We start from the raw sequence: 125195 nt of genomic DNA, 5'->3' as shown, positions 1-125195 counted from the left end.
GGACAAAAGACCTCTAGCACAGTATTAATTGCTGCGCCTGAGTATAACTCAGCACCTTTCAGATGCTTTGCATCCACAACCAGTGGTATGTTTTCTGCGGGGGCAGATTAAGTAGATCATTGTAAACGATGTTACTCAACAGTGGGCCCCATCCGCGAAATAACTATCGACGGTGCCAATCTTCGCCAGGGACTTCCGTACTAGATTCCGATTGGCGGAATGCATTTTTCGCATCCAGGGTCACCGGTTTTCCAAACTTAGGCAGCAGTATCAACTTCTACCAGTTCCATGCTGAATAGAAATATCCTCTCGGTTATGCTAGCTTCGAACAGTTTAGCGAACAAGTCCGGCCTGGATTTCGTAGGGAGCTTAAGGGCCTTATTCGATACTTCGACCAAGCTCGGGGCCTACTATCCCCTATTCTCCCGCAGGTCTCCAGCAGCTCGTCTCTGCTGGCTAGTGGAATTGCTGCCACATTCAGTCCATCATCGCTGGAAACTATCTGTGCTCTCCTCTTGCTGGGGGAACAGCCGCTGGATGATTGAGAGGGTTGGGTACTTGAATTGCGGAGATGCATGGTCCCTGAATCGTCCCATCATGATTCTATAGACGTTCCCCCAAAAGTTCACCTTCCCCTGTTTCTATGTGAGGTGCCAACTTTATTATGTAGGTTGGACTAACCACACCCCTATGAGGGTCTGTTCATCCAAAGCTTGCAGACCAGCCTGAACTCTTTCTCGGTTTCGAGTATACTGTTGCTCTATCCTGACAAACCAGAAAATATCACGCACCAGTGCCAGGCTGCCAAAAGTCAGTTGTACGGTTGAGGAGGATACCCTTTCCAAAAGGTGTCTACAATACTTTCATTGCCCAGAACTACATTCGACTGGATAAAAGCTTCTAATACATAAACTGCGCCTCCTCGTATTTGGGGGGTACAATCAACGCGCCGCTAGTCGAAGCTGTGACCCATACGTCGTCGTGTTGGCTTCTGTAGTGTTCACTCATGAAGGCAATTTCCATATCAAATTCGTAGCGACCCTGCAGCGCAGTCAGTGTCTTTCCAAATCCTGCTCCTCTTTTTGTTCACACAATAGTCATTTAGGATCTCTATAGCACTCTCTGTTGATATGGCCTTTCTCCCTACACTTGTTGCTACCAACGAAAAGACAAGAGTTGCAGTACAATCTTTTAAAAACTTCAGATCACTTGGGATGGATTGCATCTAGTCAGCGATCCTAGAAGAGAACATTAAGCACATAGAGCAGCTTCTAACAAATCCGAAGTGCTTGGTGGGTGTTGTTCACCCCTTTATATATAATTCATAACACACCATTAGTATGAATTATATTCATGTTGAAAGCCACCTATAACGTCAAGCCTAAACCTAAGAAGCCTAAGTTCTAAGAAATATTTTACGAGGATGTCTTGCGGTGGGTTACGGGTGAAGCTAGCCTTCATAACTATTCAAATTTAAAGAATTTCATACAAATCAGCTTAACATAATTTTCGTTGAAACATCTGTATGGACTGGATGCATCCACTAAATGAAAACCAACGCGCTTACCAGCGTGGAAAATCCTGTGAGTCTGTTTTCACTCTTTGTTTCAAACAAAGAGGACACTACTCTGAAAGGCGGGTACGCTGTGGGGGTGTTTGTGGACATTGACGAGGCATTTGACCGTGCACGTTTTCAGAATCCCTGCGATGCCGTCAGGAAGCATTATGTTGAGGAGAGTTTAATTAAGTGAATCTAGCTATGCTAACACAGAAAGTAGTGTGCACTGAAATAGGTGTTGATCACTACCTCACAATGGAAGCAACAAAAGACTGCCCCAAGATGGTGTGCTACCGCCACTCCTGTGGGTTATGTTGATCTCCTCACTATTATGCGAGCTACCAAATCTGCCAATACATTCTCAAGTTTATATGAATGACGTAGCTGTGCTAGTGGTTGATCGAGATCTGAAAGCGGTGTGCAGAAATACGCAATGCTTCGATTCGATATAGTACTGACGTGTTATCTCTTGTCAGCTGAACTTGTCTGCTCCATATTAAAACATTAAAGGGGCTGGTTTCTGAGAATGAGAATGAGAATAAGTGATCCCTTTATGACCCCTTTACTGCCCTGTCTTACAATCAGCTTCACAACTAGGACATGATTTGTGGCAGGCAGACAGATAGACGGACAGACAGACAGATGTATAGTTAGACAGGCAGTAGTAAGGTTTTTCTTTCAACAAAACCTTAAAAAGGAGGGCACTGAATGGTCTTTGCTTCCAGCGATGAGGGATGCAACCCTTCAACTGTCCGAAGACAGAGGTAAAGATGAGACAAACTCTCACACTTTATGGGCTGCGCAGACGGACCTTTGCTCCACATGGCGCTTAGACCTTAGGTAATATTTTGGGTAAACGTTGTTATCATGAGGCCGATGTTCCCTTATCCATATGTAGTGCCTTGGGCTAAGAATTTTCGCAGCATACTACTCACACTCATGAGCACAACATCCGGCACAGCTCCAAATGAATTACACAATTTGCAGCCCTTGGATTTATTTATTCAGAGCACTGCAATGAGAGGAGCTCGTAGTCTAATTCTGTTAGATCTATCAGAAAACAATGGACTTGAAGGACACAAAACATTGGAAGAGTTGTTGAGAGAACTGAATCCAGTTTTCGGAATGCCTTCTGATTCTCGGACTCCATAAATCTGTTTGGTAAAAGATATTAAGTTACCCTCAAACGTTGAGAAAATTGGGATGATTGGGGCGGCAACCTGGATGATTGACGAGCGGAGATAGAGTGCTTCGCGATAGTCAAGTTGTATCGAGTTTGTTGTGCAGTCCTTTTATCACTTAAAAATTGTTCAGGAATGTAGAAACCGTTTGAACTCTGTTTTTAGATTCAATACGGTGGAACTACTCTGAGTACCCCATAATTGCCTTAGAGGGTTCGATTTGATTAGTTCATTGGCTAATTATAAACTGGGAATAATTTCTAACCGGCACGGTAAGGTAATATCTAACGACAGTTCCGCAAAGTCAGCAATTGAAGGATGCACGGGTATGATTTAGTAGATAGGCGCGGATTTACTTCCACGAATCGTGCACGACAACGGTATCTGCTGATCTTTTTGGAAGATTCCAAATGCACAAAAACGTTAAGTCACATGATTTCCAATATGACGTGCTTTTTTCCTTTTCTTCAACCTTTGTTCCGTGCAGAAGCGAATTCGGTTCGGCTTGATTGCATCATTTTGGTTGATCAAAGATCTGATTGAAGGGAAACCGAGAGACCAAATTACCATCCAGTGCATGAAGCCGTCGTCCTTTTGGCTAGACTGTTGGTAGTTTTAGATCGACTTTGATGTCCATACTAATCTCGGTAAGCGAATTCTCGTCAGTGCGAATTACAAATCCATATCATCAAAAACGCTTATCTCACAATTTCTCCCAGAACGATGCAAGCCCATACATCGCAGATGTCGTGTTACGTCACTGGTCCAACGCAACATCTTCATCTCCAAGGTGTCGTTCATTGTCCTTTACGGCCGACTAACGTTCACAGCTATAGAGGCTACAGGGCGAATGACGTTAGGGTAAATTGTACATCCGTGAAGTTCGTTGATTCGGAGATAACAAAGAATGTTAATTGTAGAAAGCGCTGATGCGTGAAGCTGCTGGTAAAACATCTTCATATAACGGTGCCTAGGGTGATCGACATTGGATGCCCCGTGAAGGGAAGTACAAATAGAAGTGAATGAACCTTAATGTGAATTTTTGCAACTTCTAGGCACCTTCAGTTATACCAAAAAAATTTCAGCACTGGTCTCTCTAGCCTGCGAGCTTGTCTGAAACGGATTGGATCCGCTACCTTTCTTGGTCGTAAGCTTAACTCCAGCATTTTTTAGACATTTGCCTAAAATATCAAACTAGGATTATTATGCAGAATAACACCTCCGTCATCACAGCCATGGAGAAGTTTTCATTCTATTTAATGATTGCCCAGCCTCCCACGCCATTTAAAACAGTTGGGTGAAGCACGTTCCCTTAGATTTTTGAAAATACTTATCTTAATATCCGTTTGTGCAACATTTTACGCATTCTTTGGATGCCAGTCTAGTCCATTACACCCCAATATCGTCACTGCTTATTTTGGATTGTTTTCATTTTTGAATTTTATCAATTTAATCCGCAAAATAGTAGAAATGGTAGTGCCTACTTTCTCGTCAAATCTTATCGAATAACGATAAAATATTAGATTATAGTAAGCTTCCAATAATTCTCCTGGACCTGCAACACTTTTATATTTAGCATGATAACATAATAATTACATTCAATACAAAGCTGAAATTTTATCAGAGATGAACTCACATGGCTGTTTCTGTAATGGTCATCACATGATGACGATTTTGAAACGAAATCAGAAAGCTCTCAGTGATACAAGTGATTAGATTATGTTTTATGGCTTTATTTATATTTTATATAATATTTTATTAAAAGTGCTTATTCATCGCTAGGTAGCAGTAACGAATCCTAAATCTTGTTTTTACAAGAAGCTACTTTAACACTGGTAGTTGGTTGGTGGCATATGTAGACACTGGATATGTAACTGTTCTGCCTGCCTCAGTGCAGCCTCAGTGATTAAGAAATTTCTCATTTGTAATGGATCTAACTAGACAGGCGAAGTCAACTGCGAAGGCAGATCTTCCAAAAAAATTCCTAAGCCCTCAAGAGTGTATGAGACACTACATATAGGGTCACTTCCCATTCAAGAAGTCTCTTGATCGTCTCTAGATGTCTCTTAATGGGTAGAGTGTTGAAGCAGTTCCCGAGGAAGACTTGAGGGCGCGGGAAAATAGCTGTTCACTCATCAACCATCACTTCAAATGCAAAAGTCTCGACATTTTGTGATAATTTCATTTAATTAATTTAATTGTTAGCTCACCAAAGAGTCCACGTATGTTGTTTGTGGGAGCCAACGTATGACCCGAACACGTTTTTTCTTTCAGTCTTTGTCCGTTCAGAAGCAGAGTTGACCTGCTGTTTCGGCCGTCTTTTTGGTAATTTCCTAACGACTTCGATGGCGGCATAACCATACCATCGAAGACGACTCTCTCGCATTTTCTCTGCAATCGGTGTAACTTCATATCGATTTCGGATATCCTCCTTTCAGATGTAATCATGGAATGCTATGTTGCTGGTCCAATGTAACATTTCGATTTCCATTATGGCGAAACTAAGTTCACTGTCTTTTATAGTCAGTCAACACTCAGAACCATAGAGAGCGACAAGGCGAACGACATTGAGGTAGTTATGGATTTGAGACGTTCGTTGATACGTCGATCACAAAGAATACCAGCTGTGAAAGGCTACTGCATCCAAATTGCGACAGTAGTTCCGCAGTTCTTGACAAACTTGGGTTGATTCACAGTTATTTGAACGATATTTCAAACATGAATGCCAATGTGGAGGTGCCGCAATATGTAAGCCGCTTGGCGCACACCCGAACTCCACACAAAAGCGACTTGAAATAAAACCGTCTGGCAACCCGCCTACTGACTAATGACAGCCACGGGGCCGGCGTAAGAACTGCGTTGCATCAACCGAAATTAGATTGAATAAATGTTTGCATAATTAAACTCAATTGATTAAAGTTAATATATATCAATTAATGAATCAATGCTTAATTGAAATATTATGATTTATTAAAAATTAGTGACCCTGACGGCAACAGTTGCAACGGACTACTCAGATCAGCGGTGGGAAATTCGGTGACAAAGTCCCAGCAGCAAATTCATCGCCTTTCACATTTGGAAGTGCACCAGCTACCCCAGCGCAGCCTTAAGTTACGATGTCATTTTCTTTCGGAGGAGGCAACAGCTACAACAACAATCTGTAGGCAACAATTAGCCCAAGAAACAGAAGAATAAACGTGTCTGATAAATTTTCGATATTGTGACCAAAAAGCTAAAACAGTGAAGTGTCGCGGGATGCTCAACAGATGGTGACCACCTTCACGGATACCGTTTCTAAGCTAGCAAGAATAGTCGAAACTTTGCTTTCGGGAAGTAGGTCCCGAACTTGTTTACAGTCCGGCAACCGAAAGGGTCGTTGGGGACCTCAACGACTCCTGCAGTTTGCTAGTAGCACAGCTAGCACATGCAAGTTCACAACATCAAAAATCTGAACCCCTTGAGCGCTTTGGCTGCGACTACCCACAACGCAGCTCCACGCAACCTAACCATCTACGATCCTTTGAGCAAACACCATTACCTAATCGGCAGAAACACAGACAGTCTTCCAGGTATCGCGGAATCAGAAATTGATCCCGCAACAACTCTAACTAGCGGCGACAAACTCCTCTACTATACACACTTCAGCTACAGGCAAGTAGACTCAAGTTTGGGATTCAACAAACGTTTTCATGGAGTTTTGTTATAATGGACTTCCTGGGCCACTAAGGGTTGCTGATAGATCTATAGGGTATAGATCCTCCAAACTCGCTCAGGTCTTCGGGAACACTTGCCACCACGCTGCCGTCGATCTTTTATCACTTTTGAAGAAGTAGCACTCGCATGCTTCTTCAAAAATACTTTTAAAGCAGGGTATTTGCAGATCATCAAATAGCTGCTGATCTCCACTCCTTCTATGCCGCTACCCCATACCACTCATCCAGAGTGTTGCGCACCACCTCGTAAACTGATGTGTTTTCACGACCTTGGACTTAGCCAAAGCGTACCATCCAATACCTGTAGCTCCAACGACAATTCGCACACCCATCGGACGCTTCAAGCTCACACGGATGCATTTTCGTCTGTGCAATGCGGCGAAAGCTTTTTGGAGGTTCATCCATTCTGTCCTGCGACACCCTAACTTTTGTTTCGTGTAGTTCGATGATGTTTTGGTCACCTCTTCTTCAGAGTCTGAATATTTGGAACATCTCGAATGCATTTTTAAATGTCTCCTTCAGGCCGGTCTTGTGCTTAACGTTGAAAAGTGCCAATTTCCTCAACAGCTGGTGAAGTTTTTGGGCCACATGATTTCCCTTGAGGGAATCGAACCGGATTCAGGCAAGGTTCAGGCCATTATAGATTTCCCACAACTTAACACAATCAAGGATTTGCAAAGGTTTTTGGCATGTTAAACTTCTATCATCGTTTCTTCTCTACTTGTCTGGACCGAAGGCCAAAGACTCACGCATGGTTGCGTGGTCTACAGAGACCATCCAGGGTTTTGAGCTAGCCAAACTGACGCTACACTCCTGCCATTTCCTCAAATAAAGGCACGCCTAGCCGTATTCGTCAATGCTTCAGACATCGCAGTAGGTACTGTCCTTCACCAAAAGGTGATCCAAATCTGGCAGCCGTTGAGCTTCTTTTCCAGGAAATTGAATAAAACTCAACAGCACTACAGCACCAATAATTGTGAGCTATTAGCCGCGTACATGGCAATAAAGTACTTCCGATACTCCTTAGAACGCAGGCCGTTCACAGTGTTTACCGACCACAAACCTCTCACCTTCGTTTTCAAGCGTCCCCTCGCCAACTCTGCCTTCCTAAGCCAGTTTACTTCGGACATCCAGTGCGGATCTGGGAGAGATAATGTTGTTCCAGACGCTTTGTCACGCGTTTTGGAGGTTAAAATCCCTGCCACGGTCGATTTTTTGACAATCGCCGAGGTACAGAAGGATGACTCAGTACTTCACCTCAGGAACAACTCTGAATTTCGGGAACTTCCCCTTTTCGGCTCAACCTCTGAAATAGTCTGCGAAACCTCTGTAATCGGGTCTAGGCCATATATTCTGGTCGTTTTTCGTAAAGAACTATTCCATGCAGTGCACGATCTTCCGCACCCAGGCATTCGAACAACGAATTGGCTTATCACAAAATATTTCTGGCCATTAATGAATAAAAATGTTAACTCCTGGGTCGAACAGTGCATCGCGTGCCAGAAGTGTAAAGTCACCAAGCGAGTACAGAAAGAGGTAAGCTCATGCCCTTAGTCTGCAAAGCGTTTCCACACGATCCTCATCGATATTATTAGCCCCTTGCGAGATTCAAATGGTTTCAAGTATTGCCTCACAATCATCCATCGATAGGTTCACACGGTGGAACAATACCTCTGACCGACATTTCCGCACAATCGTGCGCCGAGGCACTTTGTCGTGAAAGGATCCCACGCTTTGAAGTTCCGGCCAGGTAATGCAGTTCGAGTCTACCCTATTATCGGAATTAGGAAAACTCCTGGACTTCAAACGCCACCGGACAACTGCATACCAACCGCAATCCAGTGGAATGCTGTATTGCTGGTATAAGACACTGAAGGCTGCGATAATGGCACAAGACGAATCTTCGTGAACGCAAGTCCTGCCTTTCGTTTTACTTGGCCTGCGAACAACCCATCGTGAATAGTTTGCCGCCAGCTCCATCGAGTTTATATGCAGGGAGAATTTAAAACTTCCCAGCGATCCTGTGTTCGATACCAAATCAGTACTTTCCACCACTGAGTTTTTGCATTTGTTCCAGGACACCGTCGCAAAATTGAAACCACTCCCTTCATCCCGTCATTCTTCGACGAAGACGATCATGGATGTCTGCACACACGCCATAGTTCGCGTGGATGCTCCCCAGAAGTCCTTGCAATCACCATATGTAGGTCCATATGAAATGTTCAACAGAAGGGAGCACGGCGTTAAGCTCGACGTCGGCGGCAGACTCAAGAAAGCCTTTTGTCTCCTAGGCTGAGGTGTCAGGAAAAAAGGGTGCACATCGCTTGAGATTTGATCTGTGCTCCTAAAGTTGACGTTAGAAAGTTAGAAAAATAGTCAACCGAGAATCAGTTCCACTTTGTTTACGGAGGCGAAATCTATATATAAAAGGCGAAAAACAACGAAATCAGTCAGCATTATTTTATTGCACTATATGATCTCATCAAATAAATTTCTTCCAAACCACTTACATATGAAAATGATCGCAACCTAAATCATTCTTAAATTTTAATCATCTCTGGAGTTCACTGTCTTAGTCATATTTTGAAATCAATCACTGACGTTCTTTATTAGCCGTGCATAATCTTTTGCAAAAGATAAAGTGAACTAACCCAGGATATATGTATAGAAAACACCAAAGAAGATTATAAAGTCGTTCACTGTATAAATAAATAATTTTAATGCATAAAGAATTAAATTATATCGATAAAATGTGTATCACAAGAATGCATAAAAAATTAAATTCATCTCCAAAATACACTAATCCTCAATGGATATTGCTGTTTTCTCTTCAATCCAATCCAAGTACGAAGAAACTCTTGTGTAAAGAGTTGGCCAACGTTCTTCACATCCAAGCTGTGGAACAAGGGATTGGATACCAACTAAAATCCAGTTCGAAGAAAATTGATTTTGGTCCTCAACTTCTGGAGCTAACACCAATGGACCGCCGGCATCTCCGTCGCATCCACTATGGCCAAAACTTCCATCGATGCAGATATTATCTAAAGTGAAGCTTGGTGCATAGAAGTGTCTGCATATTGCATTCGGTAGAAGGGAAGCATTCATATAATGCAGAAAACTCTCCGTTTCATGTGTGCCTACAAAAATATCTGTTAGATAATGAGAAAATAATTTGATAGACTTCCTTCACCTCCAGCATACCCCCAACCGCTTGCAATAAAGTTGAAGTCCTGGAAAGCTTTTTCTAGAAATGAGCGTGAAGGTAGTCCGATACTTTGGATTTTTTCTGACATATCGAAAAATTATTTAAAATACAATTTTGTAACCCGTGCCTTACCAGTCATTTCAAAATTTCCATTAAGAACCAATATCGCAATATTGTTTTCGTAAGTTGCCACAGTCCAGTTTTCATGGATGATAAATCGGTCTTGTGTTACCAATTCCCTGTATTGACCAGGTTCTAGTAACGTTCTGTCGTGGGCGCCGATACACACAAAAACTGCAGTTTGCCTAGAACATCAAAGCTTTAATATCTCTTTAGCACGTGCTAGAAATGATAGTAATTTTCAATATTTTGGGCACAATCACAAAATTTGCTTAACCGACAACAACTGGATGGGCTTGATGTGTTTCCAAATGACTCTGAGGTTGTCCGCGAAATATATACAAATAAACTTAGTAAAATTGAAATGTAAAATTTAGAATTTCATTTTAATTTTTATCGCTTTATTTCAACCCTTAGTGTAAGTTAAATTCTACAACACTAAGCATTCGGAAGGAAAAGCGGAACGGAGGTATGGGAATACTTATCAGATCTGCATTAAGCATTTTGTTCTTGGAGATTACTGGAAACACTACTTCCAAGGAGCTTTAATCCGATTACTAGGGTGAGCCAGCGGGATAATCATCACCGAAATCTATTGTCCTTCAAAGAGCGCCGGGGATTTTCATGCTAAGCACACTCATTTGGGATCCAGACTCATCACTCCCAATGGAAGGCAGTTATGGCACATGCTAGCCCGAGACACAAGACTTGACCTTGTCTCATCTGGATAGCTCACTTATTGGCAAGCAGATCAATGAAAAACTTTGGACACTAAATGTGAAGCTAGAGTTAATAGCGAGCGAACCGTGCTATCAGTTGTTTTCAGACCAGTCGTCCATCATTATAACATTTATGGGGGTACATCCTATAACAAGCGATGCAAGTGAGAAATTAACAACTAAATCAACGAACTGGTTGAATTTTCGTAAATATAATATATAAGCTGTCATCTGCAAATTAATACTCCCTTGAAAACTAGAGGTGAAATAAACAAAGCGCCGCACAGCTCTTTATCCCACGCTCATGTACCGCCAATCTCGCAAAAAATAGAGCAAAGCATAGCATACTACAGCTGATCCAATTGAAGCGGAAGTTGAGAAGATAATGACAGGATCGCAGGCCTTCAGACCTAAGAAACAATTGGCCACAGCAAGTCGATCGCTCCATGAAGCCTTCAAGGATCAAGGAGAACAGAAGTTACAAAGTTACTTACGAGGTTTATCGACTATTGCATCAACTAATTTTTGCCTGTGGAAAGTAACAAGAAAGTTGAAGAGATCTGCTCAATGCGAATCGCCAGTAAGGTCAGAAAACGATTGCTGGGCAAGAAGAGATTCACAAAAAAAAAGAGCGGCATTTGCAAAACAGCTGCAAAAGGTATTTCCCCTTCACTTGCCGGAAATACAGTCCAAACTTCCAAAAATATTCATGTCTATACCGCAGGGAAGCTTCTTATTCAAAGCCAGACAAGCTGCTCAAGTTTTAGAGAGAACAAATGCACCCAAAGAAAGCTCCAGTATATGACCTAATCAAGGAAAAAATGTGGAAGGGACTTCCAGGTGTCGCAATCACTAACGTGACACATAAATTCAAAGGTTTCAGAAGTTGCAATGCTTTTTAAAGGTAGGATACACTCAAAGCTTTCCCATAGATAGGAACTGACCTTACGGCAACGACATTTCGCTATGGTAAACCGACTATAATTATTTTCTGGAATACGTGCGCGCTCCTCGTTGACGGTAGCGAAGGCCCTCACAAAGCTCAATTTCTCCAACTTGAGCGGGAATTCCAGTGATACAAACTAGGCAGTCTGGGCCTACGCGAAGTAAGATTTTGCGACTCTGGTGGGTACTCCTCACTTTCTTGCAGCTTTTATCCTCTGGAAAACCTAGTGTAAACAGACGAGAATCCGGTGTCGGGTTACCTATGGCGGCTACCGCAAGGTGCGCTCTCTTGACCTGGTAGCCGATTTCTGCCAGAATTCTAAAAGCTAGATTTCGGTCCAGGTTAGCGAACATCATAATTTTACAATGCTATGCGTTAACGGGGACTTCCGATGTAGAAGGATGCTTTCTACGAGCAATTAAACGCAGTTCAAGAGAAGCTTCCTAAAGGCGACATTGTGATCGTGATGGGTGATCTGAATGCCAAGCTGGGATCTAACAACTCCTTGTTCGGACATGTGGTCTTGGCGACCATAACGGCAATGAAGGGAGGTTCGTCGATTTCTGCAAATTGCACTGCCTCGTCATTGGTGGCACACTGTTCGAGCACAGGGTCTGCAATACAGTCAGTTGGGTTTCATCTGACCGACGTCGTACGACAATTAGATCGACCACTTCGCGATCAGCAGTAGATTTAGGAGTAGTCTTCCTTCTGGATATGCGTAACAAGAAAGCCGTTGACATTCGCCTCGAAAGGGACCACCATCTGATGCTCACTTACGTTCACTTGCGTACTGCGTACCCCACTTCTCGTAGGGTGAGGGAGCTGCTACTCCCTAAGTTCAACATCGACCGCTTTTATGACTTAGCTGTCGCTCGACAGTGACAGAGTTATGTTGCTGTTCGAACGGCAGATCTAGTAACGCGTATGAGAATATCGAATGGCATTGAGCCGCCACCAAAAATGCTGTTTTTCGGATGCTGCACAGGTCGGCGGTCACGTCTCAAAGGGTCTTCATAAGATCTGGCTGACTGCCGAGTCATGAAAGGAACGGAAAGGAATAAAGACTCAACTGACTGCGCGCTCGAACACCAACATCAGACAAAATCCCGAAAAGTTCATGGTAGTATACGTCATGACAAAAAAAAGACTTTGCTATTGCGCTGGTCAGAAAGGCGGAAGATGTCGAAGTTCGCAATTATTTCAGAATTGTATAACATGTCACATGTGATCTCAAATCGTTCGATGGTCCTGTGAAGGACATCAACGGTCGACTTCTTAGCCACCATGATAAACAACTGAAGAGGTGGGAAGAACACTTCATCAGGGTCCTTAACCGTATTACATCCGGTGAGGTTCGTCCTCTTGTCTATGACAGCAGAAGAGAAATCATTTCGGTCATCATTGCACTCAAACGGATTAAAGCTGCTGGGCTTACAGAGTCTCCCTTCAGAGTTATTTATCGTTGCACCTACAGTTCCTACAGATCTGCAGCTTCCACTTGTACGGAAATCTTGGCGAGAGCTTTCCCAGAGAGTGGAAGAAGGGGATGATCGTTAAAATTACAAAATAAGGCACCGGTTTTGAGTGTGACAATTGGAGGGATATCCTGGAACGCATTAAAGAACATCTCCAAAACTTGATCGACAGAGAGCAGGCTGGTTTTCGCTCCGGATCCTCCGGCGTCGACTACATCGATAACCCAGGGATCATTTTGGAAGAGTGCGCGGAATTTAGCCATTATCAAAACGACGTATGGTGGCACAAAATGCCACGTGTTGCACCGAGATAAAATCTGGAAGGATTTTGAGGTCCAAAGCGGAGTCCGCCAAAGTTGCATCGTTTCGCCGCTTGTTATCAGTGACGTTCATTATGCTCCCCTGTCTAGAGGACGTGGAGGGATTCAGTAAATAATGACATCTCCCCTCAAATGCCTCGACTACGCCGAAGACATCTGTTTGCTCTCTTACCGGGTCATGGACTTTGGTCAAATGGCTTTAGATTTGGAGTTGAGTTAGACTGAATATAAACACCAACGAAACCAAGGTTAACAGTCGGACGACTCCTCACACTCTCCCTATCTGCATTAATGGGCAAAGCTTTTGAAAACGGCAATCAATCTGTGTATCTAGGAAGCGTGGATTCTATTGGCGGCGGTACCAAAATATATGTTGCCCGATTCATTAACAGCGCTAGAGCCGGATTCACTGCCCTGTCTAAAATCTGTAAATTTAGTTATCTCAACATGAAGATCAAATTGAGACTGTTCTATGCTAATGTTCTTTCCTTGTTGCTTATGGAAGGAGCACATGGCAAGTGAACTCCACTCGAAAGCTCGTCATATCATCGGAATACGCTGGCCTGACATCTCAAACGAACAACTTGGTCGGTGCACAGGTTTGGCACTCGTATGCAATGTAATAGGAAGTGGCAGTGGATAGGTCACACATTGAGGAGGGGCGACAATTGCATTGCGAGCTATGGCATACCATGGAGTTCATTCTCCCAAGATGGCCCACGAGTGGGTCGCCCCAAAGGCACTTGTCGCAGAATAGTAGAAGACGAGTGCGAGGGTCTAGCGAAGTCGTGGGGGAACTGAAGTGCATATCAGGTAACGTCAAGCGTAGGTGTGGATGACGCGCTATACCCCACCAAGGAGTTAAAAGCAAACATATATATATAAATGTGGGAACGACCAAACGCTGGTTGTATCATACAAATTTATAAGTCTGCTACTCATCCTCGAAAAGGTGTTTGAAAACTTACTTGTTTCAAAAATACCACAACATCTAGTGGAAAACAAAGTAATTCCTCGGCACCAGCTTGGCTTTCGAGAGAAGCATGGTACTTCAACTTTTACAGATAGTACTGCCATTTATAGTATTCACATCAATTCTTTAAAAACTCACAAATCCACCTAAATTGAATTCAAAAGTGATTTATAAAACGCAGAATTCGCGTAAGTGAAACCAACCACGGCATTTCACTTTCACCCTGAACAGGCAAAACTACGCTAAGATCTGGATCAATAGTGTAACGATCCCTAAACGGAATGGTATAAAGTATCTCGGTTTGCACCTGGATAGACGAATAACATGGAGAAAACTTATTGAGACGATGTAGCTGAGAACGAAAAAAACTGAACTCGAAGCCGCCATAATGCTAATATGGACTTATGGAATTCAGCTGTGGGATTCAGAGTGCATATCTAACATCAACACGCTACAGGATACTGCGGCTGACAACAGGTGCGCCTTAGTATATGAAAAATGAAAACATCCACAGGGACTTTCGAATTGCGGCATTGAGAAAAGAGATTTTATTCCAGGTGACAAAGTACAAAGCGAGGGTAGCTTCCCATCCTAAGCCCTTACCAGGAGGCTGCAACAAAAGCCCTGTGAAAGTCGTCTGAAAAAATGAATATTCTAGAATGTAAATAAAGATAAACTGAATAAACTATGCCGTTAAAAAAAGTAAACGCTAACTATACCCAATTTTTTCCCAGAATATTTCATGTCTTAAAGCAAAACTGGACGAAAAATCCCGGAAAGCATCTTATCTTTATTTGAAACTGGCACGACAACGTTTTTCACGACAGTTAAAATAACGGAAAAATATCCAGAAGTTACGAAGGCGAAGGGAAGAGGAAGTTTTTAAATAGAAGCTAAAAGGTTTTCAAAAGAAGCAGGAATTCGACAACTCCGTGTTCAGTCAGTGGTCACAATTCTTTGCCTTCCAAAGCCAAACAAACCTCCCTCTACTCATCGCCGGCATAGATACCGGCAATACATACTCGTCGTAATTGGCAATCATTTATCACCAAGAGCGCAACAACCGGTATCTGGTCTAGGTCTCCCTCAGTAAAAAAAACTTTAGATATCCTGCTTTGCGTCGAAACCCACTAATTTGATATCCCCAAATGCTGTCTGGCGTCCTAAGTTTCGCCATCGCTCCGTCTGAGGCACGAAAGACTTTCCGGGACAGATCATCCTCACCCATGCGTCCATCGCAACTTTTTTGCGATCATTGTACAAGAAAAAGAATTATTAGGACTAGAACAATGCCCCAAAAATTATATACCACTAACAACCAACTCTTTCAAATGCCCAAAAGTGAAGTGTGCTCAATTTACTGCCCCAATTGCAAGAGAGTGTATATCGGGAAGAATGTGTAGAAGAAAAGTTAAAACACGCTTCGTCGAATTCCTAAATGAGGCAAACTTGGCGGAAAAAAATACCAACAACCATGAAACCAAAGGTTTTTTTGTAAGAGATGGAAATCTTCCAAAGACTAAACTCAGAGCTAAAGTGCCCTGAGAGCGTTGAGTGTTTACTCACTAAAAACATCTCTCGCCAAATTACGCTGTCGTCCAGCAACTTCAAGTGCATATTGAATTCCCTGTGGAACTGGCTGTTCCTCGAAACCTTAACTTCTTAGCCAATTTGTACTTTAGGACAAGCTCTTCTCATTTCAGCCGTTTCGTCATATTTGTGATATCTGAAATGATTTTCATTTCATTGAATTTCATGGAAACCAAATTGTTGAGCTGATATAAAATTTCAAGATTGCGCCCTGTGGGTTGATACTCAACTTAAAGTATTCTTTTTGCAGCACTGTAAAGCGGCGACTGCACTTATCAGCCGCTGGATCAATAGCTGCAAGACATTTATATACCTCATGCAGGAACCACGGGTTGTTGGTGGGGTAGTGAAGGGCCTAAACTTCCAACATGCTGACCTGTTGTATGCCAATGGAAGCGATCTCCCCCGTTCCTGCATGGTTGTCTCAAAAGACTTCGAGGCTAATTTGGCTAACGACCTATGTGACCTATGTGACCACATCGGCTAAGCTAACCATGAAAAGTCACAGTCAAAAGAAAGAAATAAAGAGATACTATGGTGCTCTGCATATTTTCCCTATGACCCAGAAGACGTTCCCAGTGGAACATTCATAAGAGCTATCCAATATGCCAAAAGTAGAGGCATGGAGGTAATAGCAGGATGTGATGTCAACGCTCACCACATATGCTGGGGAAGTTCGAACATCAATGCAGGAGGATCGAGACTACTGGAGTATCTGATAGGAACCGATTTACAGATCCTTAATTTGGGTAATAAACCCACTTTCTTCAACGTGGTCAGGCGAGAGGTCATCGACATCATGGTGGCATCTCCTGACATCGCGGCTCTGATCGGAGAGTGGAGAGTATCATCACTCTCGGATTGCGCTAACTGTCTATTGGCAAATTTAGAAGTATGCCAATCGGGAAGCAAGGAAAGCAATCGCTGTTACCCAGGCGGTGCATTGCAAACATCCTCACGATAAACTGGACACTCAGGATGCCGAGAGAGATCTGTATCGAATTGTCAAAAGCTGGCACAAACGCATAGAGAGTGTCGAACACTTCTGTTGCGTAAATGTCAAGAGCGGTACTCAAACGTGGAGTCAAGAGCGGTACTCAAACGTGATTCGGGTGCCGTACTCCTCAGTGCGGGAGAGAATTGTGTAAGTCTTGCATACGCCAATATGAATGTTGGGCTATGCATTTAGTACAATCTGGCACTATTGTTGCTTGTTACGGTGGGGCTTTCATTGTGATCATAAAATCCATCCGTACCTTGTCTAAACGACGGGCGTTCATTACCAGAACTGTCAATGTGACTGAAATTGAGAAAGCAATTAAACGAATGAAGTCGGGGAAGGAAACAAGACCTGAAAACATCGCATCTGAGCTCTGAAAAGCAGAGAGTTGGGATTCAACACTGTGGTTCAGTGAGTGCTTTAATCGGGTTCTTGCAGAAGGTGAAACACTATATTACTGGCAAGAAAGTACCATCGTTCCAATATTGAAAAGAGTGTTCAAATCACCGTCCACATCCGTCCAAGACTGCGGAGCTGCTGACATCTGATATGCTCTGCCGCAACACCTGGTACCAGAAGAATTTGTTGTGTTCTTATCCAAAATTTACTGCACTTGCTTATTTGCAGTTGTCGGCCGACTATAAAAGACAATAAATTGCGTCTCGCGGTAATGAAGTCGAAGATTGATTTTGACCTGCGGGATTGCATCGATCAGGGAAAAATTACGATAGAGGCCTCTTCAATTGTATCGAACGAGATTTCATTTGCCAGATTGGTGTCAATATCGAAATCGATAGGAAACGACCAAAACGCCGGCGATGGCTTGATAACGCGAGTGATGTTTTGAAAGCCTCGAGACGACATCCAGATTGGGCGTTTTACCAAGCAAAATGGTACAAAAGGTAGAGACTAGCCGACCCTGCTTTTAAATGGGACAACAGCTAAAGAAGAAATAGAAGTCTGCAGCCGAAACGGCTGGAACCTTTGACTGTCAAAAACGGACTACGATTTGTTTCTAGGATAAATATTTGCATCTTGACACCCATATCGGGCATCCCAGAATGGTCGATTTTTCCACCTCGAGCGAGAATTCCAACGATATAAGCTGGCCCCTTTAGATCTTATCCAGCTACATAGCGGAACTTTGACTGCAAGATTTCGGTCCAGGTTAATTACCATCCCAATTGTACACTGTTATTCACTAACTTAAACTTCCGATATCGTGGAGAAGAATGCTTTCTATAAACAACTACATGTAGTTCAGAAGAGTCACCCGACAGTGGGAGAGTTATCTTGCTGATTGGGCGGCAGCTACAGTGAGTAACCCGCCCAAGAATATCGATGAGCATTGAGCTGCTAATAAAAATTCATTCTCTCGGATGCTACGTGAGTTTTCAGTCAAGTCCCGAAGGAACATCGCATATGCCTGACTGCGAAATCGTGGGAACCGAACGAAATCCCGGGAGGTTCAACGTAATGTGCGCTGTGACAAAATTAAATGGATTGTTGCGTTGGTCCAGGAAGTAGAAGCTACCACAGATAGCAATGCTTTCAGCATGTATATGGCATCATGAGAGAATGCATGTAGCCACAAACCTCTGGATAGTCTTGTGAGGGTCGTTAACGTGGACTCCTCTTCTCCGATGACGAGTAGCTGCAGAAGAATAAAAAACACTTCACTACGGTTCTTAACCAAACACATCCGGTGAACTTGTAGATGAAATGGCTAGTTTCCGTGACGTCCGGATAAGGACTTGACAAGCTTTAACGATTCCCTTGCAGAGTTATTCATTGCTACACCTGCAGTTTCTGCAGATTTCCTCCTTTCACTTGTACGGAAATCCTGGAAATACCAGACCTTATCCAAATAGTGGAGAAGGGCGATGATTGTTGAGACTCTAAAGAAGTGCGAAAATTAGAGAGATATCCGCTGGCTCCCTGCCGTCCCAAAGCTAATAGCTAAAGTAATCCTTGAACGCACCCATGAACTCCTCGAAAGCTTGACCGACAGAGAATAGAGCAGAGAAAAGGGTATAGATATTACTAGAATGGCATTTGATGACACTAATTGTCATAAGCCACATCTAGGTCAAATGTTATGTCAATTTTTTCCTTTTCAGTAGCGGAGGAGCAGTTGGGTTTCAACTGACTCTCAGCGTACTAGCAACCAGCTTAACCACGTTGCAAGTAACAGTAGATTTGAGAGCTGTTTGCTGAATGTGCATAACTAGAGGATCATTTGATTCGGTTGCTTACTGCGCCAGCCGCTTCTTCACTGCGGGGAACATTCAGTCGATTACACGCTTCTTCCTAGAAAGCAAGTGCTCCTAAGCCTCATTCTCACCTTGTAGAATAAAGTTTCTTATTGTTCCCTTGGTAATGTACCTTAAAAGCAGGTCGCTTCTTGTGTCCGCCTTGGGACTTAACGTTTCTTAATTTTACCTATTTTCCTATTACCAGTTGTGGCGTTTCTGATATTAAAACTTAACGTAAGAAAGATGGTAGAAAACGGCCATTATAGGGGTTCAAATCACGATGAACCGCGTTCAGTGAGCTGGGAGTCAACTATCACAAGGGAACGCGCCCGAAACACCGCTAAGCAAAAAAAATTTTTAATGATTTTGCCTATGGTTAAACTGTCTAATGTGCCTTTACAGAATTATAAACCTTAGCACGTAACGTCTGAATCATGTAATAACAAGTCGGAATACCGGAAGCTCGCGCTTCGGGTATAAAGGTTTTGTGTTCATCTTATGTAAGAGACGCACATTTTTCTGTCCGTATATAGTTACAAATCCAACATAATCCTTCATATTTTTCCAAACTTGTTTGCACTGATGAAGGGAACAAGTGGTTCCCGAAATATCGGTATTTGCAAGAATAAATACCCACACCAACGAAAAAGAAACAACAAGTTTTATTATTTCAATATATTTCTTGTTTAGCCCATCTTTAGTTTCTTTTATTACTTTTTACGGTTCATTAACTAGAGTAGTCACCTTCCCCTACTATAACTTTCTTAACGACAATATAATTTACACCACACTTTTCAGTATGGTACTTCCTATTAAAATCAATCTTAAAATTTCGCGGATCGAGGATGGACTTAAGGGGTTTTGAAGTAATTTTTCAAAATGTAATTATATATTATAATATATTAAGTTTATTTGAGCAGATATCGTAGGGAGGAATGTTTGATAGTTTCTAGAACGGGGGCTTGAAATAATTGACCGTTTTTGGACCCCCCAATATCAAAACAAATACCTGCTTCGAAAAGTACTCATGGAGACCTTTCATTCGAAACGCCACATGTCTATATTCGGTAAAGAAAAAATTTACACCGCCCCCCCTTTTGTATGCATTAGCACCCCACCTCAGACCCAACGTAGAACGATGTTACTGACTACATGCAAAAGAATTTACAGTTGCTAGCTTTCTACCAAATTTCTTATCAATAAAATTAACCCGTTCTGAGAAAAGTGCGTGCGACAGACACACAGACAGGCAGTAAACCAACAATAATTAACAACTGAACTGTAACTACAAATAGTGTTCGCATGAAAACGCGAGAAGACCAGAATAAGAAAGAAATCGAACCGAAAAAATGAGGACATATCACAGACTCCCAAATGACCTAAGCTAGGTGCCGATATAACGGTTTTAGAAGCACTTCTGTAAGTACAGGATAAGATATCCTGTAATATTTTTTACACCGTAAGATGCACTAATACGCAAAGTTGGATATACTAACAAAATACCCAATAATACTTTTTCGTTTCACTAAGAAAGCACGCTAGCGTTCTCCACTTTATTATACCAACTTTAACATTAAAGTAAACGACGATTGTATACTCGATAATATTCGCACCAACTAGACTGTATACAGGAGTGTCAATGACGCTTAGATGGTTTGCTTGTGTGTGTTTCTCCATCCAATGCAACAGCTGTGCAATACCTAATCACATACACGGCACTATCACCAGACCTTCTGCGCGGAATTTCCCTCCCTCAATTACTGCCGACGGTCGAAGATGCGCAATGATTTTTCTCCACCATAACTAATGTTGAATACTGCGCTGGGAATTGAATCCCCTATATACAGTCTTCTTGCTTCACACACGTCCAAAACAAACAAGTAATTATCATCAGTTGAGATCACATGGACCGAGGGGCAGACTCCCAACTATTACATGGCGGTAGCACTTTTACTTTAAATTAAAATATTTACCCTTCCAAACAAGATGCCGATGTGAGTATATGTTCCGAAGAAATCAGAGCACCTCCGCATATCCCCAATGCCCCTATCAAATAATTAACCGTATAAGGGAAAGCATTTTCATCAGCTTGTACAGATCCAAGAAGGCGAGAGCCATAATGATCATCAAGCAACAGGATTGAAAAACTTTTCGCACTTATTAGCACCACAAAATAAATGACCCACATTAACATTTTGAAATGGCAAATTTAAACGATTAAAAATTGCCCGATACCGATTCGAAAGTACTAAACCAACAATTGGGTTTTAGGTTCTTTTATAGAATTCAATACAAAGAAGAACGTATTCAGGAAATGACCATTTATCACAGGCAATAACTCGCAGAAATACCGGGTATGATATTGAATATGACCAATCTGTAATAAATCCAATACCGCACCATATACTTAATTGAGTTCTTAATACATCCAAAAGCGTTAGTAAAACATGAAAAATGCAACTCGCGGTAGGAACCCGAAACTGAAAATATTAATTTATTGGAGTTAAATAATGGCTAGAGCAAATTGGATACCGACTATTTATTTTGTAAAAGATTAACCTGTCTAATATTCTAGAAAATGATATATGCAATTATGTTAACATCAAAATCAATTAACTTGAACAGTAGAATTGTCCTGGTATCATAAAAAGACAGCGAATTGCAAATTGGGATTTGCAGTAATGACTTAACGAATTCTCATCGATTTGTACATATTCTAGATGCTTGTTTAAAAATACGCTCAAGGTACTCCTTGCTTCTGGTTACGGGCTTCTTAAGAAACGGATTGATTTTGCGAGCACCATCCCAATCTCTACCAGACTAACGATACGGCACCCGAGTTGAAACACCATCTCACGTTTGACGCCCGAAGGTCTCTTGGTCCGCTTAGATGTAACCACAAACCCCACGAAACTCACACTAGACAAAAACCGCTATGACCGACCTGAAAGTACATAAACCAGGAATTCTCCTGGGACATGTAAATTCAGGGCACTTTCCCAGTTCCTATGGTGCAGCGTTGGCCGGTGCCACCACGCGGAAGTTCTTCTTGGCCAATTGGTTTTAGGCTAGCTGAACTCCACCATGCTATTAACATAGTATGCTGGTCCCTAGGCCAGGTAAAGGGAGAAATGTTTGAGGCAACGTACTTTGTACTATCCTCAGTAAAACAAAAATAAAATTCTGACATCAGGGAAAGAGATAAATAGAGTATAGTTGGAGGTATTCTGCTATGCTTAATCCTACCTGATCTCTTTTGGGGTCAGGTCCCTCGACAGACCGACTAAGAAAATGCATACAATGTCGATAGAAACAAGATGATCAGATTGAGTCACATCAGCCAATGAATAACTGCGTTATGAAATTGTTTCACGCATTAAGCCATCTTGGATGAAGTGGCGTCCCACAGCTGGTGTTCTTTGTGATCTACGCATCAACGAACGTCTCGAATCTAAAATTTACCGCGATATTGTCCGTCCTGTCGCCCTCTATGGTTCTGAGTGTTGGCCGACTATTAAAGACAATGAACGGCGTCTTGCGGTAATAGAGACGAAGATGTTGCGTTGGACTAGTAGCGTGGTACGTTTTGATCATATCCGAAATGAGTAGCCTGGATAAGAATATTGATGAGTGTTGGGCCACCATCAAAAATACTCTTTTTTCGGATGCTACACAGGTGGAATCATAGAAGCGAATCGATGGAAGGAAGGGGTTTAAGGCTCTATTGACTGCTGTGCGTAATAGCGAGCTTGACATCGTCGTACTCTGATGCTGAGAAGTTCAGCGTAATGTACGCCGTGATAAGGGAGAATTTGCTGTTACCATTTCAGAAGTGTATACTGCATCACAAAAGAGCTTGCATATGGTTGCAAATCTTTCGACAGTCCTGTAAAGCACGTTAAAGGAATGACTTCTCATTGACGAAGAAGAGCAACTGAAGAGCTGGAAAGAACACTTCACAATGGTTCCTAACCGTGTCTCATCCGATAAAGTTCCTCCTCTTGTGGATGAAATGGCAGCAACTGGATACGAACTGTTCCTCCAAGCAGAAAGGGCGGGTCATCGTACTCTCTGTCTCTCTCTGCATTAATGGGCAGACCATCGAAGGCGACGACCACTCATATGCATTGTGATCGGAAGGCATGACAAACAGTGTAACGTATGGTAGTGCGCGCTTCGTGATAAATGGAATTCCACCATTGCGCTGATGCACTACCATATACCGCATTTTGAAGGACTGTGAAGGACGTCAGCGGTAGTCTTCTCGTTCATCTTGAAAAGCAACTGAAGAGGTGGAAAGGGCACCTCAACACGATTCTGATTCGTATAACCTGCAGCAAAGTTCTTTCTCTTGTGAACAATATCATAAAGCACTGTAGCATCTTTGCTATCAATACACGCAGAGTAATTCCACCGGACCTGATGGTCTCATGCCGAATTTCTCCTTGCGGCTCCTGCAGTCTCGCAGAGTTGTTGTTTTCACTCAAAATGCAGAAAATCCGAGATAGTTTTCAATGACTAGAAGATGGAGCTGATCATTAATATTCCAAACAAAGGCTATATTTGCGAAGATTTTAGCAAAATTATCTTGAAACGCATCAAGGATCGTTTCTAAAGCTTGACCCTTATAGTCTAGTCTGGTTTTGGCTTTGGTACCAAACTCATTAATACCCTTTGGTTCATTTCGGAAGCAGAGCTCAGATCAGCTCTCCACTTCCTCTTCGTCGATTTCGACAGCGTGAAGGGGATTGCAATACTCTACGCAGGAGACAAATTAATTAATATCGTCAAGCACATTGAAGAGAAATTAAAAGTTCTTATCCGAACGACATATGATGGCGCAAATTGCCACGTGTTGCAGAGGGATCTTAAATTTAAAGTGGGGTCCGCCTGGATTGTACATATTTTCACTAATTCTTGTCCTTCCTATCGTTGGTAGCGTCCTTCTGGAGGGATTGGGGAGGGAGCGATTTCCATGAACGAATTCATCTTTCTTCAAACAGTTCGCCTGTGCAAATCGAATCATGAGCCTGGGTCAATTATTTTTAAATCTAGACAACGAAGTATACAGAGTCTGCCTGGTCATAACGGGCACTGGATTGAAGACGAAATATTTGGACGACGTTACTACCGTCGGCGACGGCACCGAACATAATATCGAACTTAATGACGCGTTAGATCTGCTGTCAATGTTGTGTCCGAAATGTTGAGACTATTCTTCCATACCATTCTCTTCTGTGTTGCTATTTTAGATTATTACCTGGAAAGTAACCGTCCTAACTTTTACCAACTTTTCTTCGCATCGTGTGATCGGGGAACTCCACCCTGACATAACTGAAAATTAAGAATTTGGCTGGCGTACAGGTGGAAGGGGCTGTGGGAAGATTCCATATTGATAAAGGGCAGCAACTGCAATGCATTCGTAGAATCGTCAACGAGTGGGTTGCCCTGGAATTATATGGCACGGAACAGTAGGGAAAGAGTATAAACCACTAACCGAATGTCGCCTTGAACCCAGAGTACCTAGACCTCGCTGCGCAGAGCGCCTTCAGTCTATTAAAGCATTACCATGCCAGTTTAGAGTTCACTTGGTGCCTGGATACCTGTCCGACTGTCGGTCAGAATAGTGATGTTCTGCCCTCTATAATTTTTTCCGGGATAGAAGGAGGGACGCCTACAATTGGTTTACAGAATGTTTTCCTTGGACTCCTGACCCCGAAGCCCGCTCCCTCTACTGTGTGGAATTTGTAAATTTATCATGTTTAGCCGGGGGCCAAGTTCTCCCCCTTTGAAGGTTTTGTGTAAAACAAAACTTTATTAGAATCAATTCGATGGCTGCCCGTTTGCGTGTCTGTCTGTGTGGAAACGGCTAAACCAATTGTCACGAAATTTGGTGAAAACGTGAGGTCTGTGAATTCTTTTGCATACTGCGAGTGGTATCATTTTGCACTAAGTTTAAGGGAGGCTCCCGATACTTGTGGAAAGTGAGTGTCAATTTTTTTTACAGAATGTGATCGTGTGGGGTATCAAATGAAAAGACTCAATTAGTACTTTTCGAAACAGATAATATTTTTGATACAGGATGAAACATAAGAGAATGAGGGTGTAAAATGTGTGCCAAACAAGTGTAATCTGAAAATAATTACAATGATGCATCCATATGAAATCTAGGCCTCAAAATACATCCCATTCCGATATCTGCTTAAATAAACTTAACAATAAAATATTACCATATTTTTAGAAATTTACCCCTTAAGTTTGTCCTAGAAGAACAAAATTTGAAATAAACTTCGAAAGTTTGACAAATATTCAACTTTTATCAACAAAGTTATAGAAGGTAAAAATTATGTATTCTGCGTGAATTTATCCTCATCACCATATAAACTCATATGAACGAGGGTGTTGGTGTTTGGAATTACATATGCACACCAAGGAATATTTTAAATTGAGGATGTACGCGAATTGGAAAACGTGAATAAGAAACTCCTCACACAAGGTGAACACAAAACCTTTATACCCGAAGCGTCCAGCGGTCCACGGTATTTCTCGTCGAAATTAAACCTCGTGATCATCACGGTACCAGTAATTCGGGATACTACCTAGAAATGATCTCAGTCTTCTATAGATTAGGCAACTTCCCGCATCGCTGATAATCTCGGACATTCTGTAGATTGCCCTCCTTGGCTACATCTATACATAAAGATTGAGAGGAGTCAGTTCTAGTTTAGTTCTCTCTGCCCAGATAGTCCCATAGTTAATCATTGGCTTTACTATTTATAAACACTGACACAATTCTGAGAAGCAGATGAACCTCTCAATCACGATACAAATCTCTCTGCCATCAGCGAGATTTAAACCTAAGCGATGAACCACCCAGACGAATAAAATTATTATAATCAGTAAATATTGACTTGTCTACGTGGAATCGCTTTAGTCAGGTTTTGCTTCGATTTTAAAAAGTAAGCTCTCAGGATGAATTCTGCCTTCAGAACTCATTCACCCTGTCAATGCTTTTAAATTCCCAATCCTTAGTAACAACGGTCCTAAACTTAACCACTTAAACATGTTTCACGTACGCAACATTTCCTATTTTAGACCGGCACTGCCAGCCATTCATGCCTCGACGTTCTCTGATAACCAGCACCAGCAACGAAATTTGCAATCGAAAGACCAACCCTTTCTTGAAACATTCTCGGACATTTGTAACCGCGTTTCAATAGCCACCTCTAACACCCCCAGATTTTAGCGTAGTAAACTGGCCTGTCAAAAACCAATTCCTGATTGCCCCAGCTGCAAGTCGCACAGAACCAAAAAGTTTCTAACGACTCAATTGATCGCGCCAGAAAGAAAAACGAGAACCCCCATCTTCTTGATAGTTGCCGGTCTATTTCTGTCTTGTCAACCTCAGCCGAAATTTTCAAGCGGAACACCAAAAATATCAGATCACATAGATTTACACTACGATGGAATCAATTCTATTCCGTGATTCCAGCTCGCCAATAGATCATTCGGTGGAACATGCCCTCTAGTTTTATTTAGTGGATTAGCTGCAGCTCCGAGCACCCAAGCTTTAGCTAAGCTCATTGTATTATCCCGATGTGATCTGAGGAGCATATAAAATGAGCGGTCCGAAACCACGACCCCATTTTTTCTACATAGTGGTTTAAGGAGCAGTTTCCCGCTAAAAGACTTACTGTCCCACTTCTTAAGGAACAACATTAAAAGCCCCCAGGTTCTTTCGCAAAGATTTGCGCCTGTCGGCAAGAGTTCACATTTCTCCACTCAGTTGGGTGAATCGGATGGATGGCCGGGTGCCAAAAACTGGTTCTGGCCCCATTGTAAATCCAAACCACATAAGGTATGTTTCGTTTAATCAACCAAGTTTCTGCGGCAATTCAACAACAAATGCCTTGATATGTCGTCACTGTTTAGCGCTGATAATGCTGTCTGACTGTCGGAACAGATTCGCAAGTATTTTTTTGCTGCCAATATAATGACATATATCTCCGCCTGGGATATGGTCGTCTCTCTTCCGAGAGGTAGGAGTAGTTCCATAACGGGTTACCTGAGAACACACCTGCGCCCGATCATTCTTCCATGACTGACCCGTCGGTGAAGATTATTAAGTCTGTAATGCGAAAAACTCGTGGCCATTTATCGACTTTTCTTCTCGAAACCATATGATCAGCCGACCTGAGCACCACCGGATGTCTGTCAAGGGGAGATGGGCGATGATAGCATAATTAGCTGCCTTTCCACGCACCAATGATAGCATGTACTATATGCGCTGTTGTTTTCCCTTTCACCTCCAAATGAATGGGACGGGAGGGGGAGATTTAAAACAGCCCCAATTGTCGCGGTACTCATTGCTCCAGTAATACTCAGCCAACCGAACCTATGTGTCTGCGTCAGATGCTTCCTGTTGCAAGTTCAGTCTTAGCCGTCAGACGATGCATGCATACATCAAAATAGGCTTTATTATTAGTTCATTTTAGTAAAAGTCACACTTATTGGAGCACCTGCAGCGCCAGAGCAATCTGCAGAATTTCTGATATTGTTTCTGAATTTGATTATGATTATGATATTGTTTCTGAATTAGATTGGAGTCGGGATTTACTTCTAAATACTGAATTGTTTGTACCAGTTGGATTTCGAGTACTGTTAAGATGCGTGGCATATAACTACACCAATTGACGTTCCTAATGAACATAACTAATCTACTCTTCCTAGCGTTCATCGTTAATCCATTGTGGAGGCAGCAACTGGGGATTACATGCAGAGTTGCATTCAAGCAGTCCCATATGCTGTCCGCAAATCCACAAACTTGCTACTAATTAGTTATCGTTCCGATGCTTGTAGTTCTTCTAAATAAAAATAAAACTAGGTAGCTTGCTCCTACTACAATATATTTTAATAGTTAGTAAATACGTATTTCGAAAGCTACTTACTTTCTTCCTCAGTACTTAAGCTACTAAATCATTGGGAAGTTTTTCCTGATTTTTAAATAAAACAAATTAAAGGTCTGTAGGGACAGATTATAAAAAGTTGCTTAAAAGCTAAAGATCCGTATGTGGGTACAGATTCTAAAAGGTAAAGAGAAAAACGTAAAAAGGTCCACATTCAGGTAGGGATAATATAATAACTTTTGGGTTCATGGCCATCAATTACCAATAGTTAGTGGGTGGTGCGGTCCCTGTGTTTGTCAGCGAGTTTTTTGATTAGCCTTGATGCACAATTCCCTCCATCTGTGTTCATCAAATTTGCCGCATCCTTTCGCAATATTTCCAAGCTTTCCCATGCGTCCAAGGTGTGTGGCTTATTCACTTGTCGTACCAGCTCAAGATTTGCCCTCGTCACAAAATGCCCCTCCTCTACATTGGCCAGACAAAACGCCTCATCACGACTAGGTTCCAAGAACACCTAAAGGAAGTAGAGAAGGGAGAAAGACGAGGAGCCAACACGGTGCGTTCTTCGGTTGCGATGCACGTCATAGAGGAGGGGCATTCTGTGACGAGGGCAAATCTTGAGCTGGTACGACAAGTGAATAAGCCACACACCTTGGACGCATGGGAAAGCTTGGAAACTCCAACTAACATGCCGATGACTTCATCGTTGACACCACCACAACGAGGGGCACCACTCAGGCGGACCCATCTGAATTCATGTTTCTTTACTAGCCCCTTTCCCATTCTTATCTTCACCTTCCCTTCTCCATCAATCTTACTTTAGATATTGACGACAACAATTGAAGGATTTTGTCAACTTTTCTGCATTTATCTACATCGACATCTCATTTATCTACAATAAAGAACTGTGAAATATTATTTGGGGAAGTTAGATTACATTAAGTTAGCTGCTAAAGTTCGTGTTATGTTAAGTATCTAATCAATTGTAATGTTCAGATGTTAGTTCATATTATCGATCCGAAAAATTTCTTCGAATTTCGTTTGAATCCAAAAAAAAATGTTGGGGTGTATGAGTCGGCATTGTCTTTATAATGCGAAAAAGTTATAATTAAAATCCAGATTCATGACATATAACTGAGTTTCTCGCCACTATGACTAATGGGGATTTTCATTGAAGGCATACAACACATACATGGGTAGAAATAGCAATAGAGCACATTTTCGTTCATACTATCAAAGGGTAACATGTCTCTTGCTTGGATAATAAATCTGTAATAAATTAACAAAAGCAAAAAGTAGTATTATTGCAATAATTGCGAAAAATTCAGATTAGCTTATTTATATAGAGGATTTATTGCTAATCGTGTCTTTTATATCGATTTGAGCAGTGGGTCGAATGCCTCAATGTCTGAAAATTTCCACTTAATGGCCTCTTTATAAACTTAGAAGCTCAGGTGCTGGTATTTCAACACTTGTACATATGTATGTAGAGCTTGCCGCAAATTTTGTCAATCAAATTCTCTAATCGAAATTTGCGTCATGCGCCATAAATATCAAAACGGAGGAGTGTTGAGATACGGAGCTTATCAATGGGCATGACGTAATTGCTTCACTATGTACATTATCAAAGCTTTAAAATTTCCTTATCAGTATAAACAGCAATTACCTGTGAACCTCATATATGAAAACAATAGGGCTTCCAGATGTAATTCGAAAGTGGTTACCAATTCGTTAAAATTGTTAAAACTAACCTCTTAGCAACACGGCTTTCCGAAATAATGGAGAGGATCGTTAACAGATTCAAAAGCTGTGATCTCCCTCGGAAGGGGGAGATTAAGTACATCGTTGTACATGATGTTGCACAGTAGTGGGCCCAATACGGAGTCCTGCGGGAGACCCGCGGAAACAGCGTACTCCTGGGCTACGTCATCAGTGGGGATGATCCAGCCCGGAAAATCTATATAGGCAATATCCATGGTAGAAAAAGAAGACGAGGCAGACCCTGCCTAAGATGGAGCGATGGCGTAGGTCAGGACACCAGACAGCTTTTAGGGATATCGAATTGATGGACCTCGGCTCAAAACCGGGATGTCTGGAGTTATTAAGGCAAGCCTAGACCGGATACCGATTGTTGCGCCGTTAATGATGATGACGATAGCAGCGAGATAAGCGAAAACACCAACCTTCGCTAAGGATTTGCGTATTAGATTACAATTGGCCGAATTGAATGCATTTTTCACGTCCAGGGTCACTACCACGCATTATTTGCTGGTACTACCCTTTCCGTGGATTGCATCTTCGGCCAAGCCAATAACCAATTTGATGACATCAATGGTTGATCTGGCTTTTCGGAACCCATACTGCCGATCTGAAAGGCCGCCTTGGCTCTCAATATCCGGGAGTAATCTATTATAGATTACCCGCTCTAACATTCTCCCCACAGTGTCCAAAAGTCATATGGGTCGGTATGAGGATGGTTCACCTGGAGGTTTACCAGACTTAGGCGAAGTACCAACTTCTGCCACTTCCATGTCGCGGGAAATATTCCCTTGGACATGCACGCTTCGAACAACTCAGCAAACATGTTCGGTTTAGATTTAACGGCAAGCTCAAGGGCATTACTCGGTACCCCGTCCAGGCCCGGCGCTTTATTGTCTCCTATTCTACCGCAGATCTCCAGCAGCTCGTCTCTGGTGACTGGCGGAATTGCCGTCTCATTCAGAGGTGCTTAGAATGTGTCAGTGCTCTCCTCTTGCTGGGGGAATAACCCCTGGATGATTTTCAGCCAGAGAGTGGGACACATGATCTGCAGAGATGATGGCCTGTGAATCGTCCCATCGTGATTCTATAAGCACTCCCCCACGGGTTTACGTCCGTTTCTGAGCAGAGCTCCTTAAAGCATTTCCTCTTGCTCCGCTAGATGGCGAGCTTGAGGGTTTTGCGGCTGCCTTACAGGCGTACTCTTTTTGCCCTGATCGACTCTACCTACCGCCCTCTGAACCGCTCTTCTAGCTCGGTGGGAGGCTGATCGAAGACTGGTCAGTTCATCATTCCACCAGTAGTTTGGTCTTCTACTGGGGAATGAGCACCTCCTAGGCATGGACGCGTCACATGCTTTGGCGATGCATTTTGCCACATGGGCCGCGCTTTCCGTAGAGGCGCCTGCTTTATCAGGTTGATCTAACCACACCTCTATGAAGGCCTGTACATCCAAAGTTTTTACAAACCAGCTTGAAATCTTTGTCGGTTTCGGGTATGATAGCTCTTTGCCCTGGGGCTCGACATATGTCTCAAAGAAGATTGCCTGGTGATCGCTGTGTGTGGAGCAGTCGCTGACGCACCAAGGCATACCACGCGCCAGGGCAGAGCTGACCAACGTCAGATCTACAACCGAGCCTACCCCCCTTTCTGAAAGGTGTTTACAGCACCTTCGTTAGCCAAAACTATGTCCATCTGCGCAAAAGATTCTAATAAACTGCGCCCCCTAACATTTGATTCTCTGTTACCCCACTTAAGGGCTGTCTGTCTATCTGTCCGTCAATTTTCTCGGAAACGGTTATAGCGATTGACATCAAATTTGGTGGAAAGATGGGCTCACGCATACAAGAGGGGGGTCCCCATACATGCAAAAGAGGGGTGTAAATTTTTCTTTCACCAAATATAGTCATGGAAGGTATCAAATGAAAGGTACTTTCCGAAGCCGGTGTTAGTTTTGACATTTGTTGGGAAGGTGGGGAGTGCTGGGTGTCGAAAGTGATCATTTCTTTAACGGATTCATTCTCAGAAACTACCCAGCCGAAAAATTAAAAAAAGAATCAGGAGACTGCTACTATATGGCATCTAGGCTCCGAAATACCCTTCATGCCGATATCCTTTCAAATATAGTTAATAATAGTATATCAATATAATTTTTAGTAATTAGCTGCACAACCCCCCCCCCCCTTAAGTTCATTCTAGTACCACGAAATTTTTCAGTAATGTAGGTTATAACACAAAGCATGAGCCTACCAATCGATCAAAGTTGTCGCTTCACTGCAATTGAATATCAATATCACCCGAAAGTGGGTGTGTGTGTGTGTATGTATGGTGGGGGAGAAGCTACAGCTTCTGAGCACTCAGGCCGTGTTGGCCCATTGTACTCGCCTCCCCCGTCTAACGGAATATTCCGGATTCGTTAACGTATCGCAGGATTTCCGTTAGTGGATGTGATGTTACCCGTCGCAATTGGAGAACTTCGGCACCGAAGATCTGATGCCTGATGCGTCCATAGGCGGGGCATTCACATAGGAAATGCTCCGTGGATTCCGCTTCCTCATTACAGGAGGGACCCGTATCATCTTCGGTAATTCCTATTCTGAAAATATGCCCAGCTAGTGAATTATGGCCTGTGAGAATGCTCACAATACACCTGGAAGTCCTCCTGCTTTTCGACAGGATAAACTTTGCGGATAGCTCAGTGGTTAGAGCACTGGGTTGTCATACGGAAGGCCGCGGTTCAAATCTCGCTGGTGGCAGTGGGATTTGTATCGTGACTTGACGTCGGATGCCAGTCGACTCAGCTGTGAATGAGTACCTGAGTCAAATCAGGGTAATAATCTCGGGCGAGCGCAATGCTGACCACATTGCCTCCTACAGTGTTCTGTAGTGTACCGTTACGGTCTTGAATGAAGTGCTCTAACACACTTCAAGGCCCTGATCCAATATGGATTGTTGCGCCAACGATTATTATTATTATTAAACTTTGCGGTACGTATGTTCGGTTCTGGCAGGAAAAGTTTGGTGTGTCGAGCAGCATTTAGGCTCTGCCACCTGTCATTATGGGAAACTTGTTCCCAGTTTTTGAAAACAGATTTAGCCAATGCTACTGATACCCCTCTCCGGCATAGGGGAGATTGACCCGTCTTTCGCTAAAGCGTCCGAGATATCATTTCCCTCTATGCCACAGTGACCAGGTACCCAGAGTAGTTCCACCGTATTGAGTCTAGACATAGAGTTCAAACGATTTCTGCATCCCTGAACGATTTTCGAGGTGATCAAAGGACTGCTCAATGCCCTCAGTGCAGCTTCACTGTCACTGCAGATTGTGATGTGCCTGCCCTTCAACCGCTCGTCAATCACCCAGGTTGCCACCCTTAGGATCGCATAAACTTCGGCTTGAAAAACCGTTGCATATTGTCCCAAAGGCCCACTTCCCGTTTTTATTCGAGAGGTAGACTCCGGCTCCAGAACCCTCTTCTATTTTTGAGCCATCGATGTAGAAGACTTTCGTATATCCCGCCGAAAGTGGGTACTCCCAGATAATATATGCATATATTACGTGCTACGTACTAATGGAGCCAATGCACACTCAAATGTCCTTATATAAGAAATACACAAAACCTTTCATACCTGAAGCGTCCTGCTTCCGGTTTCCCGACTTGTTTTTTATTAAAGCATAGTTTTGTGGTTATTCCTTATGCTTGTGCCTTTTTCGAATCAGTTGTTGAATATAGTTTTCCCTATTTTTGTCCAGATATTGATAGGTTTTACAACTACCCATTCAAATGTCAATTGGTCTCGCGAACTATGAATACTTTTATTGTACAACTCAATTGTCTTGAAGATTTTTTCGTTTGTTCTTACTTTCGGATCCTTAGTCTTTAGGATTTTTATATGTTCCAATATGGTTCTGTGGCATCTTTCTATATCCGAGTTACCTGCGTGTGATTTTGGATTAGTGAAATTATAATTTATTTTTTCGTTATTAAAATATTTCTTTATTGTTATATTGTCGAATTCATTATCGAATATCCTTAAATTTGGTTTACATAAAACTGCTTTTCTTAATTGGATTTCGTAACTTAATGTAAGCGAATTCTTGTCCGTGATTTCCTTCGTATAAAAGTATTTAGAAAATCTTTATGATTTAATTGGCTTCCTTTCGCATTTGGCCATATTGTAGATATCGTAATTAATTATTATCTTTTGAATGTATGTTATTATTCTTGGAAAATATATTTAATTTTTCATTTCCACATAATTTTTCTGTGGTTAGTATCGCTATGTTTTGATTCTACAATTTTCAATAGTAATTCTTCTGTTTCGATATCTTTTGCTAGTTATTTGCAGTTAGAAGCTAAATCGGTAGAGAAATGGCATATTTTTAAGATTTTTTGTTTCCGGATACAGATTGTGCCATTTTATTTATTTAATTTCCATATAATAATTAATATAATATCTCGCGATATAATCATCTGAAACACAAAACCAAAATGCATTCATTAAAGGAGATGTTTCTGGAGGTAACCTTGAAAGGATTTTCTGGTGGATTTTTCATGCATTCTCTACTCTATATCATAATCAACTCATTTAGTTTCATCTTCCATCGAAGCAGTTTAGAATTTGGCTCTTTCAAATTGTGAAGCCAATTTCAGTCAGTCTTTATCGTAAACTTTGTTCCATACAGATAAAGTCTGAAATAATTTGTCGCCCAAACTACTGCCAACATTTTTTTCTATCGTAGAGAAATTAGTTTTATGATTATTTAGAGTTGTGCTAGTGTGAGATATTGGATGATTGCCTTGGAACAAAACTGCTCTAATTGCAAATTGGGACGCATCTGTTGTAAAAATGATTTCTTTTATAAAACTTAGGATACTTGAAAATTGGCTCTTCAATTATTAAGACTTTTGGTTTTTCGAGCGCATTTGTATATTTAGTATCCTGATAAGAGATTTTCACATCCTATTTAAGGCATTTGGTTAAAAGTAATGCTATTTTGAAACAGTCTTTTATCAATTTACCCGGTGACCCTCGGTGTTTCCTGAATGACTAAATTTTTGATGCTATCGAGGATTTGGTTTTATACCTTTTGTCGTCAAAGCCTAAGTATTTGGTTTTTTTTTTGCAAGGAACTTGAATTTGTCCATTGGAACCTTCAGATTGTGTTTCACAAGTTCTTTGAATATATGGCTTATCGAATTAATATGCTCTCGCAGAGATGTAAGGATTATTAGTATGTCATCTAAGTAAACGACACTCTGAGTACAAAAAAAAGTAGCAGGTGCATTCCTAAGACCAAATGGTATTCTTATATATTCATAATGCCCTTTATGTATAAATAAGAAAATTTTTGGTATGTCCTCTTCTTTTACTAAATTCTGTTGGAACATGTTTTGCCAAGTCTAGAATGATAAAATATTGGGCTTTACCTAATCTGTCAAAAATGCCATCGATGATGGGAATTTATCTTCAACGGTAACTTAGATGAGTTTGCCGTAGTCTATAATTATATGATTTTGGGTTTTGTCCATCTTTGTTAATTGGCCACCTTCGCTTTCCTTAAATTCATCTGGCATTTCTGTCTTAATGTCATGGGTTATCTAATATATACTATTAAAAGAAATAATTGAAACCAGGTTCGAGAATTTCATACGCGGTTTATTCGGAAATAAACTTGGATCGATTAGTGACGTTGTAGTACCTGTGTCTACTAAAGTCACTAACTTCGAGGAAAATTTCCACTATTTCCATTTCTAAATGGATTTCTCTGATACCTATACACATTTCCAATATTGTTCCGAACTTCTCTCTATTCTGAGAAGCGCTCACCACAATAAGAATTGGCTTCACGTCTTAAATTTTTTTTATAGTTAAAACTTTGGTAACAACACAACAACAACAATTATTGGAAACAATTGACATGCTTTTCTTAATGTCAAACATTATTTCATTGGGATTAAAATGGTGTTGTGCTCGGGGAGAGAAGATTTTTCAAGAACGAACGACTCATCTCGCTCTGGCCTAAATTCACACAATTGAGCAAATTTGTGCAAATTAGCCGGAAAAACGAATTATCGGGATTCCACTGTATTATTTACTTAGTTACTAATGGTATTATATCTTTCCCTGACGACAAATGCCGTGACAAACGCTCTTTTCACGTTCTCCCATCTTTTGTCCGTCAGTTTCCTTAACTGCTCTCTTGTTGATCCTTGTAGTTTGATGAGCGCTGCTCTTAATAGGTACGCCTTCTGATCCTGGTTCCGCATCATGTCTAGAAGTGTGTTCACACAGTCCAAGTAGCAGTCCAGGTCGTAACTGTTCCTATTCGTAACTGAACTCCAGAATCGATCTTATTTCTCTCAGTACATCAGGGAATGTTTTCTTCTAAAATTCTGAAGGCTAGACTCTTGCAATAGTCTTTTTTCGAAAAATGTTCCTCCAACCTCAGATGTATGATGAGCGCAACTTTCGAGGTTACCTCGAAATGAAATTTGCCAAAATAAGATGTCATTCGGTAATTTCACCTAGAGCTCTGTTTGATGTCCAATAAATCCATTTTGCACCTCCGTTTTCTCATCCCCTAAATAAACACAAAGATGCTATTTCTTTTTGTTAGGAATTTAAATAAATAAAATGATTAGCATTATATTATAGCATTAGAGAAAAAAAGTGTTGTATTCGTATTCTATACACCATTCCAGCCCCAGTTTCAAAATTGTTTGGTTTATTTTCCAATCTATCTTATGAAACAACCGTACCAACTTTGTTTGGTTTTCGGAATGTATACTGAATTTTAAACAATTTTGCCGGTACATGGGACGACGCCGACTATTATGCTTAGACTAGAAGTGTCCTCGAAAAGGAAATGGTTTTCCACGATGAGGAAAAGCACTCAGAAAAATGTACACGTTCCTTTCCAACCAGCAGTCACTTCTTCTCCTACACGATCTCACCATACTTCTTTTCTTCCCAAAACCCAAAATTGAGCTCCCTTCTTTAGCTCGCTTGATGGCTGCGACTCTTACAACAGCGGATTTCCCCTTCCAGGTCGGAATCGTTATCGCTACTTCAGCAGATGAATCCATTGATGATAAGCTAATCAATGCCAGCGGGAGGAATGAGTCAAAATACAGATAAACTTTCATGTTTAGAAAATTGATTCGGGGAAATCATCATGTCATCCACTTTTTGAAACGGTTCCATTTTGCTTGTTAACGAAAACTGGCCCCGTCCACGCGAATTTACCCGGATCGTTTACAACAGAACGTGAGCGACAGCTTTGTTATCACCTATTCTACTGGAGATCCCCAGCAGGTCGTCCATGGTTACTGCCAAAATTGTCGTCTAATTCACAAATCTCTGAAATGTGTTAGCGCCCCAATCTTGCTTAGGTAAAAACCCTAGAGGGTAGGGCATTTGGTTTGCGGGGATTACCGCCGCCTGAATCTTTCCATATAATGGTATTCCTCCATGAGTTTACATCCACCTCACAGCAATTCTCCTTAAAATACTCCCTCTTACTACGCTGGATGACCAGTTTGAGGTTTTTACGGGTCGCCTTGTATGCATGCTCGTTTTACACCTGATCGATCCTGGCAGCCGCCCTTTGAGGCGTTCTTCTGGTTCGGTGGCAGGTTGATCATAGGCTAGTGGGGTGGTATAGTACGCGCCTTTGAGAAGATAGAACCAGTGGTGTTAATGTGGTGCTGCACATTTGGCCTCACTGGTTTAGTGAGACTACATTCGGTAATAATCTGGCTGAACTTTTGGAGGAGTGCCAGAATACGAGGGTCAGTAATGTAGTCCAAAAATACGGAAAGATTGTTGTTGGGGTGTGATAAGATTCTGCCTGACAAGTTAAGATTGGTTGTGGAGTCTATAAGGCCCTGTTCTGCAAGTCCACTAACAACCCAAAGTGACACAAAAAGTCTGCGTCTAAAATGGGGAAGCTGATATCCGCCAGGATGAATAGCCACGGGAACGTCCTCCGCAAGCCAAGACTCACGTCTACTTGCTTGTAACCATAGGTGTTAACGCGCGAGGAATTTTCCGCCGCAAGTTTTAAAGATTGTGGGAATAGCAGGTGGTGCCGGGGTAGGGGAAGAACCGAAACCGCCGCACCAGTATAAACAAGATAACTGCGTTTTTTATGGTAAACGCGAATTTACATGGGAGCGTACATCTGGTAGATTTTTCGCCGAATCTATAATGGTACCAGCAAATACTAGGGTCCGTAGGTTGTCCTGACGACCTGCTACCCGATCGCCTTTTTCGGTCGGTAAACCGTAAGCCAGCACGCGACCTACCGCCCGAACGCTGAGCGTCCAGCGTTGCCCTCATTTCCGCCATGCTGGCCACAAGAGCGCCATCTCACGCTTCAGCTCGCCTATTTCTCCGTAGGCTGCTGAACGGCCGCTATCGTGGAAAGCGCGTGCACCTCGTGCACCTTATCAGCCGCAGCGGCCAGTGCCTCCAAGGAACCGGAAACACACGGAAGTCGTCGCAGCCAAAGCGATTAAGTCGTCATCAATCTTGCTTCCAAACAATTGCCTCATTTCGCGAAGCAATTGGCTGGAAGTTCGATCGCCCAACGTCAAACCTGTCAGCAAGTGATCCACCTTAGCTGACTCGCTTACCGGCACGTGCTTGATTAGCTCCGTTTTTAGTACATTGTAGGAGGCCGTTTTGACAATGTCTGCCACCAGGAGGATGGTCTCCTCATCCAGGCCTACAATGGCGCGGTTAAAGTCGGTTGCGTCCGCTGTGATTCCGGACATCTGGAATTGCGCCTCTAGATGGACGAACCACAGCTCCGGGTTCCTTCGCCAAAAGGGGGGACGCGCACAGCGAGGGCGGTCACTTGAGGGTCCGATGGGCCTGCCGCCTCTGTGTTGTTCAGAGACATGACAAGAGCTAAGTGATTTTTTTTTGTTTTTAAAATGACAATCAATTTAAATTCTCTTTGGATAACAACCAAAACTAATTTAACTTAAAATATACTTATTAACGCTTAAAGATTTTCAGTTGTCTTGTGTTTATGGTCATCCTGTATTTTACCAACATGTAACCGAAATTCTTGGTTCGGATGACTTTTTCACAAATTGTTTTCGTCCGTTTAATGCCGAACATTTGAGTTGAAGACGACAGTCGTCCAAAGACTCCATTTTCCGTGAGCGCTTTGCACATCCAAGAAGCACGTCATTATCGGTTGTTTCGTTTCACTTGCTAGACGGGGCTAACTTGTCCACTTAGCTGGTTGGACGGCCGTTTATCCGACTCGTACCTGTGGACTCGATTCCAATCCCACGGCGACAATTTTTTTATGACTTACGAGCGACGGCAATGAGCGAGTCTTTTTTGTTTTCACGCAGGTTGCAATTGTGGAACTCAACTGTGGGCGCTCCGTGCACCGGAATGTGCGAACACGTTTCTTTTTGACACACTGATCGCGTTCGGTGTCGGGGTCACCAATTTAAAAATTCCACCTACAATTCGGGATAAAACGAAGGAGAAGTGTGATTTCCACATTTATTTCTTTTTTCAATAGACTTAAAATGAACATTTTCTATTTTTCTGCCAAATGAAAGCGACCGGTCCGGTCGATGGTTCGGAACTAACTAACTCTTTTCAATTATTTATATATACTTTTAAAATGGCAAGGCCTACTTCACACGGCAACTATTGAATAGCACTGGTAGTGGCATCTATCTGTCGCATTAACATCGAAATATCGAAAGTTGCCAACCCTGCTGCCCCAAACATTTTAATAGTGTTTCCCGCTTTACCCGAAAACGGCTGAAGCTATTATGTGACTTTGTGGTCAGTGAAACCGTTACGGACAACGAGTGGCATCATTTTACGGCTATGATCATGTGGGGTATCAAATGAAAGCGCTCGATTACTACTTTTCGAAACTCAAAGCGGAATGGGGGCACAAAAAATGCGAGGCGCGTAGGAATATTTTATTGTTCAGCCTCAATAACTCCAGGGAAATATATACAGAGGCCAGCATCCGTATTCGTACACCGTGAGTATTGAGGGAAAAAATTAAGTAATCATGAAAAAATAAAGAATTTTAAACATTATTTTTACATTGCGTAAATTTTATTTAAATACAATATCTAAATCCAATTAAATTTACAAAATAATATTCAAATTCAATTACTCAACAATAAAATAAAATCTAAAAATTAAGTATTCAGTTAAACTGTCGTATAACTAAACGACGCATTCGTATTCGTACGTTATGAATTTCGAGAAAAAACAACGAGAAAATTAAGCATTTAGTATTTAGTCGGGTAGCCTTTGTTTTTAATAACATGTTTTACTCGATTTGGCATCGACCTCACCAATTTTTCTGTAAATAGAGGGGATATTGCACTCCATTTTTTTCCGATTGCATCTTTCAAGTCTGCCGCGTTTTTTATATTATATTTTTTTAACCCTCTTTTAATTTCCGACCACAAATGTTCTATTGGATTAATGTCCGGTGATTGGGGGGGGTGTCTGTAATACTTTAGGGCAATTATAAAGTAACCATAAACGCGAATTGAGAGCCGTGTGTTTCGGATCGTTATCTTGATAAAAAATAAAGTTATCTTGTATTCGTAATTTTTCCGCGCTTGGGTTTAAATTACATTTTAAGATATTCACATATTTGGCAGCATCCATTATTCCATCAATGAAATGCAAATTGCCCGTTCCTGCTGCAGAAAAACACCCCCACATCATAACAGATCCTCCGCCATGCTTTACGGTGGGTATTAGGTTCTTCGGATGCAAGCTTGAATTCTTCTCTCGCCAAATTTTTCCAATTCCGTTCGAGGTGATGATATTAAATTTACTTTCGTCTGTAAATATTACCTGTTTCCAGAAGTCGTAATCCTTGTGAATATATCTTTTCACGAAATCTAACCGTTTAATTCTATTTACTTTATTGATATACGGTTTCTTTCTTGGTACAGAGTTAAAGAGACCATACCTTTTAAGTGTCCTTCGGACGGTATCAACAGAAACTATTTTATTAAAATGTTGGTGGAGTCTTGCGGTTATCATTGTAGCACATTCCTTAGGATTTTTTTTTATTTGCCTTAAAATAAAACGTTCGTCTCGCGGTGTCAACTTTTTTCGTCCTAAATTTCCCGGCTTATTTCCCAGCATATTCTCCGACTTGTACTTTTGAATTATATACTGAATCGTTGATTTAGCTCGACCAACGATATTACTTATCTCGCTTAACGATTTTCCCTGATTATGTAGGGATACAACGATTTCACGGGTCTCTATTGAAGTTTCCTTGCCTTTTCTGCCCATCCTGCACTTTTTATCACTTCGAACACTTGTTTCGAACTACAATGACGTTTTTGAGTGCTAGAAAAATTCTAGAACAGAAATCATTTCTAAGAATATACCCAAAAATTCAACAGCTGAAATATAACGGGACATTTTTTGCTCGTAGGAATACGAATGCGTCGTCGAGTATCAATCATGATTTTTGTTAATTGCTGTTCTTTCGTCAAGTACAGTTTGTGGTGAATTTAGGAAAAAAAAAATTCACAGCATAAGTGATCTTCTGTATATAACTAAGACATAAATGAATTTAGGTGTGCATTTTCAGTTATAACTGTCGCGAAGAACAATTTTTATTTTATAGTGTCTCAAAAGAAATATTTCATACGAATACGATTGCTGCCGACTGTATGTATATATTTATAAAGTGGAGATGGTGTCGAATGCAGATAAATATATGTACATGCCTGTGCGTCAGTATCAGCGATATTTAAATTAAGTACATATATATGTAAGTATACCTTAGCATAAGGAGTAAATTGGAAATATTAAAATGCCTGCCATCAAATTAGATATATATCTCCATATATACATATATCCACGCACCATAATGTGGTAAAGGCCAACGTGTTTTTGTTACGGATGAGCATAATATTTATGTCTTCAATATATCTGGAACTTTGAAAATATATGAAGGAATATTTTAAATTTCTAGCTAGCATAGATAAACTAGCATAGAAAATACCTCGCACAAAACTTTAACACCTGAAATGTTACACCTGTGGCGCGGCATAAATTTCGAATGTCGCGAATACCAGCGGACAGATGACGTCACCGGCGCTCCACTCAGTTCAGATCTCGCTACAAGAGTGAAGAATAGAGGCGGTGACGAGAAACGTCAGATGAAAAAAATAATGATATATAAGTAAAAAAGACAGTTGGCAGTCATTGTGAAATGAACGAGTTTTGTGCAGAAAGAAAATAGTTACGGACGGAAATCAGTATAATTCCTAATATCCCGGATTTATAATAGGAGTACTTTTTTGAAATTGTGTATTGAACTTGTTAAAAACGAGAAATTTGTAAGATACAAAAAACATGCCAGAAAACTATTTCAAACGTACCTGGTTTGTTAATTTTACCTGGAATCCCGGACGAATTGTCTAGATATTATTAAGTTTTCATTAAAGTGAAGGGATAAACATCGGTTCAACTTGCAAAAGAATACAAGCTCCTAAACACCTGTTGTGTAAAACAAAATTTTATTAAAATCGGTTTACTGTCTGTCTGTCACACATATTTTTCTTGGAAAAGGTTTTAGCGATTGACACCAAATTTGGTGGAATTAACTGTGAACGTTCATGCATACAGTGAGTTACATCATTCTACGTCGAATGTAAGGGGGGTAATTTTTTTTTCACCATATGTAGTCATGTGGCAAATCAAACGTTAGCCCCTACCGAAGCTGGTCTTAGCTTTGACATTTGTTAAAAGCGTGGGGAGTGCGCGGGGTCGAAACTGATCACTTCCCTTTCGGACCAATTCTCAAAAACCGAAAAATCTGAAAAAAATCAAAAGGCGGCTGTATGGTGCCTGGATTCCAAAATACTCCCCATACCGAATCACGCAATAATGTAGGCTATAGCATAGGATCACCCTCTATGCTATAGCCTACAAGCTTGGTGGACACACTATTACTAACAAAGTTATAATAGGTCAAAGTTGTCGGTTCTATGTAAATTCAAGTCTTTGAATGTGACTATCACGCGAAAGTGGATATTCTCAAAGAATATATATACTATGCTAGGTGCTGATGGGACAAATGTCCACCAAGTGTTTTTATAAAAGAAATACACAAAACCTTTCATACCGAATGCGTCCAGCTTCCGGTTCCCGGCTTGTTCTTCACTAATTACGCGAAAAAGCACACTCAGAAGTATGATATCATCTCAAATGGTTCATATTCTTGGTAGTTTTGTAAAGAATCAGACTTTCATATTTCATTACGTTTGATTTATTATTTTTTCAGCTAGAACTCCCGGCAGTATGAAAACACGCTTGAAAAAAAAGATATTTCAAAAATCCCCTTTCACATATGACGACATTTATCACTCTTTATTATGAACCAAATACACTTACAACAAGTCCAAATGCACTCGTTATTTAGATAACATTACTAAATTGCGTAAGAACACAAAGCAACGACTTTCTGGGCGGTGCACCCTGACCTTGCACCTGATAATCGCTCGCTTTTTCCCCTTACAATCTGAAGGACCACGAATTTCGTTTTGAAATTTCTGCAGCGTATTCTAGGGCGGCTAGGCATCTACGCAAAAAAAAAGTTGATTCTAAAAACATCCTAATGTGGTTTCCCCCTTTAATGCCTGAAAAGCCTGCTCGTATTTGGCAACTAAACCCAGGAGAGTCAAAGATTAAAACCAACAATCTCAGGTTCTCGGTTTGCCATTGAAGAGTTTGGTATTTAGATGGTTCTCAGCAATCCATATCAAGGACACACCTATTGGGTTAACAAATACGCTTGTTCAAATAGTGAAAAAATCAATATTTTTACGATTTCAATATTTGGATTTGTTTATTTGTTAAAAATATTAAAATTGCTATTAAAACGAGGGACAACACTTGGGAAAGCTCTACTCATGCTTATTAAATATTTCGCATTTTCATATACTCCGCGATATATCTTCCAACTGTATATTCGAACCCCAAACTGAATTCACCACACCCGTGCTACCCAATTTTAAGATAAGAAAGCCATGTATAGGTAACGATCTAAGTCAAAATATAGACGAAGTTAGATGAATAGATTTGATGTTAGTACAGCGCACTTAAAAGAAATTGGATTTCTCTTGTATAAAAAAATAAAATTTATGGGGCAGTTTCCATTTACTGAGTACTTTTACTGCATCCTTTCTACACTGCTCGATATATAAGCATTTCCCAACGATGAAAAAATTTCACAAAGTCAACCACACATTTATTTTCTACGCCTTCGTTTCTACCATGTAATGTATGAACTAATTTGAATATTATCCATAGCCTGATAATGAGTATAATAACATGAAACACGTCGAGAATATATGTATATCCAGGATATTCACTTCGAGTTATTTCTAAAGGGAAGGGGTTGCTCGAGCAATGTTAAATAAGTTAATAAATTTAAACACCGTTTGTGTTTTTAAAAAAGAATAATTTCAGGGCTGAGCCTGATGTTTATTAAATTGAGTCTAAATAAGAACTAAACTTATTCCTAATAACAATATTCCTTAACACCTATGTTGAAAGCTGATGCCGCAGCAATTTCGTTGAAGTCAGGGAAACTGCAATATTGCATCGATGACTGGAAATTGGCGCAGCCATGGCGTCAGCAAATATTGTGTGCGCGTGCAGGTGCTAACTCGCCCACCTTTAAATGCGATAGTCCTCGATCGCTAAAAAAATTGGATGTCGTTGAACCTGACATTTTTTACTTCTGGTCGTCGATCTGGTGTTGAGGATGTTTCCTTTGCTGCCGGAGGTGGTAGTGCTAATTCCGGTGCTTGTTTCCTTTCAATTGTTGTAGGGATAGGCGCCGGAGGTGGTGGTGAAGATTCCGATGTTTGCTTCATCTCAATTGTTGTAACGGTGGGCTTGGTCTTGAATTTGGGACACACCCTGCAAATGATAGAGACTGTAAGGCAACATCCAATTATGGTGAGTATTCCGTAGGTCGCCATTTGATACGTGGTTGTTTCGCTGGTGTTATTTATAATATATCTTTCATCATCTCCAGCGAGACTATTTCCTGATACGCCTTGACTTTCGGAGATGGTTGTAGTATGGCGGGTGGTACATTTATCATTGTAGATTCGCAGTTGATAAAGGTCCCCCCATTAACCGTCAGACTGGTATTATGAATCTTTATTAGGTAGGTACCGTTCAGTTTGTGGACTACTCCATCTGCTTCACTAGTTCCGGCGAATTGGTTCAGTAGTGTGGTACCGGATGCGATTTCTTCGATGGTTGGTACGTGCGTGTTACTGGTTATATTGCATATGGCTGCGAAGCTCCTCATCAAGATCGGTATACAGGATGTACTTGAGATGTCCGTGATTTCGTCGGATTTACAAATGGTTAAATAATTTATGTTTTTACAATTACCAATTACGCCAAATATTTTTTCATTATTTTTCAAAATTCTACTAAATTTAATATCATTGATGACATGGTTTTTTTTTTTTAATTAGCAAGGATTCATAAGTGAGGCTGGTAGTCAGTGGAATATTAACAATGTACAGTATGGATGACATGTTTGTTTTTATTTTTATTTCTGAAAAGTCTAAAACCTCTTCAATTGTGGAATATGGGAGCAGACCTTTATCCATTATGTCGGTGGCCAATTTGATTTCTGTTTTTGACAGGATTATTGAGTTTATGACACCTAATTTTGCCCAATGTATTGCGAGGTTGATATTTTTTAATTCTTCCTTTACCAGTGATGATAATATCATATCGTAATTTATTTTATTGTTTTCTTTAATCATTTTTTGAATTTCATTAGTGATTCTTGTGATATTATTAATTCTATCGTTGTATATTTGATTTATTATTACTTGTTTATTGCTATTTTCCAAAACATTGTTAATTTTAGCTTTAATAGTGAGGAAGTCTTCGTGATCTGGATTACCTGCAATCCATTTCCATGCAGAGCCAATAAAATCGAGTGATCGCTTCATTTTCCGGGGTCTTAGATTTCGAATGAGATCGCGAGTTTGTCAGACATGTGTAAGACAGGTGGGATGAGAAGGAGAATTGCCTAACTTCCGAAAGATTGAGAATAGGTTCCATATCCATTAGGAAACGTTCGTATTGGTCGATGTCAATCGTGTGGATCAGTTTAAAGTTTCCATCTTGTATTTTCGCTCTCCCCGTATGGAAAGACACAATTTGGGAGCTCGTAAAGTCCAATATTTCAACGTTTGCGTTGATTATGTAGGGTAGAAGTCTGAAAACAAAAACTTTAGTTACGTATGTGGCTCTTGTGAATAACCTTTCCGGATTCGGTTAAAATTGTGGAATTATTATTTTCTTTAACAATTTCTTGCTTATATCGTGGTGTCAATTTTGATCCTACTCTTTTGTTCTGTCTTACGTAAACTGTTTCACCTATTTCGTATTGTTTAGTCGGTTGTCTCGTCTTATTGTGAGTTTTTATGTCCGTTTGTTGTTTCCGCTTTAGTCTTTCGATATTTGACAATCGAATTTTTTCTAATTCTTCCGGATCTATTCCTGGTGTACGGCCAAAATGTAACTCAACTGGTTTTTTTCCAGTTATTGAGTGTATGGTGAAATTATATTCATTCACTGCACGTTGCAGAAGATTTTCAAAGGGTCTGGATGGTCCATCTTTTTTAAGCACCTCATTATTTCGATGAGCGTACTATGCCAACGTTCGACCTGCCCATTAACTTCACTTTTGTATGGAGGTGTTTTATATACTTTAATTTTGAGTTCATCTTCCATCAATGAAGCTATGGAAGCTGATCTGAGTGAACTTTCATTGTCAATGACGACAATTTCTGGGACACAGAAAAAGAAAAGTAAGTCAATAAGAGGCTGCTTGATGTCTGCGATAGATTTTGAAGCAATTATTTTGGCTTGTCCAAATTTTGAAAATTTGTCCACAGCGGTTAGGACTCGGTGTTTTTCTGTACTAAATAGGTCGATGTGAATGGTGTGGCCGGGGTAGGTGGGGATTGGAGTAGAATTCAAAAAAGGTTTGTTGGGGTGTCGATCATGTTTGTTTTCTTTGCAAACTGAGCAGCGTTTTACTAAGTTCTTTATTTTTGCTGCCATTTTCGGAAAATAGAAGGTTTCAAGGAGTTGCAACCGATTTTCCTCGGCATTGCGATGAACCCTTTTGTGTGTTTGCAAAATTTTTTCTTCTTGTTCCACTTCACTGGGGATATCCTCTACGATTCTCCGTGTGAATCGTATCCGGTAACTGCTGAAATGATTGGGGCAAATTTCTTGAATTTTGCCCATGATCACTTCGCTAATTAGAAGGCCATTTATTGTGTTGGGATTAAGGTACCTTTTGAAAATGTTTATGATATCTTGCTCTGCATACTGCGCCTTGATAATGGTGTGCCTTGTATAATTTTGAAAAGGGTTTCCGAGTTAATAACTATCTTCCTCGCTGGTTTTCAAAAGCATTTGGTTTCTGAAAACGTTAATAGGCGATTCGACAGTGGGAATGAAATTTTTTTCGGTTTCGGGATAGGAGCTTTTCATTGTTTTCCAGATTATTTGAAATCCTGTCTTTTCCTACAAAGACTTAGCTTTCTATTACATCCGCTAAACTAACAAGTTGCGTCTTAAATAATTTGCTCCACAAATATTGAAATGCTAGTTCCATGCCACATTCCAAGACATTTCCTCTAACAATCAAGTGATTACAAAGCCGACGAGGCAAAACAAAACTCACTAATCCTAAGTGTCCGGATGGCTCAAGTGGTTAGAGCGCTGGGCTATCGTAGCGGAAGGTCGCGGTTCAAATCTCGCTGGGGGCAGAGGAATTTGTTATCGTGATTGGATGTCGGACACCAGTCGACTCAGCTGTGAATGAGTACCTGAGTCAAATCAGGGTAATAATCTCGGGCGAGCGCAATGCTGACCACATTGCCTCCCACAGTGTACTGTGGTGTACCGTTACGGTCTTGAATGAAGTGCTCTAACACACTTCAAGGCCTTGATCCAATATGGATTGTTGCGCCAACGATTATTATTATTATTAATCCTTTGTTCCACATCTCCAGGCCCCTGCCTTCCATAAAGTTGTTATCCCATCATATGACACAAAGACCACTGCAAGCACTGCCACGCATCAATAATTATGTCCGCCTGCCTACAGCCGCTGGGAAACATTGCCACGTGCATTCGCGTCAGTATTGCTTGAAGGGTTCTTGTAAAATGCATGGAATTGCATGGCAACATAAGCAAGTAAATAGCATTGCAAGAAGGAAAGGGTCAATGATTACTTTAGCTGTAGAATTACACAATTGTACAATTGCACAATAAATAAGATTTAGGATTTCCGAAGGTTTTAAGTTTAATTATAATATAAATGATGGTTTTAAAATATAGTAATTTCGAATCGTTGAATGTACACCCCGTTATCTTGACCTCTGGCATAGACGATTCATTCCGGAACGATTGCACCTGTTCGCTTGAAAGTTGATGGGAATGTGAAAACTCTTACATATCACGCGGATAGCAAAATTTTATGTCGAGGTTAATGGGAGGCGCTTTACACATGCAACGGAGAAAGTGGTTGTTTTTTCTCCAAATATAGTCCAGGGACACCCAAAGGGTAGTATAAGTCCCAGGGCGAAACGTGGATTGGTACACACGATGCAACATAAAAGCTTGAAAATGTGTGCAGAACCAACACCGATATCTCTACTACCAACCATCTTCACGTGGTGAAGCTAGCAATAATTTCTTAATAAAAGCTGGAAACAGACAAGGATAAGGGGGAGAGGGGTTGACTTGTTTGATGAACTGCTCAACAAACAAAATATCGGTGAGTTGGAGGTTCCGTCAATTGCAAATGATGGAATTACAGCCAAACTAGTTAAATATAGAGGTATGAAACTACATCAAACGGTACATGAACTGATATTCAAGGTATGGAACAGCGAATCAATGCCTGACTATTGGCAATGAGGCATTGTAGGTCTCATACAAAAAAAGGGGGATATCAGGCAGTACAGCAGTTATAGAGGTATCAAGTTTCATAGTATAATCTATAAAATATACTAATATACCTTGCTAGCCTGAGTAGCCCAATATGCCCAGAACATCATTAACTCCTACCAATAGATATTTCACTTCATGCAAATCAGCAACAGATCCAATTTTTCGCGTGCGGCTAAGTACGGGAAAACTGTTGGAATATGGCCAACAGTTGCATTATCTTTTCATCGACTTTAAGGTCGTCCACGACAGCATAGCCAAGGTAAAACTATACATGGCCATAGAAAATTAAGTACGCCGACTAAATTGATAAGATTGACTAAGCTCACCCTTACCTGAGGCCAGATAAAAGCACCAGGATCATTCTGCAGACCATTCAACATCAACAATGGTCTAAGAAAAGGCGACGAACTACATTGCATTCACTTTAACCTTTTCAAAGCAAAAGTGATCTGTGATGCTGAGGTAAATACGAGAGGCATCAACCTCTTTAAGTCCACCCAAGTACTGGCCTCTGCTGATGGGTTGTTGGCAGCCAACAGAGCCTATTTCAGCTTGCAAAAACTGAAAACCGAATACCGGTTATTGCGCCGTTGATGACAGTCCTAGGGCATATCAAATAATTAGGCTTAAAGGTCTTTCTGGAGCCATTATTAGTCAAGCAGTTGGTTGCAGAGTAGTGGAATGATAAATTAAATAGTGCAGCCCTAAAGTGAACCAACGGGAAATGCGAGTTATATTATATTAATGAAAGTGTGCCACAAATATGTTCTTAATCAATGTCTTTTCACCATTCAGCATAAGCCTCACTATGAGGCAGAAGTTTTCAATGGCAAACTCACTTGAGGAATGGATTGTTAAGAAGAAGAATAACAACAATGGTAGATACCTATCAGTATCATGAACAGAAAATCCACTTAACAATAAGATTATGCTCATGAAGAAGTAGTTAATTAAATTAAGATGTGTGAGGAAGTTATGATAAGGTCCTGTGAATTTAGTGGAACAGAACTAGGAAAACTCGGAAGTTCAGAAGGCGCAGAGGTACCGCCAAATGTCTTTTGTAAAATGAATTCTGACCGCGTTGTGTAAGGGAAATCTATTATGTTGGCATATATATGTATTTTTGCATGGAAAATAATTTGGTCCATCCACATTGTTGTAGCTCGTCACTAGATGGGGCTACATTAGATCAACTTCTACACCATTCATCCGGTCGCATTAAAAAATGGGGTATGGGTTACATTTTCAACCCCATCCTTATGAGGATGCGAAGTTTATGCTGGAGCAATCCCCACTTTAATCCAGATGAAAGCCCCTTGACACTAGCGCCCCTTAAAAAGTGATGGCCCTTCAAAGTGGTTTTTTTATGTCTTCATACTAATGGTTTAATTTTCAACCTTACCGCGTTAGGGAAAAAGCATGGATGGGGTATTCAAGACGAAGAAGAGGGTCCCCTCTGTCTAACCTTAAGCCTTCTAACCCCTATTCGGCCCACCCTTACTTGCATGGTGCAGCTCTCTCTGCAATCTCCTTTGCATCTCACAATGATGATTGACCTACCAATAAGCTTATTAATGTTGTAATGAAAATAGCCCCACTTCAAGGCACTGCAACTTTTTAAGAAGAGGTGACCTTCATGGTTTTTTAGCGACAGTAGAAAGTAGGAATTCCCTTATTTTTTCCCCCTTTATCTCCTCTCTTTCCGGGGGCAGGGTTAGCAAATCAAACTTTACCATGATACTATCAAAATATTATTTGTAGCACCTTTCTGAGAGGGTGCGACCGCTACGATGTTCAACCGCTAGGAGTTTTCATGGCACTTGTAGAAGGGAGGCCTCCTCCTCCACCATAAAGTTCACAGTTTCACTCCGCCGTCAGCAAAATCTAACAATGGAAGATCAACCAGATATGCACGGCAACTGTCAGCCAACTGAGCTATTGGAATATCTGAGGAAAAGCCCCGCAACTGGAAACAGAACGAATCAGATTCTCTAAACATCGGAAAAGCAAGATACATAATTTGACAACATGCGAGTTCGAGCTTCCACTTCAAGGGCTGCTAAAACATTTCAACAACATGGCGTACGAATAAAAGCGCTCACGACAGGCTCGCACAAGATTGAGAATCGATCCCAAAACAGTAATCGACTAGAATGAAGACCACGAGTACCAAATGCACCAAAATGTGTTCATTATTTTAATGTGTATATTGTGCTTACGTCGCCGCGCTTCGAAGTTTCAGTAAGAAATGCCTGATATGTGATTTTCCACTGGTAAGCTCAGGTTATACTACTGACTGTCCTGTCAAATCCACTTCAGATTGTTATTGCTGGAGCTAATCAAGAAATCAAACAGGACAGTTTTAAAGTAAATTCGGACATGCAACCCGCACATTCAAAGCGAGAAAATAAGTGTATCATCAGAACAAAGTCTGCCGAAACACTCCTGCGCCAGTTTACACCCCACCCCCGCTTCTCCGCCCATATCCCCGTGTGACCACCATGAAGTTGGGCTTTCCGGGCTCGAGCCGCAGGAACTAGGGCTTTTTCTGTATTGCGGTTACTGTTGTGTTTATCGCATTCCAATTTGCTTCCGATCTCACCATCTCCTCCATTAAATCATGGGGTGCGAAAACTACATTAAGAGCGTCGTTTATCCTCCCTCTTTCAATCACGAACCTCGGATAATGGAACATAACATGCTCCGAGTCCTCGAGTATAGTGGCGCATTCAGGACAGTCTGGAGACGGAGTGGAGTGGAAATTCAATTCTCTATATGTTCGCTCAATCCATCTCTCAATACAGGGGATCAGTGTATGGGTCCAGAGGCCTTTCTTGGAATTATCCCACCGTTGCTGCCATCTCCTATACAGCTCCCTCTTAGTAGCTTTTCGGAAGCCTACAGTCACCTCAGCCGAATTCCGAATTCATCCTTCTCCGGTAGAGACAGTGTTCCTCATTTGAAAGAAGTCATCCCCCCACACACTGCCTCACCGAATATTGTCCTATATGAACTGCACACCCTCAGCGCGATTGGACTTTATATCGCAATTACTCTTCTCTGGATCACTGCGTTATCCAGTGCGGACGCCCAGACAGCAACCGCGTGTAGCAGGAGAAATTTCATCACCCCTGGACTAAGTAACCAACGATTAAAATTTGGTCCTCCAATATTAGGCATCAGCACTGCTAGAGATGAACTAGCCTTTGCTGCCTTTCTGTGCATATATTCCAGGTGCCTTTTGAATATCAACCTGTCATCGATCATTGTCCCCATCTGATGATCGATTTTCAAACGACCTCGTAATTACCAACCCGGATTTTGACAGTATTGCGCCTTATCTTCCGCCAGGTCCGCCAGGTTTCACGATTTGGAACCATGCTTTAATACGTTGAATAATTTCTGTTCCATACACTGCTATGTCCTCGAGCTGTTTCACAATTACTACCACCGCCAGGTTGTCTGCAAAACTAATCGACGACCCCTCTTTCGGCACGCGAAGGCCAAGCACTCCGTCCTACATTATGATCCAGCAGGGTACCAAAAAACTCTCGTCGATAATTAACTCTCGGCTAGCCGAGCTAAGTAACCAGGTACACCCAGTTTAGCCACGGTGCCGCTAATCCAACCCCAGCTGGCTGAGTTAAAGGCATTCCATCTCGCAGTACTTACCAGCGGCCGATGCCTCCCGAGCCAGGTCCACAACCGTTGCTATTGCACCGACCATGGATCGCGCACTGCACAACTCATGCTGCCGCTCTCCGACATCTTCCCAAAGTGTCTAAAAGACAGATAGCGTGATATAAAGAGGATACGCCTGATGGTTTTTGGAACTTCGGTATCAGAACTAACCTCTGCCTCATCCACTAGGCGGAAAACACTCCTTTCAACATGAACGATCCAAATGTGCTTATGAACCACGCGAGCTCGATTTTAGCAACCAACTTCAACGCTTGGTTGGGAATCCCGCCCAATCGCGGAACTCAATTATCCCCAATTTGTCGACAGATCTCTCTTAATTCCTCCTAGCTCACCTTGGGAATTAAAAAGACGTCCTGTTGAACTGTTCGCTAAGGCCCACTTTCTTCCTGTTGCGGAAGAAGGACCGGGATTATTTTGAACGAGAATAGTAAGCACGTCTCTTTGAATGATTTTTGTCGACGAATCCTGTTCATTACAACTTTATAAGCAGCACCCCGAAGACTCGTATCTACCTCACGACACAACTGCTTGTAGCAATTCGGCTTGCTTTCCCGTATAATCTGGTTAAAGCTACTTTGATTGCGGTATTCTGTCTCCGACTGCCGATGATCTGGCTTCCCTCGTGTCCTTCTGTAAAGCCTCCTCGCTCGCAGACACGATGCTCCCAGCAACAATATTTCTTGGTTGGTTTCCTATTGTGGTGGAGTTTCCACTACTACTGTAGAACCACACGATACTGCTACCAGCTAACATAGCTGGCTCACTTTTCCACCACCGTTCCCTTCAGGTCATGTCCTCCTTCTAAAGCCGCTAGGAAAGTCTCATCCTCGAAAGCTCTAGTGAACCAGTGTTTTTTTCACTTCTGTTGCTCACTCGATTGTCGCTTCCACCGTTTCTGATGCCGAGAAAGATGACCTAGTGATCTCTATGATTGTAGTGTTCACTATCAGACCATCTCTTTTGCCAACGAGGTACTGAGGCAAGTCAGATCGAAGATCGAGCCTAGCCCTCTGCCTCGGAAAGTGTGTACGCATCTAACAATGGTACGATGTTCTGCTTCGCCAAGTTTTCAAGAAAGATTTGGCCTCTATTGCATATCACTCAACTTTTCTAGCATTGAATCACTCAACTTTTCCAGCATTGAAATCGCTGGCAATAATTCTGGGGCTCTGGTCTCTGGCGTGTAGTATCAAGCCGTCTAGCATCTACTCATAAAGCCGTTGACTTGTGTCCTTACAAAGCCAGGTCCCCTGAATGCCATTGCTTCTTGAATGGCTTGTCGCCCGCAAGCCCATATCGGCGCGTTTTCAGATGATTATTCCACCCACGCAACACTAATTCGTAATTTAGGTAAGGTTCACATATTCGACTCCCGAATAGTTTGCAAAAGCAAGTCCTGAGCTGCTTCGCAAAGGTTGAAATTGATTTATATCAATTTCATTTACTCCTACTCCTTAGAGCAGCACAGATATGCTCTCGTGATGTTACCTTATCTAGGTCTTTACACTTGATTACTATTCGTTGCTTTCGAGCTTTCACTTTAGCTTGTTCAACCTTTTCCACTTAGCTCTAGCATTAAATCCAACTTCTGCGTACGCCTGATGAGATTCACATTGCCACCCAAGTCTGTCAGTTGCGGATCGGCTTTGATTTTCCAAAGGATATAGGCGTAAAACATATCTCCTTTCTTGAAAATAAGAATAATTTCCGGATGAATCTTCTTTCTCTCCTTGTGCTGCTTTTTGCCGCCCAAATACCCGAAAATTTCGCAGCCTCACCTTTTTTCAGCGAAGAAACTTTTTTCTTCTTGGTCGCTTGCTGGGCACCAAGAGGTTCAGTTATTCCGGTCCCTACTCCATTCCCTACCTTATGCTGAGGAGGCACCAGCTTTGTCTCCCGCGTGACTTTGCCATATGACGCTTGGGCATTATTCTCCTCAACCGCCGTAATATAGGACAACTTAATGCCCCCTTCAACTGGATATTCCGCCTCCACATGATGAACTCACAGAGTTCACTTATGCGTTCTTCCAATGAAAGAGACGCTGTTTCAGTTTGCTGCCTTCTGCGTTCGTCTTTTACAACCTCGGACCCTCGGAAGTGATCTTCCAGATCTTGAGCTCTTGCGAAAAAGACACGGTGTGGATATCATTTTCACTTCACTGAGATCTTTTACAGAATTAGCTGCCGAAGTAGCCAAATTTTTTACTACTGAGACACTGCAGTCGCTAAATATCGAAGGCCGGGAGCCCACTCTTAAAAACCGCGGGTTCCGAAATCCTGCACTGTAAATAAAGCTCCTTCTCGTCCTCCCTATTTGGACTGAATTCTGGGTGTTCTTCCCATAGCCATTTTTTATCCACGCGTGGGAGCGTTTGCCCACCTACCCGGGCTACGCATAGGTATGCAAGTACGCCCATGCACGCACATCTCCTGATGTGTATATGTACATGCCCATAACGCATCCACCGAGCCTACCCTTATTCTAACGAAGGACCGCGCTTAATGGAAGTTTTGACAACTCAACACAGGAAGAATTCGAAGTCGAGGTTTAGCATAGGCGCTGATCAATTTAAATCAAATGTTATTACATTAGGCAGCAAATTCCGGTATATAATATGTATATTCTGGCAACCATAGAAAATATTCTAAGTCGATGTTAAACATTCAAATTTGGACCGCTCTAATGTTGGGGCAAATGCATCAGCACCACAAAAAAATCGAAACTATCTGTGAAATTTCTGTATGTAGAATTCTTAGACTTGGTTCAGTTGTACCCTACAAATAAAATACTACTTCAATATTGCAAGCTAAATTTGTATATTCGATTTCAAGTATCAGTTGAACAGTAGATAAAACCTACAATGTTAAATTATCTTATCAAAAATACTACCGAGTGGCATTTTTCATTGATATTGCAAAAAAAAGTAATTCGAGGTCAGGTTTTGACCTCTTTAGCCTTCACCTAATATCGATTTTAATTTAAATTCTAGGAAGGACGATGGAAGTCCTTGTAAGGCCAGAAGATTAAGTGCTCACCTAAAACACAGTCTGAATGTGTTTCTTTATCAGATAAAGATGGCTTATGTAGTTCGCTATCACTGATTCATATCAAAGATGTCCAAATCAGTAGATTATGTGTCTTCCATTTGAAATGGTTGCCTTGAATTTTGATATAAATAATGCGAAATTTATTGAATTTAGCATCAAAAGTTTCGATTCATCTAAAGTGAATATTTCTTGAGCTTTCTGTTTGTCAAGAGTTAAAAAATTGGAGTCTTTGGTAATGGCAAAATACATGATTTGGTTAGCCCTACTCGCATACGTTGGGGCATCGTCTATTGAAGATCCTGAGGTTTGGAATAATCTCAAAGAAAATTACTACATTCCTCCTTCTTTGAAGGAGTTATTTCTTGAGCATAAGCCCGATGAAGACGTGGATCGCATTGTGGGTGGGCAAGTCGCCCCACCCAATGCATTTCCGCACCAAGTTGGGTTAGGGTTGACTACAACAACGGGGCAACAAAGCTGGTGTGGAGGATCAATTATTTCCGAGAGATTTATCGTGACAGCTGCTCACTGTATGGACAAGTAAGTACTAAATAAGATCCTTCCGGGAATCCTTCCATGTCATTATTTGAAGCATTTATCATCCACTTTAATTTGAATTCCTAACAAATAAAAACTTTTTGTCGCTAGTATCATGTATGCAACAGTTATGCTGGGTGGCCACGACAGAGAGAATCCAGCGGAACCTGGAAGGGTGACGGTTAGGGTTTCTATGGCAAATTTCATTGTTCACAGTGGGTGGAATGCGCAAAGAATGATTCATGATATTGCTTTGATCAAACTACCAACTCCAATCACATTTACTGGTAAGTTGTGCTTAGTTTAATGTATCTAGATAAGATAATCCACTTTACTGTTTCCTCAACATTCTAGATAAAATCAAACCAGTTGCACTTCCAACTCGAACACATGCCGCAATGACCTTCGAAGGCCACACAGCAACAATCTCCGGCTGGGGCAGAGATGAAAGTAAGTTTTCCTTGAAAACAAAACCGTCAAACTTCTAACTGACTAATTTTTAGGTGGACAATTGTCAAGGCTCTTGAAGTTCACCAAAACACCTGTTGTCAGTAACAACATTTGCCAAAGGTACTTCGGCCAAATGGTTCATTCCTCAAATATTTGTTTGGATGGCAGCCAAGCACGCGGTACTTGCCATGGCGACTCTGGTGGCCCATTGATTATCGATACTACTGAAGGCACTGTCATTGTTGGTCTCACTTCCTTTGGAAATCCTTACAATTGCCAAGCTAGATGGCCGACTGCATACACACGTGTCTCTTCTTATTTGAGCTGGATTTCAATGAACACTGGAATTCCCATTAGGAACTAGAGAAAGAAAGGGGAAGGAGAAGAATGAAGTTATTCAATGAAGTAGATTTAGGTTTTTGTACTTGAGGCAAAATAAATTTTTTATACGAGTTTATTTAAATAAAATATTAATGCATAATCTCAGAATTTTAATCTTCAATTCGTAAGAAATGGCGGCACTTGAACTGCCCAATTAATTATAAAGGAACAGCAATTTTTTGTTATGGGGTACTTTATTATTTATAAGTTCACAAAGTGCACGTCATTTTCGTGGTAGTTGTTGCAAACGCGGTCGTAATCATCCACAACTTTAGATTCTGCTATCTTTCTGAAAGTCTTAATCGAACAGGGTGAACTGCACTCTGGAATTCTGATCTGAATTGGATTATCATCTGCATGATTTCTGAAAAACAGGAACTGAAAAATGTAAAAAAGTTAGTTATATTTAGCTAAAGGGCCCTAACAATTAATTAACTTTTAAAATTAATATACTTTTATCATAATATAATTGTTTTTAGGTCTCATTTTTATCCATAAATACTGGGCATAACAATTTTAAAAAAATACTTAACCTAAGAAGACGGCTTGGTGTGATTATGCTTCAGGTTAAAAATGTATAATTCGGCAAAGCCTCATATGACCTCCCCGCATGGCCGCTGGAAACCGTTTTCGGAAGGATCAAGAGTGTATTTGGCTGGGCTGGGAGTAGGCTCATCCAACTGCCGAGGATCTATTTGCCTGCTGATTATGTGTTCGGAGCATACGGATCTGATGGGGGGATGAACCGAAGCAACTGCCCGGGGATTATCATGACTGCACTGGAGAAGATGCTAACAGGACCCCCAGCCAAAATGAAACAGCATACGCCGAGGGTTGCATGGTCAATGGGGAGCCTGGTCTTTAGTAAGCGAACTTTAAATACCTTGGGCACATTCAATTTCAAATACCCTGGTGACCTGGTAACCAAGGTGGACATTTTTCTTCGGCGGCCGCCGAGGAAATACAGTTGGTGCCAGTCGTAGCACTGCTGTGCTGAAACCAACAACTTGGACCTCCCGTCGCGAAGCGGCAGACGGACTGGTGGTTTCCAGCTTTGAAACCACTGCCGTCGAGCTAGATGTAGCGAGTACCAGCCATAATACTCCTAACTTGAAACCCCCGGCGTTGGAAACCCCACAAAAGCAAGAGTTGACAAGAATGTCGGTCACCGGAAACCGGTTAAGAAGCGGAGGTCCACTGGAGCTAGTACCAGAAGACCATGTATATTCTGAGCAAGATTGCGAAGAATAAGAAAGCAAGTACTGTCGACTACCAACTGACAATGGGATTCTTAGGGTGGAGATCTGGAGAGTGTGCGACTAGAGATACTTCTCAGATCACAGTTGGATACTTTTCAGTCTATATTCCCCAGCAGAGGTCTCCAAACCATTCGAAGATTACAAGGGGATAGACTATAGTTTGGTCAAGTTATCAAGAATAAACTCTCCGGTGCACAAATTGGTAAGATTGACGCGACAGACGAACTGAAATTGGAATTGAAGAAAGAAAACAATGCCACCGGGGTAGAATGGATACCTGCCCAGCATAAGGAAGCTGACCAGGAAGATCTTTAACAACTGCCACAGGCATAAATATTGACAACCACATAAGGTCTGCCTGAAGAAGTACAAGTCGATCATCAAAACTGCCAAAAGGCGGTCCTGGGTGGACTATTGTCAGAAGATTGAAAACACCAGCGAATCTCCAAGGCTCAGCGAGATTCTGTCCGAACAAGGTAGGAGCTCATCGTTTCTAAAAAAATTGGAAGGCTCCTGGACGGAATCTTCTGGTGGAACCTAGAAGCCGCTGGTTCAGACGCACTTCTTCGTCGGTGAGGAGGACTGTGAGTCAGAGCCGTACCTGACTATCAAATCGGTAATTACCGATGATAAGATCGACTGGGTTATAAACAGCTTCTCCACATATAAATCTCCGGGCCCAGATGGCATAATGCCAGTCATGCAGCAGAAGCAGCAAGAAAGGGTTACGCCGTGGCTTGTCGAGATTTCCCGGGCCTATATTTCTTTGGGGTACGAACCACAATTTTGTAGACGCGCACGAGTGGGTTCCTACCGAAAGCGATCACCTAGTCTCACCTCATTCGTGTTGAAAACCCTAGGCCTACTTAAGGACGAATTTGGAGAGAACGCCTTTCTCTAATTCCCAACATGCTTTCCTCAAAGGCAAATCGACGGAAACCTCTCTCCGCGAAGTAATTGGCACGGTTGAGTTATCACTGCAGTACAAATAGTATACTCTTGCTGACATTCTGGATATAGTGGGAGCATTCAATAATATTAGTATCAACGTCATCGAGAAAGCCCTGGCCAGCATTGAATTACAGGGGCATCATATGCATTGGATAATACCCATGCTAACAACCAGAGAAGTGGCCACTTAACCAGAGCTGCGAACAGAGGCACGCCCTAGGGTAGCGCCACCTTTCTGGTACTTTGGTTAATAGGGATGGATGAAATTTTACGAAAATTGGACTGAAGCGGGGTGAAGGTGGTGGCGTATGCCGACGACTTGGTGATATTAGTATCAGAAATGTTTCTCTCCATTATGAGTGACATGACGAAAGGAGCGTTGGGATAGGTGTGCCTGTGGACCGCAAAATGCGGATTCGGTATAAATGCAAACAAGATCGAACTGACGTTATTCACCACCAGGGCAAGGGTGCCCGAATTACACCTCCTGCGGCGAAATGAACAAAGATTGCTTCTTTCTCCAATATAAAATATCTAGTTGCAATCCTGGATCCAAATCGGAATTGGAAATTGAAGATAGAATTGAGGGTTAAGAAGGCCTGCATAGCCTTCAATATAACCTTTGCATAGAAATAGTGTCTCTGGTCGAGTATTCTCTGGATGTACACAGCTGTGGTAATAGTTCTATTGTATGGTGGCAGGTTTTGAGCACAAAGTACAATATAACGAACTTATTATAATAGTGTTCAAAGAACCACGTGTACAGATGCTACCGGGGCTGTCCAGTCGCGCCCGGCAGATGCTCTCAATGTACTCCTTCCCTCCCTCGAACTTCACATTAAATACTTTGTAGTGTGCGGTGTTGTCAGACTACGTGAGACCGGATGCTGGACAGCGAAACCCTACGGCCATAGTAGCATCCTAAACGAAGTACCTCGCAAATCTAGACATACTCCAAGGACTAAGGAAATGAGCAGGCTGACGGAGTGACCTTAAAGAGCTCTGCTCTTGGCAATCCTTCGTCGGATGCGGTCTGTGTTCCACTCACCACCTGTACCAAGTCAGGGAGGATTTGGCCCGCTTATAACAAAGCACGATCGCGAGAGCTCTTGTGCTAGACGCGCACAAATGCATAAAATATTAAGGCGGTCTGTACGGGGCAATCGCCCATAGGGTTCCATGCCACCATACTCGGCATACCCTTCAATTCACATTACCGAGGCTGCGGAGAAGAGCGGGAAACGATCAGGCACTCTCTTTGCGGTTGCCCAGCTCAAACTAGAGTCAGGCTATGGAGACTAGGTAAGCCATACTTTGAGAACCACCTCAGAGAGATATCTATGTGCAAGGTAGAAAAGCTGCTTCCCTTTGTGAATGCTACTGGCTGTCTCTGATGATCTGAGACTGCTAGACTCTTCATCCTTGCTTTCAAAACAGTAGGCATAATATCAGGAATTTGTGGCATCGACACGGCGCACCGCAGCGCTAATTGGACTTCTTGGAGCGGCCATTGGTACGTACCTACCAAACCGAAAAAATCTTAGCAGCTTACTTAATTCGAGGCTATAACTGCAGAACTTAACCTACCAGAACTTTGTACCGCGGTTTGTTGCTGAAGTATAGGACCTAAACGAGAGATTGCAAAAAAACAATCGCTATAATTAGCTCTTATGAACCAGTGCTTGAAGGAGAAGTAATTTTCTTCTATGGTTGAAGGTCGTATTGAGAATAGGAATAGGGAACAGTGTGGAAGCCTTCTCTACCTTCCATATCGAATTTGAACATGCAGGAGTTGGTTCATGTGGAGAAAATCTTCCCCGCCAAACCTAATCACCAGGAGCTTTGTTACTAGGGGGCTGTGATGTGGCTGACCAATTTTTAGGAATTTTACCGCGTATCGGCGGTCAAACCGTGTACTGTTGGATAGGCTAATCCAGAGCACAGTTCTCTTGGAGTAACCTACCGTGCTCCATCGAGCTTCTCGTCTACCAAGACTACCAGATCTCTTGAATCTTGTGGCGGGGGGTGAATGAAGTTTTTCCTCTCGCCATTAATTTGATATTGTAAATAGCTCCTGGAAAAAAACTATCTCAAGATGGTTTTCTTTAACCGTCTTGACATCAGGATACAAGCTCTCGGTCTTATGGATCTTTCATCGCAAAAGATTCTAGCCTTCTTTACTAACTAAATACGACATATTCTATTAAATCCATGACTCTTGCACCAAAAAAGTGTGGGTGTAGTCTTACAGCTTTGTCAGCCTCACTGCCAGCAGATAAAAGCAGACTTTGGCATACTGCCGGTTAATTTGATCAATATTTATGTTTTCAACATAAATGTGTAACAGAAAACAGATAGATGCGTATGCCACGGTCGGCGGACGTTCAGATTTCCCTTCCCCACAATACCGCCAGAGACTTGATTCCCTCCTGTTTGATTTCTTTGAGAATAATCGTAATTGGAGGTACAGCAGTTCCCATGTCTTAACCTATAAAAGTCGCATCTCATCATACAGAGGATTCGTCTCTTTTTCATTTAACACCTCCCCTGGTTCGCGGCGTCTGGTTTGCATAGATCGGATCACACAAACTGGAGTCAAGTTAGTTCCGTTCACCTCTCTGGCCCCTTTTTCCGCTTGTTTCCTAAGTGGTATTGGAGAAGTCACTAATATATAGAATTCACTCTGTGGCCCCTTAGTGAGTGCAAGCGCCATACGGGGGTACCCTTCGTTCCTCCGTGCTCAGCTCCATTATGGGAAAGCGCACCGAAAAGGCGAGTCGATGGCCATCATTATACTTCGTTTTCAAAATGAAGATAATGCTCTACCGTCTCCTGACATGATTGAATTTCAGTCTATTGAGGAAAAAGTAAAGCACCATATGACGAATGCCCTTTTCACCTTCGAACTCTTTTGGTTCAGCTCTAATACAAAACTAAAACCCTCCACGTTTGTAGATTCGTCTTTCCTGGCATTCATGAACTTTATTCTCCATTGCCCGAGATCCAAATCCGGGTACTATTCAACCAATATGCGGATAAGGTTCCCTGCCTTCCTTCGAGAGCCAAGTATCCAAAATTCAACATGTTTTGTCCTGCGCAGCGCAGTGTTCACAATAGTGAAGTTGGAGGAAACTCTTACGGCAGCGATCAGAAATGAGACTGCACCTTCCGTATAGATCCTCTACCTTAGGAAGTCTCTCCTCATTAAAAGCATCCTTCCCCATTATTTCAGACATCTTCGTTGGTGCATAGCTCTGAGCAATTATGATACTCTCTAACCTGAACAGAAACCGGCTCCCAGGTCAAGAAGTTGAGAGTGAGCTACCAGAATGCAGCACCGCATAAAGGAGAGGAGTACACTCCAAAGCCCATTGTAATTCGATTAGGCCTAAAATATCCAGTAAATATGAATAGAATTCTTGCTCGAGTTGATTGATTCCATCAATCATTAGCTGTTTTTCATAACCTAAGGTCGTCGGTGTTCCGTATCCGAGGACGTTTCGCTAGCAGTAAAATTCCGAAATCTGCAGGTTGCTTGGCCACAAATTATTTTCCATATAGTCTTAAACACAAGCTCACAAGGTATGAAGAGAGAGCAGAGAATAAAAAGAAGTTTAATAAAACCAAATTAGCGGAAAAGTGGCTTGCTTTTCTGTCTCCTATTCAAGACGCCGCAGTTCCTCAAGTATGTCCTTTTCTCCAGAAACACTTCATTTTTCGAAATAACAGTCAAGAGTTAAATATAGAATAAAATACAATATTTATCAATCGAGTTATTATTGAAGACAAGGCTTGACTTTATTCAAGCTAGTCAATGGTTTTCTACGAATGAGCCATGGGGTAAAAATCCGCTTAGTTTTCAGTGAGGTTTGCATGTAGCCATTCGTGCCAAATTAATGGCTTTGGGGTAGGCAATTCATGGATTTTGAGCAAAGATAACGCCCGCTCGCGCGCTCATATCACAATCTACCATCATTTGATCAAACATTAAACGAATGGCAACCAACAGCCATCGAAGTCACTTGACTTGTCTCTTTGAAGTTTCGTTGTGTCAAATCGAATCAAAAGACCATTACAGAGAACGCGTTTCAGCAACCGAGAGGAGGCAATAAAATAAATAATATTTCGAGGATTGAATCAAGAATATGTACATACATATTTTCCGATTCTTAATTCAATAAGGGACCGTTTTACTCCACTCTACAGAAAATCACTTTGGCACAATTTTTTCCATATCTTTTAAGAGAGATATTCTCCGAAATAGACCACGTGCAATAAAATGGTTCATTTATGTATTAATTAAAAAGAAAGAAAAGAAAATGAAAAGCTTTCCACTCACCTTAATTTCATAATCATCTCCAAGTTGTGGGCTCTCATACAACTCAATGGCTAGAGTACAGGCAAAGTCAACCAACAAAGGTATCTGGCTATTGAAACCAAGTAAGTAAGCAATTGATCCCACCGTCAGATCATGGCCAGACATGATTGATATCCTTCGTTTATTTGTTGATGGCTTCGAGAAGTTATCTAAATATTTCATAATTTCATTCAGTAAGCTCCCCGCTCTAACATAGGAGAGTTTAGTTTGGTACGTGAGGTGGTGTGAAAGTAGATCCAAAGGAATCAAAGTGTCATTATACAAGTCCAACGCCCAACTCGGTATTTGCAAGCCAACCTTACTCTCTTGCTGCAAAGTGTCAACGAGACGAACAATATCATGCAGTAATGTAATGCGCTGAAAATCACAAAAAAAAAGTCCTTGAAATTCGTAAATTCTCATAAACTTCAAGTTGCGAGTGTCAAAACCTTGCAAAATCTATTTAATTTTACTCACCATTCCCATATGTTCACTTATGTAGCTAAACAAATAAAATTTTGGTCCCATGAAATCCATAATTTCCTGATTGTCCAAATTAGTTCTTTCGACAATGGTCATGTTGTATTTTGAACAATATTTTTCCTGCGCAATCGCCTAGAAATACCAATTCCAAACAATTCTTTGCTTTATAGTAATTCGTAGTAAACATTACACTATCCTGTGGCTTTGGTACGGATTCAATCACTGCGGGCTGCCACCTGATTGGAAGGACCCATTTCTTAGGAGGCGGTAGGAAGCCTGCCATAAAGCTTTGTGCACTCATCAGACAACGTGTTTCAGCACTGCTGCGGATTCTTACCGGTGATCGACCATAAACCTGATCCTTTGGCATAAGAGTTTGATAACGCGCACGAAATCTTACGCCAAGTTCGAACACTTGACGAACACCGAGCTGTATTGAAGAAGACGTTCATTTAATAATTTTTACATCACCAACGACAAGATTGGAATGTTGCGGAATTGTAATGTGTTTAAGGTGGTCATCCCGTGTGAAGGCCGTTTTTTTTGCCTTTTTTTGAAAAATTATGATATTTTGGAAGACTGGATGAAGATAGGAACGTGATTTTTTGGTCATATGTTTATTGATATCTCTAGTATAAGTGATAGATTTTTCAGATTGATATCGTAGCTAGTTTCTGGAATACGTGTCAATTTATGCACCCATCTCCAAAAAAAGGTGTTTTTCTGCTGCCACACTGGAGGGCGCTGTATTCATCTGAGGGAAAAAAACTAAACGGCATTTTAATGTGGACAATATTCCACGGTCCGCAAACTAGGATAATTAGAAAATATTAAAAGGTCAATTTCTGGTGGGATTTTAAACTTAATTTTTTGAATTTTGGTGTCTTTTTGCGGCTTTTTTTATGAATCAAAAAAAAAACTACCCATCCGATCGCAATTATCCTAGTTTGCGGATCGTAGAAATGTGTATTAAAGAAGTCGTGAAAATTTCAAAGAATTTGGTTGAATAGATTTTGAGCTATGGTGGCAGCCGATTTTCAAGATGCAGTTTCGAGAAAAACGCATTTGAAAATTTAAATGTGATTATCAACAGTAAAGTTTTAGCTCACCTGGTCCATAGAGAGCACCCTCCGTTTCTTCAAAAAAGTCTTGTAAAGCCGATTGTCGCTCTCTGGTGTCAATTGTGGCTCTTTTAGCGAGGTCAGTCGATCGTCGTTCGGACCGCCAAATTCGCGCTTCATTACGGCGGTCTGCATAAACCTGACATATGTGACCAACTTGACATCCCATTGTCACTAGGATTTTGAGAATGCCATTGAATCCTCCATTGAAAATAATTACAGCCAGAAAAGTGGCTATTTCTACGACCTTGGCGCCAGAATGAAGGTGTTTAGGAGCGAAAGTTCAGATCAATACATTTAATGACTCATTGTTATTCTGGGTCTCTGCTCCTAATCATCTGTCCAAGAGATCATCTCGTGATAAATCTTCGTAGATTGGTTTGATGACTGTTTGAACTTCTTCAGTCAAAGGTGCCTTCTCGTGGTGAAAACTATCCAGTTCTCCTTTAGCTTCCGCTTTGCGCCATTTACACCAACTGTCCTCGCCTGCTGGACTATTTTGATGCTGAGGATTTTTGTCTGTAGAACATTTATGGAAGAAAGTTGCCCAAATTTCTTGCTTCATTCCTTCTATCGAATTTGCGTGTCGACGAATAGCTAGCCCAGAAAATGTAGTGAGGTCGTTAATAACCTTATCAGTAAGTTCTCCAGCCCCTTTTCCACCAATGCCTTTGTGATTCTTCTTTGCATTTCTAAGCTGCGTTCCCATTCTTTTCTCGACATGTCCTACGTATTCCTTTTTTACTACTACGTATATTTTATTATTTGCAGAAATACCGGAGAAAACTCCGGCAAAATCCAATATACAATATACAAAACTTGTCGCAATTGGAACATCCATGTTCATGCTTGCTAAAAGTTTCTTTGCTGATGTTGATGCAAAGTCCTTTTTCTTCTCTGATAAGTACCGATTTCCATGAAATACTCGTTTTTTAGTGCGAGCATGACGTTGAACGTTAAAGCAATCTCCCTTCGTACGATCCATTTAAAAAAATCACTGAACACACAAACAACACAATACTTACAACAAAATATAACTGAGTATAACTTGAACGCCTTTCAGTGCTCACTCTAGACTGGATTATCCTTTTTATTCCAAACAGCAAATAAGTTTAGACAATTGATTGGTTTTTCATCTTTTTATGTCTATACCTGTGTTCGAATTTATAAGGCTCAGTTAAAAAACTAACCGGTAAAAGAAGATTCGATGCTCTTTCTGATCAAGTACTCTAGCCGCGGCTGCAAACTCCTTACCTGTTTAACACTGTAATTTCTGAACGACTCGAAATATCGGAAAATCCCTTTGCCCACATATTCTCCACTATATATAGATACAATTCATACAAAAAAAAAATCGATTTCTCCAACCCGACACACGGGATGACCCCTTTAAGGTGAATTTGCTGGTAATTACATTTATTACGGCCAAAAAGCCGAGACTAATCTTTGCCTTAACAGAGAATGAGAAAAACATAGGAAAACAGGAACATACTGACATAAAACAAGAGACGAGAAAATAGGTATTCGCTTGCTCAACTCAACTGCCTTCCCAACCCTGAAATATGAACCAAAAATTTGGGTACTGACTGAAAACTAAACAATAGAACTGGTGATAACTTAGTGGCCAATGAAATATCGATTACTCAATATCCGACTAGTCGACAAAGTCAAAAGCTCGAATACTTTTAGAAAAACCAAAATCCGATAGATTGTTGAGTACCGATTACCGATTTACCGCGCACACACTATGCGCGGCCAAATTAACATCCTGCTAACCATGCTGCTTAAAACGAGCACTTCAACGGCAAACAAGTCGTTGTCATTAAGGTATGAATTCACCAATCGATAAGTAGTAACGCTGACCGATCCAAACCCTCAATGAGTAGAAAGAAGATCTTTTGAAAAAGAGTCATCATTGCTGGCTTCTTTGCGTTACGTGCTTCTAGGGCAACCCTTTATTATGCCATCCTAAGATAGCTGACAATGGCGTTTTCGCCACTGTTTAATGTTTGAGGCATCCACTCTCATTTCCGCCTTATGATTAATAAGTCCAAAGATGCCTGGTCCGTCTACCGTTAAGGTATTTTAATTCTCATTCTCAATTTGATTCGAGATTGTGCTAAATGCAGGGTGATTTCACACATAATTAATACTGAGGTTAGTATGAGAGATTCAGGGTGAAAGGACGCTTGCTTTACAACAATCAGACCTTCGAGATGCTCTGATACTTACTCCCCTGATTTACCGCACGCACAAGACGGATGCTCTTCCTCAGGATATTAGTCATAATAACGATTTAAAATTGTCAAGATTTACGAATAAGCGGAAACAGCCCCCCTACAAATACTGGAGGGAGAATTTCGAGAGACAGTTCGTATCCGTATGTTGCGGTGGCGTTCCATATCATCCACAGGAGATGATACTCTTCCAGGTACTGCATGATTCAAAATCGTTATAAAGTTCGTCGTATAGCCATACACCCCCTAATGAAGCATAGCACGTCAACAACGCCAATGCGCCATTGTTCACAGTTTGCTGAAATACCCTTCAAGTTCGCCCCACGATTTCTGGAGACATTTACACTCCACGTCTACTGTTCTGCGGCATATGCGACTCACTTTTCGACCATCTTGCGATAGTGAGACCCACTGTTTGACGTAGCCGGCAGTGCATTTGTCGCTCTTTCTTAATATGTGACCTATCCACTACGATTTCGACTTTCCGATCGAAATGTCCACGGATAACTAGCCTGTGTGAAGACGAAACTGCTCGTTCGAAATTGTATCCCTGCGTCACATCGCTCATGAAGACTTGGAGCTTTTGAGTCACTTTTTATGTGTTCTTACTACACAACAACACACATTAGCATAGAATAATCTCACCTAGACCTTGGTGTTAAGATAACTGCATTTCTAGTTTCCAGATACGCGATATCCAGTTCTGCACCACCATCGGCAGAAACACGCTAGATTTACAAATTGATTGGCTCCTTCGACGTTCTGCCCATTAATACAGATAGAAAGAGTGCGATGACTCGTTAGGCTAAGAACCTTGGTTTTATTGATGTTTATCTTGAATCACTTTTTTTAAAACCAGCGCCACTTGACGAAGGTCTATGATACTATCTAAAGCCTTCTCAATGTCGATGAAGAAGGAGTGAAGTTGAAATCTGAGCTCCGAACACTGTTTCAATATTATCCAACTCAGGGCGGATTCCTGTCTACTCTTTGTTAATTAAGGTTTCAAGATGTTCCTTGAAGCGTTTCAAGAGTACTTTAGCCCCCCCTCCAATTGCTACACTTGAGACGGGTCCGACAAATTTACCACTTGGAAGGTTGAAGATTCCAACTATTTCCGTAAAAGTGGAGGTAGCAGATCCAAAGAAAATGCAGCAGCAGCGTTGAGTAGCCCGGCCAAGAGATAATCAAGTCCAGCGGATTTAGTCCATTTGAATTCATTGATTTCCGAGATGATTTCTCTTCTATGAGGAGAAGCAGTCCGTATCCGCACGGTAGAGCGATAAGCCAATTCATCCATAAGAAACAGAACTTCGTCGAACATCATACAGTTGAGACCCGTGGTAAAGTGTGCCTCCCACCTTTTCAGCTGTCATCATTGCCATTGCGGCGCCTTCCGCCTCTCTAACAAATAGAATAACAAATTCCCTTTCATCACAGCGCACTCTAGGTTGAAGTTGGCGAAATTTCGTATGGCATCCGAGTTCGAGCGCGTCACAGTCAATAACGCTTAGCGATCAAGTCTTCAACCCATTTCATTCATTCATCCACTTCCATGATTCCAATGTTCATCAGTGTGTCCGGATAGCTGAGTGGTTAGAGCACAAGGCTGTCTCAAATCTCACTGGTGGCAATGGGATTTGTATCGTAATTTTTCGACTCTCTGTGAATGAGTACCTGAGTCAAATCAGGGTAATAATCTCGGGCGGGCGCAATGCCGTCACATTACCTCCTACAGTATACTCCACGGTTACGGTCTTGAATGAAGTGTTCTAACACACTTCAAGGCCCTGCTCCAATTGGATTGCTGCACCAACTATTATTTTTTTAATGTTCATCATCATCCTCTGTCGGATTATTTAATATATGTGGCGATCAGCAAGTTAGCTTTCGCATTGTCGAGCAAGAGCTGGATAATATGAACAGTGAATATTGAAGCAGTCCAAGCAATACAATCCTGTACTAAGTATGATCCCTTTCGAGGTCGATGTCAGCCTCCTATATTTAGAAGACGGCTTCGGCATCTACCGCTGATCACGATGTGGTCATTCTGATTGCTCGTATATTGCCGGTCAATTGAGTTCCAACTGATCTTGTAATAACTTCTGTGCTCGAGTAATGTGTCACCATTTGCTACATTCAATTTTTCATAGAAAACCTCCTTCCACTCTGTATTGAAAGTCTCCGTTTTCTAATATTAATTTTTTGGACTGCATCCAGCTCCCAAGTAATGGCTATGCACTTGTAGTTTCCGTAATCATTAATCTAATACCGGTTGCAAACTTATTTCGGCCATAGTTTATTACTCTACTATGATCGGGAAAGGAGTCCTATGTATGGCATATACCGTGTCTTAGTGCGAATCTGAATGAAATACAACTTTTTTTTAAAATCGCCACCAATTAAACAGGCAACATCCTTTTCCGTGAGAGATGAGAATCGAGCAGCTTAAGTATCTCGAATCAATGTTATCAGCCGAGGGTTAACTGCACCATCAAATTTCTTTAAACATCAACGCAACTTAGGTAATATATCTCGGGCAACTTAATGAAGAAAATAAAGATGACGGGAAGCGCTTTGTTGATTTTGCATCCAGCAGGAAAATGGTCATTGCAGCGACTTCCTTTGCAACTCTTACCGTTCGCAAAAGATTTAGACAAAACCTGATGGTCAGACCTTTAACCAACTCAACCACGCCCCCATCAGCTCATCGACAACAACGTGCAATTTTCTTTGAAACATAAGTACTCGCTGCAATTAACCTACTGCTAGGTGGATGTGGTCCCCAAAAACGTGAGCTCAAAAAAAGTTCCGGACATTGACAGCAGCCCGGAACTCCTAAAAGGTGAAAGAATCTAAGTAGTGAATTACATACACATGTTGAGCCAACAAAGATGGAACAACCGGATAACTGTTGTAATAGCATCATTCATCCTATTCACAAAAAGATGACAAACCTGTATGCGAAGATCATAGAGGCATTCTGAAGAGCCTTTTGCCTTTCTTTTCTATTTCGCTTAGAGAGTATTCACCAGAATTTAGAAGAAGAGACTAAGTCCTTACGCCAAAACCTCATTAGTAGTATTAGTTAGTATAATGTGGACATTTAACTAATACCTGTATACTTCACTAGTTGTTTGGCACTATATGAGATGCTGCAGCAATTAAATTGCATTTGCCCCTTGGTGGAGTATAGCGCGTCAACCACACCTATGCGCTATTACTCAAAATTGTCTGAAATACACTTTAGTTCTCCCAAGACTTCCCAAAACTCCTTTCACTCTTTTGCGCTAAGTGCTCTTAGCACAAAATCGTTGGTCATCCTGGGAAAGTAGATTCTACTGCATGACATGCCCAGTAATAGAATTGTCATCCCTCCTTAATATGCGACCTATGTGGTCAATGACTTCGATACTCTGCCCGTGAGTGCCCCACACTGAGAACCTTAGCGTTGTTGTTAACTTCAATCCAACTCTATCTCCCTCTCCTTCTAAATTCAGAGATATTTGACCAAGGTCCACGACTCAGTTACAGATCCCGGTGATGTCATCAGTGTAATCAAGGTTGAAATTAGTGTCCATGTTTTTTTTACAGTTGGTATATAAGTTAAAAAAAGAACTAGGTTTTTTTCCTTATCCTGTAAATATTTTTATTTTTTCCCCGCATTCAATCTTTTCGGAAACCACGTGCCTCCTTCCTCAATGCTAGTACCTAATTCTTAATGGAGTATATCATTTTTCTTATAATGCTATAGTCCATTGAACTCATTCACGTTCTCCGGGCAAGGCAGAACGAATACTGTCACCGATAACAAGAAAAAACAATATCGGTTATATGACGCAAGCCTGATGGACTCGGCGTACGACTTCAAATTCCTCTGCGATTTTATCCCGGTGCATCATGTGACATTTTGCGCCAACACTGACAATAGCTATTAGTTTCTCCGGAAGCAGTCCTTTGTGGAGCACCCCAGGTACACCCCCAATTTACGCTAAGATGATCCTTAAGTCGATGGTAGAAATGATTTCTCTTCTACGAGGAGGAGCAGTCCGTATCGCATCTTATCGGCGAGCCATTTCATTCAGAAGAGGAAGAATCTTACGGAATGTGATACGGCTTAGAACTGTGAGTTCAGTTGCCCGTCATCGTACGTTATGCGGTATACACTTCTGCAATCATTGCGTTCCGCTTCGCTGACCAGCGCTGTAACCCCAAAATTCCCTTTTGTCACAGCGTACACTATGCTGAACTTCCCGGGATATCTCACTGTAATGAAAGTCGAGCACATAACGTATTATTCATAGCGATCAACAGAGCCTTCAAACCTTCTCGTTATCGTCTCCCCTCCACGATTTCGCCATCAGGCAGAACGTAGCCAATGACCTGTCTAGTGTCCCAGAAAAGAACATTTCTGATGGCGGCGCGATGCTCGTCGATATTCCTAGGCTGGTTATTCAGCGTATCTGCCGGACGATTAACAACGTTCCCTCTGTCGAGCGAGGGCTGGTTCATACAAGCAGCCGATATTGAACTTGGGGGATCGCAACTCTACAACCCTCCGAGAACTTTCGCAAGCAACAGGCAAGTGAAGGTAAGTGCATGTCATCGAGGTCAATGTTAGCACCTCTCTTGTTATGCACATCCGGGAGATAACTCCTAAATCTACAGCTGATCGCAGAACCGTCAAAATGATTGCTCGTTCGAGGCAGATGAACTGGCTCAAATGACGTTATGGTACCTCAAAAGCGGGTTCAGGATACAGTAACTAGTCCATTCAGTTTCACATAAACAGAAATTAACGAGGACTCAAAGAAACGAGAGAGGGACTAGCCTTTATGTATTTAGCTAATAAAATTTAATTACCTTTTATTTAATCCGAGTCGCCACAATCTCCACAAATGTGAGATTTTACCTAATACTTGCTCTAAGTGCCAAGCACTTAGGCTCGGACGATCCTACTTATTTCAAAGATAAAGGGGGCTCTGGTGGTGGTGGCCGATGGTAAGTCAATGAGAGAATCCATCGAGAACTCTTCGAACGCTTACGGAGCTATATTTCTGCATGGTCTGAATCAGACTGCGTGAGAGTTCCAGGAAATCAAGGCAAGCGTAATACCTGTAGATGACAATACTTACATAGAGTATTATGCCTGTTTTGTGTATTGTACCGGTGCCATTATGATGCAACCGGAAATAAAATGGTCCAACGTCTTTAACGCCGAACCATACATTCTGCACTGGTAGTTTTTCACCTGCTCTTCCATTATCAGCTTTGTTTAAACTCGGGTTGCAACTACGCCATCCTGAATGTTACACATAAATCTCACGGTCTCAGCAAAGAGCTACCCAGCAAACCGCCATCTGTTCGACAAATTCAAATCGACAAATGGCTGACAGAAACAATCCACGTGTCTACCGCGCATTGCCTTCGAGTTCCATTCATCGATCTGCTTTTGGTGTGACTTCACCACACTGAGAAGACTGAAGGATCGATCCATCGAGTTAAGTGGAATCAGCCCGCGATCTGGCTTACAAACAGCCGCAAGCAAGGGACTCGCCTGCTCTTCGCGACTTGGTGTTGCGACGCACGTCAACCACGCCCGTACCTCCGATGTTACGAGGCACGTTTATCCACTCCACGGCAGAATTTGAATAATGCATTCGGAATTTGGACATAGTAATCCGTATCCGCACTGGATGTTTCCAGATGAGTTTTCGTCCACGATAATATTTCGAAAGTATAAGCTAATGAAGGGAAACGAATACACTCAATGCGCTTACTTTATTCTTTTCCAAGAGTTTCAATTTCAGCGCCAGCCAAGTCACAGGAATTCGAACAGAAGAGCATCCTTCAGATCACCAGGGTTCCTTGTAGAATTTCTAGGTACTTGTAGAAATCTGCTTCGGTCATAACTTGGATGTGGAGATGATCAATGCCATTTCTGACATGCAGCTCGAGATGACCTTTGCTGGTGGTTTGGATTAGACACTTGTCTTCCATCCGAATATCACGGCTAAAGGTGTCTACTATTCGCAGTAGACTTCTAAGGTGGCTGTCAGTAGCAGCATACAACTTGATGTCATCTGAGTACATCTAGTATGCCAGTTCGCACTTAGAGCCTAGGCCATATTTGATTGCGAAACCATAACCCATAAAATCATACAGTGTGATGCAGAACTAAAGGGGACCCAACAAATCCCCTGGAAAATACCCCTCCGTATACGGATGGGGTCTGAGTTATTGGTATCCTCAAATGAGCGCACTGATAAGTTGGTACGCCACCCATCTATGACTGTTGCCAAAAACTCTTTTACTTTCGGATCAATATGATACAGATATAAGACATCGATTAGCTACGTGTGCGGGAAAGCCTTGGCATAATCGATATAGCAACTAAAGAGGTGTCTATGGCCTCTAATTGCTTATCCAACAACTACCGAATCGAAAATGAGATGCTCGTTGCTAGCCGCTGACCCAACTCGACAGCGCTTCTGCTCCTCGGACAGAATGTTATTGGTCTCGAAATGTGCATTGGCCACTCCCCTAACAATGGACATTATGAATTTATAGAGGGTTGGTAAGCAAGTTATCGGTCTTACGTCTACGGGATCCTGTACCGTGTCCTTCTTAGAGATAAGGTAAGTAATCTCCGCAGTGAGGAAAGGTGAAATACCTCCGGCCGATTCATGGCTTGATTTATGCTTTATATTTTATTTTTATTTGACTTAATTATAACTTATTTATTTTTACTTTTTGTAAACATGTCAAATCAATTAAGAGAAAATTTTATTAAAAAACGATCCAAGAGAGACGAGTCCACATTCTTTTAACAACAAATTAAAAAATTTTGCCTTGTTCAGTTTCCAAAACTGTCAACCGGGCCGTCAAGGCCTATTTCCAATCGACCTCGTGGCAGGTTGTGCTCGGTATCGGTCCGCCACATGCTCTTTATTAAAGTTCGACCGTATAATGGTAATATCTTTTCCAATGCAAAAGGACCTACCAACCATGATATAGTAACGAAGGTAAGGGGTCTTAAGGCAGATGAAAACAGGAAACCGGAAGTTCGGCGCTTCAGGTAAGAAACATTTTGTTGAATTTTTATGTAAAAATAATTGGCTACACGATGGTTCTACTTATATATAGCTTCTAGTGTATATACATTGAATATATCCGATAATCAATGTGGTAATGACATTTTAGCTCGTAGAGAGTAATTTGACGCGAAAGGGGAAACTTTAACCTATTATGGTTGGTTAATAATGGTAAGATTATGACGAAACCTTCCAATATAATGCTACCTATTAAGGCCTATCTAATTTTTATGCATCTAGGATGGGCTTAAAGGTGGTTCACAGCTAATTATATAATACAATATTTTGCTATTATTAATTATTATTAGATACCATGTACATCGACCACCACGATTATTTGAGATATTTCGGGAGGGTAGTTTCTGCGAACGATTCTTTGAAATAATTGGCCGTTGTCGAACTCTCACACTACTCCCGTTTAAAACCAATGTCAAAACTAATATAGGCTTCAGAAAGTGTTAATCCAGACCTTTCATTTGATAACAGGTAAGCCTACAATCGGTGCAAAAAAAATGTTCACCCCTCTTTTTGGGACCCCCTTAAGTTCAATGTGCGGCAATGTAATTCACCACATGTGCGGGACTTCACTACTTTCCACAAAATTTCGTGCGAATCAGTGCAGTCGTTTTCGCGAAAAGTGCGTATCACAGGCAAACAGGTAGTTTGCAACAAAACCTTTAATAGAACATCATCAAAACAGAATGTTGCTATTGGTGAATACAAAGATTAAACCTATCAACGAACGCAGGTGAAATTGACAAAGGCAAGAATCCAGCTGACAAATATAAGTTACCACTCGGTTCTCCCCATTCTAAGGGTAAAATACATTCACTGGAAGACGAAGCTTCGCGTTTACAAATTATCATCAGGTACCAAAAGGAGTTGCATATATGATATCAATTTGGAGCCTGAGAGTCCCAACCAGGGTATGACTGGAAATACCACATGGGCGTAGTTAACAATGGCTTGCAGATGACGCGACAATATCCTAAAGCGTTTTCACGGCAAAAAACTAACGAAATCCGGCCTATGGAGAAGATGGAAAGACACAGTCGAATTGGTGAATTGTTATTAGTTAGAAGAAATTGAAGCACGTGGATGGTAGACCGAGATAATTGGAAGCGAATGTTGACAGCAGGCAAGACTGGAAACAGGCTGTGGTGCTGCGAGGAAGGAATATCTCAAATCCAACATTTACTGCAGCATCGTAAGCCCTGTCAACCTTCATAGCTTCGATTGCTGGCCGGTTACCAACAATCAACGGTTCGATGCTACTTTCATGTAATTCGTGCTGACGGGAACTCATTAGTTAAATGAGAGAAATGTGACCGATTAGATTTAGACGAGCCGACACCCCTATTGAACGGGATAAAAACTAAAGAAGAAGAAAAGGATGGTTGGGTTCCGCGGAGCAATTACAAGAAAATGGTCTAATAACGAAAACAATCTTTCCTTCTTTCTTCTTTTTTGCCTAAAAAATTGTATTAAATTACTGTATATACTTTTCTTCGTAAAACATTTGAACTTGCGCTGAAAAATCAATTCAAGAACCTCTAATGGATGTTACAAACTGTGGATGTATTCGATGGTATATTTCTTGACATTGGATAACCATTTTCGTTTTACATACCTGTGATAGGAAACCAAATCCCCCTTCCCATGGGTAGTCTTTATGAGGATCGTTAGGATAACTGCGATATGGGGCTCGATGTCCATGTCTGAATATCTAAAGAAAATGAAAATATTCTGTAAATTGTCGGAACTTCAAATTTATGGCTGAAAATGTTTAGATATTTAATTACACATAAAATTTTAAAGTAATATTGTATTTTAACATTTTAATAGCTTCCTCGGACCTACATAGAAGAAATTAGAACCACGAATATAATGGACCAGAAAATTCGGTCATAATGCAAAAAGGCTTCTTGGTTGAAATGCATTTCTAAATGAATAAAATAAGAGCAAATGACCTAAAAATCTACCTGAATAACAAAGTGTATTTTGAAGTCTTAAATCGATATGGACGTTGCTCCCTCTAGGCCAAAGAGTCTATAAAGGACTCATTTAACATTGCTCTTATCATTAACGTTGATTAGAGATTATCTTTCGTCCTTTGAGAACATACGCTTTAGAAGAAGTTTTAGAGAATATCCTTTCGGTTTCCGGCAGTCCCATTGTGGGAGTTTCATAGTGGTTTTGGTTACGACCAAATCATGGACAGACCTTTACTATATTGATTGAAACTAAATAACAGCGGTACTCATAACTTTTGTAAATTTAAAATAATGCGAAAGAACAATTTATTACTAGACAAAGCTGGGTCTTTTGTTGCACAAAGTCTGTTCGAAGCTTTTCTATTCTAGATTGGCCAGTACTTTCATCCCCGACGTTTTTGACGTTCCTAGATTGTTCATTAGGACATTCGAAACGCCAGTTCAAGTTTTTCTCCGAGAAAATTGTCCATCCAAAACGTTCTCCTTAAACCAAGTCCATTACCACATCTCACTTACAATAAAAGCTCCTTTCAATGATGACGAATTGCTTGCACTGCTTCGAATACACAAGGAAAGAAATATAAGACTAAAAATTAAATTCAAATTCAACAGTCCCGACACCATTCTAGCCACTAAGTGAATGACTCTTCAGTAAACTCAGCATATTAATGAAAGGTGAAGGCACGCATAAAACCAAGTAAAGTTCGAGTATATGAGAAAGTCGTGACTTTCGCATTCTTTGAATGATTCGCTTTATTTCCAATATATAGCCTACGTGCTGTCGCACTTTGTACTAGATAAATATGCACAGATATTATGGTATCTAAGTTTGATTTTTGATTTTAAAATTTTATGTGAAACAGTGTTCACCGGGTTTGACAGTTTGATACCTAAGGTCGTGTTTCATTACAGATTAGAAACGCTGACTTGCTTTTCCCTGCAAACGTCCATCTTTTATGTTGTTCGATGAAAACTCCCGTGATGAAATTCGGAAAAGCCTTTAACTGAGTTGAGCTGAAGGACACAGATCTCCCTTCAGGCACGTCCCTTCGTGTGGATACGCAAATGCTCGGCCGATGCTATCGTACGCATTTGGAGGTATGCGTGCGTGGGCATGTTTATGCGGTGGTCGGGTAGGTGGGAGAAAAACACCAACCCCTGAACAAAAATGGCTACGGGAAGGACACCCAGAACAAGAAACCAATATGAAAGAAGAAAGTAGAGAAAAATTTAAGGCGCTGGGACTCGGAAACCCCGTACGGGCGGCTTTTGGGAGTGGGCAAGCAGGCTCGCAGTCGTCAGTATCCCTTGATTGCAATACCTCGTTGGTGGATTACTTGGCCACAGTTGCATCGAGTACTACAAGTAGCCAAGAGAAAAAGACATTTAAAAAGAGTACATCAGTCCCGAGAAAGTCTGTTCCAGAAACACGGAAAGATGCTTCACAGACGTCACAACTTCCTTAGCGCATAGTGGTCTGGATACGCCTGGTCGGGAGATGTCACCGAATCTAGTGCTTCATCCATTTATAAGAGGCTCGACAATGCTGTGATCTCCCCTCGAAATTAACGTTCGTGACGGTAGGAAATCAGGGGAGCTCCCGGAAGGCCAATAAATGCGGAAGTGTCGAGGGGGAAAACCAAGCAGAGGAGCAGTTTTTGCTGCTCCTACTCTCTTAACAGACATTCGTTTTCTGCTTAAATTCCGCTCAAGACCTCGGAGTCACTTTCGACAATAAGCTCCGCTTTGACACCCATTGCCTCGATATCATCAATCGAGCAGCAAAATTGTCACGCTTTATACTTCGCTACTCCTCCGATTTTGAGTCCATCCAACCCTCTTTAACTCTCTTCAATTCCCTCGTGAGGAATACCCTCGAGTATTGCTCCGTGATCTCGTCACCCTCCCGTAACTGCGATTGTCTTGCCTTTGAAAATGTGCAACGTAAATTCACCCGTGCCCTCTTCTTTAAGAAACGCTTCCCTCATGTGGATAACCCATCCCGCCTCCGCTTTCTGAACCTTCCCTTCCTACAACAGCGTAGATCCTATCTGGATCTATGCACATTCTTTAAACTTTCCTCGGGTCTGATGGACTGCTCCGCCGCTGACGAAATCACCTGCGGTCCTGCGTCCTATAACACACGTAGCGCAGACATTTTCAACGTGCTCTTCGCAGAGCTCGAAGTCTAATTTCATTCCTTGATTCCTCGGCTTTGCCGAAATTATAATGCAGAACAGCTTGCTCCTTTTAACTTCCCTACTTTATGTGGTTTTAAACGTAGGATAAGTTAATTTACTCTGTTTGTTATCCGTTAAATTAAATAAATAAATAAAATAAATTAAATATATTACAGACGAATCATCGTTTACCCTGCCCGGAGAAAGAATTATAATGTTGTCCGAATTTAATAAGGACAAACACAATATGCTCCAGACCATCAAAAACAGGGTCAGAGCCTTTCGTGTGCTGGACAATAGTGCCACGGATGGAAAAAAATGCCTCGAACAAAGCAAGTGTCACTCAAGCAACACAAGTGACGCAATAATACAGACAACTCATCAGACGTTACCTCATCTGCCCTGCCTGGGAGCAGCGTAACTGAAAGCGGCGCTCTATTTATTCATAATCGCAAACACGACATGGGTTCGAATTATATTGAAGTGAAATCCGTCGTGCGTTCAGATCTATACTAGAGTGTTAACCCCAAAAACGAGGGGTCCGTGGACCACAAGAGAGGAAGTAAATTGCTTTCCAAGTAGTCCGGTCCGTCATCAAGTGGATGCGGACTCTGTACTCTCTACATCCACAACAAAAGAAAGGAAGAAAAAGAAGATTACGGCGCAAATTGATTATCATCTCGATAAAAAATGATTCGGAGCTTGGAGAAAGCGTCACCAGAATCAAACGCTCTTCCGGTTTGATGCTGGAGGTGCAGAAGTCTCTGGCAAAAACGGCTGAACATTTCCTCACCAAGGTAAAGTATTACTTAGGGGAAGAAGCACTAGTACGAACCAGAAACCAGAAGATTGTGATTCAATGTAAAGATGCAAATCAACCTCAACCATGCAAGGCGGCGTAAGATCTACTCTCGCAAAACATCTATGAGAAGGGAATCGAAGTTTCCATAATCAGCAACCCTTCCCAATGATGTTCTGGACGTATGGGGCTATCCGGCCTAGCTTCAGCAACGTTATACCTCTATAATTGCTGCACTGTGTGATATCTCCCTTTTTATGTATGAGACAGATAATGCCTCGTTGCCAATCGTCAGCCATTGATTCACTGTCCCATACCTTGAGCATCAATTGATGAACCACTGGGTGTAATTCGTCGCCTCCATATTTAACCAATTCGGCTGTAATTCCATCGGCTCCTGGCGACTTATAATTATTTAGCCGATGAATTGCACGGACTGTTTCTCCTATACTTGGTGGTGGCAGTATATGTCCGTCGTCTTCAGTTGGCGGGACCTCCAACTCGCCGATGTTCTGGTTGTTCAGTAGCTCATCAAAGTACTCAACCCATCGCTCCAATATTCCCATTCTGTCGGAAATCAGATTTCCCTCTTTGTCTGGGCAGAATGAGCATGAGATGTATAAGGATTCATCCTGCTGACTTGTTGGTAAAACTTCCTCATCTGGTGCGGTTGCTCCCTGTACTTTTCTATAATAGTTCACAGACTTGTTGGTTCTTCCAGGCTTCCGTTTTCCGTCTGTGAAGTCGCTTCTCCGCTAGACGGAGTTCGTGATAAGTCTCTGCGCGTGCCCGCGCATCCATCATTCTTCCGTTTCGTAGCTAGCTTACATTTGTTGATGCTTCATCTCCAGGACCTCTGTTGACCGCCGCTATCACGACATTCATTTCCCTCTTAAAGGTGTCGCGGAGGGCTGTATTGTGAATGGCTTCAGTACTCACTCTCATCATTGTCTCTCACGCTCACGCTCTCATTGTCAGAGGGGATTGTAGGTGGAGTCGTAATTCGAGCTCTGAGCACCATGCCAACGAGATAGTGGTCCAAGTGTATATTGGTCCCCTTATATATTCTGACATTTATCAAGGCTGAGAGGTGATGGCCTTCGCAGCATGTGGTCAATTTGGTTGAAAGAGGTCCCATTTGAAGAGGCCCACGTATGTTTGTGAACCGCTTTCCGCGCAAACCAGGTACTTCCAACAACCATTTCGTGCGACCCTGCTAATTGAATAGTCCACAGTCCGTTATCATTTGTTTTTTCGTGTAAGCTATGGGAGCCAACGTATCGCCTGAATACGGGCTCCTTCCCTACTTGGCTGTTAAAATCCCCAAGTATGATTTTGATATCATATCTGGGACAGGCTTCGAGGGTTCTTTCTACTGCCTCGTAGAAGGTATCCTTCTCCGACTCTGGAGTCTCCTCTGTAGGGGCGTGAACGTTGATGAGGCTTATATTTCTAAACTTGTCTCGCAAGCGCAGAGTGCATAGCCGTTCGCTTATGTTTTCAAAGCCTATAACAGCAGGTTTCATTTTTGGGCTGAATAAGAAACCTACTCCGAGCGCATGGTTTACTGGATGACCGCTATAATATATGGTGTAGTGACTCTTCTCCGGGAACCTCTTGCAACGCTGTTACGTCAGCCTTATATTGGGACAGGGTATCGGCTAGCTGCTCAGCAGCATTTCGTAAAGAAAAAACTCCCATCGATCACCACGTGGAAATGGAGATAGGGTTTGGTAGTAGAGCTGCTGGTTCAACCGGGGTTTGCGAGGTTTTATGCTCCATCGTGGGTACCAATCCACGTTTTGCCCTGGGACCTATACTACCTTTTGACCGCCTGGACTATACCTGTGAGAAAGCAGCGAATACGAGCGTATCATTAGCGCGGATGATGTCTAACATTGGAGGTCCAAGATACAGTCGCAGATTGCTCGTGGCCGGAGTGGTTCGATCCACACTATTATATGCGGCACCAATTTTGGAGGAAACACTATCGTTCGAGAGTAATCGGAGGAGAGCGAACACGTCTTACCGCTTAGTGGGGTTAAGGGTGTTCAGCGCTTTCAGAACAATCTCAGCCGAGGCAGCGTGTGTTATTACGGGAGTGACGCACGCTGTACGAGAAAAGGAGAATGAATATACCTGAGAAGGGTACAGAATTCCGAAAGGCAGTCGTGAAATGACCCCAGAGGGGTCGCCGGCCCACACTTTGATTCCCCATATTGAGTAGTGAATTCAGCGACGGCGAGATTAGCTACCATCTGACTCAATTCCTGTCATGACATGGTAGTTACAGGAAGTAAGTGCACCAATTCAGGTTGAATGATTCTCCCTTTTGTCGTGAATGCGCTTGCACACCTGAGGATCCGGAGGATGTAATGTTCCACTGTCCACGATTTCGCTCAGCGAGGAGGAGCCTGGAAAATCAACATAAGCCCACAGATCATCGCCGGGGAAATGTTGAAGTCGGAGGGAAACTGGTGTACGATGAACTCCGCCATTAAAAGAGTACAAGCGGGGCGTGCAAGGAAGATGCGAAGAGCGGAAGGTTTAGTCACTTAAAGCGCAATCCCCCCCCCCCCCCGCAAAGTAGTGCTTTCTGGACATTCCGCGGAGAAAGAAGAAGGAGAAAGTGGGAGCGGTTTTAGTGGGTCAGAATCCCATACATTACTGCAATCTGGCGCGGCAGTGTCTTTCCAAGATTTCCAACTGTATCCATAAGAAAAAACAAAAAAAAGACCGACGTTGAACCGATTTTTATAAGGTTTGTGATTTTGTTTTGTTTTACAAACAGGAGGACAGAACCGTCTTAATAGACGAATGAAAGGTTACCATAATACAATGAGCTTAATATATGTAGGACTTAAGTAGCTTGATTCCTTCTACTTCCACGCCACTTTAAAATATTTCTTAATTTCTTTATAAAAATATTTGTAAAACAAATACACAAAATTCAATACCCAATTGTTTATTTACTGTCATTGCCATTCAGATACAGTGGAAAAAGAAACCATTTTCAAGGTATAACAATTCCAGTTTTCGACGAAATCCAATCCAAGAAGGACGTCACTCTCGTAAAAACACTTGGATAATTAATCTCACATCCTGATGCAGACACAAATGAAGTAATTCCAATGAGGAATTTTTGTCCTGATGTTGTGACCATCGAGCTGCCGGAATCACCGTAGCAAACTCCTTTGCCGTAACTTCCATCAATGCAAATGTGATTACTAGTTACTTGCCGCAAATACGATCTGCACCTATTAGTTTCCATAATAATCACATCCGCATACTGCAAGTATCGAGACAAACTGCTGGTGCCTTTCAGATAACCCCAACCGGTGGTAATCGCTGGAGAACCTTCAAAAGTATTGTAGGCATAGGCACGTGTAGGCAGGGCTATAGGTTGAATCTTATCTGAGAAAAGAAAGTGAAACAGAAAAGTTATTGCAAACTATGTACCCATTTTGGAAAGAGAGGGGAATTTAAATCCAGCAAAGTGCTTCAGGAGATCTAGTATTGCACAAACTGAAAACTTAATAAGTAAGTCCTCCTCTACTCAAGAAACACATGTGCTGCATATTTCAGCACAATGTCCCATTTAACTGTGCTCACCTGTATACGTTATTGTAGAAGTCAATCTTATTAACGCAATGTCGTTGGTTAAAGACGGGCGATCCCAACTTTGATGTATGATAAAGTTAGATGGTGGCACGTACATTTTGATCCTACCCGCCTCGGTGGTATCCACGCGATCATGGACGCTGAGTAGTACATTGACGTAGAAAGCTCTGCAAGAAAACAAAAGTAATTTACAATCAGAGAAAAATTGTTTAAAATGCAATAAACATTTTAATTTCTATTTCCATTATGGAAATTCGCAATTTATTCCTCAATTAGAGATACAAATCTTTTGCTAAAATTCCATGATGCTAACAATGTCTTTTCCACAATGAAACTTGTGTCTCATTAAATTTACTAACGCTAAGTTTGGACGCATGTGATTTAATTTTATTGTATTTATTTTGCCTCAATAAACAGATTATCAAAATAATTTAATTACAAGTCCCGACAAGCAGAGCAAACAAATGGTTTAATTTTAAAATCAACAAAGCTGACTCGTGATAGCCACAACACGGGAAAGTCAGCTCGGTCATAGAACAATATTTGAGATTTTTTCTGACGGGAAAGTAAAATAGGATTCTGGAGGGTGGGGTCTGATTAAACTCAAAGGATAAGTGAATGAGACATCAAAGTGCGGCTGATGAAAACCAAGAAGGTCCCAAGCCCGTTTGCAAAGGGAAAAACGATCAGTTACTAAATTCTGAATGTCCGTGTAATACCCAGTGGTCGTAACCTCGTACCTAACTTTCCCTAACTTGCATGCGGGTTCCAGCGCTATAGGCTGGACATTCTGGGGTGAAGTAATGTTAAATGGTGTGACTTTGAAGGATATTGATAAGGATTAGGTTACCATTAAAAATACCCTATACCCAGGCATTGCTTCGCTGCTCGGCCAAACCCCGAAAGGGCATCACAAGACTGGAAGTATCATATATGAACAAACATAAGAGATTGAATGCTAGGGAGCCTGATATGCTCTAGATTCGCCATAACTCCAATTCCTATTCAATAGTTAAATTTCTTCTTCAGTGAAACTCTGTGTTCTCTCTCTCACGGTCTGTTTCTAATTAATCCATTCACTTTTGTCCTCAACAGCGTTCGTTCGCTCTCGCATTCGTAAGCTGTAATTTAAAGATTGTTGATTGGATATATATAAATATATAACTACGAAACGACTCTATGCAGAATTCATCATACCGGTTGAAAAAGCATTGAAGGAATGAAAGGAAGAATGCTCACTAGTTGTAGCGAAGCCAGTTCAACTTGGGTTGCGAACCCCTGATTACCTAGAATTAGATGGCAGCCCAAGGTCCACAAGGATGGCAACGAGATGAAAGAAATAAACAGAATCTCTAATTTCCTCACATATAATAGCGCAAAATGGATACTTGAAAATGTATGAACCTTGATCCGACGACAAATACGCAACTAAGAACTCAAAATAGGTTGCAGAAAGATTGCAGAAGTCAGGAGTAATGTGGTACCCGGAAAGCACACGACAAACCCAGACAATATGGCACATTACTACTGATCTGGAAAGAGGCACAACGGAAACCACTGAAACTGAGCTAATGACTTCACTAAGTGCGGGCATAGTTTTTGATAAAGCGAAAGAGGAATGGTTTATCAACAAATGTGTGGCAGTAATGAGGCTCCTCCAAAAAAAATGTCTGCAAAAACATGAAAAACGGGCTGGTGGAGCTAGAAGAACTTTTGGATAGTATCCCGTACTACTGGCGAACATGGAGAGCAACAGAAGATGTGCGAAAAACAGAAACATGCGCGCCCCCGCTGAGAGCACAATAACCGCCAAACAGATCGAAAATAGCCCGTTCCAGAAAGAACTGGGGAAAAAACCGAAAAATGGAGGGTTCATATAAAGAAGGCTTCACCCAGGTAATGTCCAAGACTTAAAATAAAAAGCCGTAGAGAGACAAGAGGTAACAACACACCCCGTCATCAGAAACTCGTCTGCTTATAATTAAAGCAGGTGGTGGAGCATCAATCGAAAAGGTGGAGAAACGACGGGAACTAAATCAATATCTCTGCTTATTAAGCCAATAAAAAGCAAAATATTTGCAGAAAACCTCATCGTAATCCATTATAAGATCAAGCCCGAAGATGGTGAAACAGAAGGGCCGTGAACTGAATTCGGAAAGCAAAGGATGGTTGAGCCCGCACTTAATTAGGCCCGAAGATAACAAATAAAAATACGTTCTGTCAAAGGGCTACTGGAGGAGAAAGTTTTGGTTTCTGGCCTAGAATCCACGTGCTTTCTGAAAATCGGAAATTTTAACTACCTCACAGAACGAATGAGGTAACCAATACCTGGATTAGTATCACCTCTGCGAGCTTTCGTGGCTAAAAACTCACTGTGATGGAAGTTACCGAGCAATACGCAAGGAAACTTCTTAACAGCGGAAAAATTGGTAGTAGTTGTATATAGGCTAAGAATTCGGTCCACAACACCAAATGTTATAGATGTTGAAATTATGGCCACGTGTCTGCAATCAGCTGAGGGCTTGCTAGGAGGCAGCATACTGCAGATGCGGCCAGGTCAGTCGTAAAGCAAATATCTGCAACGAAAAGGAAAGTTGCGTTCTATGGAAGGAGCGTGGCACGTCTGATGAGGGCGGCGGTTCTCGATAACAACAGCAACCTCTGGAGCTCCTACGCCCAAAAGGGCATCGAGACGTAGCGAAGCTTCTATGTATTGGTAAAGAAGTGTCACAAACTCCGCCGGTTGACACAATAGTTAAACGATCGGGAGGGGTCATATACTAAAATCCCCAGCTGATGATGTCATGAGGCAAAACCAATGGATAAGTACCTCGGACTGCCGCCCGACTCAAAGAGGAGTTCTTTCGAATAGATAAGAGCAACAGTGGACAAGGTGGCAGCTGCAGCTCCGCTTTTAAGTCGGCTAACGGTAAACTGTGCAATACATTCAACGCTAAGGAAGGTGATTGCCCGTGAAATATAGCAATGTACACTAAATGAGTGGCACATCTCCTGGTAAAATGAGACAAGAGGCAGATGGACTGCGCGGCTCATTTTCAATTTATATGCGTGGCTAAATTCGAAATAAGGAGTGATTGACATCTCCTAAGTGGGCATGAAGGTTTTCAGTCTTACCTCCACAAGATTGGGAAGGCATGATCTCCTGATTGTATGTTTTGCAATGGAATTGTGGACGACACCGATCACAGCACATTCTCGTGGAAGGTGGGATGGGGTTCGTCCAACTTTGTCTAAACAGAGGGGGTCTGTCTCTAGACAATGTTGTCGGGGAGATACTGAGGAACTCTGGCAAGTGCAACCCTGTTATGCATTGGACCTGGGTTTTCTCAGAAAGCTGGAATATTAGAGGAACCGGACGGCAGGGGGTTCCTCGAACTAACAGCTTCCATCCATTCACCTACCCTACCCAAAAAAAGAAGATTTTGTGAAATTCGAATTTATTAGCGAGATTTTCATGTCGCCGAGAGAACAAACTCAGCGTTTTAGGTGTGGAAGATTTTGTATATTTCTTATGTAAGAATGTTTGCGTACACATTTGCGCCATATGCACCCAGCACGTAAAGATTATTTAATTGGCATGTCATACTGTTAACTTAGTGTGGTACATGACATCCAGTAGATTGTAGTAAATTTGCACAATATCCATAGCCTATATTATTGTCAAGCTTTGTAATTCTAGGATGAACTTAAGGGGTGTTTCTGCGCAATTTCTAAAAAATACCGTAATACTAAACAGAATAATATACTATTATTAATTTTGTTTTAAAAGATTCCGCTGTGGAGGGTATTTTAAGGCCAAGATAAGATGTAGTGCCAGTTTCGTGTTTTTTTTTCAAATTTTTCAGTTGGGTAGATTGTGACAATGGGTCCGCGAAGGAAATGACCACTTTTCCTCCTCACAGTCCTCGTCACTCAATTTTGCATCAAATCAAAATTACCAATCGCGACCTTTCATTTGATGACCCACATGGGCATATTCAGTAGAAAAAATTGAGAGACCCCTTTTGCATCTAAACTCAACATGAAATAATCCTGCTTCAGTGAAATTCCGTTATTCCACTTAAAATATATTTATTCTTTTATTAATTAAAGAACCTCATATTGAGAAATGAGCTATACCTAGCATCCTTGACACGCATTCATATCGCGCGCATTGCAACAGCGATCACTATCCTTTCAGAGTAAGATATCATTAACGAATAGCAAATAATAGGAGTAACAGGCTCACCCTAAAAATTATCAACGTTATCGCCCAGGGAATGAATGCCTCGACGAGAATGACAGCAGAAAATAAATGAGAAAAGTACTACATATAAAAAATATCAGGTACGATCGGTCAGAGCCCAACAAGAGTTAAGACGTACCACTGAAAAAATCAGAAGAGTCTGAACGCCAACCTATAAATGATGAGATTTGCAAATGGGATGATAACTTTAAGAAACATAATTCAAAATTTGCTTCCAAATCGATGAAGAGAATAACAGCAGAATTCCAAACAAGAATTATATTTTGCAGGGAAGCAGTAGACAATTTTATTACCAATATGGAGCAGATTAAAAATTATGGGCTTAATATTTCGAGTAGCTACTCAATGTTACGAAACAGTCTGACTACATTGAAGAAGCAGAGGCCAAACAGGCGCTTGTTTTACCACCTACACACGAAAAAGGCAAGCATGCACTTAAAGCCGTCAGAAACAATGAAGTACTGAGTGAATTGAATACCTCCGAAACTAGCGAACGGTGCAAGGAATATGTGGAGGGAGACGGAACTTCATGAGCTCCTAAACACCGTCAAAACTATCACGGAAGATTGGCCCAAAAGTGTTATTTGCCCCTTTTAAACTTTTGTCCATTAAATTCGTTAACTTCAAACAAGTATTATCTGATTTTAAAGTCGGGGCGAAATGGATAAGTCTCAACAGAATGACAAAGGTTCCGCTTAGTACACAAGTAAAAGCGCAAAGCCCGCTAAGTAGGACCACAGTCTGGCCTTCACCATTATTCAACATGGTTAATCCCAAGGATGCCAGTAGATCTTAACGACACGCTGCTGTACAAACCATCCTTAATAGAAGACTATGTGGATCCTGGCAAGATCCAAAGGGAGCGCGAAGGAGACCCTGGTGAAGTTTGTCGAACTAGCAGATGAAGTTTTCATAAAAACAAATGAACAAGAAAGAAGCCACTCAGACAAAACGCGATACGTAACAATTGCAACTTCGAACAAGTCACCAGTTTTGTCAACTCTCATAAAAGAGAATAGACAACAACAAAGTAGACGAAATCTACAAACGGATCTTGCAACCAATCAAACATTTTACGCCGTACTGTGGATTCTAAATACATATTCTTAAAATATACAAAGGAAAACGAAGTTCACAATATATAAAAGTTTCATTCGACGGTCTCAGTGTTACGGCATCGAAACGTCGACAACGATCCAGTCTGGATAGCATAAAATCCATATTTTCGAACGTGAAGAATCAGAAGAATCTTAGATCTAATGAGAATGGATGGCGGATGGCGAATTAGATATAACATATTAAGATTCAAAACCTGCAGTGGGCAAGCTACGCTAGGAATGTAAACGACCACTTGGAATATCCCCAGACAGGTGGGGGACTCAGTGGACTCAGTTATAAGGAAAAGTGGATATGAAAACTTCAGAAAACGAGACCGAACGACCGAGATCTCACTGGAATGCTAGAGAAGAAAATGACTCTTATCGGAAGAACTACGGGGCAGGAGCCGGTAAACGTGTTGATTAAAAGGGAGAAGTGGCAATACATATTAAGAAAAGATGACAACACTTTTGCTGGCTATTCCTTGCAATGGAAACTACTATCTAGGGTGGTGGGGTATTTAATGGTCAAAGGCAACCATACATGTACAGATGTATACCCTTATCGGGATGAATTCTATCGTAGTCCCTATTCACATTAAGGTGCGCACGTCACTGTCTTGATTCGATAAATGAACAATCGAGAACATCAATATAACACTATATCCAATAAAATCACTAATCATTCGAATATGCTTATATGAGGGCGTCTATTGTGGAACAGTTTATCACTATCGGTTTACCCAAAAACCATGATCCAGCAAAATACAATCCCGGAGGACTACACAGCCTTTGTCAAGAGATCCTTTCACAAATGCACTTTACCAAATCTTGCTCTATTTTCTGCAGGATATGCTATCCCTGTACCAACGTTAATACAAAATACTTGTGAACTAAGTAAGGTTTTGGAGAACCGCCTCTTCACCCGCATGGCCACCGTTTTTGAATATCGTTGCATGAGCTTCAGAAAGTCTCTCCCTCGCTATTTGCTGTTTGGGCTCTCCTATCAGAGTTTCGTTTGATATAAATGTAATACATTTTATTTAAAGTGATCTTCGAAATGACTGCCAATAAAATTTCCAAACTGAGATTTTTAAAGCAATTAATATAATATATTTTATATTAATTGCTTTAAAAAAATAAATAAAATAAAAATTTTAAAGTACAAATACTCACGAGTCGAGACAATGAGCGGCAGTTAGAACGAAATTTTGTGAGATGAGAGATCCACCGCACCAGGTCCATCCGCCTGTTACAGAAATTTCTATACCAACTTGGTAAGGGTATGCGTTGGGCTGTGCCTCGAATCCATTAATAATCCGCATTGGTGGAGAATAGTTCAATGAAGGAGCCGGTTCCGGCATAAAGAACTTGACAGGATCATATTCACTATCATCTGTGTCAGCTAGGGTCAGCCGCTCTTTGGAAAAAAGCACTAAAATCGTTGTCAGCACAACTTTATACATCGCGTCTATTAAGCTGATTATAATAGACGAAATCGCAACTCGTCTTATTTATATTATCCCCAGAAAGACAGAACCAAAAAAAGATAAATCTCGTCATAAAGTTTTGCCTTTATCTTGGATGGGATGGTAACAATGACTAGATTGGCCAGAGATAAAAAACATATTTTTGCAATAGAAGTGATTGCCAAGACATAAACTGAAACATAAAACCATTAGAATGGAACACTCCGAAATAATTGTGCTAATTTCCCAGAAATTAAGTGCGACCATAATCGGCCTGGTAAATAGACGTTAATACATATGTATATCATGAAACATCTAAGATACACGTGCAATATTGCTATCGTCCCCCACCAGAACTATTCCAAATGAATTATCAGACCCACGCTCCGTTTAAGTTTAGCCATAATTAGCAAAAATTTGTTTCAAACAGGAAGAAACTAACCATATAATTTAAAATATTTGTCCAGAATATTACCCTTTTCCTATTATGAGAAACCGAAAACGTTGATAACTCAATTTTTTGAGGTACGACGGAGAAATTTAGATTTATAGGCCACCTAATTTATCAGCCCCATTACAAAATATTCATTAATGGAGTTTCTAGCTATCATATTTGACTACCTAAAAGAGGAGAAAAAATGTAATTACCCTCATTTCCTCAAAAAATTATATGATATTTACAATAACATTTATTCGCCGATGTTGACTGTTTATTAATTTTTGAGCATTCAACGTTTCAATATAGTTTCCCTTGCCCCTACCTTTTTCATGAAGCTGAGCTATAGAATGAACGGGCCTTTCAACTTCAGATGGGCTAAGAACTTCAACCTTCCAACCTATATCTTTCCAACACACATTCTTAAGCGTAATAGGAATCTATCTACTTGAAAAACACCACAAAATCACAAACAGTTTGAAAATCTTAACTTTCCTTTAACAGCAAAATAGTTGGCCGCAATAAATGCGAGAGAGCTTGCATTAAATATATTTACAAAAAACCGTCAAGTACGCTAATTGAGAAAGACAATGACCGGCAAGGCATCATTTCCTTTTCTTCAACGGCTTGCAAGTTACGCCTATTTACCTTCTTAAGGTTTTCCGTAAAGAAAATCATATTAAAGTGAAATCCGCTTGCCTTACTTTTTCGGAGTGATAAATTATCTGAGGACAAAGCCGAATCAAAGGACCATCTTGAGTAGCCGCCGACGACCAAGAGAGTAGCAAATACTGGCAAGCTCAACGCTTCAAGTATGGAAAGTTTTGTAATTCTTGTCTAAGTATATTTTAGTGCGTAACTTTTCCATTTGTACTTAGCTCGTAATGTATACGAATTTGCCATCCCAGAATACCTTCATACCTTAGTGTGATGTTCATATTTAGCGTTTCGATTAGCAATAAATTTACACGAAAGAGACAACTTGTAGCTACTGCCACTCAAGCAGTGCACTGCAAGATAGACTGTCGCGAAATATAGTCCCCTGAAGCCAAGCTATCTCTCCTTGATGGTGAGCAGCCTCTCCTCTAAGGCGATGTGTGGGTTCTCAGGGGCCAAGCTTTCGTCTACCAAGACCATTAGTGAGTGTTGATAACCGCACCCTGTGCGAGGTGTCCCTACTATTAACAAAACGCTACAGATTTAGACTGGGGAGTCGAAAAACGCCTCTCCCAATTCAGGGTGCCATGCGAACCGTGCTCATTGGATAGTTTGCAATTGGGGGGTAACTGACTGCCTCCCTGATACCTTCTTTTTTAAGGTCACGCTAGAGTGTGGAATTTTTACCCACTACAACCACCCCCGACTTACTCCCCCCCCCCCCTACCCCGGGGAACCACCTTTAGGTATTACATCACGAGGGGGAGCGGCACTTACTTTAGCTAGGTCTCCTTCCGTCTTCCCGCGGTGTTCGTAACTGCGCCTTCCGGTTATCCCGTCCCTCCTTTCCTTCCCACAAAATGCATTTGGGGTCTCTATTGCACTCCTTGACAATATGTCCTTTCTCCCCACACCTCCGACATCGATCGGACCGATCGATGCCACTAGTGCATACCTTCGCGAAGTGTCCAAACATTAGGCATTTGAAGCACTTCTTTCAAGAGATCTGCTCCCTTAGTCGGGAAATAACCCATCCAATTCGAACCTCCCCACGGCCAACAACTTCTGCGCTGACTCCACTGGCAGTCGCACTGTAGCCGTTTGAGTACCACCATACGCTTTTCTTAGGCTCACGATAGATCCTTCGCTGAATTCCTAAAACTTGAATTGTTGCTTCAAGGCAGTGTAGATCTCTTCTCTGGATCCACCGAGATCCTTGCACTCATGTTTTTGGGAACGAACCGCGACATTCTCCCCAAGTGAGTTTAAAACTTGGTTACGAAAGCCGTCAATTTTCCCCACGCTGGATTTTTTCAGCTCAAACATGAGATCCCCTTTCTGGGTCCTCCGGATTTTGCTGACATTTCCGCCTATGCCTTTTAGGTCAGGGTCAGATTTCACCTTCTTCAGTATCTCCGCATACGTTAGATGTCCTCTGCTGGAGATTACAATTGCCTCCGGGCGAATTCGCACCTTTGGTTTCTTGTCCCTTTTCTTGTTCACGACCTTAGTCCAACCACCGCTCTTATTTTCTTTCGGTTTCGCTTCGCTAGCCGACGTTCCTACTTTGGGCCCTTCTGAACTTGTAGTTCCGTGTCTGTTGATTCCCCCAAAGCTTCGCCCTCTTTGTCTCGCACTCGCTTTCTTGATCAAAGATCGATGACCTTGTGCTTTGGTGTCACTTGGGTCGCCTGTGAAACTCTTGGAGCTGGGATGTCCGGCTTTTCCTTAGGCTTTCTTACTTCTTCCTGGGACCTACTGTAAAGCACCCTGATGGCTCTCACCATGTTCTTAATGGCTTGGTACGCGTTGTACTTCTCCTTGATGAAATCCGACAGCTCAACTATTTTAGTCCCAAGCTGCATAAAAGGTAGTTTTTCTGAGTCAGGGCTCTGTTCTCGGTGAGTCTTGGCCAGATTACTCCTTTTACTGACTGCTTCGCCTTTTTCAATTACTGAGCTCCCATGGACTTTCTATTTTGCCGGCTTTGGTATTGGAGGCGATTGTAAAATTGATGAGCTTCTCCTGAAAAGATCTATTTGCTGCTGCTGGAGTACCTCCTGATCAAATACGATGGGTGTCGAAATCGCCTTTTTTGGCCAACTGTCTCCTTTTAGCCCATCATTCTTTGCCTTTGCAATTGGTGTTCTTGGCAGAGTTGTGCTCCGTTTGAACACCTCTTTCTCCAAATCTAAAACACTTGTAGTATTAGATGCAACGGTTGCCAAGTTGTCCACCACCGAGGTACTGCGGTCGAGGGATATCGACGGCCGGGAGCCGAGCCCCTGCCCCGTAGCTTTACTCCTTCTCAATTCGTCCATCTTGGTTTTATTTTCTGGGTGTCCTTCCTATAGCCATTTTGGTCCACGCACCAGAGATGAGCAAACACTAGCCCATGCACAGTCGGAAAAGAAAAGTGCATGAACACATCAATAGGTATGCCCCGCTCCGCCAGCGGGGGTCGCGCCTGATGGGAGATCTGGCCACTCCTCACAGGGCCTCACTGACACCTGGTCGCCTTAGTGAGTAAGTTAGACCTTACCGTGCTACGAGGGGCTGTGGCTCGGCGGACCCTCTAACCCCCATATTCGTGGGAATCAAATGAGTACCTGTAATACAATAAAAAACTATAGCCAATAAAGCGGGACCCCGTACCGCACACAAACTGGTTAACCAAGCGGAGGCACATCTCTGAAATACGGAGAGCCGGGTGCTTACAACCAAGAAGGGAGAGGTTGGGACGTGAAGCAGTGGATCCAAAGTTAATATTGGTTTACTGAGAGGACAACAACCAACAAACACCACTGCTCAAAAGGCAGAGACTAGCAGAAGCATATCTGAGGTAAATATATCAGACATCAGGAAGGAGACAGGACTCAGTGGCGCAGGTGATAAATGGTACCAACGCTACCTGAAGTAATGCCTGAAACCAGAAGAGATCCTCAAGAAGAGTCAGGATAGACCTAAGGCATCTTTACCGGACCAAGAAAGCGGGGAGCAGCAGAGCTTAGCCCGCATGAAGGGAATGCTCCCAAAAAATCAAACTGCAACCCAGGGAGTGAGAAAACCCGGGCAGGGGTGAAGGCGGCAATCAGAAAGCCTCCTATTAGTTATGCTAGTGCGGTCAAGGGCATTCGACTGGCCATACTGCCAAAAACGTTTCCCAAATGAATCCTCACTTATGAGGTTCAGGAAACCATCGAAAAGCTTGTCGTCAGGCAGATATGCAAGGGGTAGACTGCGAAACTTGTGACGAAAGACACTGCAGGTTGACTTGGGAAGAAGCAGAACTGTCAACATGTGCTAGGGATGATATGCCAGGAGCACACATCTTGACAGTTCTTCTCATAAAACGCCCGACATTGAAAATCTCATGGACCTCCTAATCGCTCAAAATGAGGATCTCCATGCGCGATTATGGAGAGTTTTCAGAAGCATGGTGTAGGGCAAGGGTAAACTCCTTACGATCGGAGTAGATATCGCGCGATCGCGGTCTGCAAGGAGGAAGCATACAGGTAATTTGGAACTTCTTTTTTGAAAAACCAAGAGCTTGCATAATTCTTAAACGTAATTTAAAATATGTATGTCAGAGTTCTTGACCGGGCACCTTGTGGCTATCCAAGTCCATTTTCCCCAGCACTAATCCAAAGGGGTTTAGAAATCATCTTAGAGTCTCTTCTGTGGGTGATAAAGGACAGCATAGCCGTGGGATATATACCGAAGGCATGGAAACGGGCAAAAATAACCTTTATTCCGAAAGCGGGTAAAAAGGATCCTTACCACCAAAAATCTTTCAGACCAATGTGCATAACATCGTTCGTACTCAAAACGGTGGAGAAGGTCATAGACAACTATATTAGAACTAACGTTTTAAAGCGTAATCACCTATATCAGTGTCAACAAGCTTACCCGGTTGGACGGTCCACCGAAACTGCTCTGTATCAGCTAACGGATGTACTACGGGATGCCATAGAAACAAAAGAAATAGCACTGTGTGTGTTTTTAAATATCGAAGGAGCATTCGACAACACATCGCACTCAGAGATACAAGATGCCCTGGCTTTCTGGATGGACACAATGCTAGAGAGTAGGAAAATAGAAGTACCGATAGGTACAAATTCTATTGTCATGAATACTACTCAAGGTTGTCCACAAGGCGGGGTACTATGATGATGATGATGAACTCCTAGACGTTCTAACAAATACAGGAATACAGGTCTAGAGTTACGCGGAAGGCATTGTTTTAATCGGTAGGGGCAAATATAAGGATACCCTATGTGATGGAATCCAAACTGGACTAAGCGTTACTAGCGCCGGATGCAGAAAGATGGGACTGCGAATAAATCCAGCCAAAACCACCACAGTAGCATTCATTAGGAGACGTAAGCTTGATCACGTGAGAGCCATAAGGTTACATGATATGGAGGTGTCAGACACGTGGGGAGCTACCTAAACCGAAGGAAGATTGATATTCTTTCTAGGCAGTATGATGATAACGAAGATTTACTATGATAAGTGTTTGAAGTTTGAAACACGTTGGAGTAACAACTGGGAAAGCGTGGCTGTGACATACGGCTTAAACCTGCAACTAATTACTTGGTACACTGATTGCTCCGTCACATCAGCGGGTACTAGTGTCACTGGTCCAAGGAAAATTTACTTGGAGCCAATCAGTAGGTACTCTAGCATATTCCAGGCGGAAATATACGCCATAGGCAGATGTGCCTCCTTTAATCTCCAAAAGAACTACAGAGGGCAGAACATTGCTATTCTCATCGACAGCCAAGCAGCGATCAAACGTTAAACTGGTATGGGAATGCCTTGAGAGACTGAATCGACGCTCAGCTCGTTCAAAAAGGTCTGGATACTCTTGCTTTCAGGCCATGCTGGGTTGGAAGGCAATGAGGCAGCGGACGAACTAACCAAGAAGGGAGCAGCAACGGCTTTATACCGGCCAAAACTCTTCTGTGGAATCCGATAACGGTTTCATGGCTATACTGGGCGGGCCTACTAGGAATGGAGCAATCCAGGGTGCTCATTGGGGAGTACGGACCCACGTGCACAAAAGATTGCTTAAACCTCACGAAAAAGAACCTCCGAATCATAGTGGGAATTCTCACTCGTCACTGTCGCCTGAACTATCACCTAGGGAAACCAGGGATATCTAAGGACAGGTTCTGTGCGGGGTGTATTGAAACCTCTATACACGTCTTGGGACAGTGTCCGGTACTTGTGGAAAGTAGGTCGACGCATCTGGGAAAACACTTAATACCAGATGCAAAGTTGAAAGATCTGGAAGTAAGGAATATACTAAAATTCCTAACGCATATAGGCTTGCTTGAGATACTATGATTAATAGCTACACTATAACTAGCAAAAGTGGCACAATAATTCTTTAAAGACATTTATAAGTGCATTTGGGGCGATTCACTTATCGGCCATCTTTAGAGAGTGGATTCCACTGCATGGTGTGCGTTGACCATGTTGTTTACTTAAAATAGTATCAGGCTCACGTACTCCGAAAATATAACGCAGAGCGAGGTTGATAATAGCTAGAGGCTTTCAAATGACAGTGGTTGTCACCTTCCATGTGCTACTTCCCTATAATAACACAGAAAGAACATTAGAACAGAGTAGTGTTAATTTGATCTTGGTGTTGAGAAAACTGCATTTCCAAATTTTAGGCAAGACAGCGAAAGTGGATTAAGCGCACCGTCGGTAGAAACCACGGTTCCGGGATACACAAATTGATCCACGGTTTCGACATTCTGCCCATTAATGCAGGCAGGGAGAGTGCAATGAGCCATCCGATTGGCAACTTTTGTTTTGGTTGTATTTGGTCCGTTGCACTCCTCCACATCCTCCAAAGAAGGCAGCATAAATAACGTCTTCGATAACCTGGAAAAATAATATCGGCGGTAATATGCAACCCTAGTGGACTCAAAATCCTCTGAGATTTCACTTCGATTCAATACGTGACATTTTGCGCCATCATATATATAATTCACCGTCTTAGTACCACTCTTATGAATTATGCACACAGAGTGTTGACGGTAGGTCTCCACTGTCTTGGTCACCAGTGGCTTCCCGAATGACATTGAGGATTCAGTTCATTCAATTTCGTGACTCTAAGATGAACTTAAGGGGGGTTTGCAGACAATTGCTAAAAATTATAGCAATATGCTGTCATTAACTTTATTTGAAAAGATATCGTTATGGGGGGTATTTAGGAGCCTTGGCACCATATAGTGGAAGCCTCTTGATTTTTTTCAGATTTTTCGGTTGGGTAATTTCCGAGAATGGGTCCGTGAAAGAAATGATCACTTTCGACCTCCCGTCCCTCCACCTTTTCAACAAATGACAAAACTGAGACAGTTATTGGAAAGTATTAAACGAGATCTTTCAACTGATACACTACATGACTACATATGGGGTAAACCCTCCTTTTGCATATATGGGGCCGAGGTAGGATGATGTTGCTCACTGTATACGTGACCATTCACAGTTCCCACCTTTTCATCAAATTCCGCATCAATCGCGATAACCATTTCCGAGGAAAATAGGACAGACAGTAAACTAGCTAATAAGGTTTTCTTTAAACCTTAAAACCTTAAAAAGGGCTGGGGAAAAGTAGTTTCTTCAGGAATGGAATTTTAATATTTAACTGGAATGTCAATTATTCTCGTTAATTATGACGTCAGCATTTTATTTGTATGGCTTTTTCAGCCGTAAGTTCGCGCGAAATTGCTAAGTTTGAACTGCTATAACCTTGGCATTAATGGCCTAGAATGAACTTAAGGGGGTTTTTCAGTCAATTTCTAAAAATTGGTAATATACTTTAGTGAGTTTATTAGAGCAGATATCGAAGCAGCATTTAATCTAAGCGCACCCTGATTTTTTCGAATTTTTGGTTTGGTTAGTTTCCGAAAATGAGTCCTGTCTCACTTTAAGTGTGTACATTTTGACTCCTTTCTCGCGCACTTTGCAATTTACTATCATTAAAACTAATATCAGTTTCTAATGTACCCATCGAGACCTTTCATTTGATACCCCACACGACTATATATAGTGAAAAAAAATTCTTTAGTCCCCCATCTTTGCCCTACTTTAAACTCAATCTAAATTTATCTCACTCACTGTATGCGTAAGATTTCATAGTTCCCATCTGTCCACCAAATATCGTTCGGATCTGTTTAGCCGTTCGAGAGAAAAATGCGTTTGACAAACAGAACGACAGACAGTGAATCGATTTGAATAAGGTTTTGATTTACAAAACTTACTTAATTAATATAAGAGCATAAATTCGGTTCTCCCCTCCTCTTGGAAAACTCAATTCTCTGCAGTATTTTCCCCATAATGACTCGTTCTGTGCGGCGATAGCTCACCGAGGCGTTTGCTAGCATTAGACAATGGCATTGTGGCGCAGCCGGGTTCGAATTAAATACTCGTAAATGTTAATTCAACTGACAGATGCAACAGCATTAGATTTTTTTTTGAAAATTGTGGGATCCTAAGTCCATATCAGCTTGATGACGGACCGGACCAAATAAGGAGCAACTTACTCCCTCCTTTTTTGGTCCACAGACGGTTAGGCTTAGCACCCAAACTTTAAAAACACTAGGCGATGACGGCTTTACGGTTTCTTACCAGGGCAGAGGGAAATCGTCAGTGGCTGCCTCACCTCTGCCCTGTAAGCAGGGTGACCGAAGCGACTTGCAGATGTTAAGTGCTCGCTTATATAATTGAAAGAGAGCGTGAACGGCCGGCATATTGCGAGAAGCAGCAGATGTCCGGTATATAGGAGGGAGCTGAACCGCACAGGCAAATGAGATTGATACAAATCAATCTCAATCACTGTGAGGCAGCTCAGGACCTGCTCTCGCAAACCATTCGAGAGTCGAATGTCGATGTCGCGGTTATTTGCGAGCCGTACAAAAACTACGACGGTGCGACTTGGGCGGTGGATGCGTCTGGCAACGCCGCAATCTGGTCGTGCGGAAGACAGGCCATTCAGGAAGTCATGGCCCCCCCGGCAGCCGGTTTTATAAGGATGAAAGTCAACGGTGTCCATATTTACAGCTGCTACGCTCCTCCTAGTGCAACCTTAGCACAATATGAGGAGATGTTAGACAGTCTGGTGTTGGACGCTAGAGACCGCAGCCCTAAAATCATTGCGGGCGATTTCAACGCGTGGGCCCTGGAGTGGGGAAGCCGATCGACGAACACCAGAGGTCAAATTCTGTTGGAGTCATTTGCGGAGCTGGACATCGTGCTGACCAACGTTGGATGCGTGCCCACCTTTCGAAGAAGAGGGTCGGGTTCGATCGTTGACCTAACATTTGTTAGCACTTCACTGGTGAGGGAGATGGCTTGGCAAGTGAGTGAGCACTACACCCACAGTGACACACACTTCCTCCGCATTGGGAACCGGGGAAGCAGTCAACGACGCTCTGGAGGTGGAAAGGCTAAGGCGGTTGGCCGGTCTATCGGAGCTTTCGACGAGGAGACATTCCTGGCCGCATTGGAGGGAGCCCATGATCCGGATGGAACAGCGGTGGAAAGGGTCACACAGCTGTCTCAGCGTGTAACCGAAGCATGCGACGCTACGATGCCACGACGACGTTTGCACCACGGCAAGAGGCCAAACTACTGGTGGAACACGGAGATCGCTGCTTTGAGATCCTCTCGTCTCCGAGCGAAGGGACTTTCCCACAGGACAAGAGGAAGGCCGGAGCACCAGGAGCGTGAGGAGGAATACAGGGATCTGCGAAGCAACCTTAAGAAGGCCATTCGGAGAAGCAAGCGGGAATACTACCAGAAGCTCTGCATGGAGGCTAATACGATCCATGAGGTACAGCCTACCAAGTTGTAATGAAGAAGATCCGCGGGCGAAAATCACCTCAGGTAACATGCCCACGGCTCTTGTTGCAAATAATTAGAACTCTTTTCCCGCAGCAGGAGCAGGACGAAAGAGAACCCCAACTGGCAGCTCAGCAGGACGTCTTCTCGATCCCTGATGTTACCGGAGAGGAACTTTGGGAAATCTGCAGACGTATTGGGGACAGCAAGGCTCCGGGATTGGACGGAATTCCGAACAGGGCTCTGAAGGTGGCGGTCAAGGCCAGACCAAGATGGTTTGCAAGCACATTCGAATCGTGCATGGCGGAAGGAGTGTTTCCCGCTCAGTGGAAGAGGCAGAAGCTGGTCTTGCTACCGAAGCCCCGAAAACCACCCGGCGTGCCCTCTTCATATCGCCCTATTTGTCTCTTAGACACCATGGGGAAGATGTTGGAGAGGGTGATATACAACAGGCTGCTCCCGTTCATCGAGCTTGCGGGTGGTCTTTCAGAGCGGCAATATGGGTTTCGGCGAGCCCGTTCTACGGTCGATGCAGTAGCAAAGGTCGTGGAATTGGCTCGAAATGCAATGGCCATGGGCAAATGCTGTGCTCTGGTGACGCTGGACGTCAAAAATGCTTTTAACTCAGCCAACTGGGGCTGGATTAAGGGCGCTTTGGCCAAACTGGGTGTTCCTAGCTACTTGGCTCGGCTCATCGAGAGTTACTTTTCGGACAGACTTCTCTGGTACGAGACGGACGACGAGCCGAAGGAGTACATTGTGCCAGCAGGTGTGCCTCAAGGTTCTGTATTGGGACCGCTGCTGTGGAACATAATGTACGACGGAGTGCTTGGCCTTCGCGTGCCGGAGGAGACAACGCTGATTGGTTTTGCGGACGACTTGGCGGTAGTTGCAATTGCAAAGCATCCCGAGGATGTGGAGCTTTATGCAAATGAAGCCATTCATACCATCAAGTCATGGTTACGAATAGTCAAGCTGGACCTGGCGGACGAAAAGACGGAGGCGGTCCTCATTACCAACCGTAGGAAGAACAACACGGTTACCATCCAGGTTGGTAATCGTGGGGTCGTCTCAAAATCGGTTGTCAAATACCTGGGGGTGATGATCGATGCCAAGCTGAGTTTCAAGGGACACTTGGATTATGCGCGAGAGAAGGCAGCAAATGCCAGCTCATCCCTTGCAAGGATGATGCCTAACGTGGGAGGGCCGAAGTATAGTCGCAGGCTACTCATCGCGGGAGTAGTGAGGTCAATCCTGCTATACGCGGCCCCTGTCTGGGCGGGAACGTTGAACCACGCTGTCAACCGGAGGAAGATATGTTCGGCATACCGGCCAATTGCGCTAAGGGTGTGCAGCGCATTTAAGACGGCGTCGACGGAGGCAGTGTGTGTTATCGCAGGAATGATCCCTATAGATCTTCTAGCGAGCGAGGCACACTGGCTCTACGAAAAAGGGAAGGCAAATCCAGCCGAGGTGAATGCGGATTTCCGAAAAGCCATCAGGAGAGAGTTGTGTAGCAAGTGGCAACAACGATGGGATAACTCCGACAAAGGCAGGTGGACCCATACATTGATCCCGTGCATCGAGAAATGGGTCAACCGAAAGCACGGAGAATTGAATTACCACCTGACACAGTTCCTTACGGGACACGGTGGCTATAGGAAGTACTTGCATCGCTTCGAGTTGGACGAGTCTCCCAACTGTCCTGAATGCGGTGTTACACTCGAGGACCCGGAGCACGTTATGTTCTATTGTCCCACATTTCTGCAGCAGAAAAGGAGGTTGAAGAGCATCTTAGGGGTGGACATCGAGCCCTCCAACCTGGTGGAAGAGATGTTGAAGTCGGAGGAAAACTGGATGGCGGTAAATGAGGCAGTAGCCGTGGTGCAGACAAAACTCCTTGAGTTGGATCGAGCTAGGAAGGCGGCGCGACGGAGACGTGACATGGACGAGCTGGTATAGCGAACCAGAGCCTCCCCCGCGAAGTAATACTTCACGGTGGTCCCGCGGGGAGGGGCGGAAGAGTGGAGGTGGTTTTAGTGGGTGCGAATCCCACACACTGCTGCAACCTGGCGCAGCAGCGTCTTTCTAAGATTTCCACCTCCATCCATAAAAAAAAAATATATAATTGTTTTTATTGCCAATAAACCAGTATTTCGAGGACCAGCTGTCCTTTTCCCCAGTGAGTTTAAGTCTGTTAAGCTACCATGCTCTGGACAAAATTTAAGTTCCTCCTTTCTTCCACAAACCACGCGTAATGGAGGAATACGTGCAGTGGATCCTCCGGATAGCTTAGACAATCAAGTGAGGTGTCCAATTTAAACCTATATAGGTATTGACGGTATCCAAGAAACTGGATGAGATTATAATTATTCTCCGCATGCTTTCTCTCCAGCCGCTCCCTGATGGTAGCAAGATAGTTCAAGTAGAGGTTTACCAACCTCAGGCCACAGTGCCAACTTTTGCCGCTTCCATGCAGTAGGCAATATCCCCTCGGACATGAACGCTTCAACCAACTTGGCTATTCTATCCAAGACAGGAACTTTCTTGTCATCTATTCTGCTGCAGATCTCCAACAGATCGTCTGTTGTTACAGACGAAATTGCCATCACATCTTGAGTTCCTTGAATAGCATCAACGCGCCGCTCTTGCTAGCAATTGGATGATTTTAAACAAGAGAGGACACGTAATCTGTGGAGATGACTGGCATCTGAATCGTCAGAGGATAGCTCCTTAAAACATTCCCTTTTGCTCCGCTGGATGCCCAGCATGGAATTTTTGCAGACTCCCTTATATGCATGCTCTTTTTGCACCTGATCGATCCTATCTACCGCACTCTGGGCCATTCTTCTGGCACGGTAGTAAACTGATCAATGGACGCTTCACAAGCCTTAGAGAAGCACTGTGGGATACGGAGGGCCACCAGCTTTAGTAGGTTGATCCAGCCACATTTCCATCAACGTCTGCTTTTCTAGTGCTTTCGTGGACTATCGGTTTCGGGAATATTATTTGGATACCATGTTGTTGTCTCCTTAGTTCGAAGATAATTGCCTAGCGGTCATGGTGGGTGTAGTCCGCGCTAACCTGTCAGGGCATACAACGCGTCATTGCAGGGTTAACATAGGTCAGGTCTACGATTGAAGTAGACCCTCCTTTACGAAAGGTACTTACGTTGCCTTATATGGCAAGAAGAATATCTAACTGGGTAAAAGCATCTAAAAGGTTTCGGCCTTTGCGTTAACCTCTCTACTTCCCCATTCAAGGACCCACGCATTAAAATCACCGGCAATCACCTTTGGAATTCGTCGACTTGTGTCATGAACAAGGTTGTCTAGCATGTCTTCAAACTCAGACAAAATGAGACCGAGTGGAGCGTAGCTGTACGCGCTTACTTTTGCTCCCACAAAGCCATTGACCGACTGACTCGAGGGTACCTACTATAAACCAATACCGCTGTACTTTCACTAGAATCAGTAACCCATTCGCCCCCGTGAAGGTTTTTATATAGTTCACTTACGATGGCAACCATATCAAACTCGTAGATGTTCTGCTCAAGTAAATCCTGACCGATGCTGCAATAGTTGAGGTTTATTTAAATAGACCTAATTTTTCATTACAGTCAATGCCTGCCATCCCTTCTTTTCGTTACATAATAGACATTTGGGTTCCCAATTGCATTCCTTGGCAATATGGCCTTTCTCCCCGCACCTTCGACGTATCGGACGATCGGACTGCTCAAAGCTTTTCGTGCATACCTTCGCGAAATATCCAAACATAAGGCACTTGAAACACCTCGTTGGTGAAATTTGCTCTCTCAGACGGCAATCATCCGATTCGAACTTCTTCTGTCACTAATAGCGCTGCCTTCGTTGTTAGTACTCAAATGGTCGCATTTTGACTGTTTGAGTACTACCATAGGCATTCCTCACACTCACAATGCATTCCTCACTCAGTTACTCCACCTTAAATTGTTCTTTCAACGCAATGCAAGTGTCTTCTCTGGATGTGACTTCGTCGAAATTCTTGCATCATACTATATATAGATATCATGTTTGTGAGCCGTACCGTGGAATTCCCCCAAGTGAGTTTTTAACTTGGCTACGGAGGTCATCCGCTCTGCCCAACCTGGATTTTTCAGCTCCAACATTAGATCGTCTTTTAGGTCGTGGTCAGCTTTGATCTTTTTGATTGTCTGTAAAGGAACAAAATTATTGCTTACTTACTGTGCAAATTTTTTACATTCCAAGACTTTGAGTGTGAGTATCATACTAAAGAGAATGGTCTGACCAACTAAATGCATGAACACTACGAGCCAGGTAAAAAGGGACAAATGCCCATTCAAATGTGCTTATTAAGCGATACATAAAACCTTTCATGCCCAAAGCGTGCAGCTTCCGATTTCCGGACTTATTTCTCTTCCTGACGTATTCGATACCATCTTGACTTCTCCCAGAATATTTTTAATTGTTTGGAACGCATTGCACTTACCTCTGATAAATTGAGACTGACCAGTTCCAAAAGAAGAACTTCTCCAAATCAGAAATTAGATATTTAGCTATTTTTTAGTCGGAAAGTGAACTTTTCGTCGCTTTTAGTAGTAGCGTAGTGTAGCGTTGATAACCTTGAACATTGAACTTCAACTTTAAAAAGCGAAGGATGTCGCAGAAACGAGATCGATTACTTGCTTGTCAACTTTCTAGAAGTTCAAGTCATTAGTAGCGGAACGAACAGTGAGCGTCTCGCGATCAAGTATATTCTGTTCGATGAGCAGAAAAACTACTGAGGAGTAGCAAATAGAAACTAATATCAACTCCGTGATACAAGGATAGGATAGAATAATCGTGTTTAACTGTTATATCTGTCACGCAGAGACTACTTCCGACCTCCTACATACCTTAGCAAGCGACGTCTTGCAACTGTATTGAATTGACTCCAAACTAGTGAAATTCGATGTCCCAAAAGCTGATCATAACATTAGTATCTTTCCCATTGGAGATATGACAGGGACACATTTCTCATATTCAAGTTGGTTATTGGAAGAATACTCTGCTATTGGAATCCACAGGAATAGTGCTATAGACGAAGACTCATCTTGAAAACGTTAGAAAGGACTTTTGGCTGCACCGATGCAATACACGGGCAAACAAAGCGCTGTGTGTAAGGTGATAGAATCTTGCATATAAGCATAGGCAGATCACGAAAACATCCCCGGTTTGTCGATATGAAACGGAGAAAGTACTCAATCGTTCTGCCTATGGCATGTATTGGGAACGATATGTTTTAATTTATCTTGATCCCCAGATTTAATACAATAAACCTGATGTTTTGTTAGTTTACACGAGGGACAAGAGTTCGGTTCCCTCCGAATCCCCAAATAAGGAGACCTGTACAAAATTATATCAAGTATGCAACTTCGAATGGAACGGGGGGCAATATTTCCTCCCTTCTGTCCTAAATACTATACTTTCATTCCATTCCATTAAATGTGACATTTTTGGTATCAATACTATGTAGAAACCGTTCCTAGACAAGTCATTCTGGTTTTAAAACACCACACCACATGATGGTGGAGCCCAAGAACACATTGCAAAAATTCAAGTCGCCCGGCAGGATTAGCCCCCTGCAACCTCCAATCTACTCACATGTTTCAGAGTTGACATCAGCAAGCGTCAATTGACAAACTTGTCTGGTAGTTTACTCTCCAGATATATACAACGTGTGTGGCAATTAACACAAATTTGACGGAAATTTACAGAGAAAATATTTGAAACAGATAACAATTTGTGGGTTATTATTTTGGTAACTCAAATAGTTTGATAAGCCAATTTATTTGTCTAGATTTATATCCGTCCTCATATCAAAAGTTTAGTTAAAAATTTATTACTATTAAAGCGATTGTTCCCACTCTTATGAGCAGAAAAACCCCCATGATTTGTATTTTTTATCTTCCTTTTTGTCTAGTTTCGATAGCGGAAAATGATAAGCTTTTAGAGAAAGCCAAGTGAGGAGCCATACGTCTTATTAAAATAAATACTAAAGTAAACACAGTGCTTCATGTCACTTCTCTTTTGACGCTGTTAAATTGAAAACATCCGCAACAAAAGTAGTTAAGTATTCTCGTAAAGGATGCCACTCTCACTTAAATGTTAGTCACCGGTTGCCAGTAAAGCTTGATACTCCAACGGCAATGTTCCTTAACATTGATTAAGCGTAAGAAACGTAAGAAGCTACTCGCTCCAAAGCAACACAATAAAAAGATTAGATTATTAAAGGAGATTATCTGACTTGAAACTTTAAAAAGAGACTTACTCAGTTACTTCAACTGTTTCTTTTTCACTTTGATCTTAACATAAATTTCTTTACAGCTAAAAACCGCTTAGTTTTAGCTAGTTGAGAGATTGTGACTAGCTGCAGTTCCAAGCAGTCATACCTCATATTGGACCCATTATACTAACCTTTGAAATCAGCCATTTGTCGGCCTTATATCTACGCCGTTCGCATGCCTTCACGAAGCTCCAAACACCTAACAGAAGCAGAAGATACACTAACTCTTCGTGGCAAAATATCTCTTACAACCTATATTTCATATAAAGTATCCAGCTTTTACTTATGGCAGGTGATCAAACGATAGTATAGGTCCCAGGCCAAAACGTGGATTGGTACCCACAATGGAGCATAAAACATGGGAAACGCCGCTCTTTCTTAACGAAAAACTGCAGAAGGAGAAGGATGAAGACGAGTCCCCCGTGCCTAAAAACGGGACAAATTGTACCAACTGGTCCTCCAGTTTGGGGGTTGGGTAGGGATGACAACCCTACACGGAAAACCAACGTTACGAGGCCAAAGAAGGAGGCTCGGACAGGATGGACTTTACAATGACGAACTCGACAACGACAACAGATTAACGATTTGCTCATTTAGCTGCCAAGCAACTAGCAGATACCCTGTCCCAATATAGGGCTGATGAAATATCGTTGCAGGAAATGCGTTGGGCTGGGACCGGTTTCCTAGAGAAGAGCCACTACATCATATATCATAGTGGCCATCCAGGTTTCTTAGTCAGCCAAACAATGAAAAAAAATAGAAATTTAGAAATATAAGCCTCAGTAACGTTCACGCCCCTTCAGAGGAGACTACAGAGTCGGAAAAGGATACATTCTACGAGGCAATAGAACGAACCCTCGAAGCCTGTCTCAAGGATTTCAACAGCCAAGTGGGGACGGAGCCCATATTCAGGTGATATGTTGGCTCCCATAGCTTATATAAAAATACAAATGATAACGGACTGCGGATTATTCAATTAGCAGTGGCACATAAAATGGTCAACAAACAAATGTGGAACTCTCCAGATGAGACCACCCACGTGCTAATCGACGGCGGCCACCACTCCGCCTTGATGAATGTCAAAACATAGAGGGGGTCAATATAGACTCGGATTACTATCACGTTGGCATGGTTCTCCTGGTTCGAATAACAACACCGCCCAGAATGCAGCAACCGAAAAATCTAAAAAAAATAACGAAGCTGCCACTATAAGGTTCCTAACCTGCGACATACCCTTGTTGATACCAAATTCCCCCTTAGGTTCATCCTAAAACCAAGAAGTTTTGCAGTAATATAGGCAATAATATGAAGCATGATTTTACAAGTTTCGTGAAAATCATATTATTACATAAGTTATATTAGGTCGAAGTTGTCTCTTCAATGCAAATTCAAAGACTTTGAATATTTTCACAGAATATACGAATATACATTAAATGCTAGGTACTAATGAAACAAATGTTTTTTTATAAGAAATACACAAAACATTTCTTACCTGAAGTGTCCAGCTTCCGGTTTCCCGGTTTGTGTAGACTGCACTTAGTGTATTAGCATTAAATGAGATCAGCAATGCCATTCCCGAAACTAGGGTTGCATAGACTAAGATCGAGTCAACCACCCTAGCTAAACTATGCGACCGCCCTCCCACGTATGGTATCACCCTTGTGAGGGTCATACTTGCAATGGATGCTTTGTCGCAAATATATTGCACTTGTTGCTTATAACTGAAGCTCGCGTCACCACTCCCAAATATTTGATAGCCGGCTTGGAAGTCATAATACGTTTCCCAATTTCAATAGGGTCGTAATTTCTTGTATGTAAGGCACTTGGTGACGAGCACCACAGACGCTTTTTCTTTCTCAAGTGTCAGACCAGAACACTAGCCAACCCCTTACACTATATATAGTTACTAGCACTTTCCAAGTCTACGCTGTCCGTGAATTGCATCATCGACTAAACCATATTCTACCCCAGATCTCCAGCAGCTAGACTCTAGTGACAGGCAGAATTACCGTCACATTCAGCGGTCGCTGAAGGTCCTCTGTGCTCTCCTCTTGCTGATATAACAGTTGCTGGATGATTTTTAAGAAGAGAATGCGCACGTAACCTGCTGAGATGCACGACCCCTGAATCGTCCCACCACGATTCTATAGATGCTCCTCCAAAAGTTGACGTTCCCCTCTTTCTGTGTGAAATGCCAGCTTTATGATGTTGGTTAGTCTAACCACACCTCTATGGGGATCTGTTAATCCGAAGTTTTAAAGAGAAGGCTGCGGGTATAGCTCTCGCTGACAAACCAGAACATATCACGCTAAGACTGCCATGCCAGGGCTCAATCGCCGCTCCGCGAATCGAATCTGTGACCCATACGTCGCCGTGATGGTTTCTGCAGTGTTCACTCATGATAGTAATTTTCTGTTAAAATATAGTTAATGATAGTATATTGCCATATTCGAATAAAATAGGCTATAATATAAAGCACGGTACTCCTAAGTTTGATGAAAATCCTTCTATTACTGACAAAGCTATAGTAGTTCACATTGTCACTTTTGTGCAAGTTTACTGCGAATCAAAACACTGAATGTCAATATCGCACTAAAGTGGGTATTCTTATACAAGAAATACACAAACCTTCCATTCCTGAATCGCGGAACTTGACTTGTTTTTGATTGTCAGCTCTTCTTATAGGTTTACCTCTTCTCGGAGTATACATGGGAGTTTCTTCGCAAAAGTGTTATTTTTAAACTTTTATATGAAACAAAACTTTATTAGAATCAACTCAATGTCTATCTATCTGTCTATCACACCCGATATATTCGGAAACGGCTATACCGATTATCACGAAATTTGATAAGAACGTATGGTCTCCAAATCCCTTTACATATAGCAAGTGGCGCCATTTTGGATTGAGTTTAAAGGAAGCTCCCATACATTCGAAACTTATCCAGCCGCAAAATCTTAAATTATGGTGCATCTAAACGAAATCCTCAAAATACATCCCGTTCCGAAATCTGTACAAATAAAGTTAATAATATAATAGTATATTAGCATATTTTAGAATTTTAAGATCATACTAGAAGTACAAATTTTGCAGTGGTATAAGGGATAACATAAGGCATAACATTGAAAAGTTTGAAGGGAATCCAACTATTATTAACAAAGTTTTAGAAGGTGAAACTTTTGCATCTTAAGTGAGTTTCGTGCATTCAACGTATCAATTAACATATCAATTCATCAATATCACAACAAAGTGAGCTTATTATGAACGGGGGGCGGGGGTCATAGGAAAACATTTCATTTTAGTTTTTTAATTCGTTCATATATCAATATCAATTACTCGTGACAGACATACGTATGTATTTTTATGTATATGCTAATGAAGCTTTGGGGTAGTGTCTAATTCAGATAAATATACATACATACATATTTGTACATTAAACCTGCGGTATTATAGCCGAATTGGCTAAATATGGAGGTGACCAATTACACCAAGTGGTTCAACAAATTGTGGGACATTATCTGCCTCATACATAAAAAGAAAGATATCACACAGTGCAGCAATTATAGAGGTATCACGTTACTGAGTACCATCTATAAGATATTCTCCACTATCTTACTAGGCCGGATAGCCCCATGGGCCCAGAACATAATTGGCCCACACCAAAGAGGCTTCACTCCAGGCTAATAAGTAACAGATCAGACTTTCTCTGTGCGGCAAGCGATGGAAAAACTGTTCGAATATGGATACCAGTTGCAACATCTATTCATAGACTTTAAAGCCGCCTATGATATCATAGTCAGGGTAAAACTGAACTGCACTCAGCCATGAGAGAATTCAGTATCCCGACGAAATTGATAAGACTGACTAGACTGTCCCTAACCAATGTGCGAGGCCAGATAAAAGCAGTAAGATCACTCTCAAGACTATTCGACATCAACAACGGTCTACGACAAGGGGATGCCCTATCATGCGTCCTCTTTAACCTGACCCTCGAAAAAGTGAAAAAGTGATCCTCTTTAAGTCCACCCAAGTACTGGCCTATGCTGACGATATCGACATCATGGGAAGAACCACCCGAAACGTACAAATTGTCTCCATCCAGATCGAGCAGGTTGTAATCGGTGCGAGATCATGGGCTGCACAATACTGAAGGCAAGACAAAGTATATGGTGGCAACGTCAGCACGAAAAACCAACAAACCAACAACATCAAACCGCACTGTTCAAACGGGAAGAATAAAGATAGGAGACTACAACTTTGAGACCGTTGATAATTTCTCCTATCTAAGGTAGAAAGTCACAACCGATAACAGCTACAATGATGAACTCCGCGCACGGTTGTTGGCAACCACCAGAGCCTGTTTCAGCTCACAAAAACGTCTCACCATAGGGTCAAAGCTCTTACTGTATGAAACAATGATCTTGGCAGTCCTCATGTGTGAGTTCTTAACAAGAAAAATTGCGAACTCTTGGCCGCGATCGAGAAAAATATCCCCCGAAGATATTTTGGCCCCCGACATGAGGATGGACGATTCCGTAGCCTACATAACTACAAAATCTATGAGCGATACCACGACCGTTAAGTTGTGCATAAAATCCGGCTCAATAGGTCACTTAATCCGTATGAATGAGGATAATCCAGGCCGGAAAGTCTATAAATGCAATATCTATGGTAGAAAAAGAAGACGAGGCAGACCCTCCCTGAGATGGAGCGATGGTATAGGACAGCTTTTAGGGATATCGAATTGGTGGACCTCGCGAAAAACCGGGATGTCTGGAGTTCCTTATTAAAGCAGGCCTAGACTGGATACCGGTAGTTACGCCATTGATGATGATGATAATATCTACGTCTGTAATGTGTACGTATATCTTATAGTTTGAAAAAATATTCTGGGTTTTTAGCAACATATGAATGGATAAACGTATGTAGAAATTTTCTCACATAAGATGAAAGCAAAAGCTTTATACCCGAAGCACCAGCTTCCAATATTTCGACGGTTTTGTTTTAGACAAAACTTTAAAAATGCTTATACACTACTTGCTAGGCAGGATATCCCCATACGCCCAGAGCATCATTGGCCCATTCCAAAGAGACTTCACTCCAGGCAAATCAGCAACAGATCAGATTTTCTCTCTGCGGCAAGCAATGGAAAAACTGTTGGAAAATGGACAACAGTTGCACCATCTGTTCATCGACTTTAAAGCCGCCTATGATAACATAGCCAGGGTAAAACTGTACCTCAAGACCTTTCGACATCAACAAAGGTCTACGACAAGAAGATGCCCTATCATGCGTCCTCTTTAACGAGAAAGTGATCTTTAAAGTGAAAGTGATCTGTGATGCTGAGGTAAATGCAAGAGGTACGATCCTCTTTAAGTCCACCCAACTACTGGCCTATGCTGACGATATCGACATCATGGGAAGAACCACCCGAGACGTACAAACTGCCTTCATCCAGATCGAGCAGGCGGCTATCAGGGCGAGATCTTGGGCTGCACATCAATGAAGGCAAGACAAAATATGTGGCAACGTCAGCACCGGAGAGAATCAACCAACAACATCAAACTGCACTGGTCAAACACGAAGAAGAATAAGGATAGGAGAATACAACTTTGAGACCGTTGACAATTTCTTCTATCTAGGGTCGAAAATCACAACCGATAACAGCTACGATGATGAAATCCGCGCACGGTTGTTGTCAGCCAGCTTACAAAGGCTGTTCCGCTCGAAACGTTTTACCATAGGGTCAAAGGTCTTACTGTAGAAGACTATGATCTTGCCAGTCGTCATGTATTCCTCGGAAACTTGGGTTCTTAGCAAAAAAAAATGCGAACTCTTGTCCGCGTTCGAGAGAAGAATCCTCCGAAGAATTTTTGGCCCCTTACGTGAGGATGGACGATTCCGTAGCCTACACAATGACGAAATCTATGAGCGATACCATGACCGTTCGGTTGTGGATAAAATCCGGCTGAATAGGTTACGGCGGGCGGGTCACTTAATCCGTATGGATGAGGATGATCCCACCCGGAAAGTCTATAAAGGCAATATCTATGGTAGAAAAAGAAGACGAGGCAGACCCTGCCTAAGATGGAGCGATGGCGTAGGTCAGGACGCCTGACAGCTTTTAGGAATATCGAATTGGTGGACTTCGACGCAAAACCGGAATGTCTGGAGTTCCTTATTAAGGCAGGCCTAGACCGGATACCGGTTGTTGCGCCGTTGATGATGATGATGATACACTACTTAGCATTAGAATTAGAGTTGGGACCAGGCAGATCTGCAGAGCATTTCTATGTCACATTATCAGATTCCTATAAAGTTATTTACCATGAACAGAGGCTTTTGTTTCTTTAGCCGATTGGACCAGGAAAATAGGCTAACCAGATAAACTTTTCTATTTTATATTTTGTGAACTTTGTGTCTGCCCTTTAGCCACATTGCTAATAATGACTAATTACACTCATTCCCTCCATACGTACTTGATTAACTTAAATCCACGAATTAAAAACAATTCACTGATTCAAATTTATTAAAAAATTAAAAGTTTAAAACAATTAGTCCAATTCAGAGAATTTGTAGCCCAGAATTTGTAGCAATCCAGTCTAGAAATGAAGACACTCGCGTATAAGCTGTTGGCCAATTTGCTTCGCAGCCATAATATCCAACAAATGACGCAATGCCAACCACATATCGCATACCGTTGGTTGTTGCTAGAGGGCTACCAGAATCACCAAAACAAGCTCCTCTTCCCGTCGACCCATCAATACATATATTACCATTTTGTATATATGAACCGAAATATCCTTGGCACACGTTCTGCTCCTGGACAGTAACATCAACGTACTGCAAATATCTGGCTAAAGATGGACTGCCTGTTGGTAGGAGAAGATATTACATTATTCAAGGTTAGCAAGAGGGAGGTACCAAAATATTTCGTTTACCTGCTGTATAACCCCATCCTGTCGCTACAACAGGAGATTTCTCCAAAAGGAGGCCTTGCATCGCACGAGTAGGCAAAGAGATGGGCTGGATGTATTCTACAGTAACAGGTGAATATATTATTAATTAATCCCGCTATAATTAGAATCTTTCATTAATGTGTGGGAAAGCATGGCAAATGACATTCATCTTAATATACAATTAAATTTAAGTTCACGATGAAATCTATTTTTCTATTGAATAACTATTTATCTTAAGAAAACAGGCATTGTTTAAAGTTGTTAACTTCTTCGCCAAAACAACAAATGTATTTACAGTTATGCTTTGAAAGTGCTGCCTTTTAGTTACCTGAAAAAGCTATTGATTGGGTCAATCTTATCAAAGCTATGTCGTTTCTCAACGTGGCGTTATCCCATTCTTTATGGATGATAAAATTCGCCTTTTCAACGGTCATCCGCTTTTGACCCGTTTCATATTTGTCCAGTCGGTCTCGAGCTCCAAACAAAATGAGTACAGAAAGGGCTCTAAAAATAAAATTATTAATACTAATAAGTTGGTATTACGGATATGGATTCAAAAAAATTAGTTAATTAAACGGGGAAGCTGTAAACTTGGGCGTTAAGGGAAGTGGGTAGCAAGTTTATCCATATGGGAAAACACCTCGTATATTTGATCCTTTTTCTCAAAAAGTGATAGTCCGAATTTATTGAAATTTTGTCAGTTTATTTATGAATCTTAATTTAACATTTAAGGTAGAAGGAATGATTCAAATGGTACTCTTTTTTTTCGAGCAACATGAAAATTGTGAAAAAAATCCTGCTACGTACGTAATTTATTTAAAATTGTTCTACCATAGTCAAAGAAGAAGCATTAATCTATACCCTTGCAAAATTCTGGAACGATTAATCCACCTGGTTCCGAGAAAAAGAACATTAATCGAAAAAAACGTGATTTTTAAAGAGAGGCAAAAAACGTGACGATTCATATTTCCCGGCTTTCTTATCAATTTCTTCCGATTTTTCGCCCTAGGGTTGCTGCTTCAAGCCTCTACTATCCCTGCAGAGTGCAGAAAGAACGATTGGTATCGATTCTACAAGATAAATCGAGATCAATCGATATCTGTGAACGCCAGGAAGAGATACCTCGACCTTCTACCCCAGAACCAACACCCTGACCTTCCATTACAGGCTCTGTACAGGAAGTACATCAAATGGTGAACACCCCGGAATCCTCCCTTTCAGAAAAATCGTTTTCCTCTTCCTTCTCGAAAGTGAGTCACCATTTAGAGGAGTACGACAGCTTCGAGGGAAATAAAAATTATATTTTCATAAATTTTGGTATGTGAAGTAATATTTCTTGCAATTTTTCTGATTACTTTTATGTACTTGCCAATGCGTTCATTATGTTTCGAATAGAAATTCTAAATAAATCTCTGGGGAACATGGGTTCTTGTATAACTTGTCATGGTAAGCTCGAGGTGTCAGTAATTTTTAGACGCGGTCTTGCTGCGAAACTTCAATTGCTGAGCAAAAATTGTGCAAAATTTGACAAATTTTGGAATTGTTCTAAAATTACTTATGACACGGAAGAAGGTAAATATAATGTTATTGTGGAAGTGCCGCTTTTTCTTTGACTTTGTTTTTATGGTATTTATATATATTTTTAGGTGGTCAAACAGCAGAAAAGAATGGGGACCCGTCTTCGCAATTTAAAATCATTATTATATAGTTTGGGCAATATTTTTCCACATTGTATCGTCAAATGAACACTCCACTCATGACCTATGCAAACCATCTTGGTGCAAATTCTGAAATGTCAAAATGAAAACACTGTGTATGATCATTCAAAACATTTTCACCTAAGCAGGGAAGTGATGAAATAAAGCCTGTATTTCAACAACTGGCCCACTCTGACTTGTTACGAAAGTGTGTTCATGGCCGAACCCAAAACCCGAGCGAAAGTTTCAATAATGCCATTTGGGCTTGCGTTCCAAAGACCACCTTTGTAACAAGGAAAACTCTTGAGTTTGGGGTTTATGATGCGTTATCAACCTTCAATGACAGAAATATAGCCCGATGTAGAGTCCTTCATCACCTAGGTATTAAACCAGGGAAGTTTTGTTGTGACGCTCTCAAGAAATCTGACATCGAAAGGCGGAAAGAAAAGATGTGGAGACGTCACAAAAAGCGAGGCAGAGAACGAGAAATACCGAAAGGAAATTGGAAGAATCATATTTGGAAGAGGAAGGTGGCACTTCCTATAGCAACGGAAAGTTCTGATATAGAAAGTTATGAATTAATTAAAAAAAATGTATCTATGGATTTTGGTTTCTTTTTATACCTCTCTTCATATGATGTAATATATATCATATTGTTTCATCATATGTCATCTCTTTAATTGGTTTTGACTGATTTCATGGTCATAACAATTAAATTCAATAATTTTTTTCAAGTACTTCTAGTTGCCGGTTTTGATTTTGAGACTTATCGCTAGATTCGGAACAGCCTGAAGAATTTTTTAAGCTAATAAAAAAATTTTGATTTTTTTTTCAATTTTTGCTACCCACTCCCCTTAATGTTTGTTTCACCTACTTTCCCTTCATTTTTAAATAAATACAACTTTTTTTAAATATTTTGACTTTCTCTTTATTTTTAATCCAAAAAAATTAAACAGAATATCGCTTGCAACGATTCTCCCGGGTAAAGTAGAGCTAGTCGGTTACGACCTTTGGCAATCGTATCAACGTGGCGAAAGTAAACATGAATAATTCGTAAGGCATTCCCTCCTTACTTGGGAGCTACTGCGGGCACAGTATGTGATAACTCTGCATGTAATCCACAGCTGGTACCTCCACAATAGACTCACGGTGAATGCTAGGAAGACTGGACTAGTTATGTTCACTAGGAACGTCAGGTGGGGCAGCTATACGCTACCCACCTGAGCAGGGGCGGAAACCCAGCTGGCACAAACAGTCAAGTACTTAGGAGAACATTTCGACTCCAAGTTAACTTGGAAGCATCATATCCAGGAACAATATCAGAAATCCTGCAGATTGCTCTGTAGGAATGCGATAGGTAAAACCTGGGGACTTTCACCCAAACGGATTTATTAGATGTATACATCCATAATAAAACCCATTTTATTTTGATGTATGATGGAAACTGCTAACGCAGATTCAGAGACTTGGTTGCCTAAATATTACTGGAGCAATGAGTACTACGCCGACTGCGGCACTTGAAGCTATCCTAAATTTACCCCCCATTCACTTGGAGGTGAAACGAATAGCGGCCAACGACGCATATAGGCTCGATACCATTGGGGCATGGAAAGGCGGCCAATCCAACGGTCATGCGTCTATCTGGAAATTCCTTGAAAAACATCCGGTAGCCCTGATGCCGACCGATCATATGGTTTCTAGATTCGTCTTTGAAAAGACATACACTGTCGTAATCACCGAAAGAGAAGAATGGTCGATAAGTGGCCATGAGTCTTTTCAGATTACAGACCTAATAATCTTCACCGACGGGTCAGTCATGGAGGATGGATCGGGCGCAGGGGTGTTCTCGGAGAATCCGATTATAGAACTGGCCCGACCCCTCGGAAAAATGACGACCATATTCCAGGCGGAGATATATTCGATTTCATTGGCAGCAGAAGAATGTCTGCGACAAAAATGGAGGGATCGCACCATTCGAATCTGTTCCGACAGTCGGGCGGAATTATCAGCACTAAATGGCAACAACATATCAAGCAAGTTGGTGTGGAATTGTCATCAGATGCTGCTGGAACTTGGCCGACTGAGCGAAACATTCCTGATGTGGGTGCCGAGGCACTCTAACATCGCCGGTAATGTGGAGGCTGACAGACTGGCTCGCCGAGGGTCTGGATTCACAATGATGGGGCCAGAATCAACTCTTGGAATCCGACCGTCTACTGTCAAGTCTATTCTGAAAGGTGAAATTGCAAGGATTCACGCAACCGAATGGAGAAATTTGGACTCTTGCCGGCAAGTGAAAATCCTTGTGAAAGAGCCTAAGGCCACTAGAGCGGCATTTTTGTTGTCCCTTAAGAAGTGGGACATGAAAACCCTAGTAGGGTTTTCATGTCCCAACACTTCCGGATAGAAGAAAACCTTTATAGTGCAATACAATGCACCAATGCAGACTTTGAATCTATGCACAATTGGATGCAATCCAGGAGCGAGTTTCACAATTGTAATGGGTGATCTTTTGAATAATGAATAATCCATGGCGGAATATTGGTGATCATTAGGCGGCCATTAGTAATGTTCCTTTCGTTCGTGAGATTATTTTATTGACTACGAACAAATGGGGCATTGAAAGAGACAATGGATTCAAGGTTTATTCATTTCTACGGGTGGAGAATATGGCGATAAATTGAAACTTCCTGGAAAGCATATCGATAAACCGGTCATGTTAACGTAGTCAGCACTAGCTTGAATAATAATAATAATAATCGTTGGTGCAACAATCCCATTTGAAGTGTGTTAGAGCACTTCATTCAAGCCCATAACGGTACACTACAATAAACTGCAGGAGGCAATGTGGTCAGCATTGCGCTCGCCCGAGATTATTACCCTGATCACAGTAGATCTACTATAGGCAGTATCCTTAAAAAAATGATCCCACTTGCAAATGTGCTGGCAGAAGCTTATCTGTACACATCAGAGACGCTAAACAAGGAAAAGGCATAATCTTCGTCAAATCGTATTGGTAAGAGAGAGATCGGTGAGCTTTTGCTATTCTGATACTACGGCGTGCTCACCCATATAGCAAAAAGTTGTTTCACGTATTCACTTATACATAAGCAAAAACTTGCCAATCTCACCAATACATTGGCAAGTCCGGGCGGTATGTCAAACACAGCTGATCGGGTTTTCGGTACATCTCGCTCATGCTCAAGGGCAAAACAATTTGAAATCGTGTGTACTCGCACTGATTTCCCCCCTTAAGGGGCAAGGGGGAGTGAGGTAGCTGTCTAGTATCTAACTGTGACCCTGATTTGACTCAGGTACTCGTTCACAGCTGAGTCGACTGGTATCCGACGTCAAATCACGACACAAATCCCACTGCCACCAGTGAGATTTGAACCACGACCTTCCAACAACAGCCTTGTGCTCTAACCATTCAACTACACGGACACTTGTAGATTATGATTAATCATCTTACATACAGAATTATCCCTGCCTAAGTGTGTACATATCAGTTCAGCATAAAATGAGATGGTTTAGCGTTTCTAACACCAAAACATGCTTTCTACCCTGGTCGCTCTCCATCGGCTCTTTCATTATGAGCTTTTCCGAAGCGCAGGCAAGTACGCCGTCCTCTATGTCACATAAATCCCTCTGCATCAGAAAAGAAGCGTGCAGTTATCAGTGAAGATCGCCAAATGACTGCAAGTGACACTTCATGTACTTGCCGTGTACCACTTGGAACTCATCAACCCGCTGTTGGAGTGACTTCACCCCACTAAGAGAATTAAAGAATCAATTTTTCAACTTGAGTGGAGTCCGCCCACATTCTGCCTTACAAACAGCCGCACGCTCACATGCTTTTTATATTTAAAATAAGCGCGTAGTGAGCCGACTTGGCAATAAGCCCCAGCAAAATTGGGTTGAATTGTTTGGAATTTGGACGCAGTAGTCCATATGCGCCGCTGGCCCTTTTCCAGATCGGTGTCTGTCGACGGCAATCTTCCGAATGCAAATGTCAGTGAAAGGATTGCGAACAAACTCGCTGCACTTATTTTATTGATTGCCAATGGTTTGGATTCGACACTCGTCCATTCGAAATTCTATCCAAATATCATGACTGGGAATGTCAACTATGTGTAACAAACTTCTTATTTGATCGTCAATAACAGCATGTAACTTGATGTTACCTAACCACATCAAGTAAGGCAGCACGCACCACATTTAATTACAAAGCAATGTCCTCTAGTATCAGTCAATAGTAGTAGAAAATCAAAGGCAGCTCAGTGAATCCCCCCGTATATCTGATGGACTTTGAGATTCTAATAAGCGGACGGGCAAGGTAATAAGCCACCATTCCATCAATGTCGCCAAACATTTACTATTTTTTAGTAAATGTGATACCAACGTAGAACATCGATCAAACGGGTATGCGGGATGCAGTCAAAAGCCTTAATATAACAATTGAAGAAATTTGTTTCGGCTCTAATTGCTTTTACTGCAACTACTGAGCTAATGGTGGTTTGCTCTTCACAATCACCTGATCCTACTCAGTAACATTTCTACTTCACGAACAAAATGTTGTTAGCTTCGAGGTGCGCACTGGCCCTTCCACTAATAATGGATGCTATAAATTTGCAAAAGATGAGCAAGTAATCGATCTCACGGCCTTTTTAAGTGCAAGGTAAGTAATCCCCGTAGTAATGAAGGGTGTGAATTCCTCCGGTCGACGAATGACTTTAGTATACTCCGGCGTGGATTTGTCAAATATACCATCTGGCGTATCCCCCGCACGTATCTGGAAATGTTCTTACATGAGCATGCTTAAGCACAGGCCAGGGAGATGGAGACACCCACCCCAGGATAAAAATTGGCGTTGGGAAGAATACACTGAAATAAAACCAAACATTGAGTAGCAGAGGAAAAATAGCGTTATGATACAGAGTTTCGTTGATTTGAGGAGTAAGTAATCGAGCTCCATCAATATACAACGACAGCGCTGTCTCTGTAATGGAAAGCATGACTACTGCGGCGTCTAATGTTACGCACGGGAGAGACTGCAACTGGCTCCATCAAAGGACTCGTTCAGAAGAAACTCAATCCTTCTCAAATTACTGCACATATGAGCACAAGTTCCCGCATTGAAAGATATTACCCTCAGTGAGCAGTATGTAGCGGGAGGATACGCAAAGGGAGGAACCTTGACGCCAGACATCCCCAATGATATAAGATGCATTAATAAATCGGGAGCTACATTTATCGCACTGGGTAACAAGATCATGAAGCTTCGTAAATTAAACAAGGAGTGCCGGAATATTCACCATAATATAAGGACCCGGTCCGGCGGATAAGAAGCATCCAGCTGGCATACGGCAAGTTCTAAGCGAACCAGGCGATAAAAGTAACACCCGTTACAAACATGAGGCAGAAAAATAGGGGAGGAGACTGCGCGAACACTTTAACGAATCAACAGAACACCAAACCCTAAAGAGAACAAAGATTAAACTCCCAAAAAGTGGAGCAGGCAAAGATGATGGCTTGCTGCTGGCGATACTCACGCTGTTGCAACTCTAAAGAGCGGATCTCATAAGGAGTATATGGAAGCATGGAGAAAGGTGGCATCTCGAAAAAGAAGAGGTCCAAAAAGGATAAGACCGGAGGTTGTTATCGTCTCCAAAAGTGGCGAAGGGTCATTTTCAGGATACAGAGGACAGGCGACGAACCGCACTAATCGTGCAGAAATGCTTGAGTCAAATTGGAAAATTCTTAGGGCAGGAAGCTTCAGATTTTTATAGTCGGCAAGAACATGGATAGGAACACTACTAATGAGAAGGTTCGCGGAGCTTTGGAAATGCAATTCAACCTCATCGGACTACAAGAGTCGGCAGCGAAAACGACGATTACGTTGGAACACAAACCGTCATCATCAATGAAGGTAGCACTAAGCTGTTGGCCGCAGGTAGAGTAAGAACAGGTTGGGTTATGTATTGACTTCGGATGCACTGAGGCGATGCTTCATATACCTTGGCATCGTTCATATTGCGAGGATATGCACCAGATCAAATAGTAGGTTGCAGCAATGCAGGAGATGTGGAGCGGATATAGCTTCTGTGCTCCACCCAGCATTACACTTGCTGAGTATCAGCAGATGCATACGCTCGCATTTTACCTAACTACTGGCGGAACAGCAAAATAGCAGCTTTTCGAGCCGAATTTTCTTGCAAAGAGACTTTGCTAGAGGCTTATAGGGAAGCTCGGAAGCGACAATGGAGAAGAGACACACAACTGCGGAGCCGTTGAAAAGAGGCTGTGTTACCAAGCCGATATAAAACCTACACGGTGATACTCAAAAGAAAGCAAAGATCACCTCAGCGCATGCCTTCTAAGAGAAATTCTTGCCATTCTATTTTCTCACCACGAAGATACCGTAAGAAAATGTTGGTCCAGCTCAACCAATGCATAATACATCCAATCACCGAAGAGAAGCTGCTGAAAATATGTATTATTAGCATCCCTGACAGAGATTTGAACCTGGTGGTGAAGGATGTGTGATAAGACATTTTCAGATAATTCAATCCACCAATATCTGACGAAAAAGAAGCTTGAGAAATGTAGCCTTAACAAAGACAATGAAACTGCTAACATCTCACAACCTTTGAAGGAAGCTAACAGGCAATTAAATGTGAGCAAGGTCGATTCAGAGAGAACACCGGTGGTGGCAACTGTGAATCGAATCAACAACATTCGAAATTTATTTCGCTGCGCCACAGGGCAGTAAAAAAAGCAAAAAATAAGACAACTGGTGATCCTCCATCATATCGCCCGATGTCGATGTCAGAAACAGTAGGGAAGATGATGAAGAGAGTCATCAACAACAAACTATTAGTTACCTACCTGTTAAGAGCAGCAATGGTTTGTTGGGATGCCAGTATGTTTATTCTGTGCGCCCACTCTGCATGTGGATGCAACATGCATGGTTGTGAATCTGAAAAAAAGTATAATACTTTGGTTTCTTGTAGCTTTTGTACCGTTTTGGCATTGGATGTCAAAAACGCGTTGAACTCCTCTAAATGCAACCGCATTAAAGGAGTGCTGGCTGACACAGTTGTTTCGAATGTTTAGCGAGCTTTATCGGAAATTATCTCTAAGAGAAGACAATATGATACGGGGTGGATGAGGACCTCAAAAAGTGCATCATCAGAGTGGTGGTACCAAAAGGCGGGACTGGGTCTTTTGCAGTGGAATGTCATACATAATAAGGTGCTTGCCCTTCCCCCCTGCAGAGGCTACGATTTTTAGCTTCACGAATGACCTGGCTGTAGTTGCTACAGCATAGCAATCAGATGATGTGGAGGTTTATGTAATAAACGCAGCGAGAGCGGTAAAATCTTGGCTAGAAAAAGACGGGCTGACCTTAGCGAATGAGAGTACGAAGCGGTCTTAATAACCAACCGTATAAGAAAAAGTACTATGAAAGTGGAAGCCGGTGCACGTAGGGTCATCTCAAACCCGGCCATTAAATTCCGGATGGTGATAATCGATGCCAAACGGAGTTTTAGGAAACACCTACAATAAATGTCAAAAACCAGTCAGTGACACCACGACACTGGCAAAAATGTGACCAAATATCGACGGAACGAAACATTGTTGCAGATTGATTCTAGTCGGAGTGATGCGATCTATTTTACTTTATGGTTCAGCTGTGTGGACGGAAGCGCTTGTAAACTGGCACAGAGTGAAGTAGGTAAGGTAAATTCGGTTAACCAGCTGATGGCGTGGAGGAAATTGCGAACCACATCAGACGAGCCAGCAATGGTGGTGGTGGACATGATCCCAGTTACCATTTTGGCGAAATGTGTTGTACCATGTAAAATGTACGGGGGGCACGCAGAACGCAGGGATGCAGCAAGGTCAGAGTCGAATAATCTCTGGCAACATAAATGGAATGAGTCATGATGAGCTCATTCCCAACATTAGACTGTGACGTGAGCGGAATCACTGGGAGACCAACTACCACATTAGAACGTGACTTCAGTGGTAATTCATTCACCATCCTGAGCGGCTGGGCCCAAAAATCCACCCCAATTTTCATTTGATTTCGCCACCAAAAATTGCACTGACTGGATGAGTGATCTCAAAAAACTCCAGTCGTTGAACTCGGAACACATCTTGAGGGATTCTCGCCATAGGGTCAGCTTCGATTGCATGTCACAGAATGTTTCTATCCAGATCTATTACAGGTGTTTCACTGGGGATGACATAATTCCGATAAACCTTCCATTCTTGATCTAAGTGAGTCTAGCAATGTCCTGCCTCAAAGACTCGCATCGACTTTCCAAAAAAATGTTCATGGTTAGATCTCTTCGGTCTCTTCGGTCAATCAAACCGACCTGACTGCGACTGTAGTTGCTGCAGTTGAGATGCAACCCCATCATTGATTTGAGACGCAACCACATCATTAATAGAATTCCCGGAGTTGCTAAAGGTGGGTAGAACCTGGGAAAGCCTGCTCTATGCATAGGGACCATTAATTTTATATAAAGCCTTTGAAATTCATCCTGAACTTCAGCGAAAATTTCAATTTGATGCTGAAGAAGAGTGGCAAGTAGTGAAACCTTGCCCACAGTGCGGCGTGATGGTATTGATGCCATCTCCTCTTCCTAATCGAATCTGGGTAGGCAGTTTCCGCGATGACCTCCTGCAATGTCACGTACGCGTATTGCTAGAAATGGCTGATGAATTTTTGGTGCGAAAAAGGGTGGTAAAGTATTGTACTTGCACTCGGCTCATTTTCTCAGTCCACTTCATCTGCTGCCTACGCATGCTTGCTGAGGTGGTCACCATAAATTGTGGCGAAACAGCAACAGTAGACAGAGCCATGCTCTTGATCATCAACGCACCTAGACATCAAACGGTCCCAAATTAGCAGTTTCGATACCGTGTTACCCATTAATATGGACCCACTCCCCAAGTCATATGAGCTTCGCCTGTTATCCGTTCCGTACCTTAAATTTCTCCTTTTTCTTACTTAATGGGTGTACACTTTACTGCTAATTGCTTCCTCAGTAAGTAATCTGTGAAACGATTGAATTCCTGCAGTTTCATCACACACCCCCGGAAAAATTGCAGCGGTCTAAAGCCATTCAGACTGGAGCTATCCATCCCTCATCCTTTCATAACCAGGCTTTTAATCTGAAGACCCTTCCACGCATCTTTCAGGAGAAGGTTTCTTGCGAGTTTCGAGGGCATCGTAGATATATATATTTAGACCAAGAAAGGGGGGCATCACAGTTATTTTTTGTTCTTCTCTCCTTTTCCGTTAGTTTTGAATTTGAAGACTAGCTACACGGAACGGTAAAGCACTTTAATCAACTTTCGAATTAGTTAGCTTCAGCTAACTGCTCATCTTATCACTCACTAAATACACTATGTTTTAGCATACTCACGCTTCCAGACAATGTGCTGCGGTGAGAACATAATTTTCCGAAATTAAGGATCCCCCGCACCATGTATAACCGCTTGCTAACCGTATTTCGAAACCTACTTGATATGGGAAGAGACCCCTAGGCGCTTCGGCACCATTGATTATTCTACTTTCAACTTGATTATACAAAATATTCGAATTCGAACTTGGCATCAAATATCGGACTGCGGGAACATCTTGCGAAACCGAAATGTTCACTAAAAAGATTAAAGTTACTAATATTGCCCCCTTCATTTTCCTGTTTGGAAAAATAATCCAAAGCGTCTTCATATATATACTTGGAGGAGAAACAAAGTAATAAACAAATAAAACCAATAAAAATTCTGTTTAACTTTTCATCAGGTCAGATAAGAATTTTCGATGGAAATTCCTCCTTAATAAGACGAAAATAATGACACGCAAATAGTGGAGTAATAAAGTGACGGATAAGTGCAAAGAACCTTTCCCCCTTCCGGGCGAATTTTGAAAGAAAGTTAAAAAGATAATAAAGGAGTGAGAAACATTGACTCCAGAGACATGTTGGTTAATTTGGTTTCAAGAATTTCTGCTGGCCACATTCAGTCCGTCTTAATGGGATCAGACCAAGTTGAGCAAACACTTCCTATCTATAATTGTGGCAATTTCTGCTGAAGACATGACGATGCGAATATAACCACCATTATTGCCTTCTCGGGTGAGTAAACAACAAATAATTTACTTTGATAACGGATTTTGAGATATGTATGTACGCAAATACTTGATCCTCCAAATTTCAAGCCATCTGGAAAATTTAGTCGCCAAAAGAGAAAACGAAAGCCTCGAAAATGCCATTCATACAGAAATAATAGTTATGCGGGGTACGTGTGTAGAGCTGTTAGATATAATAGTCAACACCATATATGTACATAGATCGGTTTATCAGATGAAGTTGGCATGTTCTAGTAGTTTGAAAATAAATTCAGTGGAAATACCCACCAAATTTCG

General features: G+C 42.0%; 4 protein-coding genes across 4 annotated transcripts; 1 reads left to right on the top strand and 3 right to left on the bottom strand.

The window, feature by feature from the left end:
* Positions 1 to 9147: 9147 nt before the first annotated feature.
* On the bottom strand, positions 9148 to 21296 carry LOC119649698 (brachyurin-like). Its single transcript, XM_038051966.1, has 4 exons — positions 21032 to 21296; positions 9790 to 9962; positions 9643 to 9738; positions 9148 to 9589 (listed from the first exon to the last, which is right to left on the bottom strand). Exons 1-4 carry the CDS (start codon positions 21250 to 21252, stop codon positions 9252 to 9254), a joined length of 828 nt encoding a protein of 275 aa, XP_037907894.1. The 5' UTR covers positions 21253 to 21296; the 3' UTR covers positions 9148 to 9251.
* A 34375-nt stretch (positions 21297 to 55671) lies between these two features.
* LOC119649692 (brachyurin-like) lies at positions 55672 to 56995 on the top strand. Its single transcript, XM_038051960.1, has 4 exons — positions 55672 to 56067; positions 56176 to 56351; positions 56419 to 56514; positions 56568 to 56995. Exons 1-4 carry the CDS (start codon positions 55763 to 55765, stop codon positions 56876 to 56878), a joined length of 888 nt encoding a protein of 295 aa, XP_037907888.1. The 5' UTR covers positions 55672 to 55762; the 3' UTR covers positions 56879 to 56995.
* LOC119649691 (prostatic acid phosphatase-like) lies at positions 56953 to 77037 on the bottom strand. Its single transcript, XM_038051959.1, has 6 exons — positions 76908 to 77037; positions 76028 to 76123; positions 64136 to 64375; positions 63940 to 64077; positions 63445 to 63840; positions 56953 to 57273 (listed from the first exon to the last, which is right to left on the bottom strand). Exons 1-6 carry the CDS (start codon positions 77013 to 77015, stop codon positions 57097 to 57099), a joined length of 1155 nt encoding a protein of 384 aa, XP_037907887.1. The 5' UTR covers positions 77016 to 77037; the 3' UTR covers positions 56953 to 57096.
* Positions 77038 to 82319: 5282 nt separating this feature from the next.
* LOC119648553 lies at positions 82320 to 124477 on the bottom strand. The gene is made up of 9 exons (XM_038050323.1): positions 124195 to 124477; positions 113386 to 113561; positions 113040 to 113135; positions 112669 to 112970; positions 103811 to 103968; positions 103169 to 103348; positions 89532 to 89867; positions 82983 to 83158; positions 82320 to 82784 (listed from the first exon to the last, which is right to left on the bottom strand). Exons 1-9 carry the CDS (start codon positions 124464 to 124466, stop codon positions 82384 to 82386), a joined length of 2097 nt encoding a protein of 698 aa, XP_037906251.1. The 5' UTR covers positions 124467 to 124477; the 3' UTR covers positions 82320 to 82383.
* Between the last annotated feature and the right edge of the window lie 718 nt (positions 124478 to 125195).

This window comes from Hermetia illucens, chromosome 2, assembly GCF_905115235.1.
Source record: "Hermetia illucens chromosome 2, iHerIll2.2.curated.20191125, whole genome shotgun sequence".
Taxonomy (NCBI): Eukaryota; Metazoa; Arthropoda; class Insecta; order Diptera; family Stratiomyidae; genus Hermetia; species Hermetia illucens.
This window is presented reverse-complemented; position numbering and strand designations above follow the sequence as displayed.

Excerpts from the sequence above, each read along its gene's own strand:
- LOC119649698 (XM_038051966.1), bottom strand. The coding sequence starts at position 21,252 with ATGTTAATGTGGGTCATTTATTTTGTGGTGCTAATAAGTGCGAAAAGT. Across the intron at positions 9,963-21,031 it reads TCGGCATCTTGTTTGGAAGG|GCAAACTGCAGTTTTTGTGT; the intron begins GTAAATATTTTA and ends TTGATGTTCTAG. Across the intron at positions 9,590-9,642 it reads CGGTTGGGGGTATGCTGGAG|GCACACATGAAACGGAGAGT; the intron begins GTGAAGGAAGTC and ends ATATTTTTGTAG.
- LOC119649692 (XM_038051960.1), top strand. The coding sequence starts at position 55,763 with ATGGCAAAATACATGATTTGGTTAGCCCTACTCGCATACGTTGGGGCA. Across the intron at positions 56,068-56,175 it reads GCTGCTCACTGTATGGACAA|TATCATGTATGCAACAGTTA; the intron begins GTAAGTACTAAA and ends TTTTGTCGCTAG. Across the intron at positions 56,515-56,567 it reads CGGCTGGGGCAGAGATGAAA|GTGGACAATTGTCAAGGCTC; the intron begins GTAAGTTTTCCT and ends ACTAATTTTTAG.
- LOC119649691 (XM_038051959.1), bottom strand. The coding sequence starts at position 77,015 with ATGGTGTCGGGACTGTTGAATTTGAATTTAATTTTTAGTCTTATATTT. Across the intron at positions 76,124-76,907 it reads CATTGAAAGGAGCTTTTATT|ATATTCAGACATGGACATCG; the intron begins GTAAGTGAGATG and ends CATTTTCTTTAG. Across the intron at positions 57,274-63,444 it reads GAGATGATTATGAAATTAAG|TTCCTGTTTTTCAGAAATCA; the intron begins GTGAGTGGAAAG and ends TACATTTTTCAG.
- LOC119648553 (XM_038050323.1), bottom strand. The coding sequence starts at position 124,466 with ATGAAGGGGGCAATATTAGTAACTTTAATCTTTTTAGTGAACATTTCG. Across the intron at positions 113,136-113,385 it reads CCAATCAATAGCTTTTTCAG|AATACATCCAGCCCATCTCT; the intron begins GTAACTAAAAGG and ends CTGTTACTGTAG. Across the intron at positions 89,868-103,168 it reads ATGGCTTTGTGGGAGCAAAA|AAGACGAGTTGCGATTTCGT; the intron begins GTAAGCGCGTAC and ends GATAATATAAAT.